This window comes from Anser brachyrhynchus (assembly GCF_964034855.1).
Source record: "Anser brachyrhynchus genome assembly, chromosome: 4".
NCBI lineage: Eukaryota > Metazoa > Chordata > Aves > Anseriformes > Anatidae > Anser > Anser brachyrhynchus.
In genome coordinates this window covers 31,956,576-32,065,358 of record NC_137698.1, presented here as the reverse complement: position 1 = coordinate 32,065,358, position 108,783 = coordinate 31,956,576, and the positions used below count along the sequence as shown (strand labels likewise).

Here is a 108,783-nt window from a genome sequence, read left to right as displayed (position 1 = left end):
TACGTTGTCACAAACTGTAAAATGGTTATTCAGGGCATTTTCAGAGCCATCATGAAAAAAAAGGAAAGGAAAAGGAATAGGAAAGGGAAAGGGAAAAGGCTTATGGACTACAGTAAGATAATTTTGCCACTGTGTTGGCTCCAAGCAAAGGGATGTTCCTAGACTTTCAGTCCTTATTTACCGGAGTGCCATGGTCACACAGAGGAACCGTGTTACTATTTTTCAATAAATGTTCCTCTTCATTGCTTGCTGACATGATCCTCTCTTTTCTGTGGGAGAGGCTGAAACTGTTGTCATTTCATGCACCTACCTGACGATGAGAGGCGAACAAGGAATAAGCCAGTAAACAGAGCAGTGCTGATCTAACTGTAAAAACAAATGAACAAACAAACAAGCAGAAGTCGTTCCATTCCACAATCTATAACCACACATACAAGGCACTATTTTTTTCTCTATTGTTCTTCAGAGCTCTGGCCAGCTTTGGGTGACAATTGTGGAAAAACAGCAACAATACATGCTGTCTCCACCAAATCACTCATTGTTTATTATTAGCAGGAAAAGGGTAATGTTCATTATCATCATAATGGTCAATGGGTCCTTCTGCCAATGTGACTGGTTTGGAGATAAAGATGACTAGGAATATAAGAACAATTTTTTGATTATTATTCTGGGATAAAAAGAGAACAAGCTCTCTGTTACAGAGGTTTGTTCCGGATGTAAACTCTGCAGTGGTTACCAGATACCAGTCAGATTGACATGACCTTTGTTATTTTTTTTCCCCAGAAATTATTAGGGAGATTTCAATCTAGATAAAGGACCTACTGCGAGTTTTAGGCTACAGTACAGTTATATTCTTTGGGGAAGTGATTTTGTGTCATGAGCGTATATGAATTCACAGCAGTTAGCCAATGCTAGCACACATTTATTTTTATCTGTTTACGTGCAGGACACCACTGGCATGAAACCTGTACATTTTTTATATTGCAGATTCTCAGGATCATTCTAGCCTTCCAAAACTGATTTTACACTTTGATAAATATGGTATTCTGTCTGGAGCTCAAGCAAGGGACTTGTGATTGAAATGACAGAATTTAGCTGAGTGCAGACAAAAGACTGAAAATATACATAGTTCCTCACAGCTGTTAATCGTAATCCCAAACTGGAAAACAATTAATAGTCCTCGAGGCTTTGTTTAAAAATAAACAAACAAACAACAACAACAAAACCCACACAAACTACACAGCCATAGTTTCCAGATGAAAAATAAAACCAAGTTCAGCATTACGGGCTTCAGCCCTTACGTCAAAACATGCATAATGAAAAATGAATTGTGAAACTAGCTTCATAAATCTCACTGATATGTGATGTACTAAATGTGTAAAAACACACATTTCTAACAAGTCCTGAACACTGGGTGTAAGCTTCCTAGAAAGAAAAGAAAGGTTATGTCGTGTTATTTTCAGATATTTTGTGCAAATCAACTTAATGAATGGCAGTTTTCATAGGGAAAGAGTTCAGAAGCAATCTCATTCTCAACAAAAAGCTTGTATAAAGAGGTCCAAGGGTAAGTACTCTTTTTTCTTCAGAGGGTATAGTGAATCATTCAGAGATTTAACAGCCTGTACAAGAAACCAAAGCCTTGCCTTCTGTCACATATAGCAGAAATTGTGGGCATTTATGTAAAGATAAGGTAAAAGACTTGCCCCAAAAGGGAGGATACATGCCATTTCACAGAGCCTTCCTTTGCCGTATCATCCTATCCCTCAGGTTATATATCAACAGATAGATAGACGGACAGACAGATAGATAGATAGATAGGTAGATATAGCTTTAACTTCTGCAGAGGCTATCTTGCATCTATATAGCTTTAACTTCTGCAGAGGCTATCTTGCATCTTTCCTTGCTGCTTGGCCTGTGTAAGGGAGAAAGACAATACTCATGAGACCTGTAAAACAAGTACTGCAGTACTACAGTAACCCAACAAAGGCATTTAAGTGGGGTCTGGGACTGCCCCTGCAGGCCCTCTTTTCTGGTTAATGTAAAATGTATGAGTAATCTTGGGAGCACAATTATTGACAGGAAAGGATACCACTAGGGACAGGAGGGGAACAACTGAACTCCAACTAGAATTCCAAAAGAAGGCTCTTGGATTACGAAGAAACATTTTTTTTTGTCACCTATGGCTCATACCACAGATATCCCAACCAAACTTAAGGTTCAGTGTACATACATTGCGAATCTGGAGATCATAGTATTTTCTTAAGCTTTAATTAATTGATGTTTTATCATGGAAATGCCAAGAAAAAGGCTGCATTTATTTATGTAAAACTTGTCCAAGGACAAGTTTCTTGCTTACTCGAATTGCTGGGCATGAGTCATTTTCCCAGTGTGGTATCTGTGGGTAAATGTTGACTTGTATTTTCAGTTGGAAAACACAGCACTACAGCTGGAGGCAGTCTCCTCTGTCTCTTGCATTCCCAGGTATGTCCCATTTTAACTATGACACTTCCTTATCTTTGGATGACATTTTTGCTGGCACTACCAGCACTGCAAAACATTGCTCTCTCACAGAGTACTGTAGCCTGTGAAAAATATCCAGACTGAACCCAACACTTTAAAAAGCCACTGATTCCTTTTCTCATTGCACTTTCTTCCTTTCTGGCCTCACCAGGCTAAAAACTCTTTAACAAATTGTTCAGAAAGAAGCTGCAAAATGACGAGCTGCTGCCCCATCGGGAGACCAGGCCGCAGTCAGCCAGTCAGCCTGACTGGTAGCTCCTCACTGGCACGGCTGCTGGTCCCCAGGTTTTTGTTCCTTCCTGCCTAATGGCAGAGCCTGTTCTCTGTCAGGTGACGTCATGGTTAATTGAATGCTGCAGAGCACTAATATTTTCTCCCCCTGTTGCTACAATAATACTAGGCAATCTATACAGAACACTGTGACCCTCTCGAAGGAAACAAAAAGCATGCCGTGCTAGACTGCACTGTCCAGTTTTAAGGGCTCTTTGTAGCTGGGAGGACAAAGCCACAGCTGCCGCTCCGCACGTGATGCTGCTCGTAGCCCTCAGGTCTAGACCCCCAGACACAGTGGCAGAGACACACTGTAGGGGCATTTGTGTCCTCCGGTGTGAGAGCAAGGACTTACTTCTCCTTCCCTAATATATTTTTAGACATAACAAGATGGTGCCCTGGACAAAAAACAACAGAAGAAGTGCACCTGTATGTCCCACTGTAGTACCACCCGAGTAAAGTACTCTCCATCTGAAAACCTCTTGTCATCCTTTGTAAAGGATGACAAGAAGTTGGAGGAACACACTTTACAAAAGGAAATTGTACTTTTTCTAAATAGAAACATAAATGGTGGGCAATGAGATGGGCTGCTGAACAGGAATTCATGCTTGTCTCACTAACACTGTCAGGGACATTTTGGTAAGACATTTGCTCAACTCACCTGGTATCACTGCATGTATAATGTCTTTAGTGATTTGACAAGAGTGGAAGGAATGATGTGCAGTTCTCCAGTTTTTACCATAGACTGTAGTAGTAGCGCTGACATGTCAGTGTTGAAGAGCTCACTGAAGGAAAAAAAAAAGTGGGTGAGTTGCAAGATCCCATTCATCAGGTATGGCACCACAATTAAGACTAACAAAATTCTAACTACATTTGTCTCAGTCTACAAAAATATGTAGGCATAGCTGACCTTAGGATCCCACACCTGGCCTGTGACTCCAACAAGGGTAACAGCCGGGTATAGGCCTCTGTTCACAGATCTGTGAACCAGCTGCTCCTTTTTTGTTCCCTAACATTTACCTAGAAGTGTCATTTTTGTTGGGCAGCAACTCAAAACTGATTAAAGTATAACAGGCTGTAAACATTGGGAAATAGTAACAGTAGGCCTCGCTCTGCCCAGCACAAGAGGAGTTAACAGCCTCAAACAAGTGGTCCTGGAACAGCAGCAGGCCCAGGGTGGAAAGGGAGCTGTCTGAAAAAGAAATGTGTTTGTCTGGTGTTTTTTTAAATTGAAGTCTGTAAGAGAAGATGCTGTGAACTGGATAGTTTGATCCTATTGTGTTTTAATGTTTATCATCTGCTTATACGTGATTGGGAGATAAAGCTTTCCCTGGAAACGAGGAGCTCACTGAGTGGGGCTGTGTGTTAGGCCCTGAGTCACTTTGTGCTCACTAGGTCGTGTTGTGAACACACAAACATTTCACACTGCGAGGGGGTTTCTTTCTGCGTCCTTCTTGGCTGGTGGCCATGGTCTGAGGCCGTCACCTCTGCCGAGAGCAGGGCCTGCAGTCCCATTTAGCTTTCCTCCATAAAGCCTCTCTTGGAAAAAGGAGAAAGGAGGTGCTGGATCATGCCAACCTACCAAGTGCTTATCTTCGAGCTGTTGACCTCCGTGGGAGTCGATGACGTGCACAGATGCCACACCGTGTCACTTCCCTTTTTGAAGGAGGACAAGGACCCTGGAGGCTTGGTGAGCAGGTGGTGAGTGAGGCCCTTGGGAGGTGGCCTGATGCTGGCGGGCATTTCCATCCCATCCATGTGTAGACACCCAGATGCCTGATTTGCAATCATGAGCAGAGATTCTGCTGCCAGACGGGGAAGGGCAAAGATCTCTCTGGCAGCAGGACTGTGCAGCTCCAGGCTTTAGTCAAACCCTCATGTTGTCACCATGCTGGCAAAAGGGTCTAGAGAAGCCGCTAGGGGGCCAAGGGGCTTACAGCGGGTACCGCTGTAGTGAAGGCTTGCTTTTGTAGTAGTCTTGCTTTTGGTTGGAGGCAGCAGGATTTTGCAGATACTTGTTAGGGAAGAAGACCAAGGTCCTGGTCACCTTGCCAGTTCTTATTGTTTTTATGCTAGACTGGGGATAATACTGAGGAAAGCAAATCTGAGATGGATGGAGGTTCTCCATCTCCATGAGCGTACAGAGGGAGAAAGAGGGGCGTTAGGTGTTTGGTCAGCTTTACCCTTCCCCACAATTGCAGAGGGGTGTCCCTTCCTAGGAGTGCTCAGGAGAAGGCCCAGATAAGACTTTTAGTCAAATAACTCTTCTCAAAAGGAAGTTTTCCTCTGAAAATAGGTTGTGCATTATTGCCCAAGGGATAGCGAAGTCCTTTGTGAAGACTAAGAACATGCTATGTACAGGGGCCTGATTTAATACTGGCAAAAGTCAGTAAATCTAGAGGCATAACTAGCAGGCAGGCAGCACTCCTGCCTAAAAGGTGAGGAATTAATCACTGACTAAACAGGCACCTTTCTGCACCCGTTTGTGTACTGTACAATTTTGCGTGTGGTCTAAGCATCTGACATGACAAACATGGAAGTTCTCCAAATATCAGAGGTGGTAAAAGCGCTGGTTAGAAGTGAACTCCTGATTGTTTTTCAATAGCTTGTGGTACAATGGTTATGATACGCCAATGTATAAGGGCGAGCTGTAGTGCTATTTTTGGCAGTAGAGCACATTAAAAAAAGAAAGCCTCAGAGGTGTTTAAAAAAGAAGAATGTAACGCACTCCAGAATGTTGTTGTGTTCCTTCTCAAGAAGGATAGCTTCTCACTGTGGTATGTTCTTAAAACAGAATCTGTAAGGCTCCTCTGGGCTTGATGTAACCAAGGCTGTGATTATCAGCAGTAAGAGCTGATTTCTGATTTAAGGAGATCACTGTAGACATTGCCTTGGGCTCTTGCCTAGAAATGCGCTGGTGTTTAAAGGCCTGTTTTTCCTCAAATGCAAATGTGAATCAAATGGCTAGTATTATCTTTATTATTAGAAGAAAAGAGAACTCCAACAGGGTAAATAAATAGGATAACACAAATAACTCCTAACCTAGAATGAAAATGCTGTTTCATCTTACCCTCCAGAGGAGTAACAGTGAGTCCATCTTTTTCCTTATTTTCTGGTAATCTTTTCTCACAATTTAGGATTCCTGTCTGGTTGATTGAGGTGAGACTTGCAAACAGAAGAGGTAGTATGGAATAGTTTGATTTCTTTAGCTGTGCCATGGTCAGGGTGCTGTTGGCTCTGCTTCATTCTGCTCCCTACATTGCTCAGGGAGCTGCTCTGTCTACTGCCAACAGCTTGGCTAAACACCTTTCATGCCTGCTGCTTGATCCTTTTTGTTTATTCACCTTTTCACAATCAGAAGATACCATAATGCCCTCACTCCCTCTTAGTGTTCCCTTTTCCTTAAAAACCTGGGACAGGGAACACGGGGATTTGTAGTACAAAATGAACTTACTGATGGGGCATTTTCCAGAAACGCTTCTGAGATGTTCTTCCTGACAGAAAGATAAAATCTATTGCATTGGGAGTTACGATGAGGAGAAAGCTACTCAAAAGCTAACAGTCAGAATTAATTATGTTCATGACAATACTGAACAGTTACAAAATGATTGTCCTATGGCATACAGACTGTAAAATCTAAAGTCAACACCTGTTGGAAAAACTTGCATTCCTGAGATACTGAACTCTCCTCCTAAGCAAGACCATGAAAATAATTGCCTCTTCGTTTGTTCAATGGAGGAAGAGAAAAACCAGTTTTGTTAAACAGGGAAATATTTATATTCAAAAGCATTTTCTTCCTTCAATGCATAATAATCTGTCACGGTACAGAATTACATATATTATTTTCCATTTCTCAATTTACAAGGCTGAAAAGAGAGGCTATCTGGACAAAAGTGCTGGTTTAATCATCAGATCTCTACCTCTGTAAGAGGTTTTACTTCAACTTTCGCCTGAACCATATTTCCTAGGGAAATGGTCCCTAAGCCGTGCTGCATACCTGTTGAAGAACACTCTCCATCCTTTTAGTTAAAAGTTGTTCTGCTTCCTCTGAGGTACTGGTTGAAACAGAAGACAGAAGACTAGACTGGCTGGCTAGACCCATTTTGGACACTAGCCACCTCAGAGGGGGCTTGATTCCCATGATCGTTCACTCCTGGGCCTCTTGTCCAACTCCTGTGCCCAAGAGAGTCTCTCCCAGCAACCACTCTCTGAATCCAGGCCTTAAAAGTGCTTTTCAGCTGAAATCAACAAATCCCTTGGGGTCAACTGAATTGCTTCTTTGGCTTTACTTTTACTAAGTTGTGAATTCCCTTCTTACCCCTGCCTGCCCCTGCAACCCCCAAGAAAATCACAAACATTTCCATTCCTGACTTCTAACCTTCCTTTGGACTTTGGGTGTCAGTTAAATGTTTGTGGTTGGTGTTCAAGGCATTGAATACTGGCAGTATTCATGTTATTTGAAAACCATACATCTTGTAGTTCATTACATTTTAGTTTAGGAAAACACAAAACAGATGTTTTATCTCTGATGGATATGCTGATACTTTGCATTGTAGCAGCTGTCTCGTGTGAAAGGATGTGACATAACCTAGCATTTTAAATGAGCATAACATATTCCAGTATCTAAATATGAAATGAGTAAAAGGTCATTGATCTTTAACTTTTTTTTTTTTTTTTTTTTTGGTGAGGATTCTGTAATAGTACTGTTATGTAGTAATGTCAATTCAAGGTAAATGAGTTAAACTTTTCCTGAGCAGCAGCATAAATTATTCCTTTAACTACCTTTACAGGAAGCTTAGCTTCCAGCTCAATAAAATAAAATAAAATAAAATGCCATAGATGAAACGAAAACATGTTACAAAGCAATTGCTTAAAGAGAAGACTTGTAAGCCAAAGTTAATATGCTAGCACAAGTTACTAAACATTTCATTTGATGTATATTTTTTTACAGATTTTTTGTGTAATTTCTGCTTGCATACTGGCCAGTTTATTGCCCTTATGAACCTGGAGAATTCTTTTAGCAACCACATTGCTGCAAGACAATGTGATATTAAGGCATTACCATGATGAGTTTTATCTGTTCTGTTAATGCAATTAGTTGACTGAAATAGCTCGTTAGCACTTCAAGAATGGCTTCTTTTGTGAAGTGCTCACTTTTCTGGTAGGACTTTCCAGCTTCTGCTGAAAATATTCATCCACAGCATCACTCCCAGTGCAGAGTAGTCCATTTTACAGTTCTGTGCCTCATTTTCATTTTGAACACTGTACTCAAAGTGAAGTTTTGACCTCTAGTGAAAGTACAGAAAAAGTTCTAGTAAGACAATTGGTACTGAAGTTGTCTCTGAATTGGAGACAGGATTGAAAATACTTAAAACAAACAAACAAACAAAAGTAAAAACTAATATTCTTTGTATCCAGGCTGTTTCTTGTACTTGGAATGTGCTAAAAGCCCCTAAGTCTATTGTTTCTGTTGTATTCTACAGTTCTTACATCTTAAAAATACTTCATAATCTTTAACGATGAGGATTTGCATAAACTGGCTGGAGTGATGCTATGGAGTCTTAACTTCTTTCCCCCTTCTGTTTCTGTAAAAATTCCCTTTCCCTTCCATTCATCTCAACAACACAGATTTGAACTTTTGGTCACTTTTATCAAAATTGTTTTACTTGCTCCCTGTACTTGAAAACATCCATAAGTCATCAGTAGCAGGGTCAGCTTGGAACATCTCCTGCTCCTAAAGAAAAAACACATGCTGGAAAACTCCTTGCCTGTGAAAAGATACCAAAAAGCAGCTTTCTTCTGGCTGCCATGCAAACAGTTAATTCTATCGCCACATAAATTGGTGCAACAAAATGTAGAAGCAATCAGGAAATAAGGACCTAAGCTGGAAATTGCTCAGAGAGGAGGAACAGACATGATGGTTTCTGACCGTTAGGGTCTCTTTCACATCCTTTTTATTGTCTGGGCACTTCCGTGAACGGCAGCTTGTGGGATGCATCTGCCTTGCCCTGCAACAGAGTGAGTGTGGCTTTTTGTATGCAGAGGACCTGGGCGAGGGAGGTGTAAGGGGGCATGGAAGGTGCTGGAAGGTCTGGTCCTTGCTGAGAACTTTCTCCCCTTTGGCACCCAGAGAAACAGCACAAAACAACATCGCTGAATTTTCATTTCAGTAAGAAAAGGAGGGACAGAAATCAGGCACTAGCTGATTCTGTAAGTGTGGCCATTTTGTGTTGTGTCTGCAAGTCACCTTGCATCTGTTGTCTGTTCTGCTGTCCTTCATGTTCCTTAGGCCAAATATTTCTCTGTTTATAGGTTTTCATTTTAATTAGCAGGTGCTGAATGTGCTTTATTTCATTAATCTGCTGTTAGTAATACAGTTAGAATATGTGCTGTAAATCCCTTCCTCTTGAAGCTTTCTCAGCAGGACAACAGTTCTGTCCTGCTGGCTGGCTGCTGCAGAATCTTGAAAACTAACCCTTGCCCTTTTTCAGCTGATTATTTGAAGGACAAGACCCTTTGCATAAGCTAATGTTTATAAATCCAGCTAGGAAGACTGAAAAAGTAGTCAGATTTTATCCTTGATGTAATGTGTAGAATTCGGCCAGCTTTAGCCACTATTTTTTTGTTAATGAAATCTATGTTGATAGATGACTTCTACATATTTTCTTTATAGGGCACCTTAGAGCTGGTATTGAATTAATATAAATGACTGATCAATTTGTGGATGATTTTATGTGCTTTGTTCTAGTGAGGGGCCAATGTCAGAGTTATGCAGTTGAATATTTGTCAACTTGAAGCTGTGAGAGTGTGATGAAAACTCCCATACGGGTAAATTCACTGAGCCTAGCTCCAGTGCTGAGTGCACACACACTAGCAGGTTCTGGGTTTAGAAGGTGTCTTTCCAAGTTGGTGTTATGAAAGACACAGAAGTTAAGAAAGAAGCCAGATGTTTAGGGAACTCTTTACCAAGGATCTGCTTGGATCCTTAGCCCTCTCATTGGAAATATCACAATAAGTACTCTATCCCTCTGTTGAAAGCTACCCTTTTCCCCAAAGAGATCGTTTCCCATATTTATCACATCTTTGGTATTAAAAGAAGTGATTAATTTGTTTACAGTATTCGTGACTTCCAGATAGAACTTTTTGCTGTAATTTTCTTATCCGCTTATTGTACTGAAAACCTTTTATGGGATGTGCACGAACTGGCAATGACACCTAGAGAGAATTTGGTTATGTATCAGCAGTAAAGAATGAATAGATCGTCTCTGGATTTAGGTATAAATCTCATATTAGATATTAGATTTAGGTATAAATCTCATAGCCTGGTGTTTGCATAGCCTGGTCTGCTCATTGGTTGGGCCATTTATTTTGTATTAAAACACCTGAGCTTTCTTTGCACGCAGGCGGGAATAGGTAATATGAAAGTGGGGCTACATAGGGAAGGGCTGTCTGACCATCTAAGGTGACATCCCAAAATATTTTGACACTTTGGATTCAGTGCTTTGAGTTGAGAGACAGAGCAGATATTTTATCTTTTTCTAAGAGTGCAGGACCTTTTGAGCAGGGTCCGCATCTTTTGAAGTACTTTAGAAAATGAATCATAGAATCATAGTATGTCCTGACTTGGAAGGGACCCACAAGAATCACCAAGTCCAGCTCCTGGCTCCTCAAAGGACCAGCCAAAAATCAGACCATATGTCTGAGAGCGTTGTCCAAATGATTCTTGAACACCCAACCACAGTCTGGGTGCAGAACCTTTCCCTAGCACCCAGCCAGACCCTCCCATGTCCCAGCTCCATGCCGTTCCCTCGGGTCCTTTCGCTGTCCCCAGAGAGCAGAGCTCAGCGCCTGCCCCTCTGCTCCCCTCGTGAGGGAGCTGCAGGCCGCCATGAGGCCTCCCCTTGGCCTGCTCTGCTCTGGGCTGAACAAACCAAGGGACCTCAGCTGCTCCTCATACGTCTTGTCTTCTAGAACCTTTGCCATCTTTGTAGCCCTCCTTTGGAAACTCTCTGATAGTTTTACACCCTTCTTGTATGGTGGTATCCAAAACTGCACACAGTGCTGGAAGTGAAGCTGCACCAGCACAGAGCAGAGCAGGACAACCCCTTCCCTCAACCAGCTAGCCATGTCGTGCCTGATGCACCCCACGGTACGGTTGGCCCTCCTGGGCCGCTGCTGACTCCTACTCAACTTGCCATCAACCAGAACTCCCAGATCCCTTTCCACAGGGCTGCTCTCCAGCCTCTCTTGCCCCTGTCTATACATATAGCCACGGTTGCCCTGTCGCAGGTGCAGAACCTGGCACTTGCTCTTGTTAAATTTCACGTAGTTGATGACTGCCCAGCCCTCTAATTTGTCAAGATCTCTCTGCAAGGCCTCACTCCTCGTCAGAGTCAACAGCTCCTTCCAATTTAGTGTCATCTGCAAACTCACTTACGCATTTTTGTCCTGCATCTGGATAATTTATAAAAACACTAAAAAGAACTGGCTCCCGATTGGAGCCCTGGGGAGCGCAACTAGTGACTGGCCACCAGCCAGATGTAACCCCATTTACTATAAATATGGTGCTGTGCTTCATGATGTTGCTTTGTTTCCTTCTGTTTTTTGTTTTTTTTTTTTTTATTTATTTCCCCCTTTTTTTTGAATTATGGAGGCCTCTTTACTGTTTGCTAGATTTTCTTGTTTCAACAGTGAACAGCTTCTTACAATTAGTCTTAAAGCAGACATTTTGTGATGTTTCTTTAGTTGAATATTTTTGTTTTCTCATATCTGGTTTGTTTCAGGTGAGGCACTGTTTGCTATTTTCTTCATACTTTTCTGAGAAGTTTGAACTAAAATAACCTAAAAAGCTTCAAATGGAAGCTTTCATACTGCAGGAAAGGATCAAGATGCAGTGCAGCCCTTCCAGACTAAAGCATGCACAATCTATAAGTGAACTGTAGTTCACATGGGCATGACCTGAAGTTGTTTGTTGTTTTTAGGGTGGAAAATTTCCACTGAGCTAACCAGATCAAGTCTATAACAATTTCTGTGGCTAGAAAAGTTAAGGGTCTATAAAAGGTTGCAAGCACAGCAGACAAGTTGACCAATAGCCAAATCTTCCAGGGCACATTCTCTTAGCCTGGAGTAGTAGTAGGCTTTCTAAGCGTGTTCTTTGGCAGCCTCTGCACACAAAGACCTGTTGGTTACACCAAGAAAAGAGGTTACATTAAAATTCTTAACTGAAGATATTGGGAGTGTCAGTTATAGAAATTGCACTAAGAATTGAGTCATTGTTGTGGGAGGCATATGGGTTGGGTTGAACAAAACCAGAAGGTTTTTTTTTTTTTTTTTTAGGAATGCTTGTTTACACTTTATGGCACATGTGTAACCCCAAGAAGACCATGTATTTCACAACTTATTTACAAAATTTTTCTTCATGTAACTGTTCCTACTTTTTATCTCTAATTGATTCACCATTTAAAACGAAGCCTTTAAGGATGTGGTGGATACATCAGTAATGGTCAAATAGGTAATCAACAAGTATAATCAACAATCCCTTCTTGAATGCCTATTTTCTAAGCCCTCGGTAAGGGAACCTGTTGCTGTACTTACATTGAGACCTACAGGGGACATGTCCACCATATGTTAATCTAGGTGTCCATGACTTCAAACAACTGGCCAGGTTGAAAGTGGTTTTGAAAGTGTAATGGTTTGTTACTGTTTTTGCTTACTTTGACAGTGTGGGCTACAAACCTTTTTCATCAAGGACCCTGAAGTGTACTGGAAGTATACTGAATCTTCCAAGGCCCAGGGACATTTCTTTGAAGGGAAACCCCACAATTAGCAAGGCAAAAATAGACACATTTGATCAGGCTTAATGAAGCAAAATGACACATTTTTTCTAGAGGTAGAAGGGCTTCAGTATATGAGACTGGAAAGATCCACATGTGAATCCCTTTACCTCCTACGGCTTGTAAAAGCACTTCTTCAAAGCACTTAGCCAAAAAGAGGTTTTAAAAATCACCATGACTGTTCCTGTACTGGGACAGGGGGTGGGTATGGAGCCCCTACTACTATGTTGGTTGTGTGTGCGGTGGGAAGGGCCATGCAGGAGTTTTTTCTCCTCAGAAGAAGCTGCCCATTGTTGTATGAGGACTTTGCTGCCAGTGAGGACTCAGCAAAGGTGAGCTTCTCCAGGTGGATGAAGGCACTTACAGAGCAAGAGAGTAACAGGACCAGGATGATCATAAGCAGCATCAACAAGATGTGATGCTAGTCCTAGATCCACAGCAGTATCCTGTTCATGTAGAGTTTATTGTTTATAACCTATTCATGTTTCAACATCGCAGTAAGTAATTGCTACAATACAAGCTTGAAGATGCTTCCTGTATCCTGAGGTTTAATAAACACAGCAGCTGTTAGCCTGAGAACATGTTTAACTCAGGATAGAATTACAGCAACTCGATGTACTAAAGTTTATAGTATAATAAGGGATATTCTTCTAAAATACTGTGTAATTTGGCAGGCAGTATGAGTGAACCATTGTGGTTTATCTTGGCCTGGGCTTTTTAAAATTGCATGATGATCCTTGGATTTCTTATATACAGAGTAACCCCAGAGCATTTCTAAACTGGAAAGGATCTATAAGAAACCAAGAGGCTGTATCATGCTGCCACGGTGCATTACTTAGGTGGGGAGGGCTGCCCTCCTGGAGTTCTGCCAGCACCCGATCCACACACAGTGCAAAAAGTTGTGTTAGGGCTATTGGGTAGACACAGCTTCAAACTTCAGTGATTTTACAGGGAAATTCAGCTCAGAATCAGTGAGGATTGAGGAGATTCTTCTTTGCACTTAACCAACAGTAGATCAGCTGGCTTGTATAAGCTCATTAAGAGATCCAATAATCAGCTTACTCTGATGCAGAGGGGAGTTGGTTATATTTTTGCTTTGTTTACCTCAGAAATTAACTTAAACATTGGGCTGCAAATACACTATCACTCAGTTCAGGTTGAGTAACATCAAGTTTGTCAGCAAATCCTTTGAAATACTTCTCAAGCTCATATATCATTAAGGAGAGGGAAATAAACGGACTCAAGTTATACTGAGTAATTCTGTAATGGATGCTGAGAAACTGACTCCATGCACAAGAAGCCTGCTGAACAGGAGAAGCCTAAGGTAAGTGGGGCATCTACTGGTGAGACACTGCAATGAACTAACCTACTGTGTGAATGTCTGATCCAAAACCTGTACGGGCCATTCTGTGCTCATTTTGCTTTGCCAGATAAGCAAGTGCCAGGCCTGCCTGCTGAGCTCTTTTGCCAAAATCATGCAGCTTCTCCTTGCATAAATCCTTACTTTACTGGCACTCCTTTAGAGGTGTCTGCCACATACATTGCAAGAGTAGTTATGAATACAGTTAGAAGAAGAAAAGAAGTGAGATAATGAAACTTTTCAGAAGACGTAATGCAAGTCCCTAAGCATCTCCAACCATCCCCCATCCCAATCTGTCACTGCAGAGTCTCTGTCTGTTAGATTATAAAGCTTCCTTCCTTGTACCAGGAGATACTTTGATACCCTGGTCTGCTGCCCAAGGGTGTGAAAACCCATATGGAGCATAAGAAAACGCAACAATGCTCTAGGGAGATAAAATCCAGATCAACCAAACACAGGTTGTTATCCACACCACCCAATTTTCCTTCCTCCATTGTTCAGAAAATGTTATATGCAACAGCATGATATTCTCTACAGTGTTAAATACCCCTTAATGACTTCTTCAGAAGTCATTTAAAAATGTTCCATTTTTAACATGCAACATTTTGGGCCAGGTGGAGGGTGTCATCTTCAGGCTGACAAGTTTATAGCTATAAATTTCTATGTTGCATCCCATTGTGCACATGAGGCATTGATTTGAAGGGAACTCAAGTGGGCTTGCCCAGTCATGTCATTAATTTCATTGTTAGGATTTAACATTTTAGATTCAAACAGTCAGCATGTGAAAAGCTTGCTTCTCTGCACTGAGAGCATGGAGGTGCATTTGCAAAAAGGAAACATGAACAAATAAGCAGCAAAGTAATGCTAAATTAAGAGAGAATTTGATCATGCTGTTAAATTACCTTGCTTATGTTGCCTTTGTAGAGTTATCACCTTTACTTATCCAGTAAAGTCACATCTTTTCCTAAGCCAACTTTAGATTCTTTTGTCTTTCTAGACCCACAGTCACAAGTTGAAATACAAAAGCACCCTTACTTCTGCTCTGCTGCACAGCACACATTTGCTATATTTAGCTGTGCTGAGGAATCAATTGCTTTATATAATCTCATCACAAGCCATTGTTGAAAAAGCATCCAAGTCTGTCACTTGATCCTGGGGAAAACACTGGTCTTTGTGCTTTCTTCAGGGCTTCTTCTGCCACGTATGTCAGAAGAATATGTAACCAAGAAGTGCTTTCAGCCATTCTTGTCCAAAAGTCAGTGGAGTAAGCAAAAGTCATCTTACTCCGGTACTTAGATCTTTGCTTAGTTAAACAGTTAAACCTTCCCTTTCTGAGAACTGGCCTTTTTTTTTTTTTCTGATTCTGTAGCATGTTCTGTGGTTCATTTAATTTGAAATTTGGCACAGCAGAAACAATTCCAGTTTTCTTTTGTTTACTGTTTACAATACCAATTTTCTTTTATTTAGCCCTTATTTGCAGAAGCAAGCAAGAAAAAGCATTGTGATTGAAAGCTGCAAAACACTTTGGTCTCTACACAAAGTATGTTAGATCACTGTTTAATCTGTCCCTTGCTTTTCTTTTTATCCAGATGCCAGATAATATCTGATTCCTACTCCTAAAAAGAGAATTTCTTCTGGCTCAGGAGTTCCACAGCTACAAACTGTTTAAGGCTGGGAGAAGTCTTTAGAGAACTATCATGGTACGTTCACTCTGTTCCTTCCACATTGACCAATATACACCTCGGACAGTGGGGTTAGGTAGACCTGCCCTTATGGCTGCTGCTACAAGTGTGCGTGCACTGGATAACAGGGAGCAGGGAAGTCCCAGCAGAAATGACAAATAAAAAATAACTGAGCAACAATCTGTATGTTAACCTTAAGGTGTCTCAAACCTGTGGTTACTGAGGAGTAAAATCAAGGCATCTCTTTCTAGGAAAGCAGAAACATTTGTTTCCTGAATTGCTTTTCCAGAGCTTACGTTCAAGGGAAGCTGTTGATGGCCAAATGGTAACATTTTCATTACTTTATAATTAACTGTAAGAACTTAGATGCTGAGCACGTCCATTTACTACTTTCTTTACAGAAAACGATCTATTGTTAGTTGCTGAAGTTGCGTGGATGGTATGGAAGAATAGCACAGTTTATAGAGCATGGCTATGGCTGACTGTACCTGGCTTTTCAGGCACTGTGTTGGTGTTATCTAAGAGCCTGGGGAGTGGTGGTTCAGAAGATACGGTGTTGTAGTCAGTGTGAGCTTTCTAATTGGACTTCAAATGCTTTGATCAGCAAAGTTAATTAAGTCTGTACGGTGCTACTCTGAAGTATAGGCAACTATCAGTAGGCTTTTAAATAAAGCTACCTATTGCTCTTACATATAGCTAATTGAACAGAAGTCAGTGCTTCAAATCAGGATAAACCTTTATCACATATTCTTAAATTCAGTCCTGGGTGCATTTTATATAAGACAGTTCTGTGTCTACATCTCCTAAAGGGTCTCCACCCAGGCTCTGGCACCTCCAAAAGCTCTGAGTGTCTGGCAAGACACTTAGGCAAGTGTGGATTTGTTCAGAGCTGTGTCCAGACACCATCTAGATAAATTCACTTTATACAATATCTTCAATACATTTCTTTATCCTATTAACTTTCACAGTTTTTAATGACTCTGAAGTTTACTAAAATGTACTTTAAAAGAAAAATAAGTCCTCTCCCCCTTCCCCCCCCCCCAATAACCACCAACAACCCAGTGCACACTCCTGTTCTATGATCTTTAGTGTGTTTGTGTGGGAACGGTATCTATTTACTCTACATTATTGTACATCTTTGGAAGTTTATTTACTCACCAATGTCTTCTTTAAAAACATGAGACTCTAAAGCACTGCTCCAAGGGCCCACACAGATGTAGGAAAGTACAGCAGCTTTTCTGGGCACTTTTAAAGAAATAAACTTTCAGGAAGCCTGACTCAGCACTAAAGCCACTGAATTCTTACTGTCACTGATTTTAGTAAGACATAGATTAAGCCTTTAGTCTTAATTATCCTCTTTTATGACATTAAACATTAAAATTTTGTTGTTCAGTCCTACTGAGCCTTCCTGAAGTTTTATTGCTTCCAGCAATGATAAACTCAGTCAATAGAGTCTATAAAATGTGGGGTCAGTAGTTTCATTGACATAATGAAGCAATCTTTTTGGCAATTAAATTAGAACTCTGCCATATATCATACAATTTTATGTCTATTAAAAATAATAGAAGGAAAACAGGTCTGTTTTCAGTCTCTAGGGTCCAACAACATGAACTTGGCCTATGTTTGCCCTCTTGCCATCTACCCAGATGCTCTAGGTTTCTCAGCTTTGTATTAATAGTAGTTGACGGATTCATGAGATTTTTAAAAATATTTTTGATGCATTTCTGACAGACAATGTACTGTAGCAGTTATTGTTATTAGGTGTCCTCTTAATTTTGATAGGCAGATCTACAATATCCTTCTCTGGAACATGTAAACCTAGGAGCAAAGACTGTCGTTAATACAGAATCTGCTTTTTCAGCTTAGCAGTGCTACACCTTTATGGTGGTTAAGAAACTTCTTGTGTGTTAATTTGGCATGTGTATTATTTCTCCTCACTCAGAATACAGAAGATAAACTGGGTCAGAAATGCAAAATTGCATGGAATGTCAGTAACACTTGCTGTGCTATTAATAAAAATTGGTAATTTAAAATAAAATTTTAGGTAAAAATTACATTTTTCAGTACATGACAAAGAAAGTAAGTCTTTCCAAAGTTCATTCTTTGAAAAATTTTCTATCACAGTGAAATGGCTCTAGGTGCTAAAAAAAGCAGGAAGAATAAAGGAAGGGAGCCTTGGAAGATATTACTGTCTCCTTTGCATCTTAAAAAGGCAGGAAAGTAGCAGAAACAATTAGTTTTGTGAGTCTACAAGCCACTAACATTCTTGTATTCCTGTATTTTTCTCCTTGTTTGTTGGTTGGTTCTGGGATGTATTATTCCACTGAGGCATTTCAGGAGCTTTCAGTAGAAGAAAGATGCACATCCAACAGAAATTAGTAAAAATATACTCAAGCAGTTCTATGAGTGTAATCATACTGGCACCACAAAACAATCCAAGCTGGCCACCTACATCAGCTGTAATAGAAAGAAATAAACATACGTCATCCTAAGTATTTGGTTTAGTCTAGCAGGCAAACAAAACTCTGCTAGTACTCAAGCACTAAATAAATTCAAAATACATAATCCATCACTTTAAGAAAACAGAATTAATATTCTTAAGAATGTTTGTGGGAAAAAGATGAATGTGTTTCTTAAAATTTTAAATAAAGCAAGTACAGCACAACACATCCTACGGTGGAACATGTGCTTAAAATATCTCCTGCTTCTGTTCCTGTTAAGCCATTTTCTTGCCTCTCCTCCCTATGTTCTCCCTCTCCCCTTTAAATCCCAGAAGCTTCCCTATGCTTACAGTTCAGCATGTAGTGTAGCTGTAAATTAGTGCAGAATTTAATTATTACTCTCTGTTGTTGTCTCTACTGCAGGTCATTCAATGGTATGGCAGGAGACCATATCAAAAATGAGCATGAAGCAAACATGATCATTACCATTATAATATAAAAGGCATTGCTTTTTGTTTATAAACCCAGATAGCCTATGACTTTGGAGAGGAGAAAATAATACCTATTTATATATATTTAGTATTATCATTTTAGATTAAATATTGATGAGCAATAAATAAACGTCAAGCATTCACTTACCAAGCAACTCAGATACAGACAAGGCCTTCTGCTGCTGAGTTATTTTGTAGCTCAGATCATGGTACTTAATGTCAATAAGCACAAGGTTCTGCCTAATGACAAGCACATACAGTATTACATAACACAGCCAGGAGTCAGGCTGTTCTTTTTTACCAACATCCATCAGTATGAACTGCCTTCGTGGAGAGTGATGTATCTTTAAAAGAGCAATCCACTAAGAGGTATAAAAATTAGTTAGATGACTGAAAAACAATGTTTTCTAATAGCAATAGTTATAAAAGGAGCTAATTAGAGGAGCTGATCTCCAGGCTATGTTAAAAGAACAACTCAGCACTATTGAGATAAAATCCTAAAGGGTTGCAGAGATAAGCTTAAGTGGAAGTGTCAAGCATCCTGAACTACAGCAGATACACTGCTTGGAAATGTAGTCTAATATAGCCTGTCGTTTATGTGCAAATGCATATTTAATCCTGATGATCTCAGTGACAGTATTTGTGCAGAAAAGCCCTTGTCCTATACTCAGATGCTTAGTTCTACCCTCTGCTAATAGCTTCTCTTACTTGCCTGCTGCAAAAGTGGAAGAGCAGGCAAATCTTTGGTGGAGCAGGATCTGTGGAATGATTCAGCGAGAATAAAGAGCTCATCTTTGTGATATCGTGACTACTGAAAGAGTCAGCGTAGCTGCTAAATAGAAGATAAACATAACAGTAGAGGAATAAAACAGACGCAAAAACTGATTGCATAAATAATGTCATATCATTTAAGAATAAAAGTAGTGTTTATTATTCAGAAGTGTAAACAGCTACAGTTTTTGAGGTTGAAAATGATAATGAGCTTATTAATTTGATATTCACTGAAAATACAGTATTGGTTATATAAAATGACTTCCATTTCTTTAGGTGATAATTCTAAAATGTAGGTAACATTGGGTAATAAAAATAATCCTACTTTCATGGCTTTTACTGTAAGACCTACAATTGTCATAGAGTTCCTAGTGGTTCTATCCAATAAGGTAGTAAATAGTTAACTTTTCCCTTCCTAAATTTTCAGAAATTAATCAGTGTCTATGTTTTACCGTTCAGAATATGTACTTTTTAATACATGGGCAGGATTCCTATTGGTTAAGGCTTGGTAACAGGAGAATGTTCTCTATTTTCGCTTGCCTAATTAAATAATTGCTGGGCTGTGCATGATGTTTACATACAATAAAATAATCAATAAAGATAAAATGTTCTCAAAGGATTATTATCTTTTGCATATAATAATAGATTTAATTTTCATAATACTCATATAGTTCCTGTTCATGTATAAATATATGGAAGCATTTGCAGATTGATGGTTTCAAGAGTGAGAAAACTAAAGTCACTGAAACAATGAAATACTCAGAGATAGTTCATTAGCCAGATTTTCTACGGTTCTTTATAAATATGTTTGAATCCATGAATATTATTGGTTCATGTAGAATTTGTGTTAATACTTATGTGTACAAGTAACATCTACCTCCGTGAGTAAGAGGTAATTTGGACTACAAAACTGTATTGAATGCTCTTTGAGAAGTATCTTTCTAGCAGAAAATTATGGAAATCATTCTACTGGGTATATAATGCATGCATTTTCAAGGAAATTCAGCATCAATTTATTATATTGCAAGTGTAAGGTATGTATGTTTTATTAAATCATAAGTATATTTGATATTTCTTCCACAAACTTAAAAGTATTCAGATCGTGTTAGCTCAGTGCTACTACTGAATAACACAGCTCTGTGCATAACTTAATTTCTAACATAATTTACCAGATAAAATGTGTAGTCAGTACCATAGAGACATATTTTTACACCAGAAGGTCTCTTCTTTGGGTATAGTCCTACTTTGTTGTTGTTGTTGGGTAGATAGCATTTTCAATCACACAGATAGAACCATCTTATTTTGCTACCTTATGAGAATATTTCATCAAATATTTTCTAAATATATTTCATAATGTAAACAGTATCAATAGATTTTACTAACAATAGAAAGGAATTTTAAACTTGTAACATTTTTGTCACAATAAAACCTAGCTCTTCAGTGCTTTTGAAGCTTTTTTTGGTAATGCACTGAGAGAAAGAAGGACTTTATCTAGCATCTATTTAGGTTGTTCACTGAATTCAGGTGTGAAAAATCTGTCTTCTTCGTTGGGTGGATTGCTCATGTGGGTTGTGAATAGGTTTGATAACCCTGCTCTTTCTTTATACCTAATTGCAAAGAATGATTAAAAATAATGCAAAAGGTAGCATAGAACATTACTTTTCAACTGAGGTATCTATTTTATGTTATCCACAGGTCTTAGATGTATCTAAGTATAGTTTAGACCTCCATGAACATGTATAAATCCTAAACTAATCTCTTAGACAAGATTGGTTACATCGCAGACAACATGTTAAATACCACACACTTCAGAGTATATTTTTAAAAGGTCACATTTACGTCATACACTCTGTTCACACACTTGGATGTAATGGATTATTTCCTTGTTAGACAAAGTGTTAAGCGAGATTACCTGATGTATTCTGGGCTTTTCTTCAGCTTTGCAGAAATGTATTTTATGGCTTTTTCTCCTCCAAAACTTGAATAGGTGACAGTAGTAGGATATTCCATTTCTTCACAAGGGGCAGGGCAAGTGGAATTGTGAGTTCCTACTGTACACAATCCTTTTATCTCTATATCATCTGAAATTTCAGGAGAAAGAACTTGCATGTTTCTAAAACAACACACAGTGTTAGGACTTTTTTTAACCTTACAAAATGACTTTAATAAAGACTTTGGTTAATTATCCCTAGAAAGGTTGGTACATACTAGTTTGAAGGAAGAAACACGTATTTGTAAAAGGCACTTAGGTAGCTGGAGCACAGTATTAAGGGTTGAAATTTTTGGTTTTGATTTATTCCCCCTTTCTATGCCCCCCTACAGAAATTCAGCACTTGCAAGTCTTTTCACCTTCATTAGGACTTTATGCACTTACTCTTTCTCATCCATGATTTATCAGTAGAACAACAGAAGGGTGCCCATGTTCTGTGCTAGCCTTCTGGTTACATACTTAGGCTTATAATCCTTGGTCTTGATGTTTGCCTAGCTCCTTTCAACGCACAGGAGTAGGTTCTAGAGCAGTGGCAGTGGTAATTTATTGTCATCTGATAACTTCATAAAAGTTTTGCTAAACTGAGCTCACTTAACACCCCTGTCCTTTTACTTTTGGGCTTAAGTCAGCTGAGGGGGATCCTTCTGTTTCCTCAAATACCAAACAGATGTGACAAAATTCTGCAGGTGTGACTGCTCTGGGAGGCCATTCCTCTGACAAGGCTTTAACAGAAAGAAATCACTGAGTAAATCTGGAAAAGCTGCAGAAAATCAATGTAGAAAAAAATGGTAAGACATAAATACTTCCTGAAGCATAAACCCTAACCTAAAGGCCTCCACTCTGAGGTGAGTAGTGTAACCTCCTGTCTGTGGTGCTCTGTTTGCCCTGGTGTAGTGGCAGCTGCTGCACCTTCCCTCTGTATGTGGGCTTCTCATGCTAGCATGCTGGGGAAGAGGAAGTATCTCAGCCTGTTAGGTGACAATTTGAAGCACTCTCTTCCTCCAGAAATAAACTTGTTAATCTACGTGGTTTCCTAATTGTTCTTTCCTCTGGGAAGAGAGAGTCACATCACATAGCTGAATCCATAAGAATTAAAAAGGAGGATTTCCAAAACTCATGAGAAGTTACTTCTGAGATTATCACTCACAGTGTTTTCCAGGAAGTCTGCTGTAGTGACTTAAGAATTTCATATCTACTGTGTGTAGATTATTTGCTCATAAAAAAGAATTATATTTGAAGCATTTTGAAAATATGATTCATTTTTTTTAACTATAGAATCTTGAACTCCAGTGATTTAGTGTTATTTTTTCATCAGTTACCAAACTTCTCATTACTGTGTCTGATCTCTGTTTTCAGAGTCTTAAATGAACTGGGATGTACTTCATTTCAGTACTACTTTCAGTATTTTAACTGATAGATATTTTCTACTATTTGGAATGGGCTTAGGAAATATGAATATGAAATTAATACTTACAGACTGCAGGATAAACGCAATTGTAAAACTTCAGCAAATCACATTCGGTTCCATTGCCTTAAAAATAAAGAAGTAACTTTAGGAACTTAAATCAACAATCTAGCCATTAGCTCTATTTGTGCTAAACTTAAAAATAATGTCGTCAAAGCCTAGACACCACTTTGTGCTTCTCTTTGTACAACTGAGAAAACAATTCAGTAGGGCACAGTGCATTTACGCCACAAGGGGTACATAGCAATAGAAAACAATAGACCAAGCCAAGAGGCTCACTGGAGGACTGAATATTATTATTAGGTTTGCCAGCTAGAACTGCCTTTAAGGCTATGGCTCACTCTTTGTATTAGCTTGCTAAGGAATTTCTGTCTTAGTGGTGAAAATACAAAACAAAATGGGTAGATGTAAGTTATGATTACATCCCACATGTTTCAGCAAAGGTTTCAAATTTCATGGAAGATTACTCAGACACCAACTTATCTTTTTCAAGATTTTTGGTGTGTATCCTAAAAATAGTTGATGGACAGATGCTAAGTCTAGAGTTGACCAAATATCTTGCTGCTTTTCTCTGAATTAAAAAAAAAAAAAAAAAGAGATTTAAGAAAATTAAACAATCCAAGTTATAAATATCCCACAAAGATGTACCCTGTCTCCTTTGCCATTCAATATTGAGTTAGTTCTCCTAGCAAGATAGTCATTAATTAGAGCATATGGTAGTCCTAAAAAATACCTGGGAGAATGAAAGGCAAACAGCCACACCAGTCCTGTATGTACCGGGCCTTGCATTCCTGCAAACAGCCATTAGTACTATAAATATTCTGGTACTGAAGCTTTATATCAGGCTTGCACTCTCCCCATGGGTATTCTTGGATAATTGACTGTAAAGTAATAATAACAGAATACATAAATTTCTCTTTTAATTTAGATATTGCTTTATCACATTTTACAGTGCTAAAAGAAGCCTGTTTAAGACATGAGCAGTAATATCGTGATTTAATTGGAGGAGATTACAGTTTATGCTTTTAGGATTATAAAATCATCGTCACTCTCACACAGCAAAACCAGGACCTGATCGGACAGCCCAGTGCAGCGGGGTAGTTTTCTCTGGTTGTATTAGGAGAGGACTATCAGGAATCTGATACAAAATTAGTTGTGATGGAACATATTGATGCTACTGCACTATCTTTGTATTGTTGTGTCAGTGAGACTGTGAGAGGTTAACTTGAGTACAAACAGATTAGGCAGACCATTAATATCTTGGAAAAAAATAACAGGTTTGTTGGTGGGTTTTTTTTATATAGCTGGTTGAAATGTTATTCTTAGGACTCACTGTGGCATGATAAATATTAAATAACTGCAAAAGTTTGTAATTTATTGCCATGCCTCAGAAAAGATTAGCAATGGTATAGACTAATATTTCCACCTGATGGACAAGGTGCTTACCTTCAGCTGGCGGATTGCGACCTGTGCATGCATGCCGACTGGTGTTAATAGACCTAAACCATCAAAGCGTGGAACCTCTTTGGGTGAATGGATAACAAAAGTGATGCCAGCATCAGTATAACCAAGGGAGGGATCATCAGTGAATTGCTCCTGATACAAAAAGAAGTATTTTAAATAGTTTTGGCTTTGCTTATGCTCTGAAGTTTAAGCTATATTTAAAATGGTGCTGCTTTTATTATTATTATTATTTGGTCTTATTTCTCTTGTTACCTCTTTAGCAATTTACAGGAAAATGTAGAAGTAAGCTGACTCGAATTTTCTTTATTAACTTTGTAGGTTTCCTTCCAGTTACTCTAAATTTTAGTGTTTTTTCCTTCCTTCTGTGCTCTCCCACTTTCAAAAGCAAGAAGGCATAGATGAACCTTTTTCATAAGTTGGAAATACACTTCTTCTTGCAACTACTCCATGTTTCAGCAAGCTTTCCATTACTCTCTTGAGAACCTGTCACCCCTCTCCCCTATAGCTGCTAGGGAACAAAAGTGAATGTCTAACTCTTATCGTTCTAGGTTTTAGTTTTCTTCCCTGATCTCATAAGGTGATACTCCCTGAGCTTTCTGTATTTTGCGACCAAAGACAATCCTAATAAAGTCTTTACAGTGCAAAGACCAGATCTTAGCTGACAAGAGACACTTAAGATGCTGCTGAAACAAAAATTCAGTACTGCTTAGAAATTGGCATCATGTGACCTCCCCTAGTGGGTCTTTTACTGAGATAGAGATGTTATCCTGAGTTGCTTGTATAAAATTATATTATTTGTCTGATGATATTTTTCAGCTGTAGGTGAATCGTGTATATATACGTATATATGCTCACTTGCAACTTTCTACACCATTTGGTTTGGGGACACAGTCAATAGTTATTCAGAATTTTTAAACTAGTTTTGGATCTTTCCTTTAAAATATGCTTTTACTCAGGAATAGTCTTGAAAAATAATTTTGTGCATGGAATTCTGAAGGTCTGTGTAAAACAAAAAATCTACTGATCTATGAATTATTACATGATTTTGTATATAATCATTGGTATATCTGTACCTGCTGGACATCAAAAAGTAAACGTAAGCCTCTTCCAGACAAACTCACGCTTCTTGCTGGAAGACCATTGTAATTAAAAGTAAAGCAGTTTCCATATTCAGTGAAAATATGTTCAAAATCCTTCAATAAAGAAAAATAGGGAAGTGTAAAATAAAAGAAAAAATCACTTAAAATTTCATTAGTAAATCACTATGTAAGAGATGGACTAGTGTTTTTTTGGTTTAGTCTCCCCCCGCCCCTCCCCCATGGCAGTGCTAAGAATAAGGCTAACCTGCAAGAATATGGGACTGATTTTTCTGTTCACATATTCTATTGAAGTTGGGAGTTGTTGTATGGCAGAACTGAGACACAAATGAGAGGATCATATTCGTTTGTTGCTGTTGCAGAACTAATTACATCAGCTGAGTGCAACAATGCAACCATGTCGTGCAAAAAAACTCCACACTGATGTTGGTTATAGGCCATTGATGGGAAAGGTTGCTGCATGAAGCCTGGAGGCATGACAGTTTTCAAAGGCTGCTATCTATGCAGACGTGGGACTAGGCGGAGAGCAATTTAAACTGAAATTCCATGTTATAGCTCAGGTAGGCCAGCGGGCTGCCTCTGTGGTCACTGGGAGAGCTGGGGTGCTCCTCAGGGTGGTTTAGAGCAGGATGTTTTCTCTCAATTGACCAACTGTGAGGGAAGGCAGGGGAGTAGCTGGCAAAACCAGGTGTCTGAAGTTGAGTGGTAAGAATACATCCCCTTCCTCTCCATGCTTCTGATGTAATAAAAGGAAAAATATTTACCTCTGGGTGACATGTCTTTCCAAAGAATTCACATTCTAGCAATGTGCTGTGGTTTAGATAAAACCCATTTTTCCTTGTAAACTCTTTAATGCTGAAGTTCTGGTTTCCAAGAAGAAAATCATTTATCTCTTGAGAATATTTGTCTTCCATAGCAAATTTCTGGACAACTCCAGACACGATGTTCCAAAGGAGAAAAATGACTTGGAGGTTGCTCACTGCATGAGCTTGAAACCTGTCAGTGGGAAGGAAAAAGAATGGCTTGGAGTTCTGTAGAGTTACAGGTCTGATCTCAGTGCTCTCACCAAACCCATGACGTGGTTTGTTGCCTGCTTGTTAACTCTATCTGATTCTTGCCCACTATGCCTGCACTTGCACTTTGATCTCTCTAACATGGATAAACAATATAGTCTCCATTTCTAGGAAAAGGTTATTTTCCAAACAAGAAAGCAGGAAAGGGACCCCTTTCCAGGGTTATTCTAGAAACATTTCTGTTGTGTGTGGTTATTTAATAAATAAGAACAGTCATCTGCATAAGGCAACCTCCAGATTTCTAGAGCTGAAGAAAAGCAGGACAATTGCATTTACATGAGGAAAATAGCTGAAAGGAGCTGTTCCTTAAAAAAAAAAGGGGGGGGGGGGGCAAGAAAAAAGAAAGCTGTGTTCCATCCTTTAGAAAATTGATTACTAAGTACATCTCATGTACCTGTGTTGCTAAGGCACTACCTTCTCATGAACCCTGTAGTTGGTGACAGTGGCATGAACCAAGGGTGACCCTTACTCCTAGAATCCACTTGAAAACTGAAAAAATATGGTAAGGTTTTGGAGGTGCTTTCCTGATGTACAGGATCTTGCATTGAAGACCTTTGCTGAAGTAAATTAAGGGTTCAGAGAACTGTTATGGTAAGTTTAATCTCAAAATACTAAAATGAGAATAAGACCTAAGAAAACAGCAATACTGTGTTCTTCAGAATCACTATCTTATATAATCCTATTTTACAAAACATATCAATGTATTTGTATAATAGATCTTAATGCACAAGCTTAAGAAAGATCAGTAGGAACAGCTCTTCAACTGAATTTGAGTCAAAAAATAAAGGCAGAGGTAGAGCTATGCCTCTTTGTTCCACCAGCAAAGAAAACAGTCACTAAAAACAGGAGGAAAGAATAAGCATGACATGAACAACAGATGGATATGGCAGCAAACTGCCTCTTAGGCAGATAGCTGCTGTGCTGAGGAGCTGTTTGCTCACAAGGTGTTGCCGCTATAGATGCAAGAAGTGAGACGTTTTTATAATACACACTGTACTCTACTCCCAGTGTATGTTCTACAGAATAACCCAAAATGGCTTTACAAAGGGCAATGGGAAGGAAAAATAGTGAGGTGGAAAGGCTTCAGATATTTGAGACTTGGACTTCTGGTTGATTCTGCCAACAAGAGGTAGAAGTTCTTAAAACTTACATTGTTTTCCCAAGAATGCTAAGATTTCTCCATTACTAAAACAGTTGTTAAATTACATATTTGCTCTAAAAATCAGGCAGTAGTTTTACTGCATTATTTTTAAAGTTGTTGCATCTGAATCCTGGCCAGTATCTTCAACTGTAGAAACCTGTAGTGAAGTTTCTGCTTAGATATGACTTTCAAACATGCCAAATGCTTTCCTCCTATAACTCCCACTGACATCAGCTCGAACCATAAAGGCATTGAGCACCTCTGAGGAAAAATAACTGCTTCGACTAAGGTTTCTACATTTGCATGAGGTTTTATTTGAACCTCTCTATTTGCAAATGTTGTTTTATTTTTAGCTTGGGTATGACTGACTGTGCCTTAGTTACACTATAGAAGGAACACTCGAGGTTTATGATTATACATAGAAGAATAATGCCAGAGAGGATTTTATACCCCCCCTTACTTTTTGAATCTTAGAAATCTGTGGTGCCGTTCCTCATTTGAAGAAGGGGAAAGATTAAAGACAACCTCCCCTGATTCTCATGTTTTCCTCCTCAGTGGAATCTCATGTGGTGGTGTGGAAGACAGACCCCTTGGAGACATGTTTTTTTTGGCTTTGTTTTATGTAATTTGTTAAATCAAGCTGTGGGTCCCAGCTGCTTTATGTTAGCCAGAAAAAGAGGTGTTGCCTCTCAAGAGCGAACAACAAACCCAACTTTTACCTGTTCAAGTTGCAAAAAGTCACAGCAGGGAATTTGACGTTTTCCACATACTGAACTACCACCGTGGTTGTGGTTGGCCAGCTGAAGTAATATATAAAGCGACTGCAGATTTGCCAAATGACAATGCCAAGACAGCCTGTGACCACTAAGAGCCACAGCCCTCTATGTGTCCTGCTCCGCCTTCGGACAATATTTTGCACTCCATGAAATGAAGTGGATGAGGCGAACTCCTGGTGATACCTCCTTCTGTCTTCCAAGCACGGCTGCAGTTTCTTTATTAAGTACAATCGTATCTTTTCCAATTTTCCTTAATAGTGAACAAAATGAAAACACATTTTTTAAAATTAGCATTTAAATGGCACTTTGGAAAGGAAACTGTAACTCTGGTACTCAAACGCATCTTGTAAGAGTTGTAAATTCTCTTTTTGATTAGCGAGCTTCCTTCCAAGGATGGTCTAGAGCCCTGGAAGTCTTGTGTGCTAGATTAGCTCAGTTCTCTCTTCTCTGCCTGAGAACAGACTATGCCTTGCAATATTTTATGTATACATATTCTTAAACATATTAATATAAATGAGGAGCTCCACCTCTGTGGAAAAGAATGTTTTTGACATACCTCAGTAATCTAAAACCACAGGATGCTGTGAAACTACTGTAAAAAGCTAAGCATCTGATTATTACAGTAACATCCTATCGAAGTCCTGGTCCCTCCTGCTTGCTCTAATAAATAAGGTAAAAAAGGAATTACATATTTTTCAGGCTTTTACTATTTCATTATTGAAACTCTGGGTAAAATTTGAAAGGTTACAGATTCAAAGGGAAATCTACTCTCTTCCTTGGGTTTATATGAGTAAACTTTAGGGTATGGCATGTTTTGTAGGATGAACATATACACTTTATCAGACTGATTTACTAGAGGCTGTTACAGTTGGGCAGAGGAACGAAGGGATGTGAGATTCATCTGCTATTGCAATCATGACCACATCAACACTCTGGGATTTTTTTTTGTCTTATGTGCAGACTGTGATAATTAAATCCCAGTTTTGGATTTCAAAATGTTTCCAAAAGAAAATATATATATATATTTAATGCTTCATATGAGAACTTTGATCAATACTAGTATGATTTACTCTAACTCCTTTTAATCATCAAACAGCTACTTCTGCTGGAAAACTGCTCAGAAGTTTTTCTTCTAGCTCTAATGACTGTTAGATCCCTTTGCAAAGCTGTTCAGCCGTGGGTGCTTTTGCACTTCACATTGTAATAAAGGGGAAATGATTAGGAACTATGTCTTCTGTGCAGACTATAATGTTGGTCCAAGAAGTATAGGTAGAACATAAATTTTATATTCCGCCATTGCCAGATATAGATGCTGGCAACTGTTTTCAGGTTCTGAAGATGCAATTTTTCTTTAATCATTCATCTTTGGTCTCAGTCTGGTTCTTGTAAAACGAGCTATGACTTCATTGACTTTAAATGATTTCATAATGTCACTAAACTTTGACTTCAGCCATGGCTTCTCAGATTCTTTCTGTTGCAAGCTAGATATTTCTTTCTAACATCTTTTCTTATTGTTATAATAGAATGGTTATTCCAGGTTTCAATTAATGAATGGTAAAGTAATACACCAATATAATGTCAATGAGTGCGATATTATAAATGATTAACCCTTCATCTTATGCTCTATAAAATTAGGTTGTGTGTATCTGGGCTAAGGCTGTGTATCCAACACAGTTGAACTAGCTGTGACTAGGTGAGTTAGAGTATCCAAGCTGGTGCTAGATAGACGGTAAGACCTTAGCCATACATTAGACCTCAGATATATCATTCTTTTGGTAGCAATACAAAGTACATTTAATGCAGCTACTATGATAAAAAAAAAAGTCAAATGTGGATAAAAACAATTTTAATAAAGGATCCAAGGGTTAAAGGGTGGATAAGAAAGGAAATAAGAGAGGAATCCAGGTTCAGGAGAAAACCACATTTCAGGGTAGGCAAGTATGGAACATGCATCTAAGAACAAGCAGGGTAGACTATACGTTCAGGATGGGCTGTAGGTGCTTTGCCTCAGAAAATTCTGATTGCTGAAGAAGCCCCAAGAACCGTGATGGTTAGTCAGATGAACCTGATTTCCCAGTCCAATGTTTTTAAAGGAGAAATGAGTTCCCTGTATGTATAACCCAGGGATACATGTCCAGGGGCATGCTATTTTAAATTTGCCTAAAGACTTCAGAAATTCACCGTATCTTTACATCCAACTTAGTGTTAACATAAAGAAGGTTTTTTTAAGTTCAATAAGTAAGTAATCGATCACTACTTGTATAGGAAACTGATAGGTAATAATAATAAGCTCTTTTGACCCAGTGGGGAAAAAAGATATAAAAGGTCCCATTGGAAAGAACTGGAAGCTAAGCTCTTGCACAACAGAAATTAAGTACAACATATTTATTTCTGCATTCCCAGTGGTAAATTTTGATTGGATTTTCATTAATGAACTTGTCAAAAAGGAACAGCTTTGTGAAAGACAGCTCAACTTCAGCCAGAACTCTTACCTGGAAGGAGTGATTTCAGGGAGGTTACATGTGACTTCTGCCTATGCAAAGGTTAGTTAGTCCAGATAGTTTCAGGATTTCCTTTTTGCCTTAATCTAAAAATCATTAAAGTATGGCATCACTCAGAAAAGTCATTGCCTAGTTAAAGCTCTGTTAGTTTTATTCTAAATGCAGGACCAATAACTAGAGAGTTTCCCTCGTGTCCTAAGTGTAACATTATCTCTGCAAGCTCTTTTTCATCTCTCCCTTCTTCTTTATATCTTGAAAAATGTACATTACTGCTATTTTTGGACAAGGTTACAACAGAAGAGAGAGAACTTTTCTCATTCTGTTTGTCGACCCTGAAAAAAACTACCGAAATGCAACACTTTTGGTAAGGCACTCTAATATGTCTAAGTTACATACCTTTAGCATCCAATTGAGTGAATCTCCCCAGTTGGTCCATGAGGCTCTGCTTATTTCAGTAAGGAAAGAAAGGATACAGTAAGCTGGTTTATCACTGTGATCATTGCTAGCTAATGGCTTTTATAGAAAACTAAATGGGAGGTGATACTTGATGACACATAGCACTGGGCAATTTACCTGCCGGGGTTGCTATGTTTTGCCTTTAAATAACTTGGTCTGCAAAGTACAAGAGAAGATTAGTTTTATGACAGGATCAGATGTTTAAGTACTTATTATACCAATAATAATAGAAGTGCAGACTTCTGTCCTGTTGCATCAGCGTGCAAATTATTTTTTCATAATTTTTCCTTTTATTTCAGAAAGATCGGTCATCTTCACTAAAGTACTGTGCTGTTCAGAACTGAATAAATTATCTTTAAGTAGGTAAGGAAACCTTTCCCTGGAGGGCGATGAATGTCTGCCAGTGGGTTCCCACCAGCTGTAGGATGGAGTTCACCCTTGCTTTGAATAACTGTCCTCATAACCACCTCCAGATTTCACGTTCGTGTGGGCTTTAGCAAGAAATGGGCTGTTATTCCTGAGAACTAACTCTGAGGGTGAGGAAGAAAATACATGGAGAGTCAATCATTCCATTAACTCCTTATGGAAAAAAAAAAAAAAAAGAAAAAAGAAAAAAAAAGAAACTGGTGGATGTGTGGTATCAGCTTGTTTGAAATTCGTTTCAAGTAAAGAACTGAGCATCTAATTAAAGGCAATAGAAAGCACTCAAAAGCTCAGACCTGGGATGTACTTGATGAATCATCTAGGAAGATCTAAAAAACTGTCACAGTCCCTCTCTGATTTGCAGGGGGTGGAGATTTTGGGACTGCTTCATCTCTCATTTTTCTCTTAGTAAAGCTCCTAAAGTTAATGCCCACAGTGTCCTTGGGTTTCTAGGTGCACTAGCTCAGCCCCTTGGTACCTCACTGGCCGGTTGTTCGCTGACTGCTTTCTGGCCGTGTTGGTCAAGCGATGAGCTGCAAGATGAAGCACTGAGCTCCATTTAGTCATTCCAGTGTGGCAAGCAGATTTCTGTACCCGGCTTCTTGGAAATCCCTCTTCCTTTTGTTACTCTTGCCTCACAGACGAGGCTCTCTGCCAGGGCAAGCTTTGAGCAGCACTTGCATTCACTCGAGCAGTAAAGTACTTAACAGTGAACCGTTTTTCAACATCTATACATAACTCAACCACACCTAATGTACTGCTGAGCAGTTATTTGCAGATCCACTGATTCCTATTAATGCAAAACACTCTAATTCACAGTACCCAGACAACGCTTCTACCTCACGTAAAATTTGCTTGAGTTCTTAAAACAAAATTATATTGGTCTTTTATACTGCTATGTGCATAGGATTTAAGAGGTACAAACTGTAAGTTGCTCTTTACACAGCAAATATGCTTCATCTTACTATCTTAAACATATATTACAAAGAGTCTGTATTCGGGATATATTAGATGAACATGGGTTATGTTCTTTGGTTGTTTTACAAAAGAAATTGAATTTTCAAATGTTCTTTCTTTTATGGTTGTTTTACATTAATTCTTATGCAAACAGCAGGGGGCGAAGATCAACCATCTTGTATTTGTTCAACTTTCCAGATGGCTTCTAGAAGTAGCTTTCATGTCATAAATTGGTCACAGATTTGTCCATTCACTCCTTGTGGTGTGTATCTGGTTACCTAAACCACACAGTCCCTAATTCTTAATGCAGTAAAGGTTAGGAAAACCAGGCGATGACAGAGGTGATCTCAATTTTCTATATTCACGTATATTGTAAATTTTGTGTTTCCAATGTGTTTAGAAGTCAGTCGTCGTCAGTGCTTTTCAATTCCTTTCTTGTGGTTCCAACTTTAAAAAGATGCTGCAGCCAGCGTAACTACATAGCTATTTGTTGAGACAAATAGATGAGGTGTTTCAGACAAAGTTCTGCTTTTATGGCCTAGTTGCCAGAAAATATCTTGTAGAAATAGTTACGGGCTGCTGAGAGAAAGTACATGCATACATATGTACACACAGACATACATGTTCAGCGCATTTAGATTTTATTGGACTTTTTTCATAAAATGTCAAAATGTTTCCTTTCAACTTCTGTCTCATTGTATGAAGCTCTGTGACTGCTTTATGGACAATAATGCTTTTAAAAATGTTTTTCCAGGATCTCTTTTCTGTCTCTGGACAGAATCTCTGTCTTTCTCTGCGTGTCTCCACATCCCCTCTCTCTCTCCTCCCCCTCCCGCCCCCCTTCTTTCAAGAAGTTGCTCAAATATTATTTCCTTTTAAGACAGAATAAGTAAGGCATTTAGTTATACGGAGGGCTGAAAATACTCATACTCATTTTGTACAGAAAATATTAGTAAAAAAGAATAATGGAGAAGAAGAAAAGGAATTGACCACCATTTGGACTTTTATAATACAGTGTCAGTGTGATTTGATGGCAAATGCTGGGACGTGCAAAATGGTAGCTAACTGTAAATGCAAGTAGGTATGCCAGTGGATTCAGCAATGGGGGGTCGGCTGCAAGAAAGAGGGCTCGAAGAGACTTGAAAGACTCATTGGGCCTATCTCTATCCATCAATGCAGAATCAGCTATGCGAGAAGAAATTATAAGCTCTCATTTGTGTTTTTTAGTGCTCTACAGACAGTAGAAATTTCTCTATTTCTCTATTTGTTTGTTTATTTTGATCCCTCTTATTTGGCCATAAAATAAACTGGTTACTCCTTCTCTTGTCCCTCTGTATATGAGGGACTGTTTATTACTCTTCCCTTTGAAGGAAAAGTATTTATCCCCACAATCTTCTCTTGGCTATAGTAAAATTTGTCATCTCTCTTAATGGGCCATATTTTCTATGCCAAATGCTCATTTTTCTTGCCATTTTCTTCTGAGCTCTTTCCAAGTAGTCTTCATCTTTCTAGAAGAGTGGTGCCGAGGACATAGTACAACAGACATCCCTTCTGATGCTGGAAGAAAAAGAAGCTTTCCATGCCACGTGGAAAGCTTCCATGTAAAATTTCCAGTATGAAATTCACTCTTTCCAACAGCTTTGACTTTTGTTGCTTAATATATTATTTTTGACTATCTGGAGTATCCAGCTCATTTCTTAAAAAAAAATTAAAAAAATCTTATTTGCTGGTTCGGTTATCACTGCTGAAGTTCAAAAGTACTGCTCTTTGCTTCACTGAAACTCCACATTGTTTATTTCAGTGCATTAAGATCACTTTGATTTCTAGCCCCCATCTGCCAACATGCTATTATACGTTCCAGGCTGTTCTCATTTGTCAATTTAAAAAGTGTACAAGCTATTCCATCATCCAGGACATTTATGATAATACTGAATAGCATCAGATTAGCAAATTGTTACTGGAGTTTGTCCTGAAGCAGCCCTTTGCTCTTACTAGGCAGCTCTACCATGGAATAAACAGCAGCACAGACTGAGCCACGTGGAGGCACGGCATGGCAGCAGCTTACGGCTCTAGATTTTGACTTTTCTGTACCTAACTAGTAGCCAAGATTCATGTCTTTAGGAGAGAAAAATAACAGTTTTCCTGTAGGAAAAAATTGAAACTTGTAATGTGTGATTGTGAGGCATTAAAAGAGGATAGATTAGCCTTGGGAAAACTCAGTGGCAGCCTACGTGTTCTTATCTGTGTTCAAGCTTTGTTGTTTTTCATAAATTTATAGCTTTGGTTGATATTGATGCATTTCTCAAATGAAAGGAGAAAGGTTTGGTATTAAGAGAGAAAGAACATCTTCCTCTGTGATTTGGAAGTTAGTTGTCAGTTGGAATATGAGGAAGATAAAATGTTCTTCTGGGACAATTGTGAGAGCAGGCACTTCAGACAGCGTCCGAGAACAACTAGAAGACAGCAAGTGAAAGCAGAATCACTGTCAGAGCTCTATATTAAGAAAATAGAGGTGTTGGGGGAACCGGTGGTAATCTAAGCAAAGTACCCTTTTAATCACAGTTTGGGGCAGGATATTTGATGTCGGCACTTCTGACTGTGTGATGTGAAAGAAATTCTGCAGGGATGTAAATGATAGGCACTGAGGAGTGTGTAGGGATTGTGCTGGGACATGTGAAACGTAAACGGAAGTTAAAGGTATGTTGAGAAGTGACGACATGGTTCTTTGTGTTTAAGTAGAACAAATACAATATTAAAAAAAAAATAAATAAATTCTTGCAGCACTATCTCTTCGCTTTGTTTGTAGTTTGCAAGACCTTGAGCTCTGTTCCTCCCCCAGATACAAATGTCTGATTGGATTATTAATCTTGCATCAACTTTAAGCTAGTTTGTTTAAGCCTTGAGTCACTGAATTTTATTTTTCTTAAACCAGACTGCAAATTTCAAATGTTGCTTAAATACCAATGCCAGTTTTGGAAATCACAAAATGCTCAATTGAGAGGGGAACATGTTTTGGTGCCAAACCTATTATCTCCTCCTCATCTTCCCTTCTTGTGTCTTTACTCATGTCTCTCTCATTATATGTTTATTATTAAATTGACTGGGGATGTAGGTTTCGTTCAGTGGTTGTATAGCAGCTAGCACAGTGAGGTTCTGGCGTAGGCTACTAGGTGCTTCAGCTGTGCAGTAGGCACTAGAAGGAAGTCAAACAAGGATACACAAATGTAGTGTGCTGGACTGAGCTTTATGGTAAAAAAAATTAACTGTCAAATGCAGTTTGACCAATGTAATTGCCAACTTATTAAAAAAAAACAAAACAGAGAGAAAACAACACATACTTAAAGTTTTGTAAAGCCTTTTTGAGACAGCATTTCTGTTCCAGACATTAAGTAATGTATAACAATTTCAGTTACCTTCTCAACCAAAAGCCTACCAGTAGTTGCCATCCTGCTTGCTTTTGGCATTTCACTATTACATTTGCAGTTTTGTTGTCCAAGAGACCAACTCTTTCATTGCTCTTATTTTGTGGACCTAGCAATGCTCCCATCTGAACATCAGTAAGATATTTTTCCTTTTAAGTGCTTCAGCTTAGAAACAGAATTTGAGCAATTGCAGATAAGGGGGACTGGGACTATAAAGCAGTTATTTCTAGCAAGCTCATAAGCCATGACTTAATACCACGTGGTAATTAAAATTACTTGATTACTTGGCAGGAAGTTTGAAACAAGCACAGGGAAACACTCTTTCATGTGATATGAACGTCGGTTATGGAAGTTGTGGCAGGCTGTGGATTCACAGGAGGGTTATTAAATGGCAGGGACAGATGTATCTCAGGCAGTCCTCAACTATCAGGATTCAGAAGTTAGATGGAGAAGTTATTTCACTGTAAGCGTGCTTTTTGTTGTTTGTTTGATTGATTGATTTTTCTAATAGCTCTTCCCAAGAAATTTTCTACTTTCTAGTAGAAACTCTTAAGCGTGGCGTGACCTATTTGGATCTTGTATCCAACCCACTACAGCCATTGTTATGTAGGTAGAAACTATTTGTGCTGGATAACTCCTAGTTTGTGTTTCTAGGATAACAGTGTTGGGAAGCTTCAAGCGTCACTTGTTTATTGCAGGAAGGTCTCCAAGCTCTTTGTTCAAGTTAATGAACTTCAGAAAAACAAATTGATCCATGATGATTTTGAAATCAGATTGAGACTATGAGCAGGAGAATGGGTAACACTGTCCAAACTATTTGTACGTGCATTTTTTTCTCCATCATCACTTTTATGTAGGGTAACTTTAGATTCTGTTTAGGTGAAGGCAGCACTTCTAAGTTCATAGGAGAGAGGGCTCTTGCTGGGTTCATGACATTACACAGGCAGGCAGTCATTCATACTTGCCTCTCCTCATCAAGCTAATGGTTTGGACATAGAGCCCTACGCAGTAAGAACAAGTGGACTCTCGGCTCCATCTGTATCTACAAAATAAGGCACAGGATGCCTCTGACTTGCACCAAACCTGCCATTGGCCAGGCTGGAGGGAAGCTCCTTTTTTGCCCTTACAATTCCCTTCTTTCAGTCCCAGTGAGCTCAGTTTGTCTCCTCTCTGCAACCTTGTTGCAGGTGAGACAACCCAAACTAGTCCATCCACCCCATGTCTACAGCTGGGGATGGGGAGGCAAACAGGGGATGAGGGTGGGTTAAGAAAGGGTTTTAATGATTTCCGTGCTTGGTCATTAAGACCAGGACAGCTTGAAGGCCACAAAGTGCAGTTCCTGGAATCAGCGATTTTTTTTTTCTGCTGTGTTTAATTGTTTGTCTTGTGTTCAGCCCAATCACAAAACAGAACATTCTCCCTGCTGAAGGTTAGAGTCCTGTGATATGTTTCTGGGATGAACAGAAGCTTTTCTGTCTGACTATCATGCTATAAAAATAAGTAAGCAAGGAAACGGAGAGAGAGAGAGAGAGAAAGAAAAGCTCAAGGGCATGCGCATGCTTCTGGCTCTCATAGACTTGCTCAGTCATCCGTGGCATGAACAGCAAGTTGTGTGCATGGTTACATCTGCTTTTACATGGCTCTGAGTGTTCAGCAGGGAAAAGATGGAGCATTTTGAGAAAAAGGTAATACCATCAGTTAAAATCAGGGTTATGTTTTGCTTCATATCTATTCACATGGAGGAGCTTTTTCCATCAAGATACCTTTATGAAGGATTATACTAGAAAAAAGTGATGGCAAAGAATCAGAGCATAAAGGCCACTCAAAGAAGAATTAGGTCCCTACGGTGAGCCCCAAGTTTGAGCAGCATGGCAGATGCACAAAGAGACATTTACTTCCCCATCAGTTGTAAGGGTGTCTGCAGCCAAGCCAGAGTTGAAGACTCAGAGCTGAGCCAAGCCTTAGGGCTCTTTCAGTCTGTGCTGTTGTCCGTATTGCCAGTGGAAAATTTCATAATCAGGTAGTACAAGTCAGGCTTTTTTTTTTTCTTTTTTCTTCTCTGTTTATCATTACACCCTTGTGAGGCCTTGCTGAGCTCACATTAAGGCAGCCAGTAAGATGAATGAGTGACGGGACCAATCAGTTGTGAGGGCCTCAAACAGAGTCTGGACATGTTGGAAATACTGGAGGTACTTCCTAAATTGTGGCAGTCTGGCGGATTTGTTTCACTGACTGAAACTTGTCTGCTGCTGAATCAGAATGGGAGTTTGTATAGCTCTTGATTCAGACAGTATCCTCAGCTAGATTTCGAGGGAGATTAGTAACCCTGAAGTAATTAAGGGTAGCATTACTTCCCAAATAGGGAGTTAATGTTTTGTTAAGCACAGAGTTTAAAAGGGCTCTGAGACTTCAAAGTCCTTCCCCTACAGGGCAGGCAATGTAAAGGTTGCAAGTCAGAGCATTGCTCTGGTAGTTTATTATTCTCTGGGCTCCACAGTAGAAACTAAAGCTGCACAAGAAAACAGACAGTAACTTCTTTGAAATTAAGGGTCCAATATTTTTCATCTATCCTTGTTGTTTTTTGTTTCTTTGTTTTTTTTTTTTTTTTACTACGTTCACACTCTTTCTTTGCATGTGCCTTGAGAAGATAAGTTTGATTTCACTGTGGAGGTTCAGGCTGGATGTTTCAGCTAAAGGTATACAGAAATGACAACCTAAGCCTTCCTTGCCCATGCCTTTGAGATCTGCAAAGGGGGCAGGTTATATTATGATGTTCGTAATAATGCTGTTTCATGGGAACAGCACATTTTTCGGTGCTGAATTTCCGATGTATACACAGTCTTCACCTTCATCTCTACTTGCCTGCATCCAGAGCAGATGTACAGATAGATGTGTGTGGTGAGGATTATTTTACTCTATCAGCTTTTACATCAGGAAGGAAGAACACCTTGACCTTCCTGATGGGGGCACCTCCGTGGTGTCCCACTTTCCTTGTGGCCCAGCTGTATGAGAATACAGTTCTAAACTAATATTTGTATAGCCTGACTTACAGTGTCTGACTTAGCAGGGTATACATCCCATCACCCACGTGCCACATCACATGTAACTTTTTTTTTTTACATGTTTTTTTTTGGTGATGCCACTGCTCTGAGTGACTGGAACAGCTGAAGCCAGCACACAGGCACCGCTGCCCAGTGCAGGTCTTGCAGAGAGTGGATTAACTTTTTTTTTTTTTTTGGGAACAGGCTGGCAGGCACAGAAGTGCACACTAGTTACACGTTACTTCATAGTGTGTTCGGCTGATGATTTACCAGAATTGAGTAACATTTGTCAACAAATGAGAGTGAAACATCCGCAGGAGGAAATAAAATCAAGAAATTGTCATGAATTAAACCACTGAAAAAATAACAGGAGTTGTATATGGCTATTTTTACTTGTTTTACTTAATCTGTGTGCACATTTTGAAAATAAGTGTATTACTTGAAAGCCTTTAACAAACTTTGTTCAGTCTGCCTTAGAGATATGTTCTCTTTCCCATCCCCTCCCCTTTCCTTTCCTTTTCCGTATGTTTCACTTTTTTAAGGTTCAAAGTATCATGATGTTTTGATACAAGGGGTTGCAGGTTACAAACCTACTTAAACAATTCCCGATTTATATATTGAATATTGCTTTTATTCACACACAAGCATCTCATTGACTAACTCCTGACACCAGCCTGAGTCCCCAAACAGCAACTGGTCGAAACCTTGAAGGAAAAAGCACAAATGTTGTGTGATATGGGACAAAGCAGGTATCCCAGTCATTCTTCTTTTGATTGAAAAAATAATTTAAAAAAAAGAAAAAAAAGGGAGAGCCAAACCCACATGAACTTACTGACCTTTGTGCCAAGGTAGTTGCTGTAATTATGGAATAGCAGGGATGGGCTGAGGGCTAAGGAGGAGAATTCGGGGGTTGGCCTATGCAGTGAGGTGAGGTTATATATAAGGTGGCTGCAGCGGATTTGGGCAAACTAACGGAGCATATTCCCCAGAGCGCTGCTCAGCGAGTTTGGACATTGGAACTATGAGTGGGTGCCCCTTTGCAGGGAGCAAATACCTGTGAGTCCATCTTCTCTCTATTTTGCTTTAAAATATATAACTTTATATTAAAGTTCAGAGGGGTTATCAGCAAATAGACTGCTGCACTTCTTGCTAAGGGAGAAGATGTTGTGCGAGGACTTTTCAGAGCATGGATTATTTGATGAACTACATTTAATGCTACCAGTTGTTACCGCGGCAAGATGCATGCTTGGTGCGCTGTTTTTCTCACAAGACTTCTTTAGTGGTTCATTTTGCTCAAAACAAGGCATTGTTTGAATTTTAGTTGCATCTCAATAAAAAGGCAGGCATAGTCATAGATGCCTAATTAAATAGTTTATTTGCTTACTTTTCTTCTTAGATTTAATTTTAGCAAGCTATCTTTGGAAGATGAAAAAGAAGACAAATCACAAGAAGGGATGAATAAAGCCAGCAAAGGTGGACTTATCTATGGAGACTACCTACAAGTAAGTACAAGGATTTGATTTTTACTGCACCAGTTGCTCTGAAGGCTTGAGTCAGGACTCGTGATTGACAATTCTCCCTGTTATACACTGACAGCAGTCAGGCAGTCACCGAGGCAGGTCTCAAAGTGTCCTTTCTCTGCCTGAGCTCCCCAGGTGTACTCGCAGCACCAGAATCAGCTGAGATGGTTGCAGGCAGACTGTGGGATGGCTTCTCAAATTGCAGGGAAGCTGGGTATTTGAGGGGGTTGTTAGGGAAATTGTTTGTACTGCCAAACCTCAGCTGTGACGTGGTGCACCACAGAAGGCTTTCTCTGGCCTGACAATTGCCAGTTGGCAGTTTCTCTGCATGTCAGCAGGCCATGTGTAACTTCCCCAGATTATGGCATGAAAGCCCAGACTATTTGGCTGGAAAAATACATTGCAGTAATCTGGGGTGTGATACAGAAAACAATCAATCAATCAAACAAACAAACAAACAAAAATCACTAGAAGTAATCAAGAAATATGCAAAAATAAAATGGCATAAGTAATAATATAATTCAGACATTTTCTTTTTTTTTTTTGGTGACAGCAAGAACTGAAGTGAATGCCCAAAAGATTAATTTGTTGATGTATGATACAGAATCTTGTAAAGATTTCTTTTAAAGCAAGTGAGATTGCGAGTTTGACTGAGTAAAAAATCAGTAACACCAGAACTGAAGTAACTAGTACAGCCTCAAATCAGAGCTCTTGCATGGTTATGCTATTATGTGATTACACAGAATCTTACTATAGGACTTCTGTTGCACTGAACATGACAGTATCGATATAAGATCTGGAGAACGCACTGGATATTTGGTTTTCTCTCTCTCTTTTTTTTTTTTAATAATTAAAAACCCTTAAGATAGTTTCCAAACCTTACTACTTGAAGTACCAAAATGTTAATTTCAGGCAAGATTTTTTTTTTTTAATTAAAAAATAATGCCTGAGACCGCTTCGTCTAACTTCTCATATAACCTGGAATATTTTTTTTAAATATTAAAATATTTTTTCTTAAATATTAGCTCTACACAGTGGGACTACAGTACACTGTGTCTAATAGCAGAATTGAGAACTTTACAAATAGCCTTATTTTCATTTTTAAGCTGAACAAAATACTGAATGCTCAAGAGCTTCAGAGTGAAAAGAAAGGAAACAAAATCCATGACGAGCATCTTTTCATTGTGACACATCAAGGTAAGTGGTTGGGAGGACTAAAGTGATGTTTTCTGACATTCTTGCCACAGGGAGTAATTTAATGCTGAAACACTCTATGCATAATTTGTTTTCACTTTAGACATAGTCACTACAATCACTGTCTTTTTATCTGCATTTGTTGTATCCCTGTATCTTTTGTAAGGCATTAATCCACTCTATGCTTATGAAGCCATAAATATAAAATTTGGATTTGGAAAACCAAGAGTTCAACGGTTCTTTTTCTAGAGAAATTAAGGTGGAGAAATTCATTCTTGGCTTGAGTAACAGGCTGCTATGCAGATTATCGTAGGCAAGGTTTGTGTGTTGGCTTGTGCTTTCTCTGAAACTTCAATCCAACTTTTTAACCATCATGAGGCTCTCTAGAAGCCAGCACAATGGTTAGGTGCACCCCTAACTGCTTGCAGACACTGGTCTGATAATATTTTCCTGTTGATGGGAGATATTTAGATGGCATTAAGGTTGTAAGCAGCTCTGGGGAATGTTGTAAGCAGAGGGGAACGCCATAATGCTTTTAATGAAGTATTGGAGCTGGATTTTCTCTTAACCTCTTTTGTAATCTGCATTCAGTACATCTAATAACTGACATGAAAAACATGCCTTAAAAATCTGTTTACATTCTGGATGCTAGATAGTTTCACGTAATAGTTTTGGTAACAGACAGCATACTTGAACAGGCAATACATTTGTGTATCAGTGCTTTTTTATACAGTGGCATTGTAAACATAGGCTATTCATTTAACATCAAAATCTGAGAATTTTACTTCATCAATGCTATCAAGAAAAAAACACAGTAATGTTGAAGATAATGCTAACAATAACTTTCTTGTTGTAGCTTATGAACTTTGGTTTAAGCAGATTCTGTGGGAATTGGATTCTGTTCGGGTGATCTTTCAAAATGGCCATGTAAGTCAAGAGCAAATATTCATTTTGGGAAAATCCAGTCCCCTATTTCTCTTGTCTCTTTCTTCCCAGACTGATATATATTGTATTTTCTAAATCAACATGTGCTGTATTTGTATATAAAAACAGCGCACACCCCCTCCATCTCACACCTCCACCCCCACCCAAAAAAAAGAAAGAAAAAAAAAGGAAAGAAATCTTGCTGTGTGGCTCTTGTATCTTGATAGTATGTACAGATGTTTGATCTGTAAAATCCTATGTCCTCCTGATGTCTGCCTTTTACATAGATCACTCTCCAAGACCAGTTTCATTGGCTAAAATTCTCTCATACTTTCCTGCTAATAGTGGGTAATTGCAGGAGCTAACTCGGGTATATTATACCGCAGAAAAGCCATGCTCAGAGGCAAAACTGAAAACAGAGCTAACAGGTATCTTAACATTGAAATGTCACTTCCGTATTTCTTCAAGTTTTTGAGGTCTACATACCATTTTCTTCTATCCAATAAATACTATATGAAAGCAAAACTGTTTTTGATAGTTGAATTGTATTAAATCCAACAGAAGGGCAATAATCAAAATCACAATGTACAATTGCCTGAGAATTTCTTAAAATATAAAAGGAATATTTTTAAAGCTCTAAACATTTATCCAACATTAAACACACCTCATAACTAGATAACAAAGGAAGACTCCTCACTGAGTATTGTACTCACAGAAAAAGGCTGACTACATTTATTTTGAGAAATGCCTTGAATACCTTGAATAACAACCCAAGTACCTGTATATGAAGAAAATCTAGAAGTAGATCAGACCTTCTTTCAGAAAGAAGTAGCCTTTTCCTTATAACGCTCAATGAGAATGATCTTTCTTGTCCTCTGCAGTCATAATTTTGTTGGCTTTTTAGTTGAAAATTGTATCAAAATATAACTGACCATAATCAGCTCTTAATAGAATCATTTCTCATTATTTATTTTTGTGATAAATGAAAGCTACCTTATAATCAGAATCTGAAATGTCAATGTTAAAGTTGAGAACACAGCAGGATGATTAAGGAAATGGTTTTCATTTTTCATTTTTGTAGTTTGATATTTCCTTGTTGTGTGCCCTGGTCTTAGAGGTAAACTTGATCCCATTAAAGTTAATAGGAATTTTAGCAGATTTCTCTGGAGGCAAAGCATTCAACTTATCCTTAAGAGAGTTCCCTTGTTTTCCATTTCATATTTTCTATTTCCCACTAGACACTGTCTTTTCTGTTTTCTTCTGCTTGCTAGTGCAAGTCTTTGACAAGCATCTGTTCAGATGTTCTGTCCTGATATATCTCAGATTGTTCTGCTTCTCAACTTTAAGTACTTTCTGCACTTGCCTTATGGCTTGTTCTTTCACAGTATAGATTATAGGAATGATTATAATAGAAAACATAATATAATTATCATGTTGTAATTTATGTCATTAAGATCATATTGTAATAATTATAAATGTTTATTCTAGAAATGATTTTGGTCTAGAATTTAATTTCTTGCAGTGACTTTTATTTTGGTCAAAATACATGAAAGAAAAAAAAACATTGTCCAAGTTGCAATGTGTCATCATTGAGAGAAAAAAAGCTGTTGATCTTTGAAAATCATACTTTCAGTTTTCAGTTAAAAACAGGGCTTTATATTCAATATAAGATTCTGCTGCTATGGATTTCACGTGGAATGGACTTGAAACTTGAAGGACTATAGTGATACACAACAGTGGAAAGACCTGAAATAAATTGGTAGAAGTTAAAGAGAACACCATTCTCTCTCTGCTTACAGTCTTTATTTTTTGTTAAGGTAAGAGATGAGAGAAACATGCTGAAGGTTATCACTCGAATGAACAGAATTTCAATGATTCTGAAATTACTTGTGGAACAGTTCTCCGTTTTGGAAACTATGACCGCATTGGACTTCTTTGATTTCAGGTAAATACTTACTATTGCTCCACAGTAATCCATGAGCTAGTAATTCTCATCCTTAGAGTAGGCTGTGAAGTTAAGCAAGGTCTTTAATGTGCCCTGGCAGCTTTCAGTATCTGGATTGTTCAGCAAGGTGAGAACATGTCTGAGAAGTAGCCGTAATATTACAGTACAAGAGTCAACTAAGAACCTGAGCTTGAATACTAGTCCAGCATACCCTGTAATGAAGTACAAGTTAACTGTTGGTGATTATGTGTGCTGCTGATAAATGTCTTCAGATAAAAATAAAGAATAGCAGAAACAGTAGAAATAGCTCTTGGTTCTGTTAACACTTTACTAGAAACTTACCACTGCACAGTTGCAGTCATGTCATAAAAGAGTCAAGTTCATAAGTCACAAGTCATAAAAGAGTTTGGGTGACAGAAATGCACTCTCTATGTATTATCAAACAGACATTTAAACTGTCTTGCTTGGGACAGTGTTTCATTGCTTCCCAATGTGGGCATGCACTGCTGGAGGCTTCAAGTGGCTGAAGGAAACGTTGCTCTCTTATTTCTACCCTAGAATTTCTGCTCTCCAGTAGCTGCCCAAAATATTGTTGCACCAGCTGGTTGGTAGCTCATCTGCCTTCTGCTCAGGCTTTATTTGGGATCAATTGGTTTGTCTCATTTCTCACTTGGCATTTCCTCTTGCTTCCCTCACCACAACTAGCTCCTTCCACTGCCATGCATGACAGCTTCATCCACAATCCACCATCTGCTTTTCTGCTTCCGTTCTGCTTGCGTCCCTGACCCGTCTGGCTCATGAACATAGTGCTGTCCAGCATCCCACCCACTTCTGCATTGCTTTAGTACCATTTTCCGTCTGTTTTTTAATGGTCCCTAACTAAAAAGCATGTGAAACTACAATTTGGCTTCCTGTGGAAGTTTGAAATATCTGTCTTCTACAGCAAGGGAAATACATGGGTTAATCATTTCTTTTGAGGAGTTCTTTCTTCTGATTTTCAGTGACATACTGTATGTAATATGATAAGAAAATATAAAATCAGATCAATTACTTGTTTTTTCCAAATCTTATATTTGCAATTCTAAGTGCATTATGATTATCTAGCGATGTGGGATTTCAGATTACTTTTATATATCGGTTCTTCTAAAGTGGTCACACAATTTAAACCAGAAAGAGTCCTATTAATGAATCCTTCAGAATTATGTTCCGAAAAAAAATTAGTAGATTTTTATTTATTTCATACATAACAATTATTCTGAAGTATAACAAGCCTACTTAAAGGCCATTTACTGGCACTTGAGTGATGTGGAAATTTCCCTGATACCTATTTGGGGTGAAGCTGCTTATGGTATGTGGAAAGAAAATTATATTCACTGATGTTTTCTCTTTTACAACATGTGTACACACACACACACAGCTGCAACTTTAAAACACAATATAAACATAAGTGAGTATATGTCTGTGTATATAATTTTCTAATTAGAACATATTATACATATGTTATAGTTGCACTAAAATACCATTTTTTTTTCTTAATTGGAAGCATACCATAAATGTTTGGCCACATATTTGATATTATTCAAATGTGAAATATGTCATTCATTCTTTAGGTGAGAACCAGAGAACCCCATTATTGTAAAATAATATCCCACATTTTTGTATGTTTTCCTCTTCTATTCCCAAAGAGACTACCTAAGCCCAGCCTCAGGTTTTCAGAGCCTGCAGTTTCGCTTGCTAGAGAACAAGATTGGTGTTCCCCAAAGCCTGAGAGTCCCCTATAACAGAAGGCATTATCGTGATAACTTCAAGGGACAGGATTATGAACTACTGCTTAAATCAGAGCAAGAACCAACACTTCTGCAACTTGTGGAGGTAAGAAAGTCTGTCTGAGAACTTGCTTAAATGTTTTCCCCTGTTCTCCAAGAATGTCCTTCATTGGTATCAGTGACAAATTCTTCTCCCTGGATAGAAGCAAACATGCTGGCAGCTTCCCAATGAATCACATTTTGGATGCTTATCAAATTTAGTATGAGAGTTGGTCATTAGTAAGCCAACTGATTTTTTCACAACTTCTGTCTGAAAAAACTGCTAAACTAGTAAATGGCATTGCAGAAATTTGAGTTGTCCAAGACTATAAATGTACTGGTTTGTTTGCGTTTTTCATGACCACAAACCCTTTTCAGAAGAAAACTTTAAAAATACTTTCACTGTTAGTGAGGTGTAGTAAAGAGGCTAAAAAACAGAACGTGAAAAATGCCAATCCAAAATGGAAAGGAGAAAAGATGTTTAAACAAGTGTTTCTTTCTCACTTACCTTGATTTAATGGTGTTGTCTCAAAGTTATGAATCACTCAAACATGGTGATTTCTTTAACTTTCTTTTCCTTTTCACACGCAAACTTAACTTGCTAAAGAATAATGCAATATAAACCTCAGTAAAGATATCTGCCTCTATGTGACAAAATTATTCTCTTATTGGAATGATATGGAGTTATATGGAATCATTCCATTCATCTACTGACACCTGAATATATAAGAAACCCATGCAACTTTTCTTCATTAAGACTTCATGCTATTAGATAAGGGTAGCTAAATTAAATTATCTCTAAAGGGAGTTTGACCATAAAGATTCCTTGTCTTTTTTCTACTATGTTATTTCCCATTATTAAACGGAAATCAAAGAGGAGGCTTTGCTAACTGCTACATAAATTTGTCTTGTATTATTGCATATTTTGGTGTAAGTTAATGGCAGATGGTGTGATCAGCATTCAGCCTGACCTGATAAAAAATGGTTGTATTAGCAGATGGTTCTACATCTTCCTTCTGAGATTTATCTTTATGTTTATCATAAATATGTGGAATAAGATTGTATTGCTGTGTCTACAAGGGAATTGATTTTAACAAGACAGCTTTTGTCTTCCAACAGTCATCTTTTAATTTGGAACCTGTGGGTGTGTTTGCATGGCATCATTGTACAGGTATAAATCTTCCATGTAGACATGCTTATTCCAGTGATTAGCACTTATGTACAGGTTATTATATTATCCTGCTACAGTTGTTCTGGTTTATGTTGTAATTTTAGGGTAATGTATTTGCATTATTAATACTTGAACACATTATTATTACTGTTAAAGGCATGGCTGGAAAGAACTCCAGGACTCGAGGCAGAAGGATTTGATTTCTGGGGACAATTTGAAGTGAATGTTTTAAAAGGTTTAGAAGAGGAATTTGCCATAGTGCAGGTTAGTAGTGTTCTGTTGATCCAATTATAAGGAAAGACAGCTGGAAAATCACATATTTTTGACTGGCATTTTGGCCCAGTCATGGTTTCTCACTCATTTTACTTAATCTTCAGCAGCCTGTGTTTGCAAGAAACAGGAAAATTACAAACTTTTCCTGGATATCTGAATACATTTATAATTTGACATCTAAGAACTCTTACAGTATCTAATACATGAAATGATTGCAAAAGAAAAGGGAAAGTATCAATGGAAGGTCTGAAGTTCATTTTACTTAAACCATGTCACCTTGAGTGCTTGTATTTGCAGTTCAGAGTAAAACTCCACAAAGTTTGGGTCCATGACCTGTGAGTATAGAGTGTCACTATAAAGTGGCTATTTTTATTTAACAGTATATGGCACTTTGCTGCTATGTGATCATTTGAATTACACTGGCAAATAAGCATGAGAAAATACCGAGATACTGTAAAGTAGGTATAAGTACATTTTTAATGGAAAAACACCATAACATAAGAATTCATTAAGTTCTTGGGAATATGTTTACACCTTTCTAATTTACACACCCTTTCTATATACAATTTTCTAACCCATAGCTGTGCAAAGGTGTCTTTTGCCTTGAAAATGAAGAACTAAAATAATTAGGCCTAAAAGAAATTAAGATTAGGTATTCCAAGGCCTCTAGACCTAAAGAAAATTGATAAACTGCCAGTTTGTTTGCACATTCATTCATCTGGATTGTTTTGACAGCTTATTAATTGCACATTTTGTGGCAATTGTTTTTTTTAAAGGACAGTGACTCAGTGACTTGTCTATCTTCTTTGAAAATACAGTTCATACATTTAAAGTGTAAACTTGATGGGTGTTTATAGTAAAAATAGAAGTTATATTAAGGCTCACTAAAGAGCGTAATTTTCCCTACTGAATTCTAAAAACTCCGTTTGCTTTAAATATGAAAGGCCAAACCAGAATCAGAAGAAAAAGAAGACTTCTTATCTGAATTCCAAAAACAGAAAGATGTATTACTTTCACTATTTGATGAAAAACGGCATGAACACCTGCTTAGTAAAGGTACAGTATATTCATATATGCTTTGGGTTGACATTTTTTGTATTCGACACATATAGAATAATCACGATAACATTATATTTGCAGGAGAATCAGCATCAAACTAAAGATGCTTGTATTTTACAGGAGAAAGAAGACTGTCTTACAAAGCACTGAAGGGTGCCCTGATGATCTACTTCTACAGGTAATGTTAGAAGATTTGTCTTCAGTGCTTACGGGCAACAGGAGAGGTGAAGGTTAAGTACAACAGCATAGGCTCATTTAGGTTGGAATGGACCTTGAAAAGTCATCTGGTCCAACCCGACACTAAAACCCAGGGCCATATAGTAGATCCAACCTGAAAGTCAAATCAGGCTGCACAGGACTGCATCCTGTTGAGTTTTGAATACCATCAAGGATGGGGGTTCCACTGTCTCAACAGGTGTTGCTCCTCGGGCCAAAACTAGCAAATGCCCTGTTCAGGCTGTTATACAAAGTGTCCTAGAAAGTTTTAGATTATTTTTCCAATGAAGGAAAAAGGACAGATTGAGACTTACATGTCAGAAGTATTTGTTAGAATATCTACTGGTATTTCAATACCAATTTAGGAAAAACGTACATCGAGTGTTTTGCATTGCTGAAGTGATACTTTGAAAAATAAAGCACACTATAAGAGATCTTACTATCTCCTCTTTCATTTTCCAAGAGAGGAGCCTCGTTTTCAGGTTCCCTTTCAGCTTCTTACCTCTCTTATGGATATCGATGTTCTCATGACCAAATGGAGATGTAAGTTGCACTTTTTTTACTCTGATATTCTTTTAGATGCAAGTAAACTGTTCTATTTTATACTTTCTTAGACTAGTTATACCCAGAGTTTTAGAACCAAGCTTGTGAGTTCTTCCTTTAAGAATACATATATATATATATATATACATATATATATATAATTTTGGCCAAGAGGAAAGATGAACAGCTTCCTCTGTGGTCATTAGACACATAGGTAGAGCTATCAATTCCATTACATGCTTTAAATTAGGTGGACAATTTTATTTAAGGTGCAGCAATGTATTTTCCAATGCCTTCCAAACCCTCATCATGACAACTCTTCACATGCAAACATTCCTTCTGTTCTTTCTCTACTTAGACAACTATAATTGAATGTATTAATTCTGTACAAACAGAGCACAATGATGTATAATAGTGTGTTAATTCTGTATTAACTATCATTTTATGTTAGTTGACTGAAGAGTGGCATAATTTACCCCTGTATTGCTGAAAACCTAGTAGCTCATCTCTCTGTTATCTTTAATATTTCAATGATTCACCTTGATGTGACCTTTTGTTTCAATCTTAACACTGGCTATTTGCCATGCCCTTGGTTTGTGTGACTTAGATAACCATGTCTGCATGGTGCACAGAATGATTGGCAGTAAGGCTGGCACAGGAGGGTCATCAGGCTACCACTATTTGCGCTCAACAGTGAGGTAAGAATAACGCATTTCCCCCATTACTTACAATAATGCAGTTTGTAGGCACTGTACTGCCAGGAGACAGATTTCAGACAGCTCACTGGAGGTTAGGGGGCTGTTGTTTCTCTTTTGGGACTCTGTCATTTCCTCCTCTTTCTGCCCGTTGTACATTTACTTATCAGGTTGACATACGTAAATTCAAAACCTTTTGGGGCAAAGGGCTTTGATCACTCATGCAAAATGCCATTTATAAGTCTCAAGCAAGGGATCTAGGCATTACCGTAATAGAAATAATATTAATTCTGCATCGTTTAGCTTGTGTGCTATCCAGCCCAAGTTAATTAGGTGATACAGGCTGGAAATGAGTCCCGTCTGCTGTGCAGCTAATGACAGTTGCTTTAATCCTTAGAATGACTCTAAGTATATAACCTAAGGTACTGAAATTTAGGGTTGAGTATATTTTGAAAGCTGATATTTATTAATACCCTCTAGCTGCGCAGGCAAAAAATCAGAAACCTGTTTCCTTCTGTTGGATAAAGCAGAGAGAAAATTTAAAATTCGTCTTTTAATGGATGGTTTGGGCCTGAGTGCAGAATTCTCTGAATGAGCAGAGAGAGACTTACTTACACAAAATTTGAGAATTCAGCTAGTTTGGTTTGAACTTTTTAGGCTCAACTGCGTCCTCACTATGTCCCAAACCACATTATGTCAAAAAGCAAAAGAACACTTGAAATATTTTCTAAGAGGACCTTCTTTTAGGATTGTTTTCAAAGAGACAGTACGCAGCCAGTGACTGGCATCTATAGCTGCAGGCAATGATTCCTATCTAAAACATTATAATACAGCGGGGGAAAGAAAGCAGGCAGGTTATATTGAATTCAGTGAAGATGGCTTAAAATTCAAGGTTCATTATCTTTTCAGCAATCCTTCTCACTTTTTCTTAATTTCAGATTAACATTCTTCCCAGATACATTCCCCTTCATACCTACTACAAGAGTGGAGGTCTGGAGGTTAGAGCCCCTGTAGTCTGCAATTTTAGGAGAAGGATGTGGCTACTTCCCTTTAAATATAATTTAATCTGCTATGCCCTAGAAACAGTTAGTATGGGACTTTTATTCTGAAATATTAAGGAGAAGGATGGTTAGTGCAGAAATCTTCAATAAATGAGAGGGAACAATTCCTGAGGTTTTGGAAATTACTCCTATGCCAACACAGCAAAATTAATTGTTCCAATTATCTTTTTCAGTGACAGATACAAGGTGTTCGTGGATTTGTTCAATCTTTCAACATTTCTAGTGCCAAGACCCTGGATACCAAAAATGAATCCAACTATTCATAAATTCCTTTATACAGCAGAATACTGTGACAGCTCCTACTTTAGCAGCGACGACTCTGATTGAACTACCACCTTTCTAGACTGATTGCTGTAAAGAACTTCAGAACTTCCATCTTGATAGGTGCTATCCCTCAAGTATAGCAACTGTTCTCATGCAGCATGGGTGTGTAAATATTTATTTATGTATGACAATTATGTGAATAGTATGATCGACTAATGGAAGAAATTTAACCATTTGTAGAAAAAATAATCTGTATTGAATTATGCTATATTAAAGCTAAAATGATAACCCAATTCAAATCAGTGGCCAGTTTAACTTAGCAGAAGTGTTGAAAACTGTTGAAAATAAAGCCCACACTTATGGAAAGAGAGCAAATTATAATGAATTATCACAATCATGTCTTATTTGTACATATTGTTGTGTGTTAGTTTGCCTAATGGCTTTTAGTAATGTAATTCTTCGAGTCAAAGAAGATATAATTATTCTCATCAGCTTCAAAGGAAAATTAATTTCTGAGCAGTAGTGGAATTTCAAAAGTAATTTTGGGTTAAGATTTTCAAAAGCTCCACTTTGAAAAAATATTAAGTCTTCAATCTGTGGAAACCCAAACCTCCTGAATTGTATTACACATGAATGTAAATCCCTTCAGTAGAAATACTTAGCATTAAGAATAGTAGATATAAGTAAGTACTTTGCACTTTAAATAAAGCAGTATTAAAGCTCTTCTTTTGTTAAGTCTTCTTCTAAAGCAAGCACAGTGTTCAAACAACAGTATGGCAGAAATTTAAAGTTTTTTTTTTATATAAAATATCATTAAAATATGGATAAAATTGTTATATCATAAAAGTGAAGTGACTTTGGCCATAAGGTATTGATAGAGCTGGGTCGTCAACTCATGAGTGGACTCTCATCTGCATAAATGCTTTCCCTGGAAATACACATTCACCGCAGGCCTTAATTTCTGTTGTTTGGTCTAATAATGCTTTTTAGGTACTTAGGCTTGGCTGTACGGCTTCAAAAGCACAGATGAAACTTCTGTGTTTGATACTACTATAACAACATTACTCTTATTAATGTCAATTTAGAACTTTAGCTGGTTTTGTTCCGGTTAGGGAAATGTGCTATTTGTTGTTTGTAATCTGCTAAGGCAATACTACAGAAGACTTCTCCTTTTGGTTAATATGAAGTTTTCAGACAGTAAAACTTGGTAAGTAGCAGAACCTGAAGTAGTGAAACACAGTACTTGGTCTTTTTTTTTTTTCCACTGAAAATACTAGAAGTCCTTCAAAGTAGAAGTACTAAAACGACAATATTTACACAGACAATTATGAACATTCATGGCATCTGTTACAAAAGGATTATACTACAGAGACCTATTAACATGGTACTATGAGTGCAAAAATTACAGAATTGCTTCAATACTTTTCCTAGTAGCACTTCATCAGTGATACAGGTAAAGAGTTCCAGATGACAGAACACTTTGAAAGTGCATGAGTGCATGTTTAGTTGTCAATTCTAGTTACATTTTTCTCCAACTGCAGTTATACAGGTCAGCAAATCTAGAACCACTCTTTGGTTCCCAGCAAGTCTCCTGTGAGTTCAATAAAGTTCAATAATTTTGTAGGGTAATTCAGCATCTACCCTACTTGGAGTATTCTGTAATTGCTGATTTCTAAAAGGTGGCAAATATATCAACAGCACTCTACTGCCATCATTTTTTCTATAATAGACAATTTTTTTGCATTTATGCTTTGCCACTGGTTTCGCTGTTAGTTATGAAGTAGAGAAGATTTGTGGAACTGACACAGCTATCAAAAGGCAGAATTAGTTGATTTGCAAACACTTATGTCCTGTCAAGGCATGGGATGTTAAGCCACTAGACGTGTCTTGGGTTTGTCTAAATATAGTTTCTGCTTGCTTTTCTATCCATCTAACAAATTAATTCAGAAGACTGTGACATTCCAGGCACTTTCTAAAACACTCCCTACTCTAAAGAGCTCTGAATTTGTATCTATACAAGAAAGGTGTCAGACTGAAATGGAAGGACTGCAGCACTACACTGACCCTGGGTGCTAAGGAGACAACTTTGACTACCCATTCCCCTCTTCTATTCTTCTAGTTTTAGAGAAAATGTAGAATTTCACAAAAAGGAGGAAGACAAAACATCTGAGGCGCTACAAAAGACAAGATGGGTATAAAAGCATAACAGAGAGAATGTTTTCTTCCAACCTCCCCTTTCCCCACCCAGTAAAACCAGACATAATCATAGTTCATCTCATGTTCTATGTTCATGGATTATACTCCATCACACTGTTGATTAGTGGATTCAAGTTCCTTATTTGTCATCAATTTTTTCCTGGCAAGATTTTTATGGAGTGTATTCTTTAGTATACAGCACCTTGATAGGGTTTCACATTCACAGTTCCAATCCATTTTTTTAACCTCTTTCTGCACACTCTGTGGTTGATTTTAAGTCTTCTTATTCCATGAGAGGTTTGATACACAATACACATTCCAAATAAAAACACTTTTAAAAACTCCAGCCAAACCAATTCCTGTAAAGCCTAAAATCAGGGCTTCCTCATACAGTGTTTCTTACTTTAGAAAAGGTTGCTTTGGAGTAAAGTCTTCACATCCAGTGTATGTCAAATGATTATGCAAATAACAGTCATGGTCTTTGGCCAGTGTCAAACAAATACTGATGAAACTGTATCTGCTATACCTGCAAGTGAAATGAAAAAAAAAAGAAAGAATGAGTAAGTCTTAGAAACTGAGACTTACCAGAAATAAGTTACCAGAATTGATACTCATGTTACGTCCCCTCTCTTCCATATGTTGACAATAGGTAAATTGTTGGGGTGGGGACAGAAAAAAAAAACAAACAAAAAAACGCTGCAACTCTTATTTCTTCATTGCCTGATGCTATTTATAGTTGAGCTCTACCCTCCTCCCTCCTCTGCTTTCATGTTCAAAATTTCACTCTTTTTTGAGGATTCAGCATTAGTGATATTTGGGTGCTGAAAATCAATCTAAACCTTGATATCCTCTTCCCTTTCAATCATATGCGTTAGTTATGGACATTATGTTATATGGTTTGGTTAACTAGCAGTGACTATTTTTCTACCTGAACTCATCTACCCTTTTTTAAAGCATACCAATGATTTGTATTTCCTCTGTGAGGATCCCAATATATCACTTTTCTTACATATATGGCCTTTACCACTTGCATTATTTTTCATCAGACTTACCACAGACATTGCTGCCTATCTTAACACGAACATAACCGTCTATTCCCCATGTACGTCCCCAGGAGTTCTGTACAATCCAGTAAGGGATGCTACCTGCAAAAGATATTTTCATAAAGAAAAGGCAACATGAGATTTGGGAAGCATAAAAAAATAATAATATAACACTCTTTGATTAGCATTTTAGTGTCTCATAGGATGCTGATTGGATGACAGTACAGACAAACCTACTGTTGTTCACAGAGACGGCAGCTAATACACCAGCGTTGAACAGGCTGGATATATCCTCTGATAGGGTAAAGACATAGATGCTCATGTTCTTGTCTTTACAAGGACATGAAGTCCCACAGAACCAAAGGAAAAGAAGAGGTTCTTTCCTGGGATCAGACCTCACTTCCAGAACTGAGGTGACACCAAATCAAACAGTTCTCAAACGCACAACCAGTTGAAGCATTATGCATTGTAATCACTTGCACTACAGGGGGCCAAGTTGCAAGTACGAGAATGCAAAAACCTAAAAACTCAGTTGATGGAAACATACCTGTTCTGTCAAAACCCGTGATAAGTACAGCATGATTTGCTCGTCCACTAGAGCAGTGATACTGTATGATCCCACCAAGATAATCCTGCCAGCTAACTGCATCTACTGTTACTACCAAAGGACCCCAGTTAACAAGCATCCTCATCATTTCCTCTTCTTGGCCACTGCAAAAGAAGTGAGTGATAACGCAGTTAAAGTTAGCATAATAATGCAATTTGAGAGGTAGTAGTCGACTTAAGTATGATCTAATAATTAAATAATTACACTTTTCCCTGTGAGTGCTACACATTACATAACATACATCAATAAATATGAATTTTATTTACAATGCAGTAACATAAAAGTAGGGCACACAGACTATGGAAAAGGTGCTGATCAAAAGATATGCTATTAAAAAACTCTGGGTCAAATTGGTGGGCAACACTAAACACCACATACCTTTTATGCACCGCTCCTCTCAATTAAAAATCAGCTTTGGACAAACCATTAGTCTACATTGTTATTGCCTGTTAATTTTCAAACATACAGAAGTACCTCTTCCATATTTTATTGCATTGTTATGTATGATGTATCTCAAACACATCAAAACACAGGACATTACCAGTAACAGATATTTGCCATTAGCATCTGCATATAATTTTACTTATGTAATGTATTGTAGGAGGAAATATTTATCATTGCATGGCATCTGTAATATCTAAATTTGGCATACACAGAGTGGCAAAGCTATAATTGGTTTTAGTTCCTTATATCCGGCAGTAATTCGCTTCCTGGATAAATTGTATTTCTTGTCTTGAAGTTCAGTATGCAGCTGTATTGTACTGATAAAAATTAGAAACAATGTTTCTCAGTACAAAAGCCTAAAAACCTATCAGTTGCATTTACAAAATTCAGTTGACAATACCGTTTGCTAAGTCACAGACTGGAGGAGGATGTGGGTATGTAAGCAGATAAATACTGAACTAACTGAATACTTCCTAAGTTTTTCAACAAATTCTGATTAAAGTCATAGGATCATACTGTTACTGACTCACGGTTCCAATTTAAAGATAGCCAATTTAAAAGACCTAATTTAAAGACACTGACTTAAGCTTTCTAACTTGAACATGATTAGTGCCTACAAATTATTAGTTGCTGTAGTACTTGCCCCATCCAGCCACACTCAAAAGTAAGATACATTTAAGAAAATAACTCATGTTTATTGCTAAACCCTTACCTAGATCCTGAAACAAACCTAGTGCATACCTCCATATTAAGGGGAAAGGTTTAAACATTAACTGTTTACAGAGTCTCTGAATAAGTACTCCTACCATCAAGACTCCAACAACAAATGTGAGTGCCTTCACAGAAAAGCAGGTTTCATCTCCTCCAACTGACTACATGGAAAGTCAAAGCTTTCAATTTTGTTATTTTGGCACGCAATTAGTCCACAAAATTCTCCATTTAAAGATCTCCTTGGGGTGCATTTTCCTTAAGAATACAGGAGTTTTTATTAAGCTTTGTTCACTTCAGCATGATGCAAGTCTGACCTTATATATTCCCCTGCCTTCAAAAGAAAGGACAGTTTTGAAGGTCTGCTTATACATATGAAAGTACAACAGTGGTAATAATTAAAACAAAACTACTGTTATCACTATTTTAAGACAGAATCAAAGTCCCTCTTATGTAGGTGTAAAAACGCACAAAGGCATCTTCCACCCCTGGGCAAAATCACCATTATCCAAATAGAGACGATCTTAATAGAGATGATATACAATTACTGAACCTGAATGAACAATGACAAAAAGCAAACGACTTCAAATGTGTGAGTTTCAAAAACATCCTTAAACACATACACAAACATACTCACTCACTCATTCCTGTCTTGTCTGTAGAAAGAGATTAGAATGTTCCAAAATGTGGGGAAGAAACGAAACAATCCACAGAAAACTCTGCAATGAGCCCCCACATCTGACTAAATAAGAGGAATTTGCCTCAAAATATATTAATAAATAAATCTACCAACCAACCAAATCAGTACTGTCTCGTTTGCATCTTCTCTGATTTTAATCACCTACATGAAACCTAGCAGACAGAAGGAACAGATACCAGTCATTAGCAGGGATCAGTTTTCAACACACTGCCATAGATGCTGAGGATGGTTAATAGCTATAAATTGCAGGTATTTGTGAAGAGTGGGGATTTCCTTGGGAAGCTTGTACACAGATAAAGGGTAGACAAAGAATAACCATTACTTATCCTCCACACTCCCCCCTCCCCCCCGCCCCCCAGAAGCAGCAGTAGGGGAATGAAATGAAACTAAGAGACAGGTTCAGAACTAACAGAAATAGTTTTTCCTCCTGTGCGTGTTTAGGTTGTGACACCTAACCTCTTTGCCATCAGATGCTGTGTGCGCTACAAGTTTATATAGAACCAAGAGGCATCTGGAAAAGTTTGGAAAATACACGGAGGGTTATGGAAGAAAGACGAGGCTGGCTCAGAGAGCCTTAGAGCCACTGATGCTTTGAGAAAGTATGGTAGCTACTCGCGCCCTGTTCATTTCTGTCTGGTTCTTAAGTACTTTTGTCTACTCCTGGAAATAAGATGCTAGGCTGAATAGAGCCTTGGTCGGACAGCGCAGCTGCTGTTCCACCTCCGACCCTTACCACTCATGGTGGAAAGACCTAGCAGTAGAACTACAAAACAGCAAGAGGTTTTCAAACTGTGCCATTAAAATTACTTATTAAATTGCCTCCTGTATTTTTTTTTAAGTGACCCAACTCACAAAATTGGAAATACTAGTGGAGAAAACATGGGGGGAGGGGAAAATAAACTGCTTATGCCGTCCCCGGAGCTATTTAAGAGGTGTGTGTATGTGGCACTGGTTTAGCTGTGGACATGTAGTGTTAGGTGGATAGCTGCACTTGACAATCTTGAAGGTCTTTTTCAAACTAAATGATTCTATGTTTTTATGATTTAGATGTTTTTATGCAACCGGGTTCAAGCAGTTTTTCCATGTTTTCAAAATCATCAGCTGAAATTTCAAAACTTTAATTAGAAAGAATATAAACATCTTAAAACTAACAATGGCCTGGATTCTAGGGTTACAGTTCCGCAGAGAAGAACATTTATGACTGTTGATAGTTTATTGCAAAGAGACTAGTACCTCTGTTTTAATCTCATCTGAAAAGTCCAGTGCTAGTAACAACTTGCACAATACCACATTAATCAAAATCAAATTAAGTATCCCAATAAAGAAACTAGCAAATAATAAAAAAAAAAAAAGCTAGCAGTTACCTGAAGTCATATGCAGCAAATCCTGTTATTGAAACTCCAAAATCTGAGTGACCAAAATAATGGCACAGTCCTGTCTGAGCTTTAAAAGTGTATTCTGAATCTCTCACAAGTTTTACTTTTGTCTGCAAGAAGAGAAATGAATGAGAATTTAATGTGTTTGAGTTCAGCTCTATGCAGATCACACCAGGCATTGAAACCAACCACAGAACTGACTCAAAATACAGTATGTTCTTAGTGACATTACAAATAAGAATATGATGTTGGGAGATAAAATATTTACTATCTGTAGTTTCTCTGTTTGCAGAGACAGTTCCAGAAGGGATTCAGCTGTTCCTTCATTCTCTCCAAATGACATCCACACACAAAATTATCCTTTCTTTGGAACAGTTCACGAACCACAAATATCCCATGTACAGTTATACAAAAAATCTGAAATTAAGTCCAATTCTGCCATTGACTTCAAATATTTATGCCACTATATAACTGCATTACGGATGCCATCGTTCAAAGTCCAGCTGCAAAGCTATTGTATCAACCTTTTGTACTTGTCTTCTGCAATACGGTATTTTGAGATAGTGTCTTCTCCAGTCTAATTCACTTGTAGGCCCTCTGCTGTCAGCCAAGAGGTAATTTTGCTTTGGAGGAATCCAGGTGAATATCCTCTATCTTTCTCGAAATGCAAACATAAACAAGTCATCTAGACTACTACTAGTAGGGATTATATGAATCTTTATGGGTAGAATTATAGAGTTCCTTAAAAAGGAGAATCAGCCTTTTAAAAAAAAATAAAATAAAAAACTGAGGGATTCTTTTTATATTCTTGTAACTCAAACTGTCTTCCTAGAGAGTACTTTTTATTTCAAAATATATTAAAACGTTTCTGCTTACACATATTATAAACACGTTTTGCATTTTTAGAATGGAATGTACCAGCTATAGGTAAAGTAGAATTAATTTTTGAAATTATGGCTGCATTTTGATTGTTTCAGGTTGCAAGTGATACAAAGATAAATGAGGTCAATTTTATTCTGAGATCCCCAAACTTCTGCATGATTTTACAGTGTTTGCAACAAAACCACAGAAATTTGAAAACAGAAAATCTCCACATCCCTCCTTTTCCCCAGATGTTGGTGCCTAAATCAGACACTCAGATCCACATAATGACACTTGAATAAATGGCTCCTTCTACACTGGTACTGTACGTCTGTTATTTCAATTGAGTTCAGTGGCAATACTGCACCTCTCGAAGAACATTATTCTCAGACCTGTAGGTTGAATTATTATATTCACAAGCAACATATATAGATGCTAAAATTCAAATTTCAATTCTGCTTGAAGCAATGCTTAATTCCAGACTAAATACATACATGTATACATACAAATACATACATGTGTATATGCATACACACGTATACATACACATAGCTCATCCTTTTTTTTATATAAAAGTATATGTATTTTATATATGCATGTGTGTGCGTAAAGCATACACTCACCCTTCCCCATCATTTTTCCCCAGTAAAAAAAAAAAAAAAAGCCAATATGAAAACTAAGGAAGGGTTCAAGATGTATGAAAAGTTTCAAACCTGATTCAGCCAGTTCAGAGCACTTATAGTGGATCCCCCGCTGCAACCGTAGTTATTGTATGAACAATCAATAACCTGCTGTACACTGAGTTCTTCCAGGTTATTTCCTTTAATTGCATAGGCAGACTCTATACCACCCACAACACTGAAGGCCCAGCAGCCTCCACACTGGTACAAAGAGAAGGAAAATGGGAGAAAAAAATTAAAAAGTCAGCTTTGTTTTTCAAGTCTGATATGGAGAAAAAAAAAGTTAAAAGGGTTTTCCAAGGCTCTTCATTTACTACATCATCTTAAATCAATATTTTTAAAGTCTTGTTAAATTTCTTTCCTACTGCCTTAAATTTTTTATTTTTTTTTCCCCTCCTGTAGTACACTGTGAAAAATATAAATGCATTATCAGTATCTTATTTTAAGGATTCCTTCCTGACTCATTTTTGCTATGATAAAAAACAGCCCTTTAAAATAGGTCTGAAGATGCTTTTTACTGTAAGATATGTATTTCCTTAGAGACCAAGGCTCAGGAAGAAATTATTTTTTAATCATCTTAGTAAGTTTTTGAAAGGGAGGCACTTAAGGAGACAGTCAATGGCTTTCTTTAGACTACAGATTTTTCCAAAACTATATTAGATTACAGCTTAAGAGACAGTAAATTCAAATTCAATGCAAGAGAAAAAATCTTAGCTCGTAACAGAATCTATATTATAGTTCTCAGCTCCTTAAATTGTGATGTTTCAAATAGAGAGTACAGGTTATTCCTAGGCATGGTCTAGGTGAAGCACAGGCAGGAAATATATTGGGGATTTAAAAGCTGAGTTGTTTCTTACCCTACTAACAAGTTACCAGTCCTATAGTCAATTTGGGATAAACTGTAATCAGTTGGGTTCCATTATTTTCCTGTCATGTGTACATCTCCTGAGGTATTTCATGGTAAAGATATTGGTCTTGACCAGTCATGGGCACTCCAAGCAAGGGATCTGTACCCAGGTGTACAGGGGACAAGAGGTCAAGTACTGAATCTACCTCAGTCTCTCCAGAAAAATACAAGATACTTAGAGTGCAAAATATTTGCAGACTTAGTTAACTAGATCCAAAAACATATTACATAAAATTCACAATTGCACAATTCCTAAATACACAACAACTTTTACATCTTATGCTTTTAAGTCTAATCCTACTCTGTATATGCCCAACTAGCCATACTTGTGTCAGTGCTCCAAGAGTCTTGAGGTAGTGCTTATCCTTTCCTTTCCTTCATTGCGCTTGCTGTACATGTACTTGCTGGAACTTGCTGGAACTGCCTCTGAGCAGTGCTTGAGAATCAGGAAAGGAAAACACCAGGACTTACTGTTTGCTGATTTCTCACTTCTGCAATGACCTTCTTGTCCCTCCAGTCAAACTTCTTTGGCAAAGGTTTTTCCTTTCCCTTTGGCACTTTTATGTATCTGGGAAGTTTGTGAGGTATGCTTCTTAAGTAAATAGCTAAACACAGAATACAAACATTTATAAATCTAGTAATTTAGTAACTCAAAAAAAAAAAAAACAAAACACTTTTTTTTTTTAGAAGCCATAAAGGTAACTTTTATCTGTAGTTACAATCGTGCGATTATATCTCATTCTCAAGTCCACAGAGAAATTAATGTCTTTTAAAATACTGATTATACTCCAGAATGAATTTAAGTATACCTACATTTCTAGAAAGAAGAGAAATACTCCATGTGGGGAATGTGAGTACAGAGTATGAAGACTTACTGAAGCTAATCAATAATAAATAAGTTTTGTTAGAATGTTCACAATATTTTACTTACTGAAAATATTACTTTATTTTAGTCAGAAAAAAATGGAAAAAATAGATGAAAATTTAAAGATTTTGAAACACACTCAACTTTAAGTTTTTCACTTAAGAAAAAAGCTCTTTAGTTATTTAAAATCAAAAAGAGGTTTGAAATCACTCCAATTAATAGTATGGTATCTAACAGCAGACTTGAACTGTAGAGTGAAAAATCAGGTTAGGTAACAGACAAATCTCAGTAAAAAAGGAAAAAAAAAAAAAAGAAGCTTGCCATATTGCTCCTGATAGTCATAGCTATAATTGCACAGCCTTTGACTGATGTGCACTGTTTGGATTGTAGCCCATTTTGCCTTAGGATTGGGAAAAGGAACTTAAGACTACTCAAGAACATTGACTATTTTTCGCTTTTAAAACTGTTGTAACTGAAAAAGATCTGAAGGCCCTTTGAGAAGAAAGAAAGAAGAACAAGTCTGCATGCTAAATCAAACTCAGGCTCTAAGCTATTCAATCTTGCAAGACCAGAGAAACATGATGAGGATTGTTGTATCCTTCAGAAGTACTTACAGTTTGGTACCAGACATTGTAAACTAGCTGATTAGCAGCACTGGAAGAATCTGTAAATGTGAAAAATACAAGGTTCTGGAAAAGAGTAAGAAAAAAACAACAGGAAAGACATTAGCAGCAGCCAAAAACTGTACCTTTGAACTCTTCAGGAAACAGGTGAGAAAACTGGTTTATTCCATAGAAAGCAGATGCGTTATCATTTGATGATGAATTCAGAAATCTAACTCTTTTAGAGCTTTCCTAAAGAAAAAACAAAAGTATTGTGGACATTATTAAGTTACCAGTAGTGACAAAACCGTAAGAGCAGAAAAAGGTTACAAACAGTAAACATGAACTTGGATAACAAGACAGCTGTTCACCTCAGATTCAACCCAGATTCATCCTGTATTCCTATCAAACCAAAGCAATGACTAATTTCAACTCCAAGAAAGATACCAAGAAACATTTGTAAAAGCATACAGAAGGAAGGAACGTGATTCAAGGCAAGCCAAACAAATAAGCTGAGAACAAATTGTGTCAAACTCATCTGATGCCCTTCTTTGACAGCACAACTAACCTTGTAGTTCAGAGATACGTAAAAACCTCTTGTCTTTAGATTAGATTTAATCCTGCCTTGTTTTATGTTTGTATAAAACAAAAGGGCTGTACAATGGCCAAAAGACTTTCAGAAACCTAAACTTATCAGGAAACTAGATCTCTGAAAAAAAACAAGTTTCTGAAATATGAAAGCAAGATGATCTGACCCCCCTGCAACTTCTGCTGACAAAGCTCAACATGCAACATGAAAAACTTAACACCATCTCCTCTGCGTACATAACCCAGCCTTCATCACGTACCCTTCAGTAGAAGGCATCGGTTGGCCCGTGCTGGTTTATGGCACAAGGGAGGCAGGAACACACCCCAAGCCCAAAGGTGCCTGTGGGTTACCTTTAGTCCCACCAGCACGAACAGTCACCGAACCCGGCGGGGGCTGCCACCAGGCTGGCCCTCAGTCTCCCTGCCCTGTCAGAGCGGGCACCCCAGCACGGTGGGCAAGGGGGGCACCCGGGGGGAGGCTGACACCTCGTGTCCGAAACGGAGAAGGAAGAACAGCAACAACTGCTCCCTCCTCTTCCTCCTCCTCCTCCTCCTCCTTCTCCTCCAGCGGTAGCCGCTACCAAGCGCGGATCGCGAGGGTAGGGGCATGCAGGGACACCTACCCGCAGGGCCGCCGCCACCGCTTCCCTCTCCCGGCCGCCTCCATCCCACGGAGGGTGTCCCGGCCCACCGTCGCCCTCCTCCCCACGCCAGGTGCTAGCAGGCACTTGGGCAGCGGCACTAGCCAGCCACAGCAGGGAGCACAAGAGCACCATCGCTGAGGACCTCCCAGGCCTCGGCGGACAGCGGAACACCGCTCCCTGCCAGCTTCCCCGCCGCCGCCCCGCCCCCGGCGGTCATGTCATGGCGGGGTGGAGCCGAGGGAGAACACCCCCTGCTCCCCGCAGGGCTTGCAGTCGGGCTATTTTTGTGGGAAGATGGGGGTCTGAAGACTTTTTTTTTTTTCAAGCCTCTACCCAAACGCAGCCCCCATTTCGTCCCGCAGCTGGACCCTACAAGCCCACAGGGTTCCAGCCGCCGTGAGGCGGGGCAGAGCGGGCGGGGCATAAGATGGTTGCCGCCCCCAAGGGGCTGGGCGTACTGCTTCAGGTGGTTCTGGGCTGGCACTGCTGCACTGGCTCGGGTTTTGTTGAGTTTCGGGCACTTGGCAGCTCCTGGAAAAAAACTCGTGTTTCAAACAGTGTTTTTCAGTGTGGGAGATGAGCCGTGAGGCTGCATGAGAGCTGTGCGGTGCAGCAGGCAGGCCGTGCCGGTGTGTGAAACAACAGCTGCAGGCTTCAGGGACAAAAACTAGGGGAAAAGAGGCGTTGAGCGTTCAATTAAGTACGAGGTTGAAAACCAATGCAAGGCTTTCCCTGACAGGAAAATGAGTTGATACATGCAAACTGGACTCTTATTAGGAAGGAGGGGTAGTTACTTCCTTGAGGCAGCTTAGTTCGTGGCCTTTAGCATGGGAAGGCTTTATTGGCATGTGAAGAGCTACAATGTACTACAAAGCCAATCTCCACAGCCTTTGGTATCCAGTACACCTGTTACAGTAGAAGAAAATCCTTGAAAGAAACTAACTGCATATGCTCATGGCAGCTCATCTGTTTCTTTAGAGACTATTCAAGTGCTGATATTAAAGAAAGCAGGTTAGTGTTTGGCATCTAAAGCTTTTTGTTATGCAGGTGTAAATTAACAAAATTCTATTTTGTTTATTTCCATTGTCAAGTGCTTTATATATTCAATGTTTGTAAATAGAGTAGTTCTGTGTTTAAACTTAATGTATTACTTTTCAGTTACCTCTGTTACTTTTTCTCCCACCATCTTGCTACAACAAAATGAAAACACACGCCCTGTCCCAGGGTAGCAGCAGCAAAACCTGCTGCTCTGAGTTTACTGAATGCTGAAAGTTTAAGTTACGGAGTGGGAAGTTTTGCAGTTTTGCTGTCACAACTGTGCTGTATAACACTAAACTTTGTGTCAGCATTTACTCTGTAAAGCATTGCACCAATACCTATTTTTTGTAGCATGTAGCATTTTACTTGATAATACAAATTTGAAAGAGAAATTATAGTGTATGAAACATAAGAGGCCCAGATATTTAATTTCTATATGGGTAGGTATATACAGTCGTGGCAAGTAAAACACAAAAAACTAATGGTTTCAAACTAACAGCTCCAGTGTGTGGAGCGTGCCTGCTGGGTGCAGGGTTGGCTGGGGAGGGCCCACAGCCCAGCTGCTGGGCTCTGAGGCGATGGAGCTGCACCACTCCCTGTCCTGTCAGTCATGGCTCAAATACCTGAGATACCTGGGTTTGCTGGCTTCTGAGATTTTATTTTATTTTATTTTATTTTATTTTATTTTATTTTATTTTATTTTATTTTATTTTATTTTATTTTATTTTATTTTATTTTATTTTATTTTATTTTATTTTATTTTATTTTATTTTATTTTATTTTATTTTATATTTTGAAGTGTTTCTCATTAAAATTTTAACTCCTGTTTGAGGAGATGCTGGGTGACTTCAATATGAGTGCTTTACTGATGTCTGCCACCTCACCATGTGTGACTGGAAAATTTAAAATTTAAATTTTAAATAGCTTTTATCAGAAGCACTATGGAGTCCTCCATGTTGCATAATAATTTTAATTTCCTCCTCCCTCTCATAAAATGGACTTTGCTGTTTTCTGTGACTAGAATGGTAGAAGTATTTTGATGTTGGCTGTATCTTCTTGGACATCAAGAAATGATGATATATGAATGGCACTTGAAAAGCTTTTGTGAATATCACTGTGGTTTTCCAAAGCAGGACTAAGAATGATAAATTTGGGATAACAAAGGAAGGGTTTCAGATCACATTTTCTATTTGATTTTTGTTTTATTTTGATTTGCTTTATTCCATCTTATTCTGCCAACCTAAGATTTTTATGCGTGTACCAAAACCAGTGCAGGTCTTGAATAGCTTCTCCTTTAGATGCTGTGTTTGCTAGCTTAAAGTGAGCAACTAAACAGCTTTTTTTTTTTTTCCTGGAATGAGACTACATTAACAGAATTATTATCTGTCAGGGGAAGTGAGAACAAAAACCACTACTTCATTCATGAGAGGACAGCAGTTCCTTCCAGTTTACCCTGCTGATAAAGGAGCACTTGTATTTATTTGCACACTTACAGACCAAGTTTTTTTTTTTTAATGATAAAAATAAAAAAAAAATCATTATTCTTCTCCGTAGCCTGGAGTTCTGCATACTCTTGTAGTAAAGAGAAAAGTTAACATACTGTCATTACTGAGAAGCTGAAACAGTCTAAGGAACTCATACGTTGGCAGATCGATTAATGATAAAACAATCATGGCAGTTCAGGAACCTCCTGGCAGTATAAGTAAAACTCTGATATGATCCCACCACATAGCTCATGTCCAGGGCTGAATAAACCTGTAGCTAATCATGATCCAGCTCTGCCTTCCCCCTCCCATCAAGTTGCTGTTGAGTTTCAGCTGAACTGTTGCAAGCTTTGATGCATAAGCACTACTTATGCCTTATATCCAGAGTATGAAAGAGTATCTTAACAAAACAGATGTTACCGAGTGCTCTGATATGTTTTATCACTGCAAACTCAGGACTGGCATAAGAGATACTGTAGTATTATAAATTTGTGCTGACATAATGAGCATAGGAACTCAATAAGACAAAGATAGCAATATGGGAAGTGAATGGCGAAACCGTTTTAACAAGAGCCTGAACCACAGTAGCCAAATTCTGAGTGCAAAACTGAGTTTGGGCATCTACTAATAGTGTCTGTTGGGTTGCAGTACCAGATGGACCCTTTTGTCCAGGTCTTCATCTTGGGAGAGACCCTTGGGAGGAGCGCAGGGCAGTGGCTCACAAGGAATGTCAAAAGAAAGCTTGATTTGTGAACCATTGCTTTGGATGTAGTGGTCATAAGAATACAGGAGGGTTTACTACTGCAATGGTCACATGATTTTATTTTGCATAGGATGGTGTAATGGAACAGGAAAGAAGTTAAATGTGATAAAGGATGAGTAAAGCATGATTACCTTAAACTGAAGATATTTTCTTATTTTTAATATATAATCATTCTTGTAAATCAGTTGGCTTGTTCAGAATTCAACAAACTTTAGTTATTTTTCAGTTTTTATTTCCATCGACTGTGTATTGTTCGTAACAGGAGAAGCTGTTGTCTCAGTCAGAAAAGCTTTCTTTTTCTGTGTAGAGACGTTGAGCTGTTTTTTCCTGAGAAACACATGAGGGCAGCAAAGGACCTTTGGAAAGGTGTTTGCAAACCATGCGGTTATTTGAAAAACAAAAGCAAAACGAGAAACAAACAAACAAAAAAAACTCATATTTTGGGAAAATAGATTTATCCTAGATTGATCACATTAAAAAAAAAAAACATATGAGCAGGAAAAAGTATTTTGTTTTGTTTCTGAATTTACCCTCTCAGTGCCTCAATAGATGCCTCAATTTACCTTGTTCGTGAGGAAAGGGAGAGTGTGCCAGAAAAATCAGTGTCTCCTCTGATGACAAGCTCAGGGAGAATAGAAGTGTAACAAACAGTTAAAGGTAGGTGACTGACAGCCAAAGTGTTTCAGAATATTTCATTTTTCCACTAAACTACTGTACGACAAAGCACTTTGTTCTTGGGCTTAGATGAACAAAACCTCACACAAGTACATGGAGAGCTCTGCCTCCAGGTACACAGTCTCTGCTCTATTTTGAATTACTCCAGTGTAAATCCATTTCTGCTTCATAAAGATAAAAGGAAACAGACATGTAAAAATATCATAATCAGGCCTGTGAAAAAGGAATAGCATGTAAAGTTTTTTTAAAGGCCTTGTTGATTTATTTATGTTGATTACAATTCCTCCAGTGACACAAAAAAGTCATATGTTAAGTTACACAAGTCACCATAGGCAGGTGATTAAAATCTTTTGTACATAAGTGTATGTTTTGTTTATATTGCAGGACTTTTTTTTTTTTTTCCAAAAAGTCTAACACTGAATGTTATAACTGTAAATGTTTATATTTAATTATATTTTAATAGCATTTACATATCTCTTTACTCTTCTGGCTGTTCACTAGAAATATTTCACTAGTCCAAACAATGCATACTAAAGGAAGAAACAGTAATGATTATATATTTTGGAACTTCTAAATTAATTTTAAAATACTTTCTTTAAATGAATACATTCCTGTATTAACAGAATATAGTTCTCATCTAGTGCAAAATACTCACCCTAAAGTGATCCATAGCTTCCAGCAATGTAATTAGTGGGTGGATTTTCATAGTATTACAGGGTCAGAATTACCATATTAATATTTAGTAGACTAGCTTCCCCCTCACCTCTGGTGACTTTTAATAGCTATTTGAAATGGTTAATTGAATCTTGTAAGACAGTTTAACTTCAGTGCACTTTGGCTTCTGTGTTTATAATTATAATAGCAAACAAGGAAAAAGTACAACAAATTACTTCTGAGTTGAAGATGGGTCTTCCAGGATGGGAAGTGCGACTGCTAAGGTCAGTAATGAGATGTGGTAATCAAGTGTTAATGAATATGTGGGGAAGATGTACGGTTTCCACTTTGATAGTTATCTACCTAGCTATCTGCATAGTTTGGACTATTGCCTTTTGCACGTGTATAAGATGTTTAAAGAATGGAAGACAAATCCCTTTCTATTGTGCAGTCCTCAGCCTGTTAGAAATAATCTAAATCTAGCAGCAGATGGAGCTGAGCAACTTTTCTTAAGAAAGCTTGTTGGGAAATATGCTTTCAGGATAAGTCTAAGGCTCTGTCTATTTTAAGACCTTGCTATGGTGTTGTTGAATAATATAGTTGCACTGGTAACAATTACTAAATGTAAACAAAGCAAGTGTGAATTGCAGTTTTGGAATGAAATCTGGCCCCATTTAAGCCAATGCAAGGGTAAATAAGCAGCATTGCTGCAGCTAACGTTCAGAAGTCTTCTTTTTTTGCGTCGTGGATTAGACTTTGAATATTGTAAACAGGGAGAAAATTATTCATGGTAATAGTTGGATTTATGAGAATAACCAAGATGTATAAGGAGTAGCCCTAGCTAGATTGTGAGAAATATCTTTGTTGACCAGGAACTTTTTCCTGTTAGAGCTCTCTTCCTTTGCAAATAATGAAAGAACTGTAGGACCTGCTTCTCAAGCCTGGCTCTTCTGTATTTCAGCTAAATATCCAAGCCACTAGTAAGTCTCTGACCTTTTTTCCTTTTCTTTTTTTTTATTTTTTTTTTTCCTTTCTCTCTCTCTCTTCAGTCTTGTCAGTAGGGGTTGAATTATGAACGAAGAAGGCTGGCAGTGGAGTTAATAATTCAAACCAAATGATGAACAAATATTTGAAAATGCACAAAAATGCAGCTAGGTGTTACACTGTCATAAGAGGAGCAACAGCCATTCTGGGTGAGACTGAAGTAAAAACTCATGAGAGTGCGAGAGCTGGCTTTTAAGTTAGGGACTGCAGTCTCTTATTTTCTCTATCCTTGTTGTCAGTCCTACTTTCTTGTGTGTATAACACCTTGACGTTAAGTGTTAACAGCAAACTTCTCAGATCCAGAGCACTAAAGCTTATTTTCCTTTTGACTTTTTTTTTCCTTCTTTAATATTTAATTATCCCCTGAGACTGAGATAAATAGTCAAGTTTCAGGAAGAAATTTGTGCAGTGCTGGGTGCAGCCTGGTTCAAGGACACAAGGTATTGATAAATATTTATTCACTTAAATCATTTTTATTTCTTCCAGTAAAGAGTTTCATTATGGGAGGTGGGCAGAGTGCTCATGAGTAGGAGTAGTAACTGTTTTGCAGAATCACCTCTGGCAATTTTTGCAAATTCCCCAATTAACTCATTTATATATCCTTCATGAATCCATCAGTGGCTTTGTTGGTAGAGGGATTTATCAAGAGAGCAGGAGGACTTGACGTATTCAAGTAGAAGGAGAAAGAAGTACTGTTCAGAAGTCTGGTTATTTCTTACCCTACATAGATATTTTTTTTCCCCCACTTCCCCATATTTGAAGAATCTGGTCACTTACACTGGAGACTGTAGCTCAAAAATGCTATTTAACCACCCCTGCCTTATATTCCTTCTGTTCCATGTAAGATAACTTCCCCTTTTGTTTTACCATGGAACTTAAAAGGACTGATTTTCCACTCGCATCGAGGTGAATCAGTTATGACTATTGCTGCTATGATTATAATACTCAAGAAATTATAAATTGTCCCTATGGTGCTTTATATGTGTAGATTTCCAGTGCTCTTTGTGGGAAGGTCAACAATGCAAAAACAATTGCAAATTTGCACCACAGGTATGAAGTCTGTGTCTGTGACCAGCCTGTGCACAGAAATAGAGGGTCTGTTTTGCATCAGTGGCTGACATCAGCCTTCCTCAGATTTTGTTGTTTGTATGTCACATGCTGTTAAGGTCTGACATAATGTCCTTGCAATAAGGCATACTATTTTGGTCTGTAAAATTTTGGTGGAAGGTTTATGCACGTGTTCTTTGGGTTTTTTTTTTTGTTTGTTTTGTTTGTTTCTCTCCTCCAGTCTTTGTTCTAACTATAGGCTTTTATGCAAGAGAAGTGACTGTACTGTCTTCCCTACTGCTGCTTATGCAAAATTTGCCCCCACGTTGTCCCTATTTCCATACAGGCTGCTAAAGGTGCTGAGCTTTTCTGAAGTCTTGCAGTTCCTCTAAGCTAGGAGGGTAGCATCCAGCTGCTTGTTTTGAATGGGAGGATTTATGTGAGGAAAATAGGGGAGAGGCAAGAATTACGACTGTGCCCTTGATTTCCTCTTCTCCTGCTATGGGGAACACATAACCGGGAATGGTTGTCAGTGTCTTCAGTCAGCATCTACACCCAGTAGTATATTTGTGCTGTGCCCTTGTCACGGTATTTTAATCCTCTGATCCTGAATGGTGGTGCAGATACACATAGGGAATTTCCATCTTTGTCTCTGTATAGTTTGCCTTTGTATGCACTGTCTCACTGCAAAAGCAGAGCTATTAACATTTTGTATCTGTTTTACTTCTCTACATTTTAACCTTTTACTGTGTGTTCTAATCTTTTGTTATTTTATTTATTTTATTATTATTTTTTCCCCACTCCCTTTTGTTTATGAAACTTTCTGCAGGCTTTGGTTAGGATGTGTGTGCGCATGTTCAGATAGGACAGTAAATAATCAATTTTGAAGACTTCACAAATATTTTAAGCTAAACTGAATGTATTTAAACTTGGAGCTACTAATGGAGAAAGTACCTATTGGATATTTATAAAGGAGATGCTGGAGAAAGTTCACTACTGTATGCTGCTGAAGGGCAAAGAAATGAACTGGGTGTCAGATAGGGACCTTCAGCTTTGATTTCTCTGATTGAATGATTGTATTTACACTGGAATCCCTTCCTTATTTTGGAATGTTTCCTATTCAGTTGCAAGAACTGAATTTGCTATTTAGAAAGAAAAAGGTGCAGTAGGAATGTATGATTTAAAGGGGACTTGGAAGTTATTACACTGATTAAAAATTTGGATCCAAAGTAAAAGGTTAAAATGTTTTTATTATGTAGAAAGACAAAATGGCTTAGGGTTCAGATAGCTTTCCTTTCACTGAGATTAATATAATCATTTTAAGAATCAGAATTTGAGCATATTTAGAAGCTAGGGTGTCATGTGGAAAATAAACTATGCATATGTAAACTGTGTCAGTCAACCAAATCAATTCTGGGATTATTATTTGTACTTGACGTAGTTCTTGGATTTAACATTTATTGTTAAAATAACATTCTGATTATTCTGTTAAGCTGATTCTTCTTTAAGGCTGTAAACAAAAGTACAGTTCCACAGTTATTGTGTGGTCCTAGTAGTGACTTTCAGTATCACAGTATCACAGATTTCTAGGTTGGAAGAGACCTCAAGATCATCGAGTCCAACCTCCGACCTAACACTAAGTACTCCACTAAACCATATCGCTAAGCTCTACATCTAAACGTCTTTTAAAGACCTCCAGGGATGGTGACTCCACCACCTCCCTGGGCAGCCCGTTCCAATGCTTAATAACCCTTTCGGTAAAGAAGTACTTCCTAACATCCAACCTAAAACTCCCCTGTCGCAACTTTCGCCCATTCCCCCTCGTCCTGTCACCAGGCACGTAGGAGAACAGACCAACCCTCACCTCTTTACAGCCTCCTTTAAGGTAACTGTAGAGAGCGATAAGGTCGCCCCTGAGCCTCCTCTTCTCCAGGCTGAACAAGCCCAGCTCCCTCAGCCGCTCCTCGTAAGACTTGTTCTCCAGACCCCTCACCAGCTTGGTCACCCTTCTCTGGACTCGCTCGAGCACCTCCATGTCCTTCCTGTAGCGAGGGGCCCAAAACTGAACACAGTACTCGAGGTGCGGCCTCACCAGAGCCGAGTACAGGGGCACAATCACTTCCCTAGACCTGCTGGCCACACTGCTTCTTATACAGGCCAGGATGCTGTTGGCCTTCTTGGCCACCTGGGCACACTGCTGGCTCATATTCAGCCGACTGTCAACCAATACTCCCAGGTCCTTCTCGGCTAGGCAGCTTTCCAGCCACTCATCTCCCAGCCTGTAGCTCTGCTTGGGGTTGTTGCGCCCCAGGTGCAGGACCCGGCACTTTAGGGTCTACTACTTTAGGTAGTGCAAAGCAGGAAGAGTTCCATTTAAGGGAGTGTGGAATTTTCCTGATGTAAAATTAAAGCCATGGTGAGCACAGCTGAGCCTTGTATATTTATCTTAGTTATGGACCTTGAACTTGAGTCTAGCTGTCAGGCGGAAGGGAGAAATCCTATTACAGCTTCTCACTTTTGTCTTACCAAACAGTACTGCAGCCTTCTCTGGGAGACCATACATGGCAGTGCAAGTAATTTCCCAGATGATTAAATTACATTGCTCTGAAAATTTGAGATGATGTCAGGAATGGTTGCACAAAGAAACAAATTTCCATTAATTACTCAAATATTTATTGTATTTGGGATAATCAAAATACAATGACAGCTTATTTCACCCTTTCTCTACTAGCAATACTTAATCCTAGTTTTAAAAGGATATTGGGATATTGCCAAGTTTTTGCAGCTTGTGGTCTGTCTGGCTTTGGTTCATGTGGATACTACATTTCTGTTCTGATTTGCCCAGGAAGTAGAAACCTTATAGGTAATCTTATTGTAAAGCAGTTATGACTTAGTTTTCTTCATGATGCAGTTAGTTTTTCATGTTCTATACCTTAGAGGTTCTCATGCATAGCTGGCCATAAAGGAGAACTGGAAAGGCACTTTCTTTTGAAAATCCTGATCATGGCAAGTGTTACACACTACCCTCTAAAGAGGAAAAGTTTCTTGTAGCTCTTCTTTTCCTTGGAACATTAAGAATTTATTGAAATTTGAAGCTGTTCATCCTAGTAGGCACAGAGATAATTGAAAAGATCATCCTTTAAAACAGATTCCAGAATAGTCTACTTTTACAAAAGGCATTGAGTTCTTTTGTATTTTTTTCATGCATTTTAATTAACAGGTTAGCCATAACCATGGTACCTAGGGTGCATTTGTTGTCATAACTGGATATTCAGAGTACAAGATCACAGCCTGCTAGAATTCAAGGGAAAATATTCTGTAGTTATTATAGATGTAAAGAATTTAACATCTAATTAAACATCTACATTTGTTCTGAGTTAAAATGAAAACACTTTTTTTTTCACATGTTTAACTGAATAGATTGAGGTAATTCTTAAGGGAACATATAGTCTGAAGAAATACGTACGTAAAGGATGTTCAAGCTGAAACTTCTATGAAAGCTATATTGTAGCTTACTTTGAGCCTGTTAGCTTTGTCAAAACATCTATGTTAAGTTACTAGGGTATAACATTGCTGGTGAAATGTAGTGTCTTAATTTTTTTTTTTTTTGTGGTTATTTCTGGGGACTATAGGCATGATATTCATGGACAGGTGTTAATGTGTCTGCGATCAGCATACGCTCTGGCCTGTCTCATGAAGAGTTCTGCTAGCTGTGCATGGCGTGCTGCCATCTGCTCTGGAGTAGAGCACTGCTTTTTGTTGACATGTTTCTATGTAGGGATGCACACAGCATTTTTATTTTGAGATGCCTGTGCTTCCTTTTAAGTTGAACACAATTTATTTTTGGGGTAGTTAAAGGAGTTGTAGTAACTTTGTTACCAGGTTACAGCCAACAACAGGCACACTTCTTTATTTGGTTAACTGTGAACATACAACAACAATTTTTATATTTTCTGTGCTTGGTCTAACAGTTTGTCTCGTTGGAAATATTAAGTATTTTGAGACATCTGAAAGTTAAATTACATTACTCTATAGTTTTATCAGAGGAGAACAGTATATATGTTTGGAGGATATTTCCTAAACGATGTACTTTTTTGATGATAGAAAGACAGGATATTTAGGTTAACATTATTTCCAGACAAAATGAATGCAAAGTGAGTATAAAATGCTACCAAATTAGATGTTAGATGTTTGCAGACTGCACGTAGGTGATTACAGGAGGAAATCAGGAATAATGAGTGCTTAAGAGTTTGTTATTAAGCACCTTTGTGTTCTTATATTAGGAGGAATATGCATTACCTGAAACTTGTTTCATATTTAAAACACAGACTGCCTGGTCTTGGCTATTAAATAACTGAGATCTTATTTGCCTTAAAAAATTATTGTAATTTGTAGCAAATGTTATGGTGAAGTATATGCAATTAAAATGGGAAACTAACTGTTGCGGCAAGAGGCCCTTACCTCAGCTTCACAAGTAGAGAACTGTTTCCAGGAACTCCTTTTCCCCAGCAGGTCTGCCAGATCCCACTCTGCCCTCACTAATTAGACAGGCACTCTGCCTTAAATTGTGCTGGGTAGGGTTCAGTGCCGAGCTTGAATTACCAGAGGACTCTTCCTTTCTCTATCAAGAGGAGTATATTGGGCTGGAACCTGCAACCCAAGTGCCCTGGCTGTAAGCCATGAGCTCCTCCTTACCATGTCATAGGTGGGCTACAAAGCAGGAACATGCTTATCAGCAAAGCAAAGTGTAGGAGCGTGCAGTTCTTTCAGGTTGCTCTGTCTCATAGCTGTGGGAGAACTTTATTCAGAGATCCTTGTTTTCAAGTCTATATAGACTTGTGTTAATTTTGCGTCTTTGGCTGAATTTTATCCACAGGAATTTAGTATTTCTCATTCTTCTGTTTTGAGTGTGATTCTCCACAGTCGAAGGTATCCTCTGGGTCATGCAGCAGGTGGTGAGCACCAGAGGTAGCATGCTGGGCAGGTGCAAGGAGGCACACTGGCAAGCATGGCTGGGGAAATGGGCACAAAGCCTGGCTCTTTCTTCAGTGCATTGCAGGAAAGGAAGTAAACTCATGAGGTGAGGTGAATTTGTTCCTTTCTATGCATTAAAAAGAATCCTTTATTTATGGATCCAAATGCATAGAGCAGGATTTCTGCCTGCCCTGACAGGGTATGGCCCCAGTACAGACTCCCAGTTATGTCCTCCAGCTGACTGCAGACTTGGCAGCCTTCTATGTCCCTGGTGAGCAGCTGGTGCAGCTGTCCTGCGCTCAGGAGATACCAGCTGACATGCAGACAAAAATGAAGACTTTGGTTGTGTTATTGTGATGCTGAGAAAAATGACTGTTGATATTTTGTCACTTTCATTTTTATCAGCGTTGACCTCTTTTTAGGACCACAAGGTTAAGTGTTAGGCTTAATTCCATCTCACTTAAAAACCAAGTATGCAGCGTGCTATAATTTTCTTTCTAATTAAAAGAATATCTCATCAGTCTGTAGTATTTTGATCACCTGTTTTTCTAATCATCTTGGAAAGGGAAGGTGTTATTTCAACCTCTAATGCAAATCCAAATATGAAGACAAAAAGATCAGCATCTGGTGTGCTTGCTGTAAATCCCCAAATAGCTCTTTCCTAAGTGTGGATATAATGCCTAGCTAGAATAGCAAGAACTACTGCAACATGAAAGCTTGATAAGTCATTGATGAGTTGCAGACCCCTCTGGCTTGCCTGGTTTGCCTTCCTTAAATTCATTAAAAAAGCCTCAAGTGGATTGTAGCCTCTGACCACTTTCTTCTGTATTAATCCTGCAGTTTCTGAATGACTACCTCTGGGGAATAAGAAGAGAATCTAATAAGATGACAGAAATCTAAAAATATCTCCATTGCTTGCCATATGAAGTATCCTTACAAATGCATTTGGTTCATTGAAACATTAAACTCATTAAACATTAAACTCCAGACTGTTGAAGTAGTTGTCAGTGTTTATAAGGAAGAAATACAGAGTGGTTTAAATACAAGCTTAGCACTTGAATACTGATTAGTCATCAGAGACGACACAAATTTTGACTTCACTACTTAGTCTTAGTTCAGTTTGATTTTTTCAGTGGACATCACTGAGCAGTCATATATTTTACTACCAGGAGTAAAATCTTGAAGGTAAGCAGTCCCACTGAATAGAGGAGGTAATAATTGAAAAGGATGATTAATTTGTGATTTAAAAAATAAAAATAAAACCAGTTTTAAATCAATTACTCTGTAGGTAATTAAGAAGTTGTGAATGTGAATAAATTAACTTGATGAATTGTGGTCGTCCATGAATGGCTTAGATGTATTTTGGGTAAGGGGAGTCTATCAAATTAAAGTTAGTAGTATGTTTTCTGATAGCCTCTCAACAGACAAAGAAGCCTCACTGGGACTAGTTTTAGAAACACTGTTTGTAAATGAATTATCTTCACCTCACTCTTTGAGGGTTCTGCCCAAGAATTAACTGCAACTTTTAGCAGTATGAATCCACAAGATATGGACAAAATACATTCCTCTGAATACTTTTAATGTGATTAACAGCTTTTTAATGAAGTATTCATAATATTCCAGTTACACTCCTGAAAGTACTACAAGCAATTTTACTTTTCTGAACCAAATGTACATTGCAATAGTTATGTGGTATACTAGAAGAATGTAGGAGGATATAAAGCATTATAATAGCTTAATTGTGTTAAGAATTAGTTAATAGGTGAAAATCACAACATTTTTTCATGGAGGATTGTTTGAGTAGGACATTAGAGTGCGGACTGCAGAACAAAATTTGACCTTTCCTAAACATCAAATTCATAGCTATTTGATTGGCACCTGTGGAAATCATAATTTAAAGCTTGTGGAGAGTATTTCTTATCACCAACCTCTAGACCTGAAGACTTTTGCATCTTCTAAATGCAGGACTGACTAATGGTTTACTATGGAATTGATTTACTGTAGATTAATGGAACTATAAACCAAGAAGAATCACAAGCAAGGTTCTTACAAGAGGACTTGGACAGTATATTATTCCATAAACCAGCTTTCAGATATCATTGTCCAGCAGCTAAAGGAGGAGTGAGGAGCACTAGCTGACAGCAGAATATCTTGGCTCTTATGGAGTCATTCAGGTGTACTCCTGCTGTAAGAAAGAAGAGAAGTCCTCCAGAAAAGCTGGCAGCCCAGGAGAGGACAGTGCAGAGATGCTGCCATTCTTCAGGGATCCTCTTGCCTCTGAGCACTCCAAGTTACCAAGATAGGGAGGGCATGTTCAGTTTTTACTCAGTACCCAATAATATAATATCTGAATAAACACTTGTATTTAGTGTTTAAAAGAGCAAAAAATATTTGAGGGTACATGGCTTCCCCCCATCATATTTCCATCGGTGAAATCCTGTAGGTCTATTGGAAGGACAGTTCATTCTTAGAAAACTCTCAGTGCAGCATAATCAAGCAATATGCTAAATCTGAGCAAAATCTGTACTAGTCTGTAGTGAGAATATATCATCACATTTAACATTACCAAAATTAATGGGTGTAAAGGTGATCTGAACTTTTAAAATCTGCTTATCTGGAAACCATCTTTAAGTATACCTTGTAGTAAGAGTAAAGCGGGCTCTTTGTACACAGTAAGAAGCTGGACACAAAATACTTCAGTAGACGGTATTCAGTCAAATAAACTGCACAAAAGTGGCATATATTTGTCCTTAAACTTTCAAGGGTTGATTTAATAGTTAATCTTGTATACCATATTAATTCTTTAAACTGTCAGGTATGATGTATGTCCCACTCACAGAGCAGCTGGGATGAAAATGGTATTCTGCAACTGCATATGTATGATAGAGACACTAGTTAAATAGATTTCCGCAACTGTTCTGCAGTGAATTGTTTTGCATTCAAACATAGCTTAATATCAGGGAACCATGGTGTGATATGTTATTTTCTTGTACTTTTTCTTCAATTATATTCTGCTACACCATGTAAGAATGCAGCCGTTTAAAGGGAGGTTCAAATGGGTAGCTGCAGAAATGTCTACAGAAAGGTTACAGTGTTCTTATGCCACTCCAGGTTAGTTTTCCTGAAACAGTTACATAACTGGAGAGTTAAAGCAGGCAGGATCCTCCGGTGTTATGTAATACTTTTTCACATATAACTCAATGTTCACGGTCAAACTAGAATGCATTTTAAGGTCAGGAGTGATTAAATGATGGAAGCACCTACTATGTCGAGGATTTATTGTAGATCAGCTGTTTAAACAAGACTGATAATCAAGTTGTCAACCTCTTCTGGCTGATATGACTTATATCTTGGTTATGGGAGTTTTACAGTAAAGAATAAAAAAAATGCCTGCACTAATGATCAGCAGTTGTGAAACTCTGGTTTGATTGCTTTCCAGTGAACTACCTCCATGAGGCAAACATTTTACTTTTTTCACAAATGTCTCTGTTTTAAAAGAGTTGCTTGATCAACCAGGAAAAAAAAAAATAAATCAAAGCCACAAGTGAGCTTTGTGACAGTGTTTCTAATACAGTGTGAAGCTTAATATCCAAATTTCAGGTTTAACTAAAATTGACTTTTTCTTTCCTATCATAGGTCTATGTTTTACTTATTTCCAGAAGAAAATCTCAAGTTCAGAGCAGCAAGTCAGACAAGGGTTTGTCATCTTTGAGATTTCCCCCTTAAGAAATGGGATTAGATTTCCAAGAAACTGTTGCACCTACAAATATGTACATACTAAGAACTGACAGAAGGCACTATTTCCAGTTCCATTTCCTCAGTCTCGCAGGTAAGTATGATTACTGGGGAGATTTCTCTAACTGCAACTTCTTAACAAGTCATGTCCAAAGAACTATACTACTTTTGTTATTCCCCGTGCTGTTTTCTGACACAGAGTTCTGTGTGAATTAGGACCAGGAAGACTGTTCTAATTTAGCAGTCTGGTGTGCCACATTTCAGGTGCTGCCCCATTATTCTTTTCCATATTTCCTTCTGGTTTCTTTTATCCTTGTTTTGCTGTTACACTAATGAGGCTGTGAATAGTTTTCCTAAGTCTGTACCTCCCTCCATAAGGGCTGCTATTTGAGCCAAGCTGGCAGTACTGCACAAATAAATGTTTTGCATTATCTTTTCAGTACTGCAGTTCTTAAAATGGATTCTTTTTATTAAATCAACACCTATAAATGACTGCCTTAACCATTTCTGTAATCTCATTAACTTTCTTTGCCTGTTGGAATAGAAATATGTATTTATAGTGTTCTGAAGTAGATAAGCAAGTTAACAGAAGGTGAAAGTAACAAGAATGACACACAGATTATTAGTATTTAACTTCCTTGAAGTGTGATTATTTGTAGGAACATGCTAGCTAAAGCAGATTTTGAAACAGACATTAAATAGGTGCTTTACTATGAAATAGGTATAGTGATTTTGTTTGTAAAAATGCTATGTGCGTATTGTTGAATTTTCTTCTGGAATGTTTGTCTTCTCATATCCTTACGTTATATCCCTATTCTGTAATGTATTTCAGAGTGTTCAATGCAGGGATTGTCTGCCATCCTGTCTGTGAATCTTTAATGTAAACACAGAATTTATATAAGCTTATATACTTAACGTATAAAATGGCAATTCAGGAATTAACATATTTTTTCCCTTTTTAAATGCATTATTGAAAGAGGAGAGGTATGAACTAGGAGTCAGCACCATGTGACCATTCTGCTGAATTTGAATAGTTGGTATGCTCCATAGATTATTCTTGGAAATGCTGTCTTGGGATCATTTTACTAAATCTTCACAGAAATTCAATTCTGGTCAAAGAAGTTCTATTTTAGTGCTAAAAATCAGTTTCAAGACTAATGCCTAGAATGAATAGATCAAGATTTCAGTAAGCTGTCCTTGGGACATTTGACAGATTTCTCTCTGTAAAGTGAATAAGAAACATATCCTACCACAATGGTAGTGTTTCACTCTCATTCTTTACAGGTGTATGGGAACACACAAGATGTAAAAAGTGGAGAATTAGGCATTCATTTATGGTACCAGGCTAATATGATCAATGTATTACTGTCTAGCAACATCAGCAAATTACAGTATTAAGCTCTGTGGTTTTTATTTAATTTCTAAAATGATATTTCCAGTATATTAATAAATCATTATGATTTCTGCCTGCAGATATGAGGATATCAGTATTGAGCTAAGCAGTACAAAGTAAATAAAACAGAGATTTTGTATCTATTTATGGCCAAATACTTCTTTCAGCTCTTCTCTCTACAGAGTAACCTCACTTTACTTGTCCAGATATTTACTAGCGTGAAAGAACGTGATATTTTTTGAGCCAAATGAGGAATAAGAGATATCAATTTCTGTGCATCACATGCCAAAGAACAAGAAGAATTAAAAAATGAAGTAAATGGTAGAATGTGTTTTTTGTTGTTGTTGCTTTTCCTGTTTGTTTGTTTTGTTTTAACAAACAACAACAAATGCTGCTAATGTTATCTCCTGGCTGTATGGTGACGATACCAAGTTTCTCAGGTTGGTATAACATTACAGCATTCTAGAGTTGACCCATAGCAATCTTCCACAGATGCATACCAGAGAAATCAAGGATTTACAAGGTGGTACATGGTTACCTGGCCTTCTGCCAGCACTGTCTCATCCTTGGTTGAAAATCCTGGTTCTTCCCTGGATGATTGAAAGGTTCAGCTGGCCTTCTGTACTTTCATTTCATGCAAAAGTAGAGCAATAAGCCGAACTAAGCTTGATATACTGTGAAGATGAGTGACGGTATGAAGTGCTCAGGTGTGAGAGATTGTTGCAGCCCAGATATTCATAGAAACATCCACTGTGAAGATGAATTTATCTACAAGAATCAAACTAGAAGAGTACAGTCTGTGGAGACCTGAAACTTTGCAGAAAATGGTCCTTGTGTTCCAGTAGATAGGCCGAACATCTGAAAGTGGTGTGCCTTCTCAGTAAAGGTACCAGCTTACATATTAGGCTGTAGTAGCAAGGGCATAGAGAGCAGGTTGAGGGAAGTGATTGTTCCCCTCTATTTGGCACTTGTAAAACTGCATTTGGAGTACTGTATTCAGCTCTGGGCTCCCCAGTACAAGAAATACATTGATATATTGGAGTGAGTCCAGAGAAAGACCATCAGGATGCTAGAGCGTGTTATACAGGAAAGGCTGAGAGCTGGGTTTGTATAGCCTGAAGAGAAGAAGGCCAAGTGAAGGTGTTACTGCTGTCCTAAATTATCTGACGATCTGATGCTAAAGGAAGATGAAACTCAACTCTTTTGGTAGGTGCACAGTGACAGGACAAGGCATCAAATCCAAGTTGTAACAGGGTAAATCCAAACTAATATTAGGAAAAGTACTTTATATTGAGCGTGGTTAGACAACAGAACTGGTTATCCAGAGAGGCTGTGCAAGCTTCGTGTTTGAAGATACTCAAAACTCAAGCAGGGAGCCTCACCTAACTGTAAACATTTTAAACTCTGCGATCTTCAGAGATCTTCCCAATCTGTATTACTCTATGAGTTAAATTTCATAGTTTGCCAGAAATGGTTTTAAAAAAAAATTCAAATCTGCTATTTTGCAAGAGGTTAGTCTTAAGGGGGTTATTTAAAAGATTTTTAAGACATTTCATTGTTGTCTACTTTTATAGCACTGAGTTTGTGTGAGCATTTATTGCATATGTGTAGTATGAGCACTGGATTTCCTGTACGTGATCTGCAGTTAGCGTTACATATTCTGGTATACAAACAACATGATTTTCATGCCAAGGTAGCATTCAGAAAGGAAGTTGTGTCCTTTCGGGACTAAAGGAATAAGGGATGAAAAGGATGACAAGTAGATTGTTTATCTAGGATATCTAGGACTGGAATACTCTTAAAATTTTCAGTGTCCTTGCTTCTAAGCTATCAGAAATCTGTATTATTTTCATTCACTTTCATGTTATAAAGTAATCTTGTGTGGATATGTAACTAAGTGTTGTTTCCCAGAGCTTCAGTCTTCTGTTGCAAAGAAAATTGGCAAAATGAGTTCTTCTTGCAAAATCAAGCTCCTGGCTATATTTATTTATTTGGAAATGTAAAGTCATTCAAAGTATGATTGCATTTAATTGTTAGTGTAGAACAACATGAACAAAATCTATGCTGTTGTACTAAAATTTGTGCAAATACACGTACACTAGAGAAGAATTTGACTTTCAAGACAAATTTATATGAAAGGAGTATAAGGCAGTCAGGTTACTTACAGTAAATACAGTTCCCATAATATTTTTCCAGATATTAGTAATTAATTTTACTAATTTCTACAGTGTTCATTGTACACAGAGGTAAAGTTTAGATCACAGCTTCGCAATCTTAGCTGCAGTTTTGTAATTTTTCATGTTCCTACATTTATTTGCCTTAAGTTCCTCATAAATATGAGGTCTTTAGAATGAATTGTGTTAAATTAAAAAGATTTCATAGTGAATAAAGCAGTAAACTCTTTGGAGTTTTTATACTACCTGCACTAGATTATTTTCAGATTATTATCTACCTTAATTGCTGTATATCATCCATTGGGTGTGATGACTTTACAGTGCTATTTACTAAGTAGCTGTGAGTAGGTGGTCTGAATGTTTCATTATTTTCTTGAGATATTTGTCTAATACTTTCAGATTATATATTGTATCTTCATCCATGCCCTTTAAACTGCAATGAGCATATTAGATTAGATGGAATAAAATGTCACAATCTGTCTTCTTTATTCAAAAATAAACTTTGGGAACAAAGTAAAACAAACCATACGGAGTGTAATTGTGAAAACGGTGGTGCTTGCGTGCGGCTGTGTGGGTGGGTTCACAGTGGCTAACAGCTCAGAACCCACCCAGTCGCTTGCTCACTCCCCCCCACAGTGGGATGGGGAGAGGATCAAAAAGACAAAATCTGAAATCTCATGGTTCTTTAAGTTCTTTACATTTTTAACAAGTTTAATAAGTGAAGCAAAGCCATGTTGCAAGCAGAGCAAAATTAATGAATGTATTTGCTATTTGTCACCACTAGGTAGATGGTTACCTGCTTCTTGGAAAGAAGGGCTTCTGCATGGGTAATGGTTACATGGGAAGATGAAAAGCATGAACACAAATGTTCCTCCTTCTTTCCCTGAGTTTTTATTGCTGAGCACAGTGTCACGTGGTATGGAATATCCCCTGGGTCAGTTCGAGTCAGCTGTCCCAGCTATGCCACCTCCCAGCTTCCGGCACACCTTCCCTACTCACTGAGAGGGGCAGAGTAAGTAAGGAAAAAAAAGCGTGATGCTGTGCAAGCACTCCTCAGCAATGTCCAAAACACTGGTGTTTTCAACAGTGTTATCAACACTGGTTTAATCACAAGTTCAAAATACAGCACTGTACAGGCAGCTATGAAGAAAATTAACTCTATCCCAGCAAGGCCCAGTACAGCTGAGAAGGGCAGTATTCATTCAGAATAACAGTTTGCCTGTTCCCTGCAACAGTTATTAGCAAACAAATTGTGAAGTACACTAGGTTATAAATATAACATCTGCTTAGAACTCTACCTTCCTGTTAAAAATGCTTTAGATTAAAAGGAGGGAACTGTACAACCAAGTATAAACTTTTTTTTTTTTTTATATATATAATTTTATGGATTGCTTTTAACTTTGTGGCTGTGATACCATTAGGGAACTTAGATTGTGTTTTCAACCTTGCTGCTGTTTACCTCTTTACATCAATTGCTATTAGTTATTGCTGTTTAGCTAGCATGCTTTGTAAACATGCATTTCACATTGTGACAGCCTTCAGTTAATTTCAGTAGTGAGTCTGTGTAATATTATATTAATTTGTATAGAATCTCACAAAACAACAGATGCTGTACGTTAAAACAAATTTGGAGAAAAAAAAGATTTATTAATAAATATTTTCCTAAAACCACCCCCCTGAAGAATTTCTGGCTAGAACTTGTGGCTTTGTGTTACTACTAGCAACAAGGAGGAAAGGGGAGAAAAATAATGGATCAAATGCTGGGATTCTGTGCATTAAAATATTTCTCTTATCTTAATATCCCCAGTAAAATGATGTTTTGCTTTGTTTGAAAGAGCAGGATATATGTGTGTGTGTGTGTATATATATATTTATACATATGTATAAGTTCAAAGATATATATAGATCTGATTTTGGACTCTACTAGTTATTACATCATGGCAGGACATTGCCATGTATGACTTCTGTTGCCTTCCATGCCTGTAGATGTTTCCTGTTGTCTAAAAGGGGTGAAACCAGATATTTCTAGAAATGCTTGGTAAAAATGGTCATCTTCATGATGTAAAGGTCAGAATGTAGAGGATAGATTCTCAGCCTGCTTTAGGTCTTTCTGCTCCCACAAATACATTTCCCTATGTCACTAAACCATTGTGTGGTTTGGGCAGTGAGTTTTGCTAACTGTTAGTAGCATGAATGTACAGGGAACTGATTTTCTACATCTATTACTGTGACTTTGCCCTACTACTAGACCTCTTGGACAGAGTGCATGTGGTCTGGTATTGTTGACTTTGGTCTTCATATTTCAGTGTTCGCATTTTTTCTTGGTTTTGCTTATTTGCTGATTTTCTCTGTGCTGCAGTTTTTCGTCTCCATGAATGGGATGTAGTTCAAGACTAACTCATACTATCCATTTCCAGATTGTCTAGAAAACATAAAATACAAAAATCTTATATCAGTTAAAAGTCTCATTTTGCTAATGAGATTCCTAATTAGGTTCCATCAAAAGTAGTGCAGTATTTGCTCAAGATTAAAAACTTTTTAATAGTAACTTAAGTGATTCCCCCAAGATGGTGAAAAGTAATGACAGAACCATCCAAATGACCATTACATTACACCATAGCTTGCTATTTCAGTGGTAGATTATGATTAATGTTACAGAACCATAAAAAAAAATAAAGCCCCCAGACACTTTTTTCCAGCCTCAAAAGACTTGTTGCATAAGAAATACGATGGTGAAGCAACACAGTGTGATATTAAGATGAGTCCAAGCAGATGTTTTATTTTTAGCATGATTATTCTCCAAAATTGATGCTGTCTGTAATTTCAGTTCAATGAAGTGCTTAAATCGACCTTTCTTCATTCAGGCACTTGGGTCAGTGTTGGAGGATGGCTTGCAGGATCTGGGCCCCTGTTTGGAATAATAGTTTGGAAAAAAAAGAGTTTCTGTGAGATTGGATTGCTACAAACTCATGTCTAAACCTTTTGTCATGTCTGCATTATGGCAAGAAAAATATTTTTAAAGGCTTAAATTACAGGGAAATTCAATATTACATACTGTGCAGCCTGACAATCTCTGCTAGTGCTGTTAAAGCACTGGTATATGGAAGGATCTTCCTATGTTACTTTTTTTTTTTTTTATTTTTGAATAGTTACAATCTGTCTTAGATTTCTCTTAGCATTATCAGGGCCATAGGCTATGGATCTATCAGGTCAGGCAAATAAAATGTGCTATTGCACGTTATCACAAAGAGATGAAGTGGTCATTAAGCTTTGCTGAATGCATTTTTCCCAGGGAAGAGGATTTACAGTGAAATGAACCATATCTGAGAGACGCTGGTTACGCTGCTCACTGTATTTTTCAAAAAGTACTCTGAATGATGATAGTTCGAGAACTGTGTAAAACCTGTATAGCTTTTAACAGATGATCAGAGAACAAGCTTATAAGTGGCTTGCTATTGTTTTTAACAACTCTTAACCTTCTAAATTTTAGATAAACATTGTCCTCTGAAAAGGACCATATGCAACATCCCACGCATACGGAACTCAATGTGTCATGTTTCTTTAACCTATAACTAAAAAATTGTTTTAGACGGAAACCTGAAAATTTTCACAAAAACACTGAGAACCTGTCTTCCTGAAGTTTACTTATGAGATGTTATTGTATATTCTATTTTGAGTTCCATTAGATCAAGCAAGTGTACTGGATGAATAAGCTATTGCCTGAGTTGAGGAATTGTGCTTTACTAACTCTCTGCATTTGTTCTGTGTTTGTATGACTATTGATAGATGTAACAGGAAATATAATAATCATTGTAGTTTTATTTTATTTTCCAACAAAAACATTTTTTGTGTTATATTTTTCTTCTGTTTTCAGCAAAATTGTGAAGCTGCTACAATCTTGAATGAAATGCTGGTATCTCATTTTAAGTCTGCTAGAGCTGTGTGCTGCTGAAATTATTTATATTCTTTCCTCTTTCTGCTTATTGTATAACAGAAAGGACACATTTCAGGTGGTCATGCTTAATTGAAACTTCATTATTTAGGCAGGGAGCTGATTTACATACTTGAATATTTTTATATCTTCTGTAATCACTAAGTAATGACTGCATACAGATGGCAATCAGGTTTCTGATCTAAATACAAAAATAGTAGATTTTGAATGCAAGCAAGGGCTATCTGAAGGTTGTGACCTCTACTCTGTCAGAATTAAAGATTATGAATGTGATGTGTCTCCTGTGATTATGAAAGTGGAGGAAGTAAGGGCTTTTTCATTAGTACTTTCTAAGGATTATTGCTAATTTACTCAAAAAGGTGATATCTTCTGGAGGAGCAGGTAAGTGGAATGAGTACTTTTTTCTTTTCTTTTTTTTTTTTTTTAACCTGAAACAAAATTTTCTCCTTTCTCAGTCTTCTGGCTCCATATGGAAAGGGGACGCTCCATGAAGGTGCACAAAAAGTCCTCCTGTATGTCCCATAGAAGATCATTGACCCTGTAATTGATTCTTGCTTCCTAGTTGCCCTAAATTTTCTTAGCACTTTAGATCCATCCATATAGATTGTTTTAAGTCCATCTTCAGACAAAACTCCCACTGATTGCAGTTACTATTTTCCTGTCTTCCAGTTTTTGACTCAAAAGGCACAGTGGTAATTGTAACTGAACAGCATGCCACTTTTTCGCAAAGAGAACTCTGTCGTGCTATGTATTCATTTATTCATGTTCAGTCTTTTAAGACAATTAGCAAGCCGAATGGTCTTTGTATTTCCAAATTTGAGTATGTAGAGCAGCTATAGTGCTGTGTAATATATGCAAGTTCAAAATGGAGAGGTTCTTGAAAATACATAGATCCAAATTATTTGTCATGTATGTTTAGTGACACCTAGTTTTTCAGGTTTTGTTCCATTGCCAACCAGAAGTGAAGAGTCCACTTTACTGCTCTGATTAATTGCACAGTCAGGAATATCTATAAAAAAAAAAAAATCAAATTTTTTTTTTATATGATCTTAATTGAAGGTTTAGAACCATATGAAGGTTAACTTTTATGGTGGAAGCTCTACAAGCTCTATGGCCAAGCTCTACACTGTTATGCACTGTAACATTAACGTTTCTTTATTTGGGGAAAACTTATATTTCTTCATTTCATATTGTTAGCCATCATTGAAATGCTATAAAGGATTATGCGCTTTGGGGGTACTAAGGAATGTGATTTAGGTATGATGGAGAAGCCCAACCATGGGCATGAGAACAGCATTTATGAGTGGGTATTTTATATCCAGATACCTCGTCCAGTCACTTAAAATACTATTTTGAAGGGGCAGAAGAAGTTTTAGTCATTCTGCAAATGGAACGAAATTGAACTTTTAGATCACTATTACTGTCGTTATTTTTTAAGCACTTCATAAATCTCTTGTAAAACATTGTATTTTTGTTGTGTATTTCAGCAGCCTAAGACAGTGAGATGCATTAGCCTGCTTTATTTATCAGTGATGCAAGCAGTATTTTTTTTTTTTATTTCTAAATGGTGAGCCTAAAAATATGTTTTGACGTCTATAGTTACTTTTTTTTTTCATCTTGTTGTTCAGTGGTCCATAGCCACTTCAGCCTTGGAAATGACTTCTTTCCTTGAGTGTTGTCAGCTATAAAATTCACTGTTGACCTATCAGCAGAGTTGTCCCTGAAAACAATTAAACTTCAGAACTGCGATCTTTCAAGGAACTTGACCTCTAACAGGCTTGACCTTCGATTGACTCCCCAGCCTGCTTTGCACTCAATGGAAATTTCTTTGATGGAACACCATTAAGGATGCAATTTCCTTTTCCTCTTAAGTATTAGCTACATTGGCAAAATCCCTCCTAAAGCATATAAAAATGTGAAAAAACAAAAACAAAACTGTTTGTTCAAGGAGAAACACTGATACTGCATGTTGCATTAGAGTATTCATTAGGTATGTTGCAGTGATAAAATGAAATGAGCTCTGCATTAGGTGAATCTGCTGGCATCTCTCTTATAACTAGTGAGGCCATTAGCCAGAAACCTCTTTTTTCAGATGTTCCAGAGTGTTGACATTTACGCCTATTACCTACCAGTTTCATAAGATCCTTCAAGATCTCCAAATGCCTTAAATAGAACAGAAGATGAATAGCATTTTTTTCTTCTTTTTTTTTCCTGCCCAACATTTCAATACTTGCGTTAACAGTGTACTCTAAAGCTTACTTTTATATGCAAGTTATGTTTTCATAATCCTTTACGTTACAAAACAAGCTGCTATTGATTTTAGCTGAAACTACTGCATAACTGTTTCATTGCTTGTAGTATAGTTAAGAGCAGCCAATAACATTATAACACAGGATCGTTTTAACACAAGGTTGTTTTTCATGTAAGAATACTAAGATAAATGGGTTTTATACAGTATATTATTCAATTTAACTTTCTATTAAATGGAGTAATCAAGTTGAATAAGGCAGCTTTTCAAAATAATGAGATTTTCTTTCATCAGAATAGATGTTTGCTTTAAATAAGTCATTAATCATGTAGTTAAAGCACTGATTAAAATATTCTGTTTGATCTGCTTTCCTCTGTCTAAATTTGATCTAGGAGAGGGACTATGATAAGCGGCTGATAAAGTTATTTATTATAAAGAAATTAATACTGCTAGTATCTTGTATAACCTTTGCTATTCGATGTCTATGCTCGATTTTACTTACTGGGCCTAATTTTCCAAGCTCTAGAATAGAATGGTTTAATATTTTTCTTTTCAAAAAAACTCATGTACTATGGAATTAGTCAAATTCATTTAAAATACTTCTGCATCTTCACTATAAGTGAGTGCCTGGGGCTTCAAGTGTCTGGGGCTTTCCAAAGTCCTTTGCTGCATCGCCATGAGTTTTTCTTTGGTGCCTGCATTCTGCCCAGTCTCCAAGTGCCCAGGTATGGCAGTGCCTGTATGTGCCCTCAGTCTGCCTGCAAGTTAGACTCCACGTTGGTTTTTGGGGTGGAGGGGGAAGACCTGCTGCATGTGAGCCTCCTGCTGCCTGGCAGCACAGCTCAGCAGTGCTAGGACCTGCTAAGCCACAGAGTGAGAGCCTTGAAAATCAGAGATGTGAGTCTTGAAAGTTATGGTAACATTGTAGAAAACAGTCTAAAAATAAAAGTAGTTAAGAAATTTCTGTTGACATTTTTTATAGGCTAGGAGAATGGCATCAATACACATTTTTATACCCTGCTCTTTGAACTCCCATTCTGTCACTCAAGTTTGTGTGTGGAAGAGTTGGGGAAGAAGTGCAGTGAAAGTCACCACTACAGCACACAAGCTCGAAGCAAGCACCCTGCACTGTGCTGTGACTGGTCAGTAATTCTCCATCACTGTCTGTCTCCCAGCCTTCTGTAACTGATGCTGGGATAAAACAGTGTCCTGGTTACTGAACCCGTTTTAGGATTGAGACTTCTGCTTAAATGCAAAATTGTATGACATGTCAGGTTTGCCCTTTTGTTTCTAACTTGCAAGGAAACCTCTTTATTTTTCTCTTTGCTTGAATAAAATAAAAAGTGAAATAGTGCACTCCACCTTTGTACTTCTGGGGACAGATACAAACCAGAAGTTTGCAAATTATCTTCATCACTTCCACACATGCTTCAGAGCTGAAGCTTTGCTTTCATAAATTTTAGAAAACTTAACTTTTTTTCCCCCTGAAAATTAAAGGCTCAAAATATAACAAATAGTTCCCATGAGAACTCTTGCAAAGATACTGCAAGAGTATAGGGCAAGAGGGCTTATACATTACTGTACGCATATCTTACTTTTCCACGGCTGAGCAGCCAAGTGGTATAAAATATTTATTTTATCTCTTAACCAGTTATCAGGTGTAACAAAAAAGAAATCTTTGTTCCATAGTAGTTTTTCAGAATTTAATTGTATTTCAGAAACACAAATGTTAATTGGAGTTCTTGTGCAAGAGTCTTAAGCTCAATATTTTAAAATCTAAATGTAAACTAACACTTCATAGATGTAAATTGTGAAAGGGCTTTTTGTTACTTTCTTCCTTTCCCTCCTTTGAAATCTTACCTCAAGGTCAGGTTAGAAAAAGGCTATGCATGGCCAGGAGCAAGTTGCTGGAATTCAGTGTAAATTTAAAACAGCCCCTGCACAATTAAGTGCTGTTTACAGTCAGGGTTACTAATATCATTTTCGAAAAGCTTTGGATAAAAAGAATGTGCACTCTGATGCTACAGACCAAAGGAGGATACAGAACAGAAATGTGTCTGAAAGAGAAAACAGCTCCTTGTTGAAAAATTGTATGAGTACTGTAAGTCAGCATGTTGCAGGTGTTCACACTCCATCTTCTCTCTTTGATAAATGGAGAGACCAGTTAACAATAACCACAGATAATACTCTGTGTAGGGTTATGTAGTTGTAGGTTGTTCTTTTTCTTCTTTTTTCTTTACATATCCCTGGTATTTGTTGTCACAATTTTGTTAAATTACATTGATAGATCTGACAGCGACATATGTTTCATGTGGCTGTTTTAATTCAGCAGGTGTACTAGGCTGAAATATGTTTCATGATGAGTTATTGAGATTCAAAAAGCAGTAAAAATGTGGTTCCAAGTCAAATGATCAATAAACATTTGCTAACCTAATCTTAATCCTTTTTAAGATTAGCCTGCTCTGTAGTAAAGGTGACGCTTTTGAAAATTGATGGTAATATTTATTCAAATCACTTTCTGAGCTACAGAGGAAGCTCTAATACTGTATTGAAGTAGTCAGGGAATTTTTACCTCCCCTGCTGTTATGCTTCTTGGTAGCAAGAGGTGGTTGCTGGCCTCATCCAAAATTGGGATACTACTCGCCTTCCCAAGGGAAGCCTCCCACAGGAATCCCTGGATCCCTGTCCAGAACCATCCACTGGACTGGGGCAATTGTGCACCTTGACCATAAGTTTGGCTTTGGCCTATGTACAGGTCATTAATTCTGATTGGACTTGGTGATTAAGTAATATTTTTTGTCTATTATGTTGTTCTGCTTTTATTGGTATTAGCCAGCATTGCCATTGAGGCTTAGAATTAGACTCCTTTTGTTTGTTAGGTGAGATTTTTCCAAACAATTCACTGTTGGTCTCTATTTTCATGTTGGCTACCAATCCTTGCTGGTACTTGAAAGGAGAGTGGAAGAGACGGCAGTGCTTAAGGCCACTTTCTGGTACTATCTGTTGGAAGTGAAAGCTGTGTGATGTGTCTATAAATCTGAGAACTCTCTTGGAAACACAGAAACAGAAAGGAACAGGCTGCTGTTGGGTCTGCACGTGTTATTGCAGAGGGCTGCCGTAAAGAAACACGACGAGGCCACAGAGTCTCTTAACTAGGAGGGTGAGACTCCCCCTTAGCTGCATAAAGGCACACTGTGACAATTCCTCTGAATTAATACGTGTAGCGATACACTGGTTTCCAGCTGTTTATGCCACTACTGTTGCCCTCACAGTGAAGTGTTTGCTCTCCAGCCACAAACCTGTCATATTAACTTAATTTTAGATTTCAGTTTACAGCACTCTCATCTGCAAAGATGGCAGTAAATTCTGTTGATGGAGCGCACAGAATGGTGCCAGAGACTTAGCTTGTATCTAACCTCTCAAGTCTTAAGGCACCTAAACTTGCCTTACTCTGGCTCAGAAGTTCATGCAAATGCAAGACAGTCTAACATATGTTTTAAAAATGTTTGTTACTGCTGTGCTGAAACAAATCAACTAGTTTAAAAAGGAAAAAAAAAAAAAAAAAAAAAGAAAAAGAAATCTACAGCCAGCATTTTAAAGTAGCAGGGGGAAAAATGGTCTAAAAATATGAGGACTTGTATTTCTTTTATGTAGGATATTTTTTTTGTGGTCACATCCATACACTCACTGGGAATTATTTTTGCCTACAGCTGTTTCATGATATAGACACCTTTTTTTTTGTATCAGTATCTTTATACTTTCCCGCAAAATAGTTATAAGCAATATTTTTGTACTTTCCTTCATAAGCTAGATATGATTACGATGCATTGTGGATTTCTTGTAAGAGTGACCTTTAGAAAAACGACAGTTGTATCTCAAATTTCAGGCAAAAAAGCAAAACTGGCAGCAGTGGTGGCAGCTGCCACCCTTTTTAAAGGGTTCTCTAATCTTTAAATCTGGTTGGAGGAAAAGGGAGTGTGTAAAATCAAGTAAAAAGACTATAAAATCAAGAAAAAGACTATAGATATTCCTACCAGCAGATACTTGCAGGAATATTGGGGATCTTGGATGAAATAGGTTATGTCTTAGGTTGGAGGAAGAAAGGGTGTCACTGAAATGGGAATACTTCGTTGGCAGAGAAGAATGAGAAGAAATAGGGGCTAGAACAAGAAGGTGAGTTGTGAAAAGTAATAGGGTGTTTAAGGCCATAGTTTTCGGTCTAGAATAGGCTGGGGAGGGTGGACGAAAGAAGAGAGGAAACATTTAAACTGGAGGGAAATCTGAGGCTTTAGTGCACTTGGTGCCACCAAGGAACACTGTCTGGGTACCTGTAAATAAAATTTTGGTGTTCTGATCCCTAAAGGGAAGTTCCTAGGTCAAACGTGTGAAAATACAGGGATAGCAGCAAGAAATGCCCCATAAACTGCCTATAAAGTTTCTAATGGTTAGGTTTAAACTATGCTGGAAAGAGATGGTCTCCTGAAGAACCCGTGGACAGAGCATCATTCTGATGGGGAGAAAACAAAACAAACAAAAATAACTAACACCCTACTGTGGCCATCTTGCTGCAGTCTTGGATGCTACTGTGATCCTTTTAAAGTTTTTTCCTTTTTTTTTTTTTTTTCCTGATTGCTGGTTCCTTTTGTCAAAATAATAGTAATAATAAAAATCATTGAATTGAAAGACATTTACATTGGAATGTGTAAAATATGTTTCCCATTTTTTTGGGGGGGAAAAGAGGTTAAAGAGAAAAAAGATATAATTTACATTGTTATTTCATACTTTACTAAATTGCTTGTAGTGTACACATCCTTTTTTCTTGCAGTAAGTGTTGTAGAATAGTAATGGTTCATTAAGATTCTGGGCAATGCCTTCCACAGACTAATGCTACCATACTGATTATTATTCTAAAAATCATTCACAGTGCTTGATTTCCTTCAGTGTACTTGTCAGAGGATGTAATTGCAGTATATATCTGCATTTCTAACAGTGTTTTGAGTATAAACCAAACATTATAACTCCTCTTACGTTATCTGTAAATTGGGTAGGTTTCATGTGTTACTTAAATCTCATGGTTGTATCTATCACAGAATGTCTTAAATTTACTCTAGTTGTGAGATTAGAAGGCTGTTTAGGATCTCTGTATTCATGTTCCTTTAAGCTCTCTTTCTTACCTAGCTGTCCAAGCAGGAGTGTAAAGAGTACTCTTCTGCACTGATGCAGTACTCATCTCCTCACACGACAAATATAGCAATTCTCTTACTGATGAAGAACTTGTTGAGAATAAATTCAGTCTTACTGAAAGACTATTCAGGATACTTGGTTTAATAAACCCCACCTTAGAGCATTACTTACCTAATGTGTAATTTAATTTTCTGTATTTATTCAAAATTGTTTTTTTTTTTCTTATTAGAAAAATCCTTTCTTTCCTCCTAAAAAAAAAAACCCAACCAACCCTCCCCCCCCCAACAAACAAACAAAACCACAAACAACACCAGCACCAGCAAAACACTGCGAACTAGGGGATAACCTGAGACTGTTTTACAATAAAAAGCAGCTTAACTATCTGTTCTTTATAACTTAAGAAACCACCCTGATTGTATTCAGAAAACATTTGTTTGAAAATTAGTGCAGGTAGAATGAAAGTTCTGTGATTGTGCTGAATATTATAATTATGCAACTTAACCTGCAAATATTTTGCTTTCAACTGGCCTAGAGCTGCTGTTTCCAACATATCCCTATGATATGTTTCATATGTTTGTGGGGCAAGGAAAGGAAATGTACTGTAAAACAAACTGTTATGAAAGCTCCAGCTGAGCATGTGTTTTAAATGCCAGTCACTCGAGCAGGTGGGTGTCTGCTAAAGCTAAGTTGAACCTTTACTCACTGCTGAGAAAGAGAAGTGTGATGGCTTTCTACTTTGATGCTACCAAGTCAGATTTCAAAACCATCATATGTTTCTCCCTCAAGGGATTAATGAAGGAAAACTTAGGAAATCTGATATTTTAGATATTTAGATATTTTCTAGTGCATTACTCTGTATGCTTTTCAAGATCACAGTCCCCTATTCTGCCCTTTTTATGAAACCAGAACTTGGCCCTTCTGTTTTCATTTTTTCTTGAAATTGTTTTTAACTTTAGCTTGTGGAACAATAGCATATGTATGTAGTTCTCCTTTTTTAAAGCTGCCTCTTAGTATTTAGATATCATTTACTACAAAATTGCTCAATGGCACAATTAATTTTACTTTTTATCAGGTAGAAATGCTAAAAGAAAAATGTTTATTGTCTGTGCGAAGTTTAAAAAATGGTACCATTGTCTAAGCTTGTCATTATTTTGCTGACTTCCCTGCTATATATTCATGGTCAGGCACCCAGGATCACACAGGCTTTGAGCTTTACTTTGCTGTGCTCATTTAAGTCCTTTATGCTGTCCCTCAGTGGCAAACCTAGAATGATCCTTTGCATTCTGGTACTAGTATTTGCTGGAGTTACTTAATTTGAACCTATATAATTTTCTCTGATGGAAGTTAAGAATTCTGCTTTATTAACCAGAGAAATATATGAAATAAAATGTAATTGTTTCATGTGTCTTAGAAAAAAACAGTCTCTGGTGTTTCTACCTGCTAGATCCAGACTTTAATGTGTGTAGCAAAAGATGGTATCTGATCTAGATGCACGTTGCATGACATAAAATGGCATGTCATAGGCTGTATGGAAAGTAATGACTTTTTTTAGTCTAAATATAGTAATATATTAGTACTTACTAGCTGTATCTATCAGCGTGTGTATATATATACACACTATGTATGTATAGTTCTGTAGTGAAATAGCACAGTCCAATCCTGTTCAGATAGGACAATCATAGCAGTGTAGCTAATTTAAAAGAAAATGTGGATTAAATCAAAGGGGGAAGAATTGCTCCCTTTTGTTCATGTTATAACTGAGAAGAGTCGGACTGCTTATGCATTGATCTCCTTGTTTCCATGGTTTCAGATTTACACAGGCTCAAGAACATTGGTTCTCTTATGTTATATTTGGACAGGACACTTTTCAGTGTAGACTCTGACACTTCATCCTCTGACCCTACACCAAGCCTAAGTCCCTGACTGTGGTTAAGTTTTGTGTCTGTGAGACAATACTGGTTTATGGAACTGGTGTGGAAATGAGTAAAGGGTAGGGAACTGGAGGAATTTGTTTTGTTTTTAAGCTCACTGCAAAGAAAAGCCTGTTTGACTTCTGAAATAAATGAAATGAGCATTCAAAAAACACCTATGTTTTGTTTCTGCTCACTCCATTATTTTTAACAAATATGGCAATGCATCATAACTATGTTAAATTGTTATTTTGACTTATATAGCCATAGTTAAATTAAAAAAAAAAATTAAGGGTGAAAATCAAAGGTGGAACAGTATTCAGTTTGTTTTTTTAGCGGTCAACAGTGGCTCGGTAGTTAAATTCTGCAGCTACGAGGAACAGGTTCACACAAGCTTGTTTGTTCTATGAACATAAGGATTTGATTTCTCAGGCAGCCTCCTGGGAGATTAGACTTGGCCACAACAGTAGCCTCAGAGTGTTCTGTTGATCTCCTTGCATCTGGTACATATTAATGTGGATCAAAATAAAGACTTGTTTACACTGTATATGTGTATTTGTATCTTACCTTAAAAATGAAAGCAAAGGTTAGAACAGCTTTAGCTACTCCCACGTTCCTAAAGCACAAGCTAGCCTAATGCCTTTCTGTAGTGCATTTTCTTTACTCATTCATGTCTTTCACCCTGAAGGAAAACCTAGTGCAGATGCGTATGCCTATATCGAGTGCAAAGATCACATGAAGTGTAAATGGAAAGCTTAGAGTAAATCTGTAAAATCCCCTCTTTGCATTTTAAAACACTGTCATAAGTACATGTCTGTAACTTCCCTGACAAATCTGTTAATGTCTGTTACAAGTGACACGTCTTCCTCTTTGCACCACGTGTGTGCACAAACGTTAGCTCCACTCCTTGTGTCACCTGCCACTCCAGTCTGTTCTTATCAGCACTTTTGTGCGGTACTCTACTTATTCCCCATGCTTTAACTTCACTTAAAGACATGTCAAATGGTGATGTTTGTGTGAGATGTGGCCGTAGTACTTTTAATAGCAGGACTGTAGATTGAATGAGTTACTGATTATTGGGACTATGTTCACAAAATTACAAATTATTTGGGAAAAAGCTCAGTGCTCTTTGAGAGGCATTCTATCTTGTTTGCAGTCCAAAGTTCAAGATCAGTGAGGTGCTCAGCATATTTAAATATTGTTTTCAGAGGCAGCTCTGTACACTGAACATGTGGTTATTTCCTATGTATGAATAATCTCATCACTTTCAATCTTTCAATTAGATTTTAAACATATAAAGTAAATGCCTGAATACTTCACTGAATTGAGCACCATATTTCTAACAATTAGTGATGCATCTGTCAAAAACCGATGTGTTTTCCCTTAATCTGAGACAGTAAGGATGACTATTTCATTATTGTGCTTAAGCACTGGCAGAATTAGGTTGTATTTTTAAGATGTGTTTTGTGACCTATTCACTTTACCTTAACGAAGTCCCCCCCCCCCTTTTTTTTTTTAACCTGTAAGGATTGAAAGTAATGCCTTACTGTTGTGGGTAAACGATAAATTTTATTGTTGTTCAGAATATCAGGGAGGAGAAACTAATGCATGTTTAACCCACGTACCCCTCCTTGTACTGCTTTGCTGCAATGCTGAACTGTTGTTTTGTGTAGCAAGCAAAACAAATGATTGATATCTATAAAACAGTATTCCTCCAAAGTGTTCCATAGCTCATATTCACACTCCTTGCTATAATTACAGATTAAAGGCAAGTTGCACCTCCCTTTTCACAGATTTCTAAAACACTTCCTTATAATACTTGTAATTGTTAATGGAATTACGTCTGATGGCTTTTATACCTAAGGGAATGATTTAAGGAGGCAGTGAATGGTAATGAGCTGATAGCTCCACCAGGTATAAAGTGAAAACATATGCATCTACTTCCAGTAACAAGAGCCTTTATTAAAACAAAATGTCAGTGGTGATACCATGAGTAACATGCTTTGAGATGCTGTTAACTGTTAAAGATATAGTACATCTCCAAAATATCCTCTTCATTCATTTAGTGACAAAGGGTAGTTTTACTTTTATTTGTAACTTTTTAAAGCAATACTAAACAAGAAAAGTATTTAAAAAAAGCTTTGAAGGCAATTAGTGATAATTTCACAGGTGTTGGAGAGGAAATTTGGTAATTTTATATGCATTCCAATAGGTTGTGCATCCTTCTCTTGTGATTTGCCTTTTTTTCTTAAACTTTCTCCATTATGATATCACATTGGATCATTTTGAATACTGGTGTTTAAATTATGCAGAATTTATTGCTTTAATTTACAGTATCATTCTCAGAGTACCATTCCCAGTTTTCAGGTAATGAGTACTGTCTGGTTACAAGAATGACACACAGATTATTAGTATTTAACTTCCTTGAAGTGTGATTATTTGTAGGAACATGCTAGCTAAAGCAGATTTTGAAACAGACATTAAATAGGTGCTTTACTATGAAATAGGTATAGTGATTTTGTTTGTAAAAATGCTATGTGCGTATTGTTGAATTTTCTTCTGGAATGTTTGTCTTCTCATATCCTTACGTTATATCCCTATTCTGTAATGTATTTCAGAGTGTTCAATGCAGGGATTGTCTGCCATCCTGTCTGTGAATCTTTAATGTAAACACAGAATTTATATAAGCTTATATACTTAACGTATAAAATGGCAATTCAGGAATTAACATATTTTTTCCCTTTTTAAATGCATTATTGAAAGAGGAGAGGTATGAACTAGGAGTCAGCACCATGTGACCATTCTGCTGAATTTGAATAGTTGGTATGCTCCATAGATTATTCTTGGAAATGCTGTCTTGGGATCATTTTACTAAATCTTCACAGAAATTCAATTCTGGTCAAAGAAGTTCTATTTTAGTGCTAAAAATCAGTTTCAAGACTAATGCCTAGAATGAATAGATCAAGATTTCAGTAAGCTGTCCTTGGGACATTTGACAGATTTCTCTCTGTAAAGTGAATAAGAAACATATCCTACCACAATGGTAGTGTTTCACTCTCATTCTTTACAGGTGTATGGGAACACACAAGATGTAAAAAGTGGAGAATTAGGCATTCATTTATGGTACCAGGCTAATATGATCAATGTATTACTGTCTAGCAACATCAGCAAATTACAGTATTAAGCTCTGTGGTTTTTATTTAATTTCTAAAATGATATTTCCAGTATATTAATAAATCATTATGATTTCTGCCTGCAGATATGAGGATATCAGTATTGAGCTAAGCAGTACAAAGTAAATAAAACAGAGATTTTGTATCTATTTATGGCCAAATACTTCTTTCAGCTCTTCTCTCTACAGAGTAACCTCACTTTACTTGTCCAGATATTTACTAGCGTGAAAGAACGTGATATTTTTTGAGCCAAATGAGGAATAAGAGATATCAATTTCTGTGCATCACATGCCAAAGAACAAGAAGAATTAAAAAATGAAGTAAATGGTAGAATGTGTTTTTTGTTGTTGTTGCTTTTCCTGTTTGTTTGTTTTGTTTTAACAAACAACAACAAATGCTGCTAATGTTATCTCCTGGCTGTATGGTGACGATACCAAGTTTCTCAGGTTGGTATAACATTACAGCATTCTAGAGTTGACCCATAGCAATCTTCCACAGATGCATACCAGAGAAATCAAGGATTTACAAGGTGGTACATGGTTACCTGGCCTTCTGCCAGCACTGTCTCATCCTTGGTTGAAAATCCTGGTTCTTCCCTGGATGATTGAAAGGTTCAGCTGGCCTTCTGTACTTTCATTTCATGCAAAAGTAGAGCAATAAGCCGAACTAAGCTTGATATACTGTGAAGATGAGTGACGGTATGAAGTGCTCAGGTGTGAGAGATTGTTGCAGCCCAGATATTCATAGAAACATCCACTGTGAAGATGAATTTATCTACAAGAATCAAACTAGAAGAGTACAGTCTGTGGAGACCTGAAACTTTGCAGAAAATGGTCCTTGTGTTCCAGTAGATAGGCCGAACATCTGAAAGTGGTGTGCCTTCTCAGTAAAGGTACCAGCTTACATATTAGGCTGTAGTAGCAAGGGCATAGAGAGCAGGTTGAGGGAAGTGATTGTTCCCCTCTATTTGGCACTTGTAAAACTGCATTTGGAGTACTGTATTCAGCTCTGGGCTCCCCAGTACAAGAAATACATTGATATATTGGAGTGAGTCCAGAGAAAGACCATCAGGATGCTAGAGCGTGTTATACAGGAAAGGCTGAGAGCTGGGTTTGTATAGCCTGAAGAGAAGAAGGCCAAGTGAAGGTGTTACTGCTGTCCTAAATTATCTGACGATCTGATGCTAAAGGAAGATGAAACTCAACTCTTTTGGTAGGTGCACAGTGACAGGACAAGGCATCAAATCCAAGTTGTAACAGGGTAAATCCAAACTAATATTAGGAAAAGTACTTTATATTGAGCGTGGTTAGACAACAGAACTGGTTATCCAGAGAGGCTGTGCAAGCTTCGTGTTTGAAGATACTCAAAACTCAAGCAGGGAGCCTCACCTAACTGTAAACATTTTAAACTCTGCGATCTTCAGAGATCTTCCCAATCTGTATTACTCTATGAGTTAAATTTCATAGTTTGCCAGAAATGGTTTTAAAAAAAAATTCAAATCTGCTATTTTGCAAGAGGTTAGTCTTAAGGGGGTTATTTAAAAGATTTTTAAGACATTTCATTGTTGTCTACTTTTATAGCACTGAGTTTGTGTGAGCATTTATTGCATATGTGTAGTATGAGCACTGGATTTCCTGTACGTGATCTGCAGTTAGCGTTACATATTCTGGTATACAAACAACATGATTTTCATGCCAAGGTAGCATTCAGAAAGGAAGTTGTGTCCTTTCGGGACTAAAGGAATAAGGGATGAAAAGGATGACAAGTAGATTGTTTATCTAGGATATCTAGGACTGGAATACTCTTAAAATTTTCAGTGTCCTTGCTTCTAAGCTATCAGAAATCTGTATTATTTTCATTCACTTTCATGTTATAAAGTAATCTTGTGTGGATATGTAACTAAGTGTTGTTTCCCAGAGCTTCAGTCTTCTGTTGCAAAGAAAATTGGCAAAATGAGTTCTTCTTGCAAAATCAAGCTCCTGGCTATATTTATTTATTTGGAAATGTAAAGTCATTCAAAGTATGATTGCATTTAATTGTTAGTGTAGAACAACATGAACAAAATCTATGCTGTTGTACTAAAATTTGTGCAAATACACGTACACTAGAGAAGAATTTGACTTTCAAGACAAATTTATATGAAAGGAGTATAAGGCAGTCAGGTTACTTACAGTAAATACAGTTCCCATAATATTTTTCCAGATATTAGTAATTAATTTTACTAATTTCTACAGTGTTCATTGTACACAGAGGTAAAGTTTAGATCACAGCTTCGCAATCTTAGCTGCAGTTTTGTAATTTTTCATGTTCCTACATTTATTTGCCTTAAGTTCCTCATAAATATGAGGTCTTTAGAATGAATTGTGTTAAATTAAAAAGATTTCATAGTGAATAAAGCAGTAAACTCTTTGGAGTTTTTATACTACCTGCACTAGATTATTTTCAGATTATTATCTACCTTAATTGCTGTATATCATCCATTGGGTGTGATGACTTTACAGTGCTATTTACTAAGTAGCTGTGAGTAGGTGGTCTGAATGTTTCATTATTTTCTTGAGATATTTGTCTAATACTTTCAGATTATATATTGTATCTTCATCCATGCCCTTTAAACTGCAATGAGCATATTAGATTAGATGGAATAAAATGTCACAATCTGTCTTCTTTATTCAAAAATAAACTTTGGGAACAAAGTAAAACAAACCATACGGAGTGTAATTGTGAAAACGGTGGTGCTTGCGTGCGGCTGTGTGGGTGGGTTCACAGTGGCTAACAGCTCAGAACCCACCCAGTCGCTTGCTCACTCCCCCCCACAGTGGGATGGGGAGAGGATCAAAAAGACAAAATCTGAAATCTCATGGTTCTTTAAGTTCTTTACATTTTTAACAAGTTTAATAAGTGAAGCAAAGCCATGTTGCAAGCAGAGCAAAATTAATGAATGTATTTGCTATTTGTCACCACTAGGTAGATGGTTACCTGCTTCTTGGAAAGAAGGGCTTCTGCATGGGTAATGGTTACATGGGAAGATGAAAAGCATGAACACAAATGTTCCTCCTTCTTTCCCTGAGTTTTTATTGCTGAGCACAGTGTCACGTGGTATGGAATATCCCCTGGGTCAGTTCGAGTCAGCTGTCCCAGCTATGCCACCTCCCAGCTTCCGGCACACCTTCCCTACTCACTGAGAGGGGCAGAGTAAGTAAGGAAAAAAAAGCGTGATGCTGTGCAAGCACTCCTCAGCAATGTCCAAAACACTGGTGTTTTCAACAGTGTTATCAACACTGGTTTAATCACAAGTTCAAAATACAGCACTGTACAGGCAGCTATGAAGAAAATTAACTCTATCCCAGCAAGGCCCAGTACAGCTGAGAAGGGCAGTATTCATTCAGAATAACAGTTTGCCTGTTCCCTGCAACAGTTATTAGCAAACAAATTGTGAAGTACACTAGGTTATAAATATAACATCTGCTTAGAACTCTACCTTCCTGTTAAAAATGCTTTAGATTAAAAGGAGGGAACTGTACAACCAAGTATAAACTTTTTTTTTTTTTTATATATATAATTTTATGGATTGCTTTTAACTTTGTGGCTGTGATACCATTAGGGAACTTAGATTGTGTTTTCAACCTTGCTGCTGTTTACCTCTTTACATCAATTGCTATTAGTTATTGCTGTTTAGCTAGCATGCTTTGTAAACATGCATTTCACATTGTGACAGCCTTCAGTTAATTTCAGTAGTGAGTCTGTGTAATATTATATTAATTTGTATAGAATCTCACAAAACAACAGATGCTGTACGTTAAAACAAATTTGGAGAAAAAAAAGATTTATTAATAAATATTTTCCTAAAACCACCCCCCTGAAGAATTTCTGGCTAGAACTTGTGGCTTTGTGTTACTACTAGCAACAAGGAGGAAAGGGGAGAAAAATAATGGATCAAATGCTGGGATTCTGTGCATTAAAATATTTCTCTTATCTTAATATCCCCAGTAAAATGATGTTTTGCTTTGTTTGAAAGAGCAGGATATATGTGTGTGTGTGTGTATATATATATTTATACATATGTATAAGTTCAAAGATATATATAGATCTGATTTTGGACTCTACTAGTTATTACATCATGGCAGGACATTGCCATGTATGACTTCTGTTGCCTTCCATGCCTGTAGATGTTTCCTGTTGTCTAAAAGGGGTGAAACCAGATATTTCTAGAAATGCTTGGTAAAAATGGTCATCTTCATGATGTAAAGGTCAGAATGTAGAGGATAGATTCTCAGCCTGCTTTAGGTCTTTCTGCTCCCACAAATACATTTCCCTATGTCACTAAACCATTGTGTGGTTTGGGCAGTGAGTTTTGCTAACTGTTAGTAGCATGAATGTACAGGGAACTGATTTTCTACATCTATTACTGTGACTTTGCCCTACTACTAGACCTCTTGGACAGAGTGCATGTGGTCTGGTATTGTTGACTTTGGTCTTCATATTTCAGTGTTCGCATTTTTTCTTGGTTTTGCTTATTTGCTGATTTTCTCTGTGCTGCAGTTTTTCGTCTCCATGAATGGGATGTAGTTCAAGACTAACTCATACTATCCATTTCCAGATTGTCTAGAAAACATAAAATACAAAAATCTTATATCAGTTAAAAGTCTCATTTTGCTAATGAGATTCCTAATTAGGTTCCATCAAAAGTAGTGCAGTATTTGCTCAAGATTAAAAACTTTTTAATAGTAACTTAAGTGATTCCCCCAAGATGGTGAAAAGTAATGACAGAACCATCCAAATGACCATTACATTACACCATAGCTTGCTATTTCAGTGGTAGATTATGATTAATGTTACAGAACCATAAAAAAAAATAAAGCCCCCAGACACTTTTTTCCAGCCTCAAAAGACTTGTTGCATAAGAAATACGATGGTGAAGCAACACAGTGTGATATTAAGATGAGTCCAAGCAGATGTTTTATTTTTAGCATGATTATTCTCCAAAATTGATGCTGTCTGTAATTTCAGTTCAATGAAGTGCTTAAATCGACCTTTCTTCATTCAGGCACTTGGGTCAGTGTTGGAGGATGGCTTGCAGGATCTGGGCCCCTGTTTGGAATAATAGTTTGGAAAAAAAAGAGTTTCTGTGAGATTGGATTGCTACAAACTCATGTCTAAACCTTTTGTCATGTCTGCATTATGGCAAGAAAAATATTTTTAAAGGCTTAAATTACAGGGAAATTCAATATTACATACTGTGCAGCCTGACAATCTCTGCTAGTGCTGTTAAAGCACTGGTATATGGAAGGATCTTCCTATGTTACTTTTTTTTTTTTTTATTTTTGAATAGTTACAATCTGTCTTAGATTTCTCTTAGCATTATCAGGGCCATAGGCTATGGATCTATCAGGTCAGGCAAATAAAATGTGCTATTGCACGTTATCACAAAGAGATGAAGTGGTCATTAAGCTTTGCTGAATGCATTTTTCCCAGGGAAGAGGATTTACAGTGAAATGAACCATATCTGAGAGACGCTGGTTACGCTGCTCACTGTATTTTTCAAAAAGTACTCTGAATGATGATAGTTCGAGAACTGTGTAAAACCTGTATAGCTTTTAACAGATGATCAGAGAACAAGCTTATAAGTGGCTTGCTATTGTTTTTAACAACTCTTAACCTTCTAAATTTTAGATAAACATTGTCCTCTGAAAAGGACCATATGCAACATCCCACGCATACGGAACTCAATGTGTCATGTTTCTTTAACCTATAACTAAAAAATTGTTTTAGACGGAAACCTGAAAATTTTCACAAAAACACTGAGAACCTGTCTTCCTGAAGTTTACTTATGAGATGTTATTGTATATTCTATTTTGAGTTCCATTAGATCAAGCAAGTGTACTGGATGAATAAGCTATTGCCTGAGTTGAGGAATTGTGCTTTACTAACTCTCTGCATTTGTTCTGTGTTTGTATGACTATTGATAGATGTAACAGGAAATATAATAATCATTGTAGTTTTATTTTATTTTCCAACAAAAACATTTTTTGTGTTATATTTTTCTTCTGTTTTCAGCAAAATTGTGAAGCTGCTACAATCTTGAATGAAATGCTGGTATCTCATTTTAAGTCTGCTAGAGCTGTGTGCTGCTGAAATTATTTATATTCTTTCCTCTTTCTGCTTATTGTATAACAGAAAGGACACATTTCAGGTGGTCATGCTTAATTGAAACTTCATTATTTAGGCAGGGAGCTGATTTACATACTTGAATATTTTTATATCTTCTGTAATCACTAAGTAATGACTGCATACAGATGGCAATCAGGTTTCTGATCTAAATACAAAAATAGTAGATTTTGAATGCAAGCAAGGGCTATCTGAAGGTTGTGACCTCTACTCTGTCAGAATTAAAGATTATGAATGTGATGTGTCTCCTGTGATTATGAAAGTGGAGGAAGTAAGGGCTTTTTCATTAGTACTTTCTAAGGATTATTGCTAATTTACTCAAAAAGGTGATATCTTCTGGAGGAGCAGGTAAGTGGAATGAGTACTTTTTTCTTTTCTTTTTTTTTTTTTTTAACCTGAAACAAAATTTTCTCCTTTCTCAGTCTTCTGGCTCCATATGGAAAGGGGACGCTCCATGAAGGTGCACAAAAAGTCCTCCTGTATGTCCCATAGAAGATCATTGACCCTGTAATTGATTCTTGCTTCCTAGTTGCCCTAAATTTTCTTAGCACTTTAGATCCATCCATATAGATTGTTTTAAGTCCATCTTCAGACAAAACTCCCACTGATTGCAGTTACTATTTTCCTGTCTTCCAGTTTTTGACTCAAAAGGCACAGTGGTAATTGTAACTGAACAGCATGCCACTTTTTCGCAAAGAGAACTCTGTCGTGCTATGTATTCATTTATTCATGTTCAGTCTTTTAAGACAATTAGCAAGCCGAATGGTCTTTGTATTTCCAAATTTGAGTATGTAGAGCAGCTATAGTGCTGTGTAATATATGCAAGTTCAAAATGGAGAGGTTCTTGAAAATACATAGATCCAAATTATTTGTCATGTATGTTTAGTGACACCTAGTTTTTCAGGTTTTGTTCCATTGCCAACCAGAAGTGAAGAGTCCACTTTACTGCTCTGATTAATTGCACAGTCAGGAATATCTATAAAAAAAAAAAAATCAAATTTTTTTTTTATATGATCTTAATTGAAGGTTTAGAACCATATGAAGGTTAACTTTTATGGTGGAAGCTCTACAAGCTCTATGGCCAAGCTCTACACTGTTATGCACTGTAACATTAACGTTTCTTTATTTGGGGAAAACTTATATTTCTTCATTTCATATTGTTAGCCATCATTGAAATGCTATAAAGGATTATGCGCTTTGGGGGTACTAAGGAATGTGATTTAGGTATGATGGAGAAGCCCAACCATGGGCATGAGAACAGCATTTATGAGTGGGTATTTTATATCCAGATACCTCGTCCAGTCACTTAAAATACTATTTTGAAGGGGCAGAAGAAGTTTTAGTCATTCTGCAAATGGAACGAAATTGAACTTTTAGATCACTATTACTGTCGTTATTTTTTAAGCACTTCATAAATCTCTTGTAAAACATTGTATTTTTGTTGTGTATTTCAGCAGCCTAAGACAGTGAGATGCATTAGCCTGCTTTATTTATCAGTGATGCAAGCAGTATTTTTTTTTTTTATTTCTAAATGGTGAGCCTAAAAATATGTTTTGACGTCTATAGTTACTTTTTTTTTTCATCTTGTTGTTCAGTGGTCCATAGCCACTTCAGCCTTGGAAATGACTTCTTTCCTTGAGTGTTGTCAGCTATAAAATTCACTGTTGACCTATCAGCAGAGTTGTCCCTGAAAACAATTAAACTTCAGAACTGCGATCTTTCAAGGAACTTGACCTCTAACAGGCTTGACCTTCGATTGACTCCCCAGCCTGCTTTGCACTCAATGGAAATTTCTTTGATGGAACACCATTAAGGATGCAATTTCCTTTTCCTCTTAAGTATTAGCTACATTGGCAAAATCCCTCCTAAAGCATATAAAAATGTGAAAAAACAAAAACAAAACTGTTTGTTCAAGGAGAAACACTGATACTGCATGTTGCATTAGAGTATTCATTAGGTATGTTGCAGTGATAAAATGAAATGAGCTCTGCATTAGGTGAATCTGCTGGCATCTCTCTTATAACTAGTGAGGCCATTAGCCAGAAACCTCTTTTTTCAGATGTTCCAGAGTGTTGACATTTACGCCTATTACCTACCAGTTTCATAAGATCCTTCAAGATCTCCAAATGCCTTAAATAGAACAGAAGATGAATAGCATTTTTTTCTTCTTTTTTTTTCCTGCCCAACATTTCAATACTTGCGTTAACAGTGTACTCTAAAGCTTACTTTTATATGCAAGTTATGTTTTCATAATCCTTTACGTTACAAAACAAGCTGCTATTGATTTTAGCTGAAACTACTGCATAACTGTTTCATTGCTTGTAGTATAGTTAAGAGCAGCCAATAACATTATAACACAGGATCGTTTTAACACAAGGTTGTTTTTCATGTAAGAATACTAAGATAAATGGGTTTTATACAGTATATTATTCAATTTAACTTTCTATTAAATGGAGTAATCAAGTTGAATAAGGCAGCTTTTCAAAATAATGAGATTTTCTTTCATCAGAATAGATGTTTGCTTTAAATAAGTCATTAATCATGTAGTTAAAGCACTGATTAAAATATTCTGTTTGATCTGCTTTCCTCTGTCTAAATTTGATCTAGGAGAGGGACTATGATAAGCGGCTGATAAAGTTATTTATTATAAAGAAATTAATACTGCTAGTATCTTGTATAACCTTTGCTATTCGATGTCTATGCTCGATTTTACTTACTGGGCCTAATTTTCCAAGCTCTAGAATAGAATGGTTTAATATTTTTCTTTTCAAAAAAACTCATGTACTATGGAATTAGTCAAATTCATTTAAAATACTTCTGCATCTTCACTATAAGTGAGTGCCTGGGGCTTCAAGTGTCTGGGGCTTTCCAAAGTCCTTTGCTGCATCGCCATGAGTTTTTCTTTGGTGCCTGCATTCTGCCCAGTCTCCAAGTGCCCAGGTATGGCAGTGCCTGTATGTGCCCTCAGTCTGCCTGCAAGTTAGACTCCACGTTGGTTTTTGGGGTGGAGGGGGAAGACCTGCTGCATGTGAGCCTCCTGCTGCCTGGCAGCACAGCTCAGCAGTGCTAGGACCTGCTAAGCCACAGAGTGAGAGCCTTGAAAAT

At 37.6% G+C, this 108,783-nt stretch overlaps 3 protein-coding genes across 7 annotated transcripts; 1 reads left to right on the top strand and 2 right to left on the bottom strand.

Annotated features, from left to right (window-relative positions):
- Positions 1-8,827: 8,827 nt before the first annotated feature.
- Positions 8,828-52,567, top strand: TDO2 (tryptophan 2,3-dioxygenase). Of its 5 annotated transcripts, none has more exons than XM_080589695.1 (13): positions 8,828-9,000; positions 15,573-15,683; positions 40,571-40,676; positions 41,801-41,891; positions 42,745-42,815; positions 44,630-44,757; positions 46,443-46,629; positions 47,890-47,997; positions 48,951-49,062; positions 49,186-49,243; positions 49,745-49,824; positions 50,432-50,522; positions 51,754-52,567. In XM_080589695.1, exons 3-13 carry the CDS (start codon positions 40,629-40,631, stop codon positions 51,905-51,907), a joined length of 1,128 nt encoding a protein of 375 aa, XP_080445821.1. In that variant the 5' UTR covers positions 8,828-9,000; positions 15,573-15,683; positions 40,571-40,628; the 3' UTR covers positions 51,908-52,567. The 5 variants fall into 5 exon arrangements, with proteins under 5 accessions (XP_080445821.1, XP_080445822.1, XP_080445823.1 ...); XM_080589696.1 differs by lacking the exon at positions 8,828-9,000 and adding an exon at positions 13,574-13,947; XM_080589697.1 differs by lacking the exon at positions 8,828-9,000 and having other exon boundaries at positions 15,555-15,683.
- Positions 16,005-29,291, bottom strand: ASIC5 (acid sensing ion channel subunit family member 5; the record flags this gene model as incomplete). The annotated part of the gene is made up of 10 exons (XM_080590919.1): positions 16,005-18,122; positions 18,746-18,837; positions 21,281-21,449; positions 22,833-22,889; positions 23,557-23,704; positions 24,270-24,419; positions 25,361-25,480; positions 26,149-26,380; positions 28,318-28,624; positions 29,228-29,291. The coding sequence occupies 10 exons, from the start codon at positions 29,289-29,291 to the stop codon at positions 17,923-17,925; spliced, it is 1,539 nt and encodes a 512-aa protein (XP_080447045.1). The 3' UTR covers positions 16,005-17,922.
- CTSO (cathepsin O) lies at positions 50,061-64,373 on the bottom strand. Its single transcript, XM_080589711.1, has 8 exons — positions 64,045-64,373; positions 62,980-63,085; positions 61,838-61,971; positions 60,493-60,660; positions 58,907-59,028; positions 55,631-55,794; positions 55,093-55,185; positions 50,061-54,566 (listed from the first exon to the last, which is right to left on the bottom strand). The coding sequence occupies exons 1-8, from the start codon at positions 64,195-64,197 to the stop codon at positions 54,532-54,534; spliced, it is 975 nt and encodes a 324-aa protein (XP_080445837.1). The 5' UTR covers positions 64,198-64,373; the 3' UTR covers positions 50,061-54,531.
- Between the last annotated feature and the right edge of the window lie 44,410 nt (positions 64,374-108,783).

Coding starts and splice junctions, on each gene's coding strand:
- TDO2 (XM_080589694.1), top strand. CDS start 40,196: ATGAGTGGGTGCCCCTTTGCAGGGAGCAAATACCT. Junction 44,758..46,442: donor TTGGACTTCTTTGATTTCAG/GTAAATACTTAC, acceptor CTATTCCCAAAG/AGACTACCTAAGCCCAGCCT. Junction 49,244..49,744: donor CTGATGATCTACTTCTACAG/GTAATGTTAGAA, acceptor TCATTTTCCAAG/AGAGGAGCCTCGTTTTCAGG.
- CTSO (XM_080589711.1), bottom strand. CDS start 64,197: ATGGTGCTCTTGTGCTCCCTGCTGTGGCTGGCTAGTGCCGCTGCCCAA. Junction 61,972..62,979: donor GTTTCCTGAAGAGTTCAAAG/GTACAGTTTTTG, acceptor TTCTGTGTTTAG/CTATTTACTTAAGAAGCATA. Junction 55,795..58,906: donor TTTGCTGCATATGACTTCAG/GTAACTGCTAGC, acceptor CTTCTTTTGCAG/TGGCCAAGAAGAGGAAATGA.